Here is a 144,179-nt window from a genome sequence, read left to right as displayed (position 1 = left end):
TGAAAGCGTTCAGCTGTAGGGTCTCACCAAGGCCACACACAACTCATGGAGTACAAGCCAAGTACAAGTACAAGGGATGTATCCCTGATATCCTAAGGTGCTACAGCTAAGGATACCAGAGCTTAAGTTCCTTTCTTCCAATATGAGTATAGACAAATACTCCAGATCTTGTTTCCTCATCTGGAAAATGAAAAGCCATCTTCTGTTCCCTCAGATGGAGTCAGTGTATGAGCCAGAAAGCCTACTCCCAATTTCAGGAATATGAAGCACTAAATAACTACAAACTGTTCTGAAAAAAGATGAGTTTTTCTGTGTCATAAGTAGCCTGCAAGCTATTCAGCTCTACTTCATTAATAAAAATAATGATTTACTCTGTTAGAATCTGAAATGTTTTCAAATCTGCCCTCTGCCCTAAGAAACTTCAAGCTTAGGTTTGGCACAAACAAAAGGCTGTTGCTACAATGTGAGGAGAGGTGCAGGAGCCCCAGCTGGTGAGCATTTCATTTATTAGCATTCACCAGTGAAAGACCCTTTTTGTCTGCAGTACATTAGAGCAAGTAGGAAAAACTAATAGCTTAGACTTGAGGAAGGCAGACAGTCTGTAGAAAAGCACTGTGCAGATCTCCAGACCGCCCCACGAAGGCTCCTCAGATCCTGCCCTCAACACTCCTATTATTCCCTGGCAATTGCTGCCAGTTGGCTTGGTAACCATGGACATATTTGAACAGCTGAATTCTTCCCCCAGTTACACTTGGCACCACCACGGGCTACAGGGGAGCTACAGGGTGTAACTGAGGGCAGAACTTGGCTCCCAGCACCCACTACAAACCAGGTCAAGGCTACCAGTTGCATTTTTTGCCCATAATACTTTAATCCATAGCATTAGTGAAAGGAACCTAAAGCCTACAGTGTATCACCTTGCCTGAAAAGCCCTCGGTGTGGGCATAAGAAAATGTTGTGCACGTAGCTGTGTCCAAGTGCCAGCCCATTCCTGTGACAGGAGCCCATTTCTCATACTCACACTGTGGGCTCGGTGTCACTCACGCTGCAGCGATCACACCGAGCTCAGCCAGCGGCCGGAGCTGCTCTTGAAACACTGCTTTGTTTTAATCACATGTTTTTATTTCGTGAAACAGACCTAAGTATCCTGAAACTAAAGGAGTGTTTTTTCATGCTGCTATAATTTGTGAAATAATGAGACATTTTGGTCTGCTAACTCCTCTTAAGTCTCACCACAATGTTATGCTTTGACTTCATTTGTGGTTGCAAAATATTTACTTTTCTCTTTAGCAGATTATATGAAGCTGTGTATTTTGTCTTGGGAGATATATACATATATTTATATATATTTAATCTCAGTAGAAGCTGTTAGTAAAGCTACTTTTGTGCTCTGATCTGGTTTTGCATCCTCTTTAAAAATATTTACCAGGATAATGTGGATTTATTTGCTGATGAGATCTTTTCTCAAAAAAACCCAAAAGGTTGACATACTAATAATTTGGGTTTTTTTGACCGTGCAGGTCATATGTACACAAAGAATTTCTCACTTGTATGGGGAACAAATTCCCCAAACAAATTTTTAGTAATATTAAACCTTCTCTCATTGGAGATTATAAATGGAAGGTGGTATTTTTAAAATTGCCAGAGGGATTTAGGATCTTAAGCCTTCTGAAAAGTCAGAGTGAGTTTTTACTAGGTCAAACTCCAGAATAAAGGAGCCAGTACTGTCTACTTAGGACTTAAACAGCAGAACACTGGGTTTACTTCCTTTCCTTTTCCATCAACATCCAGTCATCAAAAACCTGATCATCACTCACGTACCAACTGAGCTGCTATCCAAACAGAATTCAGTGAAGATATGATGCAAATCTGAACAGGTACAGCATTCAAGACACTTCTGATTCCTCCTTTGAGCCACCTGTGGTTACACTGCTGCTTATGCAATAAATCTGTGAAGTAATTAACAATTTAATTAAATGTTTGTAAGAGGTTATGATATCCTTTGGGAAAAACAACTGTGCATCTAGTCATAATTCTCAGCCCTGACACCTCCAGTGACAATTCAAATCTGACTTCCCCAAGTGTCTGGGAATGCCCCTTTTACCTGGGTTTTCCATGGTAATTAGAGAGCATCTCAGCCAGTTCCTGTCTCTCTTATTCCTGTTGACTACCAATGGAAAAGTACTTAAAATATTTAATAACTTCAAACAGTTTAATTAGCTGCTCCCAAGTGTGGCAAAGTCCCTAAAAAATCTTTTGGAGATAAACCACCTTTCCTTTTAACTTGTGCAATTTTTCCAATTGTGGAAGCAGAGAAAGGACCCAGAAATAAACATGAATTACACTTGAAAGTCTCTCTGTATTGGAGAAGCAGGATAAATAAGGGGTTTGTTGTATTTTCAGTTCGTAGACCTGTGCTGTCTTTGAACCCAATTCCAGCTATCAACAATCTGGAACTGGGAACTTTAATATTAAATATCTGTATTAAGGGAGAGACTCCTAAAAAACATAATAAATTCAAACTGGGCCTAAACTCCCCTTTTTTTGGTGTTTTGGTTTGGGTTTTTTCCCCCAGAACTTAGAGATAACATAAATGCCTGACCTTTATTTTCATTCCTATGTGGTTTTAAGGCAATTTGGGGAAGGGAGGGAGAGGAGGGAGGAGTGAAAGGGAATTTTTAGTTTTTCCACGAGGCACATCTTGAATAAAGATGAATTAATTTAGGAAACAACAGATGCATATGTCTTCCAAATGTCTCCGAGCTTTTTGAGCTTGTGAGGGAAAATGTGTTTTATTGTTGTCTTTGATACCTACTACTTTCTCCTAGTAGACCCCCAGGATATCTGAGACTTGTTTTACATAGGAGGTACAAAAGCTGGATTCAATGGTACAGTCTGACACTGATCTTGCACCTCCAGATAACAAAAGTCAGTTTTGCTAAGAAACCTCAATCTGGTGATTCTAAAGCAAAAATTAAAATCTACACTAAAGAACTTGAATGCAAGCACTGAGGTGATCCTATAATAATCACATTTTTATCAAAGGCTTTGAGGTATAGCCAGGGATGAAAACCTACATAGTAATACATATCTAGTGAAAACATGCCCAGAAAGTTCTGGGCTGAATGAAGAAAAACACTTCATATTCATTCTGCTTTTCAAAGAGTTTAGCCAAGGCTTCATTTTTTCCAGTGATAATTTTCTTGGATGCAAAGAATTTCAGATACCTCCAAAACTTTTCCTATGCTGTGCTTTGTGTACTCCAGAGGGCAGCATGGTAATACTGCTGAAATTGTCTGTCAAGTCATACAGGATTCCTTTGATTTTTCATATTAAAAATAAACCTTAAATTATTTGCTAAGATTTTTACACAGAGAAGCCATCAAGTATATGAAAGCAACACAACATCAGAAAAAATGCAGTTTTAACTTCTTAGGTAACTATATAAAGGGATTTAAAGGGAGATGAAATTTAAATTTAAAATATTAAAATAATATTAAATAAAAATAGCTTTCATTGTGTTTAAAAAATATTTATTTTTTGATGAGTTTCCTGCTCAGCCTCAATTTTGGATGAGAAAAATGTTGACAAACTGACTACAAATATAATAAATTCTGTATTAAACGCTTTCTTCAAAGTCAAAGATATATATGAAACCTCTGCTTGATATTAAATTCCACAATCTTTAATATCTAAGTGAGGTAATTAAAAGAAAATCAAACTTCTTAAGAAGTTTTACTTCAGAAAATGCTCATGATGCTTTTGGTGCTTCTAGACACAGCAGCCTAAGAAATCAGTTGTTTTGGTGATTTATATTTAAGACAGATCTTAAAGGAAATCACAGTTCTTTACAGGAGGGGGAAAAAAAACCTGCAAAGGGTCAATTGCAATATTTGACAAGGTCATACTATTGGAGTAAAACGTGTATCCCTTATCTTGGTCCTTATCATGGTATGTTAATCAGGCAGGTAATTAAAAGTGTACCAAGAATCCCACAATGTATTACATCTGCTAAAATCTCATCTCTGAAAGGCATAAGTCTGCATGAGAATGTCCAGATTCATTTTAGGAGAAAAAAGAAGAGTATCTGTCATAGCAAAGAAAAAGACTGGAAAACATGACACAAATGTTTCCTTAAGGCTCAGTAAACAGAAAGCAAAGTAAAAAATACCTTTTAAAAAAAGTTATTTCATTTAATAATCATTTTTTCAAAACTTAAGGGCCAGCCTGATGATGTTTTAGTACTTCAGTTTGACAGAATGATCAGTGGAACTATTCACAGAGTATAAAGATAAAAATGTGCGAAAGATCTTTGTCAGAGCTGGGCCTACAGCCAGCCTCTCACTCCCCAGGAGCATGTCATATGGCACTACTTCTAAATTTGGCTCAAATTTGTTTTGGTGAGTGCAAAATTTATCTAGATCCAAAGCTAGTTTTGCATCTACCATTTAAAGCTTTTCCATCACATGTAGAACCTCCAAATAAATAAAATTTACAAAGAAGCTTTTATCTGGATGTAGATGTGTTTATAAGTAAGAGTGAAAGCAAAACAACACTGGGCAGGGATCCAGAGGCTGATACCTGAGCTATAAACTACCACTGATCACAGTATTTAGTAAATTAACTAAAAATACCTACCTCAGTTTCACTGCCTCAAGTCAGATAGCATGCTCCCCTTCTTGACTTCACTACAATTTGTCCCCGTAAAATCCAGGGGAATCAAGATAAATGCAATGGCAGAAATGGAAAGGGATAATTTCCTTCCTTTCCAACATTTTCCATGTAATGTTGGTAGCTCAATCTGCAAAGTAACAGTTAGCAAAAGAAATCTTTGACAATGACTGCATGTCTCACATTGCAGCCCCATCCTCCCCCTTTACAACTGTTTATGCTAAATCACTTTTTATTTGCCTCCTGGAAAAAGCCAGTGCCCAAGAGCTGGATACACTGTACATGCAGTGCCTCCCTTAACCTCTTCCAAACTCTGGAAAACTCAGAAAAAAGGAGGGAGTTTGCTCATCTCTCAATAAAAGCACAAAATGTAAAGACCAGAAGAAAGTAACTGCTAAGCAGAAAAGGATTCTTTCCCTTAACCTGCTAAAACACAGAGTATCACATAAATAATCCCCATCCTCACTCCCTTCCTGAGGGATTCTTCCTTCTGTGAATGCATTTTGCTCTGAACAGAGGGGGAATGTCACCTGAGGGAAAACTATTGTCACCTGAGGGAGAAAAAATGCTGTCACCTGAGGGAAAACTATTGTCACTTGACAATAAACTCCTGTTACTGAGGGAAAACTGCTGTCACTGAGGGAAGATTGCTGTCACACAAGGGAAAACTATTGTCACCTGAGGTATGTGGTGGAGTGCAGGGAGAGAAATGCTTCTGGCAGGCCACATTCCCAGCATCTGAAATATTTGTCTCTAAATGACGAGGTAAAGCAGAGGCAGGAAGGATGTAGAAAGGCGATGTACTGTCAAAAATAAAATGTCATTCTGAAGGTGAGAACGAACACTTAGAAACCAGGGGTGGAGCTGTAAGCCCGTGGAATGCAGCGTGCTCTCCTGGACTTGAGTTAGCAAGGCCTCAGCAGCCTGAGGGATTTGTTTGGGACAGCAGTGAATCTTTTGAGGGGTTAATGGTCATAGAGCCAGATTTCAGACATCTTTCTTCTTTACCACACTCCTTCCCCACAAGTCCAGAGTCCCCAGGGCTGGAGGGCAGCTGTGGGATGGGATCCAGGGCCGGGCAGGGCTTGGGGCCGTGGATGTTGGTGGAAGCTCTGTGGGCTCCTGGGTGAGCTGGGACTGCTGAGGCTGCACAGACACTCATCCAGCCTCCACAAAAATCTCTGCTTAAATTTTAAGATGCAGTTTTGAACTTCAGCCATGTGATGGCCACATTCAAAAATTCCTAATAATGCTAGTTGTGTAGCGGCCGAGATAATGAGACCAAAATGTATGTGGTCAGAAAACCCTCTAGGCAGCCCCACACAGGAGGAGGTTTGTGTATGGAGCTATTTCGATTGTCAAAATATTTATTTCAATACCTCTCCGAAACAACTGCATAATGTAACATAGAGAAGGGGAAAAGGTTTTATAATTGAGCCAACATTTCAAGTTTAATTCTCTAGTCCTGTGGCCTGGGGTGTGGTGGCTCTTTGGCACCCAGAGCCTCAGCTCTCATGGCAGCTGGGCCATGACCACTCAGAGGCTTGGAATAAATGTAGCTTTGACTATATATACTTGTACACAATATAATAATATAAAAATAGAAATATTATAAGAAGAGAAGTATTATTTCACACAGTTTGTGAAAGAACTAGCCATGGTGTGGGACAGTAGTTAACCAATCCACCTCCTAATTTCAATATTGAAAGAAAAAGCCACTAGAATATATTTTTAAATTTGTTAAGTTTTTAGACTTATAAAGAAATGTGGAAGTCTAATGGTAGTTTCAAATAGAAAAAGGCAAGACACTCCATTTGGAAAGTGGGTGGAAAATTGGCGTTCTGAAATTTTTAATATTTAATTTCTTATTAAATAAAGCATTAGATAAATCCAAACTATTTTTTTGGCTCTTGCAAATTTATGTTTTGAGCCTTTGATTGAACCCTAAACCATTCTGACCAAATGGCTCATGGTCTGAGGCTTTTACCTGAGAAACGCAGACCTGCAGTGCTTTTGACCTTTATTTATTTTGAAAGCATTAACCTTCAAATGATTCAAGAATATAATCTTAATGGATGCAATTTCCTCTTGAAATTTTCTTCTGACGTGGCACATTCAAATGTTGGGGGACTGACTGTCATTATTTGTACTAAAGTTCTTTTGCTTTTACCATAACTTCAGGATTACAAGGGCTCATTAGCAGGACAATGGCAGTGTTTCTTCAAACAGCATGGCTCCTTTTAATTGTCTTGAGACAATCTGACCTTTTTTTAAAAGGAAATCAAATACGTTTATTGTTGCCAAAAGATCCTGGGAAATAAAAGGAAAAGAGGCTGCAATAGTACTGAATTGAAAAAGTCAAACCAAAACCAACATATACATTACTGCTAAAATTCGATAAGATCTGGGTAATTAAAATATCATTCCTCTTTGGATTCCTTTAGAATTTCTTGGTGGTATTTTTAGACGTTGGAATATTTCTTTTAAACTTAATACAAAAAGTCTGTTTAATATTTTTTTCAGCAGAAAATTGTTTATCAAAGATTTTGAGACTGTCTCCTGAAAATTCAGAGATATCTAAAAAATTAAAAACTTGAAGGAAAACAACAAGTTAATTTGTAGCACTTCAGAAGTTTGGGCTTGGAATTTGGTTTTATGAAAAGCTAGTTAATTTGCCTGACTTCTGTTCAACTCCATGTATATGTGAAATGATGGGCAAGAAGAGCTATTTATTGTTCATTCCTAAGTTTTAATCTCTCTGAATCTTTGATCAATAAAATCAAAAATTACCTCTCTTCACTTTGGCCACCATGAGTTCTACTAGTTGCTCATACTTAATAATGAAGAAAAAGAAAACATGCTGCAATTATTACTAACCTTTGCTTTCTTCTTTCACTCCTTTTTTCCCTTTCCTCACTCTCCAGTGTGACTGTTGCATTGAATACAGCTGAGACAGAGCTGGTTCCAAACTCTGGTACTTATTTTTGGTTCATTAATTTTTGGCAAAGAATGAACACTTAATAGGTCTGACATTCCCAGCTAGGTGGTGATTGATCAAAAGTCAGCACAGTCAATGTTGTTATTTTTTCCAAATTTGTAAGTATGTTATTCCCTGGGAGCCCACAAAAACAAAGCAATTAGTCTGGCTTGACAGGAATGATGGTGGCTAAACCAGCATCAGAAGAGAAGGCATTCCATGGGATTACCTTTTCCCTTTCTTGAGTCTGCTGCAGCCTAATTTATAAAATGACAAGGTAATGCATGTTGCATTTAAAGTGCATTATCTGCATTATGCCAACTGCACTCTTCAGGAATGTGACATTGTTAAATAAGATTTCCACACACCTACAGAAATGAGCAGACACTATATTTATTAGCCAAGTAAAAATACAACCTTATATCAATAACATCCAGTCTCTCTACCCATTTCTTCCTGTTTGTGTTGTGTGTCTGTTTCAGCCTTGTTCTGAGCCAGTGCTGTCAGGTGTACTCTCCAGTCTGCTCAGTTGGAGCTGGGAATAGCAGCCAGAAACAGCCAGCCCTGCTCAGATGCCCCAGCAGTCAGTAAGTGCCTGCAGAAGGTGCACACAGCTATTGGCTGCTGGGCTTGAGCTTCTCCACTGGAGATGAAGTTGTAACTGGCATGGAGCAGTGGGAGGCTGGCAGCTCTCTGGAGAGGCTGATTAGTGAGCATCTGGGTGGTAAATTCAAATATTCAGGTGCTAATCCAGCCTTAAGCCACTGAGCTACTGAGTACTTTTATGTAGCCAGTACCTTTCCTGTGACTTGATTTCCCCATTCTGAAGTAGAATCATGCTGCTCATGAATTGGAAAGATTAGACATTCTGAACAGAAAACATTATTGCTCTCATTGACAGGGAAAATATCCCAGCTGGATTGATTTGGGATTTCATAATGTTGGTAATAAACTCCTGAAAAAGATGATGCTGCAGGTGTTCAGTGAGTGACATTCACCCACAGCACAAACTAGGTTTATGTGGGACTAGTGAAATTGATATTACAAATTTTCTTCATATACATTTCAGTAATTCCACTTTGATTATCTGGAAGATTCTCTGTGGGTATTGATCAGGTCCAGAATATTGGACACTTAACAAAACTCTGGCAGAATTTATATTCCTTCATTTGGACATGTACAACAACTCAGAAAATTGAGAATGTCCATTTTGGTCTTATCTCAGTAGGTTTAGTGTCTCCCTAATTCTGATAACTGCATTTGGAGAATAAGAGGCTTCGAATGAGCCCTGAGAAACTGTGCCTCCAGGGTTAATGAAAGCAGTAAATGAGACAGGTCTGGTACCCAGCAAAGAGTTCTGGATTGCCTGCTGCAGCTGGTAGACTTCCAGGAGGAGCCAGAAAAGGGAAAACTTAACTTTGTTTAGGAATACAGTTGGATGTCAAAGGCATGGGAGCCTGGAATTTCTGTCTGAGTTTTCCTGCATAGTGACAAGGACATTGCTTTCTTTTTGCCTTTCCCCTGAAACAGACACATCATGTTCCATTGCTTCCTTCAGCTATACATGCTGCATCTCCAGCATGCCAAGATCTGCTCTATTAAGAATTGTAAATAGCTCAACTGTGGGAGGCTTTTCTTTATCTAAGTTGTGAAATGGTTTGTCTTCTTCCATCAGTTCTTTGCATGAAGTGTAAGAAACATGCAAAGCAAATGTTTCTTGATGAAACATTTACAGCAAAATAGGTTCTCTTTGGATTGCACTAGAAGATCTTTCATTCAAACAAGAGATACAATGAATTTTTCACCAGGTTCCTTACTGGTCCCTTCTTCTTTAGCTTGTTACATATCCAGGGGATGAAAACAGCCTCTCACTGGCAAGACTTGTCCATAGAGGGTCACACTTAAACCCTTGTGACCATAATTATTTTGTCTCCTTGCTCTCCAGAACTGCTATGTGAATGAGGTCATGGTATTAAGTGATTCTAGCTGCTTAATATCCTCAAAGGACTTCTGGCACTTGAGCACTGTGTATGGGGACTATTAGATAGGAATATTTTCGTGAGAATTTACTGACATTTTTGAATTTATATCTTTATGCTTTTTCTGTCTTTAAGTTATTATTTCTTCCCAAAATGGTCCAAATGTCAAGATTATGATACTGCATGTTCTACAACAACAGTGGGGGGCAGAAATCCCAGCTCATTGATTTAAATTCAAAAAAGTAATACCCTGTTCTAAAACCTGTGTTATCTCAGTCAGATTCCAATGCAGAAAAATTAATCAGGGCACTTAAATTTTTCTTCTGCCACTGTATTTAACATTTCTTTCTTTTTTCTCTAAAGTGTCAGGAAGTGGTGCTGAGTTTGCAGCAGTATATACCATCCCAGAGGAGGCTGTAAAGTAAGTGTTAGAAATGTTTAGTCCTGTCTATAAAAATGAGTTTTACTGAACTCTAAAAAAGTAGTAACAGAGCTGCCTCTTCTAGCAGTTTTTGTAGTTATTAATAGATGTTAGTGCATTAATTATGTTCCAATGGAGATTTAAATTCTAATCCGAACTCTCCATCCAAATTGAATGCTTTCTTAACCTTAGCACTATCTGATAAAATTTCTGTGAACTCCTGTATGTAGAATGAAATTTACCACTGTATAATAAGTAGGCTTGTGAGAATTATTATTGATTCATATAACTGAATTTTGAGGAGGACACCTCTTTTTGATGGAAAGCTTGCCTTGAAGATTCGTGTTACAATTCATCTGTTCACTTGTTTCACCACAGAAGTTATTGTAATTAAGTTATCTCATAGACTAGAATAAATTTAAGTGAAGTTATTTAGATTTAGAAATAAATTTAAGAGTGTTAAAAAGATGGCACTTCATCAGAATATCAGAATTATTTCTTGTTATTCCTTCAAAACAGAAATTTTATTATTTAAATAGTTACACTGCTTCTAATCCTCATGCAACATAATTGTCAATATGATGGTGCTAAACAGAGTAATTTAATTTATTGAAGGGAACATAGTATCTGTCAGGAGTATTTCAGCCTTTGCTGCTCTCCTGGTAAAGACAAGTAGTGAATTTTTCCTTTTATTAAGACATAATTTATTTTAAAGGAACATCTACTTTTTGAATATCTAGATATTCATGAAAATGATTGCTTTAAAATCCTTTTCCAGCACTGTTATGCCCTCCCAAGCTTATTGTCAGCATTTTAGTTTTTCTGCAGGTTCAAAATGCCACTGGAGGACAGATGACACACTTCAGTGTACCTTTACCATCTAATGTGTTGCTTTCTGGTCTCAGGTTGCTTTTCCTTGAGCAGTTGGACACTATCAGTTGTCGGTTTCCCCTCTATTGTTTCTTTGCTGCAGAAGCTCAGTGAGCAGGAGATGACAGAGTGACCGTGCTGCCTCTGCTCGGGGAGCAGGAGAGCTCTGATAGGGATATAAATTATTGGAAGAGTGCTCATCTCGGGAATTGCACACAGACAGAGCAGCTCTGAGGAAATGCAAACTGTCAAAGATGGTTTGCTTCAGCTGAGGCTTGAATAACAGCAGAAGTGAAAAGGGGCAAAGCACACTGGAGTCACTGTATGTAAGTATTCTCAAATAATTTCTTAGACAGTTCACTTACCCAATGAGCAGATTATTACATGCATTTCTAGACACTACTTTTCATCTTTGAAAAATGAAAATTGCACTTTGTTTAATGTGATGCATGAGCAGATTAATTCTTTGCTGTTCTCTAAATATGTAGAATATTTTATATGAAGAATGGAATTTGAAATATTTGTTGGGGGAAAACACTTTTGTTATGCCTTCCAAGTAAATGCTACTGTTTTAAACTGAGTATATACTGATACTGTGATGTGTGGTCAATACCTTCTAATGGGATGTACTTATAAACAAGTAATCATCATATTTAAGACTGGGTGTCCATAATTTCTATTTATGGAACTGTTTATATTTCTACTGTTTTCTTCAAGAAAAGTTTATGAGAGTGTGTTAATAGAAATAACTTACCTGCATTTACACATGAGTAAACCCAGTACTAAAACCTGGAATGAGTATGCATAGAGTTTATGACAGCACAAGACAAACTGAGCTTTATATTTAAGGAAAAGTTCTTAATTCCTTTCATTCTCTGCAAAATGGTTGGGGAGTGGGTGTGTGATTATATGTGTGTGTGTGTGTGATAACTAAAGAATAAGTAATTTAGGGAGTTATCAAAAACTTTAGGGACCAGTTTTGAATAGAACCAATCAACTCAAAGCAATAGAAGATTAAGGAAGCTAATTAAGATTAGATTGTATTGTACTGCACACTCAGACTGCTATGACACATGGAATAAAAGAGGCACCTTTGGATTTTCTGAAACCTTGTTATTAACCTGCAATTATTTCTCAGTATGTTTTCCAAGTACAGTTTATTAGCAGCAGATTTAAATCTCATGTGCCTTCTATAGCAACAGCTCTTCAGGTTTTTAGAACATTTATGTGGCACTGCAACAGGCTGGATTTTTTTTCACATTTCATAAACTGATGGAGATTCCTTTTGAAAGTGAAAAAGAGGGATATAAGTTTGCATGGGTCTGTCTTCTCTGAAAGAATTTGATTTGACTGTCTCTTGTCAGAGGCTGTAGATAAATAGTGATTCATTAAACTAAATAATCTCGTGGAGACTGCTCCTTCTGATGGAAGAAACTTGGCCTGCACATGCGTGTTGCAGTTTAATCAACTGTCTTGGAAGTACCATGACATTCTTGTCTGTACTCTTCTCACATACTGGATGCAGTTGTACTGGTTTATCTTTTTAAAGACAGTTAGATGATTTCAAACTGATGATAAGGAAAGTTTCCATGGAACTTACCCAGAACTTTGTACAGAGTTCTATATAAGAAATGACAGAAGGGTAGCCAGTAATTCACCAAGGAATTTATATACATTTCCTCTGTTTTCAATATGATGGCATGTCCAATTACACTGAGTCTTCACTACTAATCTCAACAGGCCCTTTCTTGCACTTCTTGCCTTCATTGTTCCTGCAGCTTTCCTAGGTGTAGACTTAGTAGATGATGCTATTAGATGTTGTAAATATAGTTTCTTACAAGTACTTTCTGCATTTATAGAATAATTTGAGGACTCCTTGTTCAGCCAAATTGAATGATGACAGGGAATTTTCCCTATTATGAAGACTGACTAGAAGTCATTTCCCCTAAAATCAAATCAGTTTTTGTATTTTTACTGTGAAAAATCCAAAAACTACACTCTATAGGTTTTAGAAGAAACTTGGTCTCCCCCTAAAATGAGACAGATTTTTCTTTTAGTGTCAACAAATTTCCCCACTGATTTATGACTGAAAATGTTCCTATATGAAATAGTATTAAACTTCACCTGTTAGCTATATTTAGGATATTTTGCTGAGTTTAGTCCATGCAAAATTGATGTTGAACTCTAAACTGTTTTTCTGGTATGCATCTATGAACAAATCAATGTGTTCAGCAAAAGTGTGGAATACATATAAAAAACCTTTTACAGCAACTGTGTTAATTTTGTATTAATCATAAACTTAGTAATACTTGATGTAGAAAATTAATTACTCTCTAAGGTGAAGGAATTGGGAATTGCCAATGTTTTGATTGCAAGTTACACTGTTCATTATCATTGCAATAGTGTTCTTGTGGACTCTGCATTTATCAAAAAAAGAAAAACCAGTAATGACGGTCGGATAAGAGTAAACTCACAACTGAATAGATTAATTAAGCTGTATCCAAAATTTAAACTCATTTCTTCCCTGTCTCTTTGCTCTTTCCAATGTTTGTCAATGCCCTTTCAGTACCTCTGTTAGGGAGGGAAAGTCCTTCTCTAGGTGCCCAGTTTGGGGATGTGTTTACCTTCAATTGCAATGTTCCACGTGCAACTGAATAAACTTCACAGAAACATTTCAGAGACTTAAAAGATTTGTTACAGAATTGAGACTATCAAAACTAGAAGACAATTTTTCATTTTGTTTTCTCTCATAGTTTTGGGTTTTGTTTTTTTTTTTAATGTTTACTGTAATCTGAAGCAATCATATAATGCAGGAAAAAATCCAGATCCTCCATGAATGCAAAGATTAGATTAGATATCTGCACCAAAAAACCTTTGTGGAATATTTTTATTGGGAGATCAGGTATTTGGAAATCACAGAGCTAATTAATTTCTCCTTTTTAATTTTAAAATCTATGCATCTGGGTTATGATGTCTTTTTAAGAAATAGGGGGCTCGGGTTTCAATCTCCTTGAAAAGATCCATTTATTATAAAAAGTATTAAATTTCCCAGGCACTATTTTTGAAAACAGGATTCAGGTCTGTGAGGTCATTCGAATTGCCAGGATAATGATATTTCTAAATGTGTTTGGGTGTGATTCTGGCATAAATGACAGACTTTCACTAAACTCGGAGAAACATTCTTATGCTCCTGACTGTGCTTGTGTGGCTCAGTAGTAGCCATCACTGGTTTGATGAGTGGCTGGAGAAGGGTGAGAAGAGGAAAAGAGCAATCAGAAAAAACTGATTGTAAGTTTATTCTTTTTCAAATAATTAGAGGTACATTTTAGTTTCTTTTATTTTTAGGTGAACAACATTTTATCAACTGGAAGCCATTGGTGAATTAGTGTGATACTTTCTTATAGTTTATCAAAAAAACTAAGCAGAAATGTTCTACTATGTTCCCCACCCACTTATGCAGAATTTCTGCTTTGCAGCCCAAATGCTTAAATGGTCTAGCTGATTTCATGATTTGTTTCAAACACTGTTAGACCTCTTTAAGTGGTATTGAAAAGATGCAGGGAATATTGGAAAAAATACAGGCAAGGTAGCTGGTAGTTGATGTTTAATAGACACAAGAAAGTTTTGTATTCAAACACAGCTTTCAATCTTTTTATGATATTTCTTATAGCCAATCTCCAGCATTTGGATTTATTCATGAGTCCAGTAGTGGGTCCTCTGTTTTCAACTTTGAAAAAACAGAGTGGAAACTCACCAGAAAGTCAGATGAAAACATTTTGCATCCTACAGCACATTCTGAGCTACATGGCCTTTAAGCTGCCTGAAGAACAATTGGAAAGTGTGGGAATTGCTCTAGAGAAGTCATAAATTGTTTTGGGATTTACTCAATATATTCTTATTTTGGATGAAAGATGTGATTATGGAAGCACATAATAAGCATTCTCTCCTACACTCACAAAAAGTTTGTTTTCAATTCATTCTCTGTTATACATGCTCAGATTCTGTGACATTATATCAGCCCATTCATGTGCTTCAGTCAGGTTCCAGAATGGATTCCTAATGAAGCAGTGTTTTTTTCCTTCTAAACAAATAAACAAATGGAATTCCTACCTGTCCTGCAAGTACCACTGTTCTTGTGGTAACTGCTGTGCAATGAAGCTGGATTTGTTTCAGGTGCAATGCCTTCCACCCCTCCTTAGAGCATAGAAAAGGAGTAAAGAGAGCAGTTTATTTATCAGGTGGAACCTGTTTCTCATGTTCTATGGAAGAATGAGCAGAGAAGAAGAGAAGACCTCATGGCAGCAGTAGGTGGGAATGTTTGGCCAACCTCCTACCCAAGCAGAAGAACTGAATTAAGACCTTTGCTGTGCTGAGTCCCCACTCCATAAAAAGGGACTTTGTGGCACAACAGGATGAATCTAAATCAAAACATGGCAAAGATAAGAACATACCCTAAAAATAAAACCCAGAGGCATTTTTTCCTTAGCCTAAGGGAGCAGTTATAAAGTTTATTGCATTTAACAATTTTTTTAAGCACTCTTGCAACCATGAGCAAAACTCTGTATCAGCTGGCATTGCTTCTTGGTGTCCTTCATTAAGGGCAAAGAGATAAAACAAAAGCACAGAATTAAGCACAGTAATTTAGGGCACTGATTCATGTCCTTTATATGTAAAAATTATGTCTTCAAAAGTTCAAATTTATATTTTCTGAAAGCATAAATGACTATTCTGCTACTATCCTTGTATTTTTCAGTGGCTATAAAATGTAGTTATTAAATCCACAGTGTGTCTTCTGCAGTGGTTTCATTGTCCATATATAGATATCAAGACAGCTACAGACTACTTAATGACAGCCTTTTGGTCCAATGAATGTGTCAGTAAAGGAAACCAAACATTTCTCTTAATAAAATGGTTTTCAGCATCCTTGAGGACTCATTAAGTGATCTCTTTAGAAGTCATATTCACTGAGCTAATTAACATGATCAGAATGTGCATTCCTTCCTTATGATTAACTTCATAGCACCAAAAGGAAAACTCTAAATAAAAGTCTTACAGTGACACTAAATACATAGATCCTTATATTCTGTATTGGAATTCATGACACACTGGCTACAGTTGGAATAACTGCTTAAAGTATTTTGAAAGCAGCAAGGACATAATTCAACTTAAGCTCTCACTTTCCCTCAACAGAAATACACAGGGCATTAAACAGCTTGGGCAAACAGTCTGGAAAGCTACATTGCGGTTCATCTTGTTACACTTGGTGCTTTATGTGTAATGGTGGTTTTTACTCTGAGTTCCACTCAGTAAACCTGGGACTTCAGCTTTTTTATGGAGGCATAAAAGTTTGCAATACCTAATCTTCTTTATTGTGATAATCTACTCACCATGAAGCAAAGATAAAACATATGTAAGGGATAAGGATTGCTTTCATCACTTAACAGTTTGGTATCTCAGAGATTAAGAATATGAAAATATTAACCACAGGAAAAAGATTTTACTGATGGCTTTTTAAAATTTTAAAAACTGAAATATGAGTGACATGACTTATTTCTGAGGCATTTGCATTGAATTTTATTGGCACAGTGACGTTTTTATAGCATTCACATGAACACTGCTCTATAGTATCGTCCTGCAGGGTGTAGAACCACTAGTGGCACACAATTATGCTATTTCCTATGAACTAGTCTAATCATGGCTTAGTAGACTGAACTATACTTGAATTATTGGAAGACAATAGCCTTTGGTGATACAATTTGTAATAGGATGGAAAACTAAATGTATTCTCTAGTGTCTGTGACTGGAACAGGTGAATGGGATGGAGTTATTTAATACTGACCACACAATTTAGGCAATGAGTTCTTCAGAGAATTGCTTAAAAACCTTAAATATTCTGTTTTCCTCTGTGTCTGATGTGGTACACTGACTGCCTGCCCTTCTTACTTTGCCTGAGCAGACTTCTTGAGCAGCTATGATGAGATACATCAGTGTAGCTCCCACAAATACTCTCTGATTTCTATTTTATTTATATTTTCTATTTTATTGACAGCTTATGCCAGTCTGTCAATCTGCCTCCATTTGGAGATCTCTCCATGTTTGGAGAATTGGCTGTTGAACCACTTCTAGCTGAAGCCATGCTAATACATTTCTTTAGATTAATTGACACAACTTCACTAATTTTAAACCACCAGGTTCTTAAGAGAATGAATGGGATTTGGTAATTGAAAGAGCTTTAAAGTTATCATCCCTGGGAAACAAGTTTTCAAACAAAAATGTAAAAATTAATGTAATTAATTGTGCATTATATAAAGATTAGCTTTCTAAAACTAGAAGGAGATACAGGTAAAGTAATAGACTAATGATGTTCATTTGCAAATAATAGTAATTATTAACTACATAAAAGGACTAGATTGCATTGTTTTCAGTAACAAATTATTTATATATTTGTCATTATGGGACTGTAATAATGAAAATAAGATTTTAATGAAAATACTGACATCCATTCAGACTCCTGGTTATTGGGCACGTTCTGCCTGTGGTCATGAACGTCTCTTTAAAGGACTAATAAACTTGATTAATGGCCAGCATTTAGGTGTTAAAGCTGACAAATTAAAAAAAAATATGCCCAACCACCAGATCAGTACACCAAGGGTGAGTTTGCTATTAAATTAAATCTGGGATCAGAAGAACTGTCCTGATTGTTTTCAGCACTTCAGTCATTTCATTTCTTATTCAGAATGCTACGCTCTCTGTGAATTTTGTCAGAGAATTCTGCTTTATATGTCACTGTAGTTACAAATTACTGTCTCTAAAGTTGTTCTTACAGAGCAGAGAAGGGGAGAATTCAGCTATATGTTCCATCTTTACTACTGCATTCCTTGCATGTTCCATATGTTTACCTTTATCTGACTTCAGATTTTGTGCCTTTGTGGTTGCTGGCAAGACCAGTTGAATTCTTTCATGCCTGTTGCTTTAATAAGGAATGCGAAGCCACATACACAGTAACACGAGAACACAACAGCATGAAGCAGAAATAATCCCTGATGAGATGCATATCTTGAGTAGGGATTAGGAATGCTTTGCACCCAATTCTTTATTTGGACTGTCACTCTGAAAAATTCCAAAAGGGGGCAATCTTACCCTCTGCCTGGAAGTCTATAAATATAATTCAACTGAGAAAATACAGCACACTATTTTCTAAGTTTTCATTTACCTTAGAGAACTGAAGGTTAGTGCAATGGTAAAAACAACGTTTAAGGGTTTGGTTTTCTTTTTGAAAAGCAGATTTTAAAAGTGACACTGAATTTTCAAATTTTATCAACTGCAACAGTATGCATACATGAGGTCACTTTAAAATTGTGATGGTTAAAATTATCTGATGCTCTTACTTAGAGTGAAAAAATGTGTTGTTGAGAGGGAGATACATTAATAAGTAATATACTTTACCTAAATTCCTTATGGACGTATGTTGTTCATATTTATGCTGGAGATTTAGGGGTAAACAGAATCTCACACTCATCCTCCTTTACCAGATGATTGGCACTTACAAACTTGAGACAAAATCTTTATACTAGCTTGATGGAATGAAAATTTTGTTTTATAATTCCTTATCTTTCTGTAGTGAAGTAGAAGAAATAACTTGTAGCCCTGTGCTTGCCATTAATTTGTAGTAACTTTTATACTACATAAAGTATTTTCTGTAAGAAGAATGCCTATTTTCTTTCTATATGCTTCCTCAGCAATGTGTTCTTGACATTTTGTAATTAGATGGCAAAAAGCATGTAATTCTACAAAAAGAAAATATTTCATGTTATGATATCTATGGATCTACTAGCCCCCCCAAAACAGTTTTAAGAGATATTAGAAAGCCAACACCAAGCCAATATCCTTTGGCTGAACCAAAGTGGCTGCAGGACGCTGGTGAGGAGCATCCTTGCTCGTGGCTGTGTGGCACAGGATGCTGCAGTCCCAGCCCCGCGGGTTTCTCCAGGCAGTGTGAGGATCCTGCCACGCTCTCAGGCTGAATGTCTGCTGCATGCCTGAGCTCTGGGGTCTCTCTGAGAGCTCCTTGCCTCAGGAATCAGCGAGTTGTGTCAAGGCCTGTGCCAAAGAGGCCCAGCGTGCTGCAGGGACAGATCTGGCACTGGAGTGTGTGGTTTGTTACAGGGCAGGTGGGAGCTGTGCTCGGGGAAGGAAATGGACATGTACAGCTGGTGTGTGTCAGAGGTACAGCTGAGCCTGCCTTTATCTTACATTTAGAGAGCACTTCTGATGTTTCAAAGATATTTAACATTTTGAGAGACTTCTGAATGCTGATCTTTATGAAGTGTCCAATAACCTCTCTTTTCACCTGAGGTTCATGCCCATGAACTGGGGCTGGGTATCCACCCATGATACAGCCAAATGCTCTAATGAGTCATTACTATGTGGAGCCTGGCTAAAGCTGATAGATTACCTGCAGTTAAATGAAATTCAGTTGGTGGTGTTTGGGCTCCAGTCCACACAGCATGAATAAAGAGGCACAGACTGTCAACCTGTGTCTGCTGCAGTGGCTCTGACCTCTGATTCGCAGCCAAGAGAGAGCTGGTACAGCCACAGTTCCATAAAGAGCTATGGTTAAATATGTTTTCATAAGATGTATTTGAAGCTAAAATAAATTATAGCACCACTTTATTTTTATTGTGTTAAGCGGTATACATAATACTTTTTTTTTTTTTTTTTTTGCCTTGCTTCACATTCATATGATGTAGATTATTTTAAACCCAGCCACATTTTTCTCCCCCCTAGAGAAGATGACCATACCAATTGCCTCACTATCTGTTTACATTCTGGAAAGAGTCATTTGGGATTTTCTCTTTCTGAAATAAACGTTTGCTTATGGATTTTTTTTTTTTATTGTCACATCCATGGCATTTTTAAAGTAAATATGAGTACAAGGTTTATATTATTTTAAATGTATATTGTATTTGTCTTCCCAACACTGTGGTTTTTAGTACTGTGAATAACGTAGTATGGAGCCAGCCTATTAAACAGCCTGTTTTTGTAAGGAAACTGTTAGTCCACCTACAATATTCTATTGCTTACTGTGTTCTTCCAATATGTTTAGCATTCCACAACCTAAATGATCATTTGTTGAACAAATTCATGCTTTTATTAGTCAAAATACAGAGAAAACAGAGCCCCCCTGTTTCAAGATATTTGCTAATGCACGGTTAATTATCACATATAGCTTACTATAATTCATTTTACAGGGAGACCTCCTGCAGGTAACATACTAGCAGTTTATGAAGCAAAATAACCTCACTATAGATTAGAACTGTTTCACTATTGGTCAGACAGTTGCTGCTTCTAGGCCTTCTCACTTCACATTGCTAATTTGAACAAGGCTTTATTTTTATATTTGTCAGCAGCAAGACTGTAGCATGGTTGTTAAACCTCTCCCAGGCCTAATTAGAGTAGCAATGCTAGCATTCATAATGAATCTCGTGTCCTGGGTTGGAGGAGGTAGCCGTGGTGCTACAGTAGCTTCCTGGCAGACAGTTGCTGGCAGGTTTAAGGTAGCTTGTGGCTTGCAATATTAAGTGACTGTTGAAATTCATTGACTCCACTGCGGCTTATGTGTCTAGATGACAACAAGTTTACACGGTTCTTTTATAGTTACAGCAAATGGGTCCATTTAAATATTTATTAGGTGATTATGGTGATGTGAAATGGAAAAAAATTGCAAAGTACAGTATTGCATGTATAACTGTTTTAACTGTTTGTACAAAATAGGCCTGTGGTATCATTTTAAATTACAGCATCTTTTTTTCCTCATAAATATTTATAGCATATCAGTAGCTAGGAATGCTAATTTATTTGCATTTTGTTTCTTATTTAATTTGACAGCCTTTTGGGTAGCCATTAAAGGCACTCACTCTGATTTGAATGAAGGATATTTCAATCACCAGTTGAGTGGCATTTTGATTGGAGTGGGTGAAGTTCAATTTTAGGAGTTCATTTTGCTTTATGAGACACAGAAAGGATTATTACCTGTGTGTGCTCAATGATGCGAGCACCCTCAGAGGGCCTGCTTCTCTGAAACTCTTACTTCTGAGCAATTTGTCATAGTTGCTGCATTAAATGTAGTCAGTTTGGTTTATTTTGCTCTTTTTTCTGGCTTAATAAAGGTGAAAGTAACACAAGGGCCAGGTATAAATTTCTGAAAAAAATTGGGCAAAAGTTGTTGTAAAATATGAATATGACTTGGATGATAGAACAAGCTATTTCAGTTATGTAGATAAAAGAATTAAAAGCAGACAGAAAAAGAAATCCAATTCTTCGACAGCTTTGTAGCTACTGTTTACTTAGTCACAGCAGCAGAAGAGATGGAAATGAGTCAATCACACTCAAGGGCATGAGAGAACATCATGATGATTTCTAGAGGTGTCAGGGCAAATATATACATTGGAAATGCTTCCAGTGATGGCATAGAAAACAGTCACAATGAAGAGAAATCAAGCATAGTACAGTAAATTTAGTGTGAATATATATGTGTGTCTACCTCTATGTGTAAACTTACACATAGTATGAGAGACTTGCTCTTTGTAAATGGAATAATTATGCTTCAGCAGCTTCACTCACAGTGCTATCACTGAGCTTCGCTCTTGTTTAGAAATTTAAATTTGCTGCAAGTGGGCGGCAGAACTTTCTGAATCTGTATTTTCTAAAGAACCAAAATAAACAGCAGAGATAAATCTGCAGTCAGCTCTTTTCAGGGGAGGTGTAAAATGTGCGTCATTGTCAAGTACAGGCAGTGAACACCGAGTTGTTAGACTGTTTTGAGATATTGACCAACGTGTATCCACAGGTCTGACTCTTGCTTTGCTAATTCTGTGCACATACTTTCTTTGATAGTTTCACATCAATTTCAGCAGGCTTGGAATACTTTCTATTTTCTTCTGCTGAAAAATTAATTCTTTATTTGGGCCAATTTTGTCAATTTCACTTGAGGAAAGTGGTTACACAGCCTGGAAATATTGACAGCATCTTGAAATGGAGATGAGGAATTTTCATACTTTTCAGAATGAGGTGGCTTACTCTTCCAAACAGAATAAGAAATTCTGGGAAGTAAAATGGAGACCTGGAGCTGAATTAACTCTGCCACATGAAGCTGCTGAAATGCCCAGAGGCTCCCTTAAGACATGCTGTACTATGTCTAGGATTGGGATATACTCTACTTACAGAGCTCAAGCTTGGGTGACTCTTTGTTATTGCTTAGTTCATTACCAGTAGGAAAGAGCAAGATGGAAATCCTATAGGCATATGTTAGATGCTGATTTTGGCTCAAATTTGGTGCCCATATTTGAAACTTAGAAAGCTAGTGACCAAAGGATACTATTACAGTAGCAGTATTAACAATTATGTATTAGAACTCAGTTGAGAATTGGCTGTTTGGTGTCTTTTATGCTGTAAGAACTCAAAAGATTAGGGTGTGAATTGTTGCATTAATAAGCTGTCTTTATGATTACAAAGTTATTTATCCTCAGGCTGAAGAATTCTGTGCACTAGTTTTGGGTGAAGTCCGATGATGCCAAGATGGGAAGTTAAACTTGCAGCTCAGAGTGAACATCCATTGATGTGAAAGGAAGACAATGGAAATGTGTCCTTGTGTGTCCACAACAGCCCTGGTCCTTAGGACTGTTGATCCAATTATTTTCACAAGGACTCATTTAAAAGAGGATGAAGTGGTGGGGGGGGAAAGAACATTCCTTAGCTTTTTGAGTCTGGAACTTGTGTCCTATGCTTTGCTCAGATTTTCCAGTGAGATCACTTCCTGAATGGGGTGTAATATGAATAAGTGTTCTGAGAAGCAGGTTCAAAAGCTGAGCACATGGAATTGGCCCAGCTTTGTTGTATCCCATCAGTGACAAAGCTCAATTTGGTTCAAGTTTTCTAAAAGCTCATAATTGTCAGACATGCAGCTTGAATAAGATGAGCTAAATTATATATATTGCATACATGTTTTTGTGCCAAAGAATCTATAAAATCAAATGTTTGATGTAGGCATAGGTGTCCTGTATTTGCATTCAGTATACAGTTGACTGTTCATCCAGTGATGTAGCCTTCTCTGCCTCAGTTTTCTGCCACAGCTTTGTGCCATCTGTACTCAATATACTGTTAAAAATATTACTTCTCTGCAGTTTATATGTGAAGCTACTATATTTTATACATTACTCAGAACTGTTAAAGGTTTATTGTTATAATCCATATTTATGAATTTCAATAACACTTCAAGGTGGGGATGTACTGTTTTTCCTTACTGAACTAATATAGAAAGTAAGACATAAATCTTGTTCAAGAGATAGTTATTTAAATCTATCTCTGAGTACAAAGTGGTGCTCTCACCACTGAGTACCTCTCCTGCCGACAGTCCTTCTTGTGATCCATTTAGATGAAATAAAGAGGGGTGTGGAGATGGCAAAAAATCATGGAGTCTTGAGACAGCAGCACTCACTGCAGATGGCAAAATAAAGCTTCTTTTTACAGTATCAGGAGAAATTATTTTAGACAATCAGTAGTACAGTAAACTACAATCTGTCTCTGTGCATGACACCAGGAAATAAAAATCTATTTTTCAGCTGAATGAAATATACGAGGTCCAAGCATCAAGATCTTAGCACTAGGACAAACTGGAAACTTTCCAGTGGAACATTTTTCTCTCAGCTAATGCCTGTTCACCAAAACCTAACACGTTGCATGAAAATGTCTATTCCAATGAAATTTTTGATGGAAATGTTCTTGGTTTGCTGCCAGCTCACCCGCTTTTCCCAGCTCTCAGCTCCCCAGCATCTCACATGGAACAGTGCCAGAAAGTCAAGTTTCTTCACGTTCCTGGCCTGTTTGGCAGACTGCCACGAGGGATGGGAGTCTGGGCTCTCGAAAGTGGACAAGAAACCTTATACATGCACATACAACTGTACACATACTCTCACAGGTCATTTAAATCCATGTCAGTTCATTCAAAGTAAAGGGGTTTTTTTACATAGAGGGTCTTTTAAATATGACCCTCCTATGGAAAATTTCTCATGTTGGAATTTTAATTCTAACTTGTGACTTAAAAAAAAAAATTGGGGAATATGAAAAATTCTCTTTATAAGGTGAATACTGGTTCCTGTGCAACTGCACTATTGTCACTGAGGCTATCAGCAGCTCCATCTGCCTTCTCTCTTTCACTGCATAACAAGAGCTATATTTGTAACAGGTATGGTGCTTAGACACTTAACCTTAACAAAACAAGATAATATTTTTAGAGCCTTGTAAATATTTGTTTTAAAAATTCCTCCTAAGCCATTTTATATAAGGCAGGCAATCTTTTCTTGCTCACTAAGTGGACTGAGGGAATAGAGTTTCAATGTTTTTGCCTGAATGATAAACAGAATATAGGCACATATACTGAAATTCTGACTGAAAGGGCCCTGAAGCCGGAGCACTGTAATGTATTTTTCCATAGCCTCACTTCATGCACTGAGAGCTGCTCAGTTGCTTATTATATGTAAGTAAATAAATAAGTTTCAATCACACTGTGTGGGTAATTTCTGACTGCAGGGATGTATTCACATTTGGGACAAAAAGCAGCTGATTCAAGTAGCCACTAATGAATTCCTTTCCTGACTATTCTTAATACATTGGATTAGCATAACAAAGTCAGGCTCTTTAGGACATTAGTACTTACTGCAGCTTATTTTTCTATTGAGAAGATGGGATTTATTGCAATGGATACAGTTCAAGATTTCACTGAAGAAAGGTTCCTGAGTAGAGTTTCACTTCTTGTGAATTTACATTGTCATCATCGAATCTGAGCCTCAGTGACAGTCTGAAAAAAATGTATTGCTTTTGTAATAATAGGAAAATAATAAATGTACTCTATAGAATGCTAAAATCTCTACTAAACAGAGAAAATACGTATCTTTGTTAAAATAAGGGGAAAAACATTGGTGTTCTGTTTTATTTTGGTTTTTTGGGGGTAACACTGTGTAATAATGAAAGAGGCTACATTGGTGCTGTCTCTGACTCTTTGACAAAAGTGATCTGAAGTTGCTCCCCATGTCTTTCTTATCATGAGTGACAAAATGGGAATGATGGAAATATCAGCAGAATGCTCTTGTATTATTGATAGCATTATGTACTCAAGCAGCTGTAAAAGGTTTAGATAAACTGCACTGTTAGACTCACCAAGCACTGATCTGTGGCACTGAAGAATTTTATTATGGTGGGGATTAACTCTGAACATTCTAAACGTACATGGGTTTGCCCTCGTCATTGTAGTTACACTGAAAAAGGTTCCATGGGTTGCAAGCAGCAAAAGAAAGTGGGCAAAATATTTATTGGCAGAAAATTTAGTTCAATCATAAAACCCATTTTCTCCCTTGCTGAGGCTGCAGAGAATCCCAAGATCTCTTATTTGCATTTGCCCTGACATCAGTCTATCCATGAGCAAGAGAAAATGGGATGAGTTTGTTTGTGTGTACACATACACAGCAGGATTGAGCAATTCAAATTAATCCTCTGAAAGGAAAATAATGCATACAGATTTTTAAATTGGTTTCCAATCAAATGTTCCTTGATAAAAATGATTCAATGGAAACCTATTAAAAGTTGCTTTATAATGTCCCTAAACTGAAGTCTCAGTTGCACTCTCTAATCTCCTAATCTTTTGAAAAGAAGAGCAGAAAGGCCTCTCTACAAAGCAATCCTGACTGCTTTATTTGACTCATTGGGGCGAGAGGAAGACAGGAGGGGTTTGCAACTCATATGCTGCAAATACAATTCAACACATGCAATGAAGTGACAACGGAATTCTTCATGTCAAAGAGTCAGTGCTGTGCTGTGGTATGTGAGTAAAGACATTTTATTACTCTTATCTGACTAGTGTTCTCTAAGTGCATCTCTGGTGTTCTCTAAGATTATGCTCTAATCTGACTGAGGGGAAAAAAGCTCAGCTCCCTGGAAAACAGAACACTGGCACTGATTTTCCTCAGCAGCTACCTTGCATGAAGTGACGCTCAGCTCTTTACTGTAAGACTAAACTGATCCCCCCTCCACTGCTCCAGGCACTCACAGCTGCTCTCTGGTGGAAAAAGAAAATTCTGCTTTCCACACAGGAGCCCATCATCTAAGATTTTGAACTTTTGTCTATTTATCCAAACATAATGTAACTCATTTCTCTGATTGTCCTCTGGATGTGTTAAGAGCCTTCAATAAGTCTATGCTTGAAAATTTGTATCTGGATGTTGAGACTTTGACCATTTCTACACTATAATATTACAGTATTGAAACAGGTAAATTCACAGAAAAAAATTGCACTGACAATTTTGGGGTGCTGGCTTTGGTAGCAGCTGGGAGAGAGCAGGATAAGATTGTGCTGTGCAATGAGTGTTGTGCTGTATATTGTCAGAAAGCAGCTGATTTTCTTAATGCAAACAAAATATTTGAAGTTAAAATCAGAGGGTTTCTGTTCCCATGTACCAAACTTCCTGACCATTTCTATCAGCTCTTCATGTTTTTGGGCCTCAGACTCACACCTTTATACCAAAGTACACATCCTACTGTATGCCTTAATACCATGGAGGGGAAGATAAGCAGGGGTTCCATGTGCTGAATTGGACTGAGCCCAATGGGCCTATATAAAAGGTAGATTCTCAAATATTTGGGGGTTCAGAAACATGGCTAGTGCTGGGTCTGGGGACAGACAGCCAGCAGGGCAGAGCAGCTACAGAAATCAGAGTTAAGGATTTGGGCTTGGAGTTTGATAGGAGCCCATGTAAGTAAAGACACCTCTCTTCTATAGCCCATCATGAATACCTGTTAAATGCTTATATTTGTTACTACTGATCTCTCTCCATTTGTTGTAGTAAACTGGACCTGCTTTCTTGATCTATCTCTCTGTAATCAGGTATCCCATCCCCAAAAGCTTATTACAATGACTAAATTAAACTGTATGCAGCAGTGTATTGTCCCATCAGATGGCACAGAGGAGTTCTACAGTCTCCTTGGAGTCACCCAAATCAACTATTAATAGAATCTTTTAATGTAAGAATTCCTCGGTGCTTCTGTTTTCCTATGGTTGCAAGACATTCTGGACTTTTTATTTTCTCTCTGAAATTGTTGTGCTGTTTTCAGTACTTAAGAGACAGACTCCAAATGAAGCAGCCATTCCTAACGTATGCAGACAAAGGGAGTGGTTCCCTTAGCAACAGGAACCATGTGGAGGTTCTCAGAGAGCTCTCTTTTCCCCCTACTCGTGTTTTCTTTTAACTCAACATTTTGCACAGCATCTTGCATGGAGACTCTGACAGCTGGGCTGGAGGCAAGCAGCTCTTCCGCCTCTGACTAACCCGTGCTCGAGGGGCAATTGTTCTACACTCAACAGACAGCAAAAATGATAATCATGGGTAAGTGAACTGGCACACAATCAGAGTTCACGCTGAGGAGGGGAAAGTTTACTGGCTGGCAACCAGAAGTGTCCAGCACTTCCCAGTAGGCATGAATGCTGGAAGCAGGGGCACTAGTGTGATGCTTGCTTGGCTTTCTGGTGGGATCGCATGTCTGCATTTAACATTTCAGGGGCTGGAAACATTAGTACAACTGGGTTCTAGTGCTTAGCATGCTACTGACTTCCTTTGCAGCCCTGAACATCTCATCTCACCTCTCTGTTTTCCTTCCTCATCCATTTAAAGAGATTATATGCCATAAGGATCTCAGAAGAAGTGTAAAGTACTGTAGAAATGGATTATATTGCTTGTCAAAATTGTATTTGATTTTGAAGTTGACGATAAGGTGTGCAGAACCTGATATAAAGTATTGATCTGTCATTGTGAATTTAACTGAATTAACTTTCCTGTAGATAGATCTAGCTGCTTTTCTTCCTGGTACAGAAGAGGTGTCCATAGTACCCAGGTATAAGAATTTGTGTATGCTGGAGTATAAGTAACAGAAATAGAGACTTTTATTTCCCTCAAAATAGCCATGGCATGGATAAAGCAGCAGCTCTGATGCAGTGAAGTCCAGCATACTATAAAATAAAGAAATTTAAGCTTTGTATGTATTGAAGTTAACACTTGTTCTGCTGTCCCTAAAGTGTTATGTATTACTAGAGCTCTAGCCAATCTCAGTTGGAAAAGCCTAATGCATAAACTCCCTAAGTTTGTAGTCATTTTACCTAAAAAGAGACATCTGAATTATTCCAATGCTAAGCCAGCTCATTTTGTGGGGGTCTTGCATAAGGGATTAATTTGTCTCTGTTTTTCCTGTTTTGATGTAGAAAGTTCCTCTGGTCACAATTTTTCATCACATTTGAATTCAAATTCAAGCATGCAAGTTCCCATTTTGACAAATCGTGCAGCATGCCGATCATTTGGATGCAGGCTCCCTTTGATTCCATCCTCACAGAGTCTCAGAGTGTCGCAGTGAGTGCATTCACCACTACAGGCAACTTAGTTCTTGTATTTGAGATGTGATTTGATTACTGCAGGCAAAAGCAGTCCCTGTAACTGTATGCGCAGAGCAGCTGCAGAAGTGTCACGCACCAGCTCCCCACAGTCCTGTCAGCAAGGACCTGGCATTGCTCTTCCTATTCCTGGCTCAGCACAAACCCACAGATCCCCTGCTCTGTGCACCTACAGCACCCAGCTCCTCTGTGCTCCTCCTGGGGATCACAGGTGACACAAGTCACAGCACTCCTCTGTGCGTGGGGACTGACAGTTTGTCTCCCAGCTCCAATTTAAATGCAGAAAAATTGCCATGTTTGCACCTTTATGAATAATATTAGGTTTTGTGTGTGAATAAAGAGGAAGGCAATAATGAGTCACTGAAATTAATTGTTTCCTTTTTCTGTCTGGGATTATATTTCCATCCTTTTATACCCTACTTCAAACAATATTACTGCTTGAATCAGTGATACTAGCTAAAGTACAGGATTAAAATATTGTATATTTAGTGTGAAGTGTTTGAGTTCATAATAATAACTTGGCTAGTACATTTTGCAGTATGTGAAGAAACTCCTGGGTTTAGGGTGTGGGGTTTTTTTAGCAAATACTTTAAATAATTTCATATTTATCTCCTTAATTATTTCCCCATTCCCATTTGGTATCTAGTTCTGCCGTTTTTTCCTTGTTCAACATTTTCATGTAGAGTTTATTTTCAATTTTCGTTCAGATGAACAAAAATGTCAGCTCCTTTTGACAGGCCTGTGGTTTGAGATTTCCTATGAATAAGCCACTAAGAGAACTTTTATATATATATATAACTATATATTTACTAAGTTTGTCCTGTTTTTAGCCATATTGTACTGTAGCTTTTATCCCAGCATTTGAAGTGTATTGCACACATAAAGGAAGCCTACCCAGAAATCTGAAGACAAGGAAAAAACACCAGGGGATCACTTTATCCAGAAACTAAGTAAATAACAAGAATTCTAATCATCTACACAAGTGTTATATATCTCAGAAAAAGAAGCAAAGATCTAATGTAAAACAGATTGATAACAACATCTATTTCAGTTTCTTGATGCTTTACATATAGGGCATCAATACTGCCTAAGCTGAAACAGGAGAAAAAGTGGATGTCAGTCTTAAAGATTAAAGATATGTATGATGACTGACCTATAGGAAGAGGTATGAGAAGCTGATTTATGTGGCTGGCAGCCAAGGAGTTGGCCAAGTTTCATGGTTTTAGCAAGAAGAATATTCTCACACAGATCAAATATCTGGATCTCACCATTTTTATATACTCTATGATTTTTCAACACCAAGTTGAAGGCAAGGCTTATAACATAATTCTCTGTTCAATCTGATTTACTCATTAAAATATCAGCAGGTTAACTCCTCTGAGAGGCCTCTGGATACAAAGCAGATCATATTTTAGGTTGTGTATGGTTTATGGCTTTTTATGTTGTAGTCCTGGAAAGAGAAGTGATGTAATGCTCTGGGGTGGTGCTGCCCCTTGCAACCTGTTGCACCTTGCAACTCAGCTGATCCTTTGCTAAAATACATCACTACTGCATCAAGGTGGGCAGGGGGCATCCTCTTCTGTAAAAGCTTTTCAGTATCTTTTGTGAGAAGAGCCATAAAATGTAGGAATTATGCAGGTGTTTCCAGTCCTGGAACTCATCTGGCTTTCTCAGAGAGCCTTAAATGATTTAAGAAACCAGGACCAGTGACCATATCCAGTCTGTGGCTGTAACTACAGCCTGAATACTTGGGTCATGTAAATCCTGATTCTGGGTATTGGCTGATTTGTAGACTTGGTATTGTGGCTAGAGAGATACATGTGGATCAAATGCCAATTAGCCCACAGGACTAATGTCCCAGCTACTTGCTTAAACATATGGAATGTTTGAAAAAGAACAAATCACCCCAAATATTTCATGTATCCTTTCCCACCCCCCCAAATTTAGTCATGTTTTGCTGAGCCGTGCACAGCTTTTGCTGTAGTTTTTGGTAAGAGCTGACAGAAGTAACAGCAGCTGTAAAAACACTGCAGCAATGAGCTTAGCTTGTTCCAGGCTGATGAGAGGGCAAACTCCTCAAAGACCCATGAGAACACTCTGGTTTCTAAGATGTACTAAATTCAGTGTTTTCACATCTTTATTCCTAGTGTTGCCATTGCTAACTCATTTATGACAAAATTTGTTATAATCCCATTATATTAAATTGATGTGAGGCTTATTGGATGTAGTATAAACTGTACTGAATAAACAAGTAGAAAATTTTAGAGCCCAAAGATTTATTTCACTGAAAAATACATATTCCCCAGCAATTAAAATGTAAAACTAACAATGTGATGTGCTGAAAATATAATGGCAATGAGTAGCACATACATTTTCTAAAGTGCAAGAGTAGGCGGGACATATGAAAGTGTTCAGCAAAGAGTTTGGATAAACAAAACTCATATTAAAGTCTTTTCAAATTCATAAACATTATGAATATGAGAAGACTTAGATTAATGTTCAATATCTCCTCATGAATGTTATCAAGAGAGTTTTAATGGACAGCCCTATGGAGAATCAGTATTATTTCCTTATGTCCTGCTTCTATTAATTCTTTAGCCGTGGAATTTGAGGGGCTGTTTTCTTCTCTTCCTATAGCAAGTCAGTTTTCCTTTTTTTTTACCAGAAGAAAGTCCATCACTGATTTTGTAGCCTCCTCTTGTATCATATTCAAGCCTGTGTTAAGGATCATCTCATGTGTGATTCAGATTGGTTTGTTCTGTGCTAATAAACCTTGAGAATTTGGAGTGCATTTTAGAGGAGTTCAAGATAAGCTTGAAGCTGATGTCTAAACTTGCTTTCCCCAGAAGCATGTCAGCAGTACACACAGAACAGCTCCAAGGCCAGTGTTTGTGTCCTGCCTTACAGCAAAGGCTGAGCTAGAATAGATGGAAATCTGCAGAGGGATCCTAAAACACTCCTTTCTAAATCTTTTAAGGCTAATGTCTCCTTTTCCTTTTGTATCCTGACAATATTGAAATTAATGATCTTCTGATTTAAATTTCACATAGAGTCAAGCTGGGAAGACGTACCTGACTCCAAGTTTCTTCTAAATGCAAAGTTGCTGCAGCTTTTGTTGTGAGCTAATCTTTGTGTGACTCATATGGCAACGCTCAGCAGGCCTGGGCTCCTGAAGATGTTCCTTTGAGGTCAACAATTGTCTCAAGCAAATATTTGCCACTTCATAAATCTCTGCTTGTATAGGCTGGATTCTATAGCCTCTCTTTTGGGCAGTACAAGATTATACAACAACCATCATGCATCACCAGGGGAGGAACAAATTCTTTTGGAAAAGGAGAGTAGATATTCAGACTGAAAAAAAATGCTTTTTGTAGCCAAACTAAGTTTTAGATCAGTCAGATTGTCACTTGAAATAGACAGAAATTTCAGGTCCAACATTTTAATGACTAAAGTAACATGCTATGGAAGTTGATGTATGCAACCAGTGTACATTTGAAAAGTGAAGAGGAAGTTTGAAATATTTCACTGGATGTATGATTACAGTGCTTTGGGAAGAATATTTATTTATTTACATTTTTTATGCAAGAATATTTAAAATTATGACCATAGTTCAAAAGTTGTTGTAATGAAGTGTATCAAATTTGTTCAGAAGTCATTGTTGAATTAAAATTCCCATTATCTACTTGTACCTCTTAAATATATACATACATATATATATATCACTAGGCATTTTGTATGTGGAGAACTAGATCTATGATTAATACAAAAGAATATGGAAAAGAACTGGCCATTTTTATTGGATTCTGTCCGGTGTGACAATACTTTTTAGCTCACAAGAGAAAGTAATCATTCAATTTTTATTTAATACATAGCCAGAAAGTTATTTAAAAATAATCAACATAGCACTTTATTTTGAGTTGGAATTTTGAGCAGATTATGATTGTTAGGGGCTTTTGGAAACTGAATGGACTGACATAGTATAAAATATGCCACATCTAGCTAGTTCCTGTTGATTATTTTAGAATTGGACTCCATTGTGTAATGCCTCCTGATTGCTTTTCACTGCTGTGCTGTCTATAAAGAAACCCTGTGGCATCACTGGGCAGCTGAATGTCTCTATGTAGTTTATTTAAAGTGTTCTTCACTTTTCTGGAACAACTTTGTACTGACTTAGACTGATGCTGCCTAAACTTGACCATGGTGGTCAATTTAGGATTGAAAGTGAATGCCATAATAATGGTATGTTCTTATATAAATAACATTTTGTATCATTATCTGTATCTATTTTGAGCATTTAGGACAGCAAGTGGCAATCTGAATGTTCACAGGGGTAAGGATTGAGCCTCAGCTGTAACAAGTTCCAGCACTACCAAATTTAATTGAACTACTTCAGGTCATATTAGCTAAAGAATGGTTTCTCGCAGCAGTACATGAAAAATAACTTGATTTCATTCACATAATTAGAAGCTGAGAATTGCAAGACTTGATGTCTTATAGCAAGGCATGGTTTTTTACATCACGACATGCTACAGGCATTTTTAAATTCCATAAGTTGAGGAGAGGATGAAGCTTCAGAGAGCATACCAGATTCTGAATAATGGAGGTGAAAAACAGGATAAAGGGAAAGAATGGTGCAAGGAGTTGAAATTTCTTTCATTTTGTCACTGCTTGACTGCAGTTTAGGGATAACCATTGCTCTGGACAGCTCCCATCCCATCTCATTATTGTCCCTATCAAACAACACCAACTCCTTGCTATTTTCTGTTTAAGGGAGTGGAACAGAATGGCAAAAGCTTTCCCCAGTTGATATCTGCTGCTGTGTTCACAGGGCATTTTCTTTAAAGCCACAGGAGGCCACAGTTAAGCTGTGAAAGTGGTGCTATTTACACTGAGCATAGTCAGCCCTCACAGCCTGATTATGGTGCCAGCTAGGATCAGATTTAGATTCAGCATTCAAGAGACAAAGAAAGCACTGGGGTAGAGACAGGAGAGATACTATAGGATGATGGTAATGGGAAAAGTAAAATATTTTAGCCTGTTACCCTCAGTCTCCCTGGCTGTCCAGTCACAGTGTGCCCTTCCAGGAGCGGTGGCAAGTGAGAGATAAATGTATGTGGTTTTAAGCAAACTTCATAACTTTCAGCTGAACATTATTTATAGATATTAATTAGTTCTCTTTGTTATATTGTTATGGACCTGTGTCCATGACATGTTTTTCATCAGATTGATTAATAGCAAATTTTAAAATTATTTAAAAACTAACTGCTCTGCAAGAATCTGTAGAGAGCAGAAGGGTGAGAGTAGTGCACTGCTTTTGTGCTAGACAAAAACTGCACATTAAGAATAACTGTGGCCATTTTTCCAGGGGACTTCTTTTCCTTTGAAAAGTTTTGCTGAGCTTAATATTGCTATTGAAAAAGGTGATACTTTAGACTTCGTATTTCAGCTGTTGACATAGTGTGTTTAGCTGTAAACCAAACTGAGCAAACTCTCTGTAAACCCTGTCTCAGACCTTACTCTTGCAAACAGCTCCTCATGGGTCTTACCTCACCAAATTCAGCCCTTTATACATATGTGTGTTGATTTTCTTTCTTGCTTTAAATCAATGGGCCAGAAAGATGACTGCCTTCAGGACACTGATGGGTTTCTGCATGGGAGCAGTAAAACATGTAATGGACCAGCATTCTTTCAAAGTGCCCAACCAGCTGTATTGGGACTTTTATCCTGCTCACAAGGTTTGCCTTACAGGCCCAGGTTTCAACAGTCATAGATTTCCCAAAAAGTAGCTGTATTGTTTATTTCCTCTTAGCTAGACCCTTAAATTTCTTAAAGAGGGTTTTTCGATTTATCTTGGAATTTCAAATTAATGTTATAAAGGGTTTTTGTTGGGACGAAAAGGGAACATAATGCAAAAGCCTCTAACCTTTATGGAAGTCTTTAGCTGGCTTCAATGAGCTTTGAGTTGAACTTTCAAGGGATGTTTTAGACAATTAGCTTACTTAATTACATACCACATTTATAAAACTGATAATAATTTTTTCTGTCACACTAAAAACTCCATGGTCTTTAGCATCGCAATCCTGAATTTTTCGGTACCCAGTAATGGAGCTGAAATAGTTGCCCCATTTCATTTTACCTTTGTTTTTGTTGTTCTTAAAGACCAAAATTGCATATAAAACCCAAGACACCCAAGTGGGGAGACACAGGAGTGGGACTAAGCAGGATCAGCTGCTGATCATGTCTCCACCACCAGTAACTAAACTCACAGATAACTTTCATGTCTTCACCTGGCTGATTCCTCTGTGTCTTATTTATACTGAAAGCTTGAAAGGGAAAATATTCTCTCTTGCTAACTGTTTGTAGAGGATATAGACCCAGTTTCAGTAGGGGCCTCTTGATACTGCAGTAATAAAAATAAACCATTAAAGTCTAGAATAATTGCTTTAATTAGATGGTTTAGAGCTGACCAACTTCCGATTACAGTAGGAATGTGCCATGCTGTACTGGGGACTGGTTTGTGTCCTTAAGCTTGCCAGCAAAATTCTTTTCCACTGGAGTTACCTTTTATTTCCCCCAAACTTAAATGCAATACCAGTATGGTAACAAACCAAAAATGCAAGTCATGTGTCCATGTATTACTAAAATGTTTTACTTTGGAAAAAACTGAAACTGCTCTCTGGTGTATATTCCTTCCCCATCCAAAATCCCTAATTACATTAGGGATCTCCACAGACCATAATTCAATCTTTGCATTCAACACATTCTCTATCATTTCCTTCATATTTCTGTACTGCAAGAATAAGAGCAATTTTGTCCAAGTCCAGAATTTTACTCCTTTCTAGAAATTCTGGTTTCTGTCCATACTTCTTTGTTTTGTAGAGTTGGAAAAAAAAAATAATAAGTTTGTCATTTATAAAGTGCCAATTTGGATTGAGCTCTGAGCAACCAGGCCTAGAAAAACGTGTTCCTACCCATGGCAGGGGGATGGAATGAGAGGAGCTTTAAGGTCCTCCAAACCCAAGTCATTCTATGATCCTTGGACTTCTAGTAAATTTGCATTATCATTTTTTAATAGTTCAATGCCACAACACAGAATGTCCATGATGTTTGGTAAGTGTGGGAAACTAGAATGAGAGACTCCTTGGTTTTGTCCAAAGATTTACCAGAATCTCCTACTGTCCTTGACTGTCTGGGAAGACCAGGGAAATTTCTGTGGGCAATTAAATAAAATAGACTCAGGGTTAGAAGAGTAGAGGAAATCAGATCAATTACTTGCTTCCCCTAATGAAACATGAATAGTCTGTACATGATTCTACAGGTGAAATTCACCATTAACATTTTCCTGTTCTTTGGTTAAATCTTAAACGGGTACAGAGAACTTCCATAAGTTCTCACCCATAGTTCTTACTATGGTCACTGATAATGGCTTCCTCCAAACAAGAGGTAACACTCCCTGCGTGTCAGACAGCTCTGAGTGTTGAGAGATCAATAGGCATTTCATAAAATAAGAGCATTTTCTCCTGTACAGGGAGTATTTTAAAACAGTGGCTTTTAGAAATCTGTTTTTCTTGGGAATCACTTCATTTCTTGATTTAAAGGTTGGACTCAGGGATTTGTACAGGAAGAAGTGTATTATTAACATGCAAAACCAAGCACCAGCAGACACATAATATACCTGTCTGAAGATATTTTTGAAATGTCACCTAAGATAGTTAATAGCTTATAGCTAGTAGAAAAATGCTAAGGTGTCAGATTCTGTGTGCTAGAGAATGCAGCAACCCTGTGTGGTCACTTAGAGCACTCAGTAAGAACCAGGGAGTTTATTCCACTTTCTAAAGATTTGGGGCATGGTGAGCAGATTAACATGGGGAATTTCTGCTAAAGAATTTGTGTGTTGTAAATTTGTTTCCCAGAGTAATTTGCAGTTCATTCCCTGGATAGACAAATGCAACAGAAAATGAAAGGGAAATAAAGGACCAGAGAAAAGCCAAGCAAACCTCAGCTTGCAATCCAGACTGCAAAACTGAAAAAAAAAACCCCAGTTTCCATCTGGCTGAACAGAAAGGAAACACAGTCCATAAAAGTGGATATTGAGATCTACAAGTTCGAACGAGGACAGCTGTGCATCCTTAGAACAGCTATGACAAAACGTACATGGGTAGAAATGTGAAACTAGCCTGTCAGCAGCTTTGTGGGTTTGTTTTCATGTTCTGGAAGACAATCACTGGTGCCAGACAGACCACCCTTCTTTGCACCTGACTAATCTGCACAGGACGTTCAAAAATGAAATACGATTTTTGCCAAGTTTCTCCTAGTGAATGGTTTGTGGGGAGGGTTTATATTTGGTCAGACATGTTAGGAAAAAGTGACAAAAAGAAATTCTTTTCTAACCACTATGAAAATGAAATGCAGCTCCATCTATGAGACAGGAGATTTTTGCATGTAACTCTGTTTTATTTCACTGAAGCTGAAGCACTTGTTCCTCACAAGCTGCTGTTGGTGTATGAGTGGGATCATCTTTTCTACCTCAGTTCAAAAAGATTAGAAATGGCTAAGCCAGGCACCTGAGCACATCTTCACTTTAACTGTTGCAGTCTGATCTTTTCCTAAATTGTTTTCCAAAGGAATTCCATAGAGACATGACTTTAACCAGAGCAGGGGAAGAGTTCACAGGTGGGTTCGCTGTCCCTTCCTCACTACATCTTCCAACAGAGCTATCATCAGCATTTTGATCACAGGATTGATTACATCAGCATTTTGATTACAGGATTGATTACATCAGCATTTTGATTACAGGATTTTCTGCCTCTCAGGTAAGTATTTATTGCACTTTAAACTTCTATGGTATTAACAATACTGCATCTATTTAAAATAAGTGCATAATTTAGTATTTTACTGCTTGGGAGAAAAAAGATTTTTCCATGCTGAGTGGAAGAATTCTAGAAAAGAGACGAATGCAATAAGAGATTCCAGTGTTGTCTTACCTACTGCTCTAGTGATGCTCTACCTACTTGATCCATGAAATCAGGATCTGAGCCAAATTTTTACAATGTTTTACAGTATAGATTTTCACAGTCTGTAAATGGTAGAAATATGTTGCTCCAAAACTACGAACTTGTTTTTAGGCTGTCAAAGATCAGAAAGAAACTAAAAACTAAAAAGCCAAAAAGTAACTGAGAAGCCAAAACCTGAAATTTTCACCAAACTGGAAAATGTGTGGAGGTTCACTTGTCACAGTGTAGAGCACTGAGTCAGATATTTACAACAGAAAATACTCCTTTCCTGGTTAGAATTGTAAAGCTTTTAAAGTAAAGTTCCTCAACATAATTATGGTGACACCTGTGAATGTCTTCCAATTTTTAGCTGCAAAATCATTGGTCTCTGGAAATAAACAGTACAAGCTTCTAAATAAAGCACTTTAGTTTTCAGAAATTACTGCCTTCCCAGTAAAGGATTTTTCAACTGGCAGAATAAATTTCTTTTATACTTAGGCTTTCTCTACACACCAATTTTGTTGACATCAGTGGATTCTGTAACAGGACTTAGGTACAGTGGAGAAATGACCTAAACAGTGATAACAGCTTTTCAGTAATTAAGCTTGCATATAGAGCAGTGAAGAATTTACATGGGTACAGATGTTATAGAAGATTAAATATAAAGTCCCTGTTACCTGCAGGAATGAAATCCATCTTGTCAGCTAGTTTGAAGATTCATGAGAAGGAATTTCCTGTCGTGGCCAATTTCATCCCTCCTTCCTCCACCCCCATTACGTCTTTGCTGTGCCTCCCTCTCCAGCTCTATCTGAATATATTTTCACTACGGCACATTTAGTTATCAATCAACAGGAATCTCAGCTGCTGTTGTGCTTAGGGGACAAACTGTTCTTTCTTCATACTAACAAGGAATACCTGAAATAGCCAGACACACAGCACTGATTGATGCAGCCACAGTTTATACACCTAGATTCAGACAGTCTGAAACTGCCAGAATTAATGGATTATTATTAGAAAAATATTTCTGTTAGACTTATAATTTAAAACCATTTAAATGCCTCAGGCATAATCACTGAAGTTAAAGTTTTAGCTAGTAAAGTGCTTGATGGTGTGAATTAGACGCATCTGTCTGTCTCAGGTGCATTTGCTCTTTGTGGTTTTGCTGTTTAAATTTTTTTTTTTTGTATTTATCTGATGTGATATCTGGGATTATCAAGATTGATGCACATCTTTTTATAGATTAAGATATGTCCCCATATGAACAGTTTAATTTGGGGGAACTTGGAAGAAAGATGATGAGACCTCAAAAGTTTAGGACATTTAATGTTTCTGCATGAACAGAAAACGACCAAACATTTTCATTTGACAGCCTTGAGCTGTGTGGATTTCTCAGCTTGTGGGTGCCACTGCTCAGGGAAAACACCAAGAGGATCCTAAAGGAATCCTACATTTGCTCTAGTGTTGACAAAAGCAACAACTGCTGCTTCTCCTGGATTTGCTCCATGACATATACCAGAATTAAGGGCTCCAAAGAGAACCTGTTGGCAGTGAAGGGAAAGTACCAAGTGAGGTGTGACAGGAGTAAGATACTACACAAACGGGCTCTATTGGGACAAGCAGCTCAGTTTTGCCACACACATGCTGTTTGCCTGGGACTCTTAACCTAATGGTGAGCCTTTCTAGTTTGTACAGGGGAGTTTAGGTTTGTCACTGGCTTTCATCACAAAAATAAAGCATGATTTAAAAGCTACAGCAGCACAAAATGCAGAATATTGAGCTATGGGAAGCCTGCCCAAAGGCTGCATTAGCCTGAAATAGGGCATGGGCTGCCCAGGAGGGGAAATCAGAAAACTTGAGGGACTAAAAGAGGTTTGTGATTCCAACTGAGATTCAAGGCTGTGTGTTGTCAAAGCAACAGCCTGCACTCAGAAAAAGCTGTCAAATGTTCAGAGTACCAGGAGACCTGAGCAAGGACTGTCCCTTCCATTGTGTTGAGCTGTGGATGGCTGCAGCTTTGCCATCTGTGTTAATGCAGTACTCTGAGTTTGTGTTAATGTGCAAAATAGTCAAAGAAAATTATCACTGCACTTAAGGAAGCTTTTAACTGATGGAGTTCTATTAACTAAAAGAACTTTTCTGGGAATACAGAATACTTCAAAATATTTATGAAGGCTGATGGAAATGTTTATTTATCACCTGATGGACATATTATTATCATCCCTATTCTGTTGTAGCCTTGTCAATCAGAACATCTGCATGAATCATGTAAAACTTGGGAACTGATAAACTAAAAAAAGGTGCTTTATGCTGAGCAGCAGATTGGTTTCATAAAAAGTTTATGCTTTAAAACCCCCTGGTTCTGTTACTTTAGCAGTCCTCTTTTAAAAGAGGATGATTTTCATGGTCCATTATGCTATTCTCTCTGTCTTCAGTTAAAAAAAAAGGAAAAAAAGAAAAATAGAAAGGTCTCTGCACTGCTGTATTTTACTTTTGAACTGTGCTACTCACCAGCTTTCAATGAGAGAGAAAGGACTCAGGGTTGATCCAGGAGGGAATCAGAGCCCCCATGCAACCACGAGATCTTGTGGGGCTGCACCCAGGGCTGGCTGTGTGCTGGGGGACACAACGTGAGCCTTCCCAATCAGTGGCAAAACCAGATTATTTTCCTGCTCTGGCAAAGGGCATCTTTTTCTTTCCCTGTTTTTCCTCCTGGTAGCTGAGCTCAGTGTGTTGGTGTGCAGTGCACAACAATCCCCACCCTGGTGGCTGTGCCAGGTCACTGTCCCCTGCTCTGTCAGAGCCCTGAGTCAGCCTGAGACAAACGGGGGTGTTCAGCACATCCCCGCTCTCTTTCTGCAAAAACTGCTTCTGAAAACATCCTTATAAATCCAGCAGTGGTAGGAAAAACACAGTATTGATTTCACAGGTTATCTGAGGCAAAATCTTGTTTTGCATTCTCTTGATAATTTAAGGTATCCTTTATAACAAAGACTTTCAGATACCCCTCAGAAAATAGTTTCAGAACCTTTTATAAAAAGCTAATTCTGATTAAAGTCCTTTATATTTATTGAGTCTTGGTGAATCTCAATACATGTATTTAAATTAAACATAACTTTTTTCTCTATTTATTTACATTTCATTTGTTTTGGAAGTAAATTCCTACTATAGTCAGTGACAATATGCAAGTGTTTGTGCTGTGTTTTTTTTTAAATCTGGCTCTGAATAGTTTATATACTTTTTATATAAATTAGAGCTAAATTAATTGCATGTTTACACTAGGAACACTAGGACTGTTTGCACTCTCAAAGCACTAGGAAGTTCATGCAAGGACATATTTCTTATTTTTATTTAACATCCCAAATTTTGTTGACTCAGAGTCTTAAGGTTAATCGGCATATTTATAAATATAACCACATCAATCTATATTGTGGCTCTCAGTAAGTGCAGGAGAGGAGTTGTTTGCACAGGAAGTTAAGACAAATTAACGAAAGATATGATTTTAAAGTGTATTAGTTAAAGTGCATTAAAGCTTGGTGTGAATGTTCTCATTCAGAAATAAAGTGACTGTAGTTCATTTTACCTTAATGCACTTTAAATTCACACCTTTCAGCTAATTTACCTTAACTTCCTGTGTGGACAAGCCTTAAGATTGTTCCCATTAAATGGCTCTGCTGAGCTTTATTTTCTACTTCTTAAATCCAAACATGTAAAAATAGTCTTACATTTTAAAAGGACTATGTTTTAAAAAGAGAATTTGTTGTGAGTCTTCCAGTCATTAAATTTTCTTGTAAGTGGTAAATGTTAGGATGAACTATATTTTGCAATTTTTATTTTTAACTTCAGGTACTACATTCCTGAGAGATAGGGTGTATTTATCAAGCAAAAACCTCAAGACACTATGGGCAGCACACAAAACTATGACAAATTATACTCAATGAGTCTGGATTATTTTTACTTGGGAACCTATTGGAGCAGAATAAAGAGAGTTTGAACTATTTTTCCCCAGGATTTCTGAACTTCTTGCTCTGGAGACAAGATGCTGCACATGAGCAGATCAAGCCACTTGCACAGAATGACTTTGGTGCTCTGGGGATGTGAAACTTGGAGTGAGATCTGCACACAGAGCTCTGCCCATGACCACTGGTCCCTGACATGGCAGTGCACAGATATTTTCTGTTTAAAAAAGATGCTTCCTTCCTGTGTTCTTTAGCAGTAATTTTGGTAGAGGTATTCCATCTTAAACAGATATTTGATGATTATTTACTGCAGTACCTTTGTGTACTTTAGAGTGCTTAAAGTATAGAAACTACTCATCGTATTACTCAGAATAGATTTTTCATTAGTTTTGGTTTAGGTTTGTATCCTTTTGTTCTCATGTTTTTTATCAGATAACAAACTGCTTCTGCAGTTCCCTGTAAGTTGTTGTCCCAGTCACTGCACAAGGCTGGGTGACTGAAATGGAAGCAAAAACAAGGATGTGAATTAGTGGCTGGATCTACAAGGAGAGTTGGTTCCAATCCAGCTGCATACCTGAGTTTCCAATTCATTTACAAGTATTTAGGTGGTCTCATTTTCAGTGGAATACAGAGACTTTTGAGGTGCTAAAGAAAATCATGTGCTTAATGGTTCCCAGGGTTAGGGCCAGAATGCTGAAGGCATTTTAGGGTTTAACGCATTGCATTTGACTCTGCTGATGACATGAACTGTAACTAGGGAGTTTTGACCAGAGCTGGCATGTGGCTGAAAAGAGACTGTGTGTGGAATAAAAACTGTCATTCTGGTCTTCAGATAATGGTGACAAAGCTCCAGTTTTGCCATTTGTCTTACACAAAGACATTACATTTGTTCACTTTGTTAGGGAGCTGTGATACAATCCTTAGAGCAGTCTTTATTAACTCTGAGCATAACTTCTGTTCCCTCTTTGCATGGTTGATAAAAGTTACAAATGTTTGAGAAAATGAAACTGTCAAGTACCAGCAATTCCTGATGGCCTTTTCCATAAAAATCGACCCCATGTGAAATAGAAGAACAATAGATGAAATTGTGATTTTAAAAAATGGGTAAACAATAGTAGGTAGATATGATAGTGAGATACATTGCCAAAGACCAAATGTTTCACACACTTCAATAAGTAAGATAAAATATATTAACTGGTGCACAAAAATCCATTAGTATCTGATATGTAGTAGATTTACAGACTGTAAAGGAAACAAAGTCTTTAGCATCATTAATGGTTCACATATTTGTAAGACTCTTTTGCCACTGGCAGTTAGAATTATAATTACATTTTCTGTGAGTCTGACAGTAACTGGTTTTTATTTTTTAAAAAGTCTTTGTCTCCTCTTAAGAAAATTAGCTTGCTTTAGAAATTACACTTTCATGCAAATTGTTGTCAGATAATAAACACAGCCTAAGTGTCAGCCAAAATACACCAAGGCTATGGCTCTCATATTTGGACTCTGTATTCCTTCACTGTCCACTAAGGCAAATTAATTACCCTGTGTTTCTTTTGCAAGTCAGCAGGAGGTAAATTGGTATAGTAGAAATGAAAGGGCAGAGTCAGAAAGAAAATTGCCAATCAATTTGTTAAGTTTTAATTTCTCTTTACTGCATTGTTTTGCAACATCAAAGCCTGAAAATTAAATGCCTGTCATTGCTCTGAGCATTGTCCTGGTGTTGTTGGCTCAGAAACTGCTAGCAGTGAGAGAAAATGTCAGATGGCTTCTTGAATGGCATCTAAAGGGCATCAAGAGGACTTAAAAATCTGTTTCTTTTAAGTTCTAAAAAAATATTCATTATATTTAGGGCTATTGAATAATATGATTTTTTTTTTCCTGAAAATTCTTTTATCTTAGTCTTTCCATGGGGGAGGGATTCCATCTCATTTCATGAAGATGATGTTGTGTCTTTTGTCAGTCTAGGTCATATTCCATTACATTCAACGGCCTTTAAGTCAGGTTTCTATACATAAAAAAGTTAAGTGTTTTAGAGAGTGTGCCTTTCTCCTACTCTTTACATCTGGGTTTTCATTAAAAGATGAGGCAGAAGCACAGTGTGTGTATATAAAGCAGAGAGACACTAGGGTTGGAAGAAGCTGAATTAGCAAAGTCTATAATTTTTTAAACTTTATTTTATATTTATATTTAGGGGCAAGTCTGGGGAGATGACAACAGTCAAGTGGGTTGGTTCCCTCACTGAAGGGGTTAAAAATGTGACTGATCTGAACCTTCAACACAAGTGCAAATTGAAAATGTAAATCTGATCTCACAAGTCTGGACATGACTGTCAGCTACTCTTAGCCATTGTTCTGTATTGATTTTTATGTTCTTATTTTTATTTAATGAACAGGTTATTTTTCTCTTCCTCTGTAATTCTGACTTCATTCAATAGAATCTCAATCTGTAACTCCCCTTTAACTTTCAAAAAAATCTCTTTCAAAACAGGTTCAGAAAGCAGTTTCCTGTGAATTTTTATGAGGATGTTATGAAAATTAGGGTTGCATTTTTGACCCCATTTAATCTCCAAGCATCTGGCTTGCACTGTTCTCTTTGGTGATGTTTCTTCCCCCCAATATGACTTTGATAAATACTTTTGGTAGGCTGCTTACCCTTTGCAATTCAAAGCATTAGAGTTATTTACTGCACTCCTGCAAACTTTCCTATTGTTTCCACTGTCCTTTGTATCAAATAAGTTGGAGACCAGCACCAACTTTGCAGGAGATTGATTATGTGGCTGTTGATGGCTGCTTCTTTGGTAGTTTTGAATTTCAGTGGAGAGTAAGAAGAACTGTGCAAGTACTATAAAATTATATCTTTCTTGCTTTTATTTTCCCTTTGCACATGATGCTTTTATTAAGATGATATACTATTTTTATTTGCCATGAAATCTTAGTTCTACAAAACTAATTTAGTTCAGATGGAAATACTTGACATATGAATTTTTAAGAACTTTGATGTCCTACAGGACGAAATTCTTTTCATGCACCTTTAGTCGATGAGCTGTATTTTTACCATCAGTAATATTTTATTTTTTTTTGTAGTGTAGTAGTACCCCACTGTGAGAAGATACCCATTTTAGTAGGCACTAAGCCAGCATTGATTAACAGAATTGTTGTCCAGAAGAATTTGCAGTCTGAAAATGAACACAGAGAGGAGAGGAAAGGAAGGAGTTTTTATCCTCCTGTTACAGAGGAAAAACTTGAATCACATAAAGACTTTCCACTGCTGTTGAAATCAATTGATTCAAAGTCCATAATCACTTTCTGTATAAGTAACAGGAGCTACACCTGAGTTAGATATACATGTCCAAACAAACATACTGGAAAAAAATTAGCATAATATAAACTACCCCCAAATACAAAGGTTTACACAAGGTAGATCAGGATGTGACCATCTGCTGGTGGAACAGGCTCTTCCAGGGGGAGTATTGGAGCAAAAATACAAATTATATTCATGGAAATGTATAGTTCAGTGCCCTGAAGATCAAAGAAAATTAAGAGGCTTCTCAGGTCATTGTGTTCATCCTTAGAAATTGATGGTAGAGCCTTCAATATTTGTGGACCCAGACTCATCATGGTGTGGTGGTTTTGTTTTTTCTGCAGCAGGGTTATAAATACATAGTTTATAATGTTTTGGTTTACTGGGAAATACCCCTTGCAAGCACAGAAAATGTGACATGTGCAGTGTTTGCCTGCAACAAAACCTCTCATTTACCTGGAGGAGATGTTGGCCTTTGGATCTCTCCTCTCTGGATATCCCTCACACCAGGAGATAACCTGATGAAAATAAAATCCTGAAGTTTTTCTAGGTATTTGTATAAAAAGCCATTTGGATTGAATACTCTTAGAAGACAGAGATGAAACTCATTGAAACTAAGCACTCGAAATGAGAGGAATATTTGGGAACCTTGTAATGTATCTGGTTATGTCTGCTAAAAAAACAGTGCTTGAAAACCAAAAATATTTAATCTTTGTTTTTTCTCCACCACTTTTAGCAGCCAAACCAATATAAGCCAACTCATTCTGTGTAAAACAACACAAAATTCCAAATGGCATCATTTCATCAAGCTATCCAAATGAATCCTGTATTTTTGAGAAAATTAACTGTCTCATAATTTTTGTGTTCTCTTGGCACAGATTATGGCATTTGAAGATCTGTGTAAAATCTCTGAAGTTAATTTTCCCTAAAATCACCTCACTTAAGCCATATCTCTGTACTTAAAATACAGATCACTGTCTTTCTAGCTCGGCAGGGAACTGCTTTTACATTATCTCACTGGATAACAGACAATCCCCAGTAATTAATGCCAGATCCTCAACTCTGATACTTTCATGGAAACCATTCGGCCAATGCCAGTTTACATCATTTGAAGATCTGACCCAGCAGGTATAAAAATGAAAATGGCAGGGCAAAAAAATATGAGCAATTTGATATCAATAAAAATGTGCATGAGGTCAGGGAGGACAGACCCTTTTCAAGTTTTCCTTTGACTTTTTATCCTAAAGAAGAACATTGTTTTTTTCCAGTCATTGAGCAAGATAATGCACAACAAATGATAAATTACAAAAAAAAAAATAATCTGTTGCAATAAAAGCTGGGCAGAGCCCCAAGTATTTGTTCCCAAAGTATTTATTTTTCCCCAGCTGTATTTATGTGTGAATTCAATGCTGTTTGTAAAACAAGTATTAAAAATTGTAACATTTTGATTATGTGTGTTTCCAAAAAAAGTTTCTCCTCTTTCAAAATTCAAAGTTTGACCTTTCTGAAATTTCATTATCACAACTGACAAGGTCCAACTGTTTTTTATTTTGTAATATTTTCAGAGAAAGAAATTTCAATTCAGAAGTTGAGATCAAATTTCTAACAAAGAAAGTCACTCAATTGCCCAGAAAAGAAGCTGTGATAGAACAGAGAGTGGAGAACAAGTTATTGTCTCACTTTGAGTAGCAAATATGTTTTGGCTTGTATTGAAATTATTGTTGCTATAAGTTATGCCCAGAAAAGAGATATTAATAATTATTTATAAAGCAAAAATTGAGACAGTGACAAATACAGAACTAACTCAAAGAGGGGATATTTTCTTTTTATTTCACTGTTTATTGAACTCATAGAAAACCTCAAAGAAAAAAACAATTAAAAAGAAAAGAAAAAAGAAAAGAAAATGGAAAGTTACAACAGGGGAGAGCAGCACAAAGGCAGGGGAAGAGGGCAGGCTGAGCTTGGGCTGAGCAGAGAGGAGGACACGGTGAGACCCAGGGTGCTCTGCTAAAACACGGCATGAACCCCAGTGGGGAAACTGAGGCAGGAGTGCTGGGAGCTGGAGCTGTTCCCTGCAGGGCAGTGAAACACTGCCAGCCCTCCTGAGCCTGTGTGTGCCTCCCCCTCCAGCTCTGCTTTATCAGAGCTGTTCCTCAGCCTCTGACCGAGGGGGAACGACCAGGATAACCCTGGCTGGTGGGAGCTGCACAGGGAATCTGGGAACAGAGGCAAAAACTTCTTCTCCTTCACAGTGGATCCTGCAGAGGAGCAGTTCCCTGTCTGGAATGGTTTGGGTGAATGCTGGGGCCTAGCCTCATTATAAGGAATGGAATATATGGAATCAAATGAAATTCTATATGGGACAAGAAATGGGGTGGTCTTTATAGCAGGGTGGTCTTAAACTGAGGTTTAATGTATGTACAATATACAAACATTTTTGACAGACCATTAACACCTATAATCTTGTAAATATTTGCAATTTTCTAGATCATAAATATAGCTGCATAAGCAGTTCTTTCAGGACATCATTTATACTCCATTAAAGGTTAATTTACAAGTTAGTACCTTATAGAAAGAAGATATGTGTACTTTTATGTTAACTTTCTGTAAAGGGAGACTGGTGTCTCCAGCAGCAATTTGTAATTCTCCTGTGACACTCCCAGTGGCACTATTCAAAGCACTATTTGAATTCTTTTCATCAGCTCATGTTCACAGCAAACATAATCTTCTGTTCTGAAGGCGGAGGGAGAAAGAAAAGAGAAAGAAGGAAAAAAAAAAAAAGAAAAGAAAAAAAGCAGCTAGATCTTAGCTCTTCTGTCTGTGTTCCCAAGCATCCAAGTGTTTGTTTGAACAGCCTCCCCTGACACACATTCTCATTTGTCACAGTGCTGATGATACCTGCGATGTCTCTGAAGCCGGCTGCAGCAGCCTGGCTGGGCTGGGGAAGGGGGAGGTAAACAGGCCTAGGACTTTATTCACTGTAATGGCATTTGTGCCTTCTAAAGATCAAAGGCCAGGGGAAAAAAAGGTGGGGGCAGGGGAAGAGAAAGAAAATTGTTCACTGTAGACCTAGTCAGGAGCTTTCAGAAGTGCCTGTGAGAAATTAGGTGCCTCTCTCGCACATTTGATCATCTAACTTTGAAATCCTGGTGAGAGAGCTTAGAGAGGGATCTGAAGAGAAGGGAGAATAACCACTCGTGAGTCAGGACTGCTGAAAAACGAACAAGGAAGGTGCCAAATTTAACTGGATTTGGATTTATTTTCTTTTTCTAAATGCCAACTTTCCTTGTTCAGCCTGGTAGTTAAACAAATGAGAGGCTTTAAAACTGCAGTTAGCTACAGATTAAAAGGAAAAAAAAAGAAATCTGTTGTAAATGCATATATTTTGTTGCCAGCTATTGGGATAAAATAAAGCTTTCTCAATATGGTATGGGTTCCTACAATGGTCTCTGTGGGTTAATTTGCCTTCCACAGGATTTCCCATGAAGAAAGATGAAAGCTTTATGCTCATTACTCACCATGTAGTATATGTTTATGTTCGTTATTCATATCTTAATACTGTAAAGACTTCAGCAGCATTTTTTTCCTGTTTCAAACTATTGTGCACACCGCAGAATGTTCCAAGCTTCTGTGTTTCATATATGGAGTTTCTTTCAGCAGGTTTCATGAAACAGAGGGTGGTCATTATGGTGCATTCACATCACACTAAATAGGAGTTAATGATGTATTCTTATTGTACTGTTTTCACTAAAAGATCTTTATAAAATGTGAGGCTTTTCTCAAAACACAGCGATATCAACACGAGTAATTATCTTTGCCTTAGGGGTGAATTTCTAACTAAGAGATGTGAGAACTGGAAACTTTGACCATTGTACATTGTTTTTGTGATTTTCCAATCCATATTTTGATTTCTTCTCTGAAAAAGGCAGATCAAGGAGTAATCACAGGCTGCAGACTGGTGTGGAGAGGAGGGACTGAGCTTCCCTCTTCCCAGGTCAGTGATCCAACTGCAACACCACAGAGTCAGTCCAGTCTGTCAGAACTACTCCTCTTGCTCCAAACCAATTGTTTGTCAACTCAGAGAAAAACTTTATGAGGTACCACTTGTAACCTCAAACTAGTTTCTCCCAATATTTTTAAAAACACCTCCTTATAAATCAAATAGCATCAGCAGAGTTGAATTAAGTGGCTGACTTCCTCAGGCCTGAAGGAGTGGGGATGTATTTTGGTATGAAATTCAGTGAAAAGACTGCTATTGTGAATGTGGATGGAGTCGTACCAAGCTCCAGGACAGCACTGTGAATCCTGGTGTCACACCTAGGCTTGGAAATCTCAGTATTTTGCATGACCAAGGGGACATCTTTGATTATTTTGACAGGCTTATTGATCCTGATACCAAAGAGCAGCTGTGTGGATGCTCCTGCTGTGCAGCCACGTGCTGTGTGCCTCAAAAATCCCAAAAATAGGTTAAAGAGGCACATATTAAAATGTCTGAACTGCATTTCTCGGTCACCTATCAGTCAGTGCCCTCCTGAGGCACAAAAGTTTTTGCTCTGTTAAGCAGAGCATCAGCTTTGTGTATGTGAATCACAAATGTGGGTTTCATTTACACTGTAGTAATTACCTTAAATAGCCTTATTATAGTTGATGTTGTAAGTGGGTGGGCAAAACAAGAGTAATCATAAAGGAAAGTCCAAAATGATTCATTCACTAGGGAGGTCATCAAACAGCTTCTCCCTGCAGTCATTCCTGAAGGGGCTCTGGGGAAGTAACGTGAGGTTGAATGGCTGCATAGGTGATTTAATATAATTTAGCCTGAGAAATCCGTGAGCCTCAATGTGGTCAAAGCCTCACACAATTTGGTGGCACTGGGCCTGCAGGTTTATTTGTTCTAGGCTGAAGGCAGCAGAAAGAAATATTAAAAATGCAACTTTAATAAAAGCCTGAAAATGTAGATTAAAGCAGAATTTGTTCTATTAATTTTTTTCCTAGAAGTTATTCCAGCAACATTACAAACTTAAAGGGCTGTCTGTTAATTATTAAATTCGCTGTTTAATAATCTAGCAGACTTGCTTGGAATTGCATTAAAAACTGTTTTATATAAATTTGTTCAAAAAATTTGTTCATTTTTGAAGCAGTTTTATGTCACACAGTTAATCAAACTTCACAGAAGGTCACTTGAGGACGCCATTTATGTGGAACATCTTTCTGCTGATAATTTTGTATATTTTATCATGAATGTGTCTCCTACATTTATCAAGCAAATATCTTTCCCCTTTTTATTTACAGAGTAAGGAATGGATGTAAGAGAACAGTTTTTCTTTGCTGCTGTGAGAGAAGGGAAATGTACCAGTGCTTATGAAATTGCTACGTTATGGTTTGTTTAGGACATAATTAAGACATCAATCAGAAAGGGCTGATTCCTTCACTAACAAAGTTAATGAGATATTAACCAGCACTTTGAAGCTTGATTCAAGCTATCCTTCCACTATTTCACAAATCCTCCAAATTCCTACCTTTATGGTCAGTGGTAGTGTGAAAGAAGACTTTTTAATGATTTCCTATAATTTTTAATTTTTTTTTTTAATTCCAAATGCAAGAAAGCAATTTCGATCATTGCAATAAATCTCTGGGTATAAGTTATCACTAAACTGTTTTGCTTTAACCTGCTTGCAAATTGTCAGTGCAGAGTCTCTGGGTGACAGCCAGCTTTGCTGAATAACTTGCAAGTGTTGAAGGCACTGACAAGTCTTGCTGAATGAACCACAATTCTGAACTTTCAATAGAAAGCATAAATTAAAAGAGGAGATCCAGAGCAGTTTATCCCAAATCCCTCCCTGAAGGACTGTATTTCACAGGAATATTGTCATGCAGATGACCATCAAAGAAGGGAGAAAGTCAACATCCTGATTTTCTGAGAGGGTGACACAATTGAACAGTTCTCTAAATATTTGCTTTAGGAAACTTGATGCAACTTTTTAAAAGGAGTCTTCAATGACCTTATAGCCAGACAGCACAGAGGTGATAATTGAAACATCTCCAGACTGTAATGAACAGCTGCTGAATTGCAGCAGAAAACTGCAACTTAAACAGTTGCACAGATTTCTTATTATAAAATACCTCTTTGTTACTTAAAATCTCCTCGACAGCTCTTTATCCATCTCTTCAATAAGTTGGTATCATTCATATTCCCCTATATAATACCTCATCCAAATGACTGAAATTGTGGAGGCTTTCCAGGAAGACAAAAAGCTTGAGATAAATACATGTATACCCATACTCAAATAGAGCTCTTAGATTGTTTGCTTATATTTTCAAGATGTGATAAATTAGAGTGTTGCTTTCATTGTTACAGATAGTCCAGTACTATTTTCAGAACAAGGTAGACAATGCAAATGTCCTTTTTTAACCTTTTTTATCATAACTCGTCAATTGCAAAGAATCACAGTTTGGGTTTTTTATTTCTTTACCCATTTGTTCCTGGATTTTAAAAAAAAAGTGTAAAATCTGATGTTATTTGAAATAGGTGATATTGTGTAACAGTTTTCTGCTTGTCTTATCAGAGACAGAGGTGAAAATGAGTCTATATAGAACTAATATAACATACTCTTCATAGAGAGAATATGGGGGAAAATCCATTGTAATTACTTTCAGATTTCCTTTCCTTTCATAATTCACTCATAAGCTTAATTTTCTCACCTATTGGCGTATGCTAATCAGCTGTATTAATTATTTCATGTTGAAAGAGACTACTTTATAATTAGTTGGTTGTATCATTTGAAGCAAATGCTAAAGTGAATTGTACCTCTTTTTTAATTTGGAAATCATCTGCAAGCAATTTTCTCAAAAGTTTTTTTTATTTTCAGCAAATTATTTACCTAGTAGTTATACTTCAGGAATTGCTCTCTGATAATATCTGGAAACTGATTTTGGGTATTCAATATGAATACCCAAATGAATCCATCTTCATTTTTTAAAGTATTCTAAATATCAGTCACTTTTTTATATAGACATGTATGCATGTATTAATATTCAGTACAGTAATTCCTTAATTTTCTGCATTGCTTTTCAAGGAAAGGAAAACTTTTCTGAGAAGACACCTATTTTTATATAATTGGAAATACAGTTCAGATGCTGCTTTGTGTAGACAGATAGATGAAGGAAATTTGCAGCATGCAGTAGAAAAACCATATCTTGCAGGGAGACAACTTTCACTGCAAATTCAAAGTTTGCCACTGCAATCCTATTGGATTTTCTTGTATAATCATGATCACTCCTTTATTCCCACCCCTTTTATTTCCCACCAGTATTTCTGGTATTCAAGCGACATTGAATTCTTGCACTGTCATCTACTGTGAGCACCACATGCACAGTTGGAAATAGTGTCTGAACACAGAAAGTTTTCCATTTTGACAGCTGATTGATAACACAGAACAGCAATAGCTCAGTGCTGCCAAGGTTTGTTAGGGCTGGTGTTTGTGTTGTGATTTTCTGTTTTGAATAGCTGAATCAAGGGTTGAAGAAGAAGATGAAAATAAGTATTTCTCATTTGCAGTGAGGTTTCCTATCTGTAACTCACTGGGAGGTTTTTCCTATCCAATCCTAAGATCTGTAGGAGATATATAATTTAGAGAGGTTATTATTTGCTAACCAAATAGGAGCCCCCATTATGGAATGAAGATCACATTACATGGAGCTGTGGAATTTCACATAAAATTAGAAAAGATGCATTTACTTTTAAGCCTGAACTCATTTTTCATGAGGTGTCTACGAATAATTCTGGCTGAAAGTGCCCAGTTGTATTCTCCATATTATTATCAAAAGCCTACTGAACAAAATGCTGCATATTAAAATGCCATTCAGTGGTTCATAGATAAGTTTGGGGGAAAACTGACCAAAATTTCTGGTCTCAATGGTGCATAACAATTTCTTTAAACTCATATTAAAATTATTTGGAATTCTATTAATCACATTTTCCTACTATTTATATTTAAAAGCTAAATTCTAGTATAAGTAAAGAGAATTCTGTGCAAGCTTTGTGGTGTTAGACTGGTACTATTAAACTTGAATCTGTGCCTCTTTGAGTGTTAGAAAACACAACTGTTTCACTTGTCTTTTCGTGTCTCTCACAATGTTGTATTCTCCCAGCACAGCTTGTGTGCTGATATATCAAAGCACTCAATTTTTAGATTGCCTATTTTCAGGAGAGGCTGGTGTTTGGGCTTGAATTTCTCACCCTTCTAAAAAAACCATTCTTTAAGGACTGCACCTCTTTGAACAATTTTATTTTTTGAGTGTCTGGGTGTCCTTCAGAAAATCCAAAGAACTATATTATAAGAATATGATATCACAGTCTCACAGTTGTATTTAAACTGTGAGACTGTGATATGATAATGGGCTCAATAATCAAACCTTCCTATGATATCAAAATACTAGCACTACAGCTTTTCCTGAAGTGCAGGTTCATTTCTTAGTGTTGAGCTGCTTTTTAATATAGATTCATTTATAGGAAAATGATGGAATCTCTCATCCACCACCAGCTTTATTTCATTTTAACTTTATGTAATCTAATCTGGGGGCTTTTCAAACACAAGTAGCAATGTAGCATTTCAGTAATTTAAAAACTCAGTTGCATGGTAACTTCTTGAAGGGGGGAGGGTGTAAAATAAAAGTCAGATGAGCCAAAATTGGACAAAATTACAACATTTCTGTTAAGCAATATGATGAAGGATAAACAGGCACTTGAACAATATTAATGTTCAGTTCCAGCTCTCTCACAGGTCCACTGAGTAACCATTAGATAAACTCTTCCTACACTCTCTTTACTTTCATTTTCCTGTTCCATCTATTTCAATCCATGGAATGTTTTTTGTGTTTGTACTTAGAGCAGTAATTCCACTACAAAGCACCCATCTATGTATTGAAGCCAGTATGAAAATGTATCTCAGTCTTCTGGTAGAATAATGTAAAAAGAAATTACTCTGTCATTGAAAGCTTCTTTGTCAAAAATTTTAAATGGGTTTTTAATATTTTTTTCATGGCTCTTCTTTATCTATGATTCAAAGTTAAAGTTGTTCATGCCAGCTTGGCTTTTTTCCCTCCTCTCTAGTTCAATATTTCTGTCAAGAAAAGTCACCTTATTTGTACTGAACATCAAGCAACAGAGCCATCTGCACCAGAAATTCTTAGAACAAATCCAATGATTTATGTTTAACTCTGCTTCTTCCCAAGTGCAGCTGGAATAACCAAATCAACTTTCTGGTTTTCATCCAATTTAGATAAAACATAAAGCCAGACAACAAATTCACCCTGTATACTGATAGTGGCTAATTTTCAAGTTCTTACTAATTATGGCCCCTAATTAAAACCAAACTTCACAGTTTTATTAGAAAGTACACGAAAGAGAACAGATCAGGTGTTTCGAGAGTGCTGGAGCACAAGATTTTCTGTTAGAGGATTGTATATAATAAACTATATTAGAACTGTATTAAACTATAATAAGCCTCATGGCAGATCCATGGCTTTATTTCCAACTGAGTAGCAGCACTGGATATCACATGGAATTTGTTGAAATTCTTCATGTTTGAAAAAGTAGGTAGAGGCCCAGAATGAGTTTTCCCAGAATGGTGTCTGCAAGAATGCAAAATATATTCTCAACTGAAATCATTCAAGAGAACTGCATTGAGTGAAATTCTGCAAAATATGGGCTAAAGAATATTATTTATCAATTTTTAAAAAGTCACAAAACAGATACCAAAATTGGTGTGATGAATGTGCACATTTCTGTGTTTGGGCTTTGTGTGTGTATGTGAGGGGCTGTTTTTGGGAGGATGGTTGATGCTGAAACCAAGAGAAGCATCTGAAGTAAAACCCTGAGCATTTCTTTCCCAAGGCTCAGGTGTCACATTGATCAGAGCTTTTTGAAGGGTAATTTTCTCTTGCCAGCACTGAATATCTGTAAGATTTCACTTGGGCTCAGTGTTGCCTGTAGCAGAGACTGGCTGCATTACGACGTGAGAATTCAGTGCAGGTTTGTGGGGAACTCATTACAAGTTTTCTATGACACACATTCATACAGACCATGCCCCTTAAAAAAATGCAGAGGAAAGTGAGAGGTTTCACATTGTGCGAATTCAGTTAATTTTTCCTTATAGCACCTCATAATTTTCCAGAACAGAGATCATTAATCATCCCAAAGTGTGTAGAAGTATTGGGCAAGAGCTGTAAGACCATCAAATGCTGACCCTGAAGGAAATTAATTACTAAAGGTAAAAAGCAAGTGTTTTCTTAATTAAGCCACCTAAGCTGCCTGGTTTTGCAAATATTTATTAACACAATTCAGATGAAATCAGATCAGCACCTCTGGCTGCAGAGTGTTGTTTCATTGGACCAGGAGTCCTCATTTCCAAATCCATATTCCATCTTTTAACACAGCAGCAAATTATATTCCCCATCTGTCTCCTGTGACAACACTAATGAATGTAATAACTGGATGGTGATGTACAAACACTTTTGAAGTACCTCATTCATAAAATATAGGAAGTATTTATTTATAATAAGCTGTTGGGGAGTTGGGTTTTTATAGTTTTTGAAGTTTAATATTTTCAATTTTCTGCATGTAACTGAAACATAAGTGAACATGTGATAACCAAACATTCTTGATTCAGGAAACTCTTAGGGCAGGTGAGTCTGATATCTTAAAGGTTTTCCCAGCCAATGTCTCTATTCTAGAACTCCAAGTGCTTTACCGTGATGTGAAGAACAAAAGGTCCTGAGACTGAACCAGCTCTGGCCTTGGGTTGTCCCACCCGTGGTGGATCTGGGCACTTGCTGGAGTCCTGTTGTGTGCTCCAAGCACCTCCTGCCCCAGGATTAACCAGCAGTGTTCATTCTGATTTGAGGGGGAGTGAGCAGAGTGAAGCAAGTCCCAGTGTCAATGATGGGACAGGATGGAAGTTCACAGACTTTTGCCAACACGTCAGGATTTGGTCTATACCACAACCCCTCCTGAAGAATTGGCCCGACAGATGTTTTCTAAGCACTTTGCTAAGTCAGGGTTTGAATATGGGGGATAAAGCCCACAATTTCATAGTCTGAATCCGATTCTCTGTGACCTGTTAGAAAACAAAGCAAGTCGTGCTGCAACCAGCCATGAAAAGTAGGAGTTTATTTCAGATTAATTTGTCACCTTTGGAGATGGTTGATGCATTAGTTCAGATGTGATGAAGAGAGAGAAGTGGGAAGAGAGGCTGTGAACTAAATTAATCCAAAAAGTGTTTGCTCATTAGGGAGCAATTATCACTTTGTATTCTGATCTTGTTTGTGTGGGGATGGGACTTGTGGCAACACAGCAAGGCCAAGTACTGATGTTTATTGCTCAGTGAGAGGCTGGCATGACTAATTGAGAGGGAACAGATTCATCAGGTTTAGAGCTTGAGAAAAGTGAGGAGAAGATATTTCATGAACTGCTTTTCTCACTACTACAGTTTTTAAAGGCCTCCACTGCAGTAAAAATAGAATGATTTTTAGTAAAGTATGTTACAGATCTGCCATGTTCTAAACAGAAAAGTTTAGCTTAGTTTGGTTGTACTTCTTACATGTTAATTTCACTTTTATTGAAATGTTGCACTTGAGGAAAGAACAATTCCATATTTTGAATTTTGCCATTGATTTTGCTGTTCCCCACACCTCTTGTAAAGGATAAACAATAATATGTCCTTGTCTATCAAAAGTATAAAAAGGTTTCAACAAAAGCTATTACGTCCATGTGGATTGCCTCTGCAGTAAACCTTGGATCTTCGTGATTTGAAGCAATCAAACTTCTCAGCAAAAAATGGATGTTTAAATGTTCGTTTGAACTCATTGTGAAGAAGAATGGCACTGGCAAATCTAGAATTACTTCACAGCAATCACTTCTATTCTCTTTGGGTTTTTACATTGCTCCTGTGATGCATTGGTTTGGAATTCCTCGGTTATTTTCATTTAAATGCAAAAGTAAATGAACAGCCACATCAGACCAAATGACTGCAGTATGAATTCCAGCTTGAGAATCCTCACACCAGGCAGAGGGATGTTTCCCTATAGCAAAGATAACCTCCAGGGCTATTCACACAAGCTGGTCCAGGGAGACAGATCTCCTTGCTATTCTTCCTCTGATAATGCAGACGAATGGGCCCTTGGTTTGAACTGTTGTTATCTAGAACAATTTGTCTCCATCAGGATCTGGACAAATTATTCTCCCCAGGTAAATGTTACTCTTTGAAAATAGCCCCTCTCTTCCTACTCTTTGCAGCAAAGTTTTCCAGAAATGGTATCTTACTCTGGGTGTTTTCTGTGGTTTGTTTGGTGGGGGATTTGTTGTTGCTGTTGTTTTTGTGTATGTGTTTCTTTTAAATGTCTGATTTTACTATGTTAAAGACTTCTGCTTTCATCAGGGCAAACAAGCTACTCTTTAAGGAATATCTGCTTAGTGAAATAAATGGTGTTTGGGGTTCACAGAACAGCAGGAATTTGTTCTGTTATCAAAGTTCTTTATTCAGTATGAAAATTAATGGCACTGGTGTGGTACTTTTTAATAGATGGTCTTATACAAGTTTTGAAGAAGAGGGAGATCAATCTTCAGAAGCGGGCCTTATATTAATAAGCATATATTAATAAGTATACTGCAATCATATACAAGTTGCAATGATACCTATATATATATTTGTATGTTCTTTTTGGTCTTTTAAAGACAGCGTCACAAGCCTAAAAACATTTTTAGCTTAAAAAAAAAAGGTGTTTCTCTGGGATGCTCTGTGTCTGCCTCTGTTCAGCTTTGTTCCATGCTCAACTTCACTAAATTCTGAATTTAAATTCTGAATCCTAATCTAGAAATTGCTGGCTATGAAAAGCCTGTTAATTTCTGTTTGTAAAATGTTCTGGTGTAACTTGAATTAAATGTAGTGCAGCTGGGAGCAGTCATGGCTAAACAATACATAGCATAAATTATCTCTATCTAGAGTGTCTGACTAGATAACATAATCAACAGGAGGCTGACAAAACATCACAGCCGCCTGTTGTCGCTGACAACTCCATTATTTCCATGATGTTCAGATGGGTAATTTGTTTCTGAGGAACAGCAACACTTCAGACACGTCCAACAGCCTCATTTACTCTTATAGGCTTCCCAAAGCTGGATGTGTTTGTACAGATTTAGGGGTTTTTCCTAATTTGGGGAACAACTTCAAGAACCATCAGCAAAGAGCCTTGCTCTGCCTTGGTTTTGCAATAGAGCAGCATTCCCTTCAATCAGAGCTGGTGCACACCTCTTGATAGGTAACAGCAGCTGCTCTTTGATTCCTTGGTTCAAACAAGAAGGGCTTTGAGGCTCTGATGGACTTCTTATACTATTTTATTTCTATTTACCTTAACTTGCACTCCAAAAGATGCCAAATGACTCTGTAGTTTTGTAGCTCTGACAGCCAAGGCCCGATTCTATTCCATTGAAGACAGGAATTATTATTCTCAGGAATTTTCCAAGTAAAAAGACTAGCAGGGGTAAAAAAGCCACTGTGAAAAACATGCCATCTTTAAAGAATTCTGACTAAACAGTTCTGAGTTCCTGCTAGTTCATTTAAAACCATATTCTGAAATACAAGCAGCAAGTCCACAGCTGCCACAAAGCTGAGAACTCCTCCCCTCTGCATCCTTCCTTTGGGAGTCTGCAAGCCCCAGATGTTGATGCATCTGCCAACTCCAGCCCTGCAGAGAGCCTGGGGGTGCCAGATCCCAGGTTGGGCTGAGGGGACCATGAGCTGTGGCTGCACAGGAAGCCTGGGGGATCCAGTTCCATTTGGTCACTTACATCACATTGCCTCAAATATTTCAGAATACTTGGGAAAATTATTTTCTAAGATTAGCCCAAACACAATTATTTTTTCTTCACTCAGAATTTCAGAATTTTTAAAGTTTAATCATGTCTGTGGCTGATCAGCTGGGAAATATTTGTCCTTTTTATAAGCATACTGAATACTTCTGTGTCTCTGTGGATAATAGGTTATTTGCTATGGATTTGGATCAAGAACACTGGCTAAAGTAACTAGTGAAACAATAATACTCAGTTCCATGTCCTTGAAGAAACCAGGGAATGGGACAGAGAATAAACAAATTGGCAAAGGGGTATGTGTGAAAGATGATAGGTAAACAAGGAGCCAGAGAAGCAGGAATTGCCTAAACCAGAGTTGGAATTTAATACAGTACCTTATATGTATAAAAATATGCAAGAAAGAATGAGCATGGGGACAAAGAAACATACACTTTTATGTGTTTGTTTGGGGGTTTTGCTTGGTTTTTATTTTGTCTTTCATACTGAATAGTTTTGACTGTATGAAAAAAACCCCACCCCATTGTCTTGTTTCAAGGAAAAAAGTCACTTTAACTACCTTTCAAGTAATGGATTTTTAAATGAGAGTGCATACAGCTACCAAAATGTTATCCACGTTACTTTGGGAGGGGGAGACCCTATTCCCAAGTCTCCGATCTTCCTGGCTCCATTTCTGTGACAGTGGATGGAGATCTGATATTTGAGCAATATTTGTTCTTTTAGTGAGATTATGAGCAGTCTAAAATGCAGCTTTGTCCCCTAGGATGGCAACAGCTTTGCCATTGATGTATTTTAAGTAAAGTCAGGCTCAATGTGGGTTTCTTCACTCCAAACTTCCCATCCAGTTTCTAGTGGGAAAAACCCAAATGTTTGTCCCAAAGATGTAAAGAAGCGCTGGGTTCTGGGGATGGAGGACTCGATCCCCGCTGGAAATCCGTCTGCAAGGACATCGCGTCCTGGGGACAAGGCGGTCCCTGCTCGGCGTTTTGGACAGCTGGGGGGACGCTGCCACCTATCGATGGATGGAGAACGAGAAAGCCGAGAGCTTACACCGAGCTCCTCGCCCCAGAAACGTCCCAAAATCTGGGAGGAACAAACACAGTTTTCTAAACGCAGTTAATGGCCAACACAAGGCTAAAAGTTGTGCTGCTGAAAGTGTGTGAAGCTGAGAACAGCGCAGGGTGAAGGTTTGGGGACATGTGGCACTGAATCGGCCAACTTGGGTGGCCTCTTTAAACAAAATGCACCACATTTCACAAAAATGTGCAGCTTTAGCAGCAGAAAGAACAGCAGCAGCTTGTGGGATCAGCTCTCCTCGTGTGCTGCAGGTAGGGAACTTTCAGACTCATCAATCATGGAGGGAAAACCTGTCACAACAGGTTAAGTCAGCAGTGTAAGAACAGGCAGCAAAATGCTCTGTGCAGCTATGGAGAGTGGGATGGAAGTGCAATAGTAACTGAGTGACTTCTCTGTCCTCTAATGGAAGCATCAAAGGCTGAGGATGGGCAGGTTTCTGCAGGAGATCAGACTAAAGGATCTTCTTCCACGTGTTTCATCATAAACCCAGGGTTTGTTTCTTGTAGGTCTTTTAGTCTTAATTTCCAGAACTGGATGTAGGTGCCTCTCACAGTTATTTACAAACATTCAATAATCATTTCCAATAATTTCATTTTTTATCATTTGCTAAATGTATGATTGCTTTTTATACCTTACTGAGCACTGTTTTGTGTCTTCTGGCTTTTGAACAGGTTAATTATGAATTTATATTCATAGGTCAAGAAGATTATAAATATATTTTCTTGATATGACAAAAAAGCTAATTGTATTTCATAAGAACTAGGCTTGGGCAAGGAAACATCTACTATTGTACACTACAACTACAGTTAGTAGTAACTACAGTTACTATTCTACTAAATACTGTTTGGGTAGAAAAAGGACTAAGCATTCAAAAAATTGAAATGGTAATTGTAAAAGGAGTGCTTTCCACCAAGCTGAAGGGAGAAAGCAGAAGATTGTATTGAACCACAATGAGAAAGTGCTAGAAAATGTTTAAGAATAGACTCATTTCTGGAAATTCACTTTATGTTTTTCCCTTGAAAGCAGCTGGAAATTGAGAAGTCCTTTACAAGTGAGTTCCATAGATGAGGTCTATAAAGACCAAAAAAACTTAATTGGGGATTTTGACTCAGAAGAATCATCCCTATTTAGCACAGCACTGAAAATGAAGTTCTTAGGTTTACATTTATTTTTAACTGATTTAGACATTTCAGATTTTCAGCATGCTTTTTCCAGATAGATCTCAGTGTTTGAGGGGTATTTGGTGATTTTCAAAAGATTTCCCATTTCTTCCTGTTGGCAAGGAGCAGTGACCTCAGTCAGCTCTCTGCCTATTGATCCTTGGAAGGAGCAGAACAAAGGAGATTCCCCCTGTACACAGAGGGCCTGTGATTTTCATGGTGCAGGAGAAGGAACATCCTGCATAGAATATTATAATAGCACTTTGCAATTCTCTGCTGCAGTAACTATTTGCATTTGATATTCTCATAATGCCCTGGAAATACGTCTGTGTGCAAGCTTTCACACACATGTACAGGTATGCACATGTGCTGATAGAAAACCTCCCAAAGAATGGTTTGATCCAGATTGGTTTAAAAAATACAGATTAACTTCAACTTCCATGGCATACAAACATTGGGCCCAGAACTACATTTTAGCCTCAGCTACTTGGGCAAAAGGATGCCCTTGGGTATGAGGCACAGCATCCTTAGCTGAGGTTTGAAATGTGGGAGAATCAGGCTGACCAACTGATTCTGGGAGGTCTCCAATATTTTCTAAAAATCAAGCATCCTGTCTGGATAAAACCAGGGGAAAAAATTCAGCACATTGTAAGAATAGCTCTGGTATCTCCTTAAAAACAGTCTAAAATACTTTTTCTGTAGATAAGAGTGGTCACTGGCTATGACCTAGAAATTGGTGTGTTTTGGTTTTTTCATTATCTGATGTTGCGCTAGAGTGTTCTGGATGCATGAATTTAACCTGATGGACTGTCTAGAAGGATAAAAATTTTCTAAGTTGTTGTTTATCTTTGATTGTCACCTTCACTGTTTTTAGAATTCTGTATATGGGTATTTGAAATATTCTACATTTGACTTTGTAACATTTTTGTGGGTTTCTCTGGGTTCCAGCATTTGCATTTTTTTGCCCTATAGTGAAAAACATTAGGATTTTGAAACATCACTGTTCTCTTTTGGAAGCTCTTAATGCAGACACTACACAATCTGCTTTAGCTGAAACATCCACAGAGTGTGCTTCTGTTATCCATTTAATAATCTTTTTGAGGCATAACCTGTTCAGGCTGGGAGCTTCCCAGTGATGTTGCAGATGTCCCACAGCTCTGGCTATGGCTGCTGCTGTTGTTGCTGTGATTGCAGACAGCTGTAGTGGTAGCTTGCTCAGAGAAAGAAGAAACAATACATCACATGCAACAAGCACTACTGCATTGTGATTTTCCCCCCTTCCTCTCACTGTTTTAGCGTAAAACCAACTGCTTGAGGCTGGCTGAATTAATGTCTTTTTGCTCATACTTCATGGCAAATTAATTACAATCACAGTTTTGTTTACTTTGGCAGTAATTATTTTTTCTACTTGCATGCTGTGCTGCTGATCAGTTTGAAAGGCTATAACAAGCTAAAAGCACACAGAAGTCATGGCATCTCTCACATGGAGGCTTCACATATTACTCACTCCTACATCTGCACAGGTAACTGGGACAGAGTTAAGGCACCAAACATTCTACCTGTGCTACAGCACTGCTTGCTTTAAATACTGCTCTGCTCTGAGGTTTTAAGCAGCAATCTTGGACTTCAGTAATTACTAGTAATGGGCTTTTCATATCTGATCATTCATGCAGTGTAAAGAAGAGATTTACTCATTCTGCCCAGAGGCTGAGCCAGAAGAGACAGCAAAGCTAATGTGATTCATTGAAGGAACAGAGTGGACAATTACCAGCAACTTGTTTACGTTTTGCCTTGGATAGCCTAAACTGGTAAGTCAAATTTAACTCTTTAATGCACATATTCCTAATTATTCATTTCAAGTATGATTGATTCATTAACATACAGTGTTGAGTGGTTTCTCAGCTGTTGTGTTTTCCTATAATCTTAAGAGAATGTTTTTACAGCTATGCTGTGCCCTACCAGTGCACCTGTCAATAGACTGTAGCATATATGTGCCACAGACAACAGAGAGGGACATATAATTTAGGTATTTCATTTTCTTTCTCTGCAATATGTTTTTAAGGGACATGAATATTAGGTCAGTATATAACAATTGAAAAGGAAAAAAAAAAACAAAGCTTTTATAAAGGTAACTATTTTATATTCATTTGTATTTGAATTTGGCTTTTAAAGGACCCTGGTAATGGGTAATAAAATGGTTACTTCAGTGCTTAGGTGCAGGTAGAAATCCATCACAAAGATGAAGCTGCAGGATATGCAGCATGAAATGTGTTTTGGGAGACCTTGGTCCCTGGTTTGGTTCATGCATAGCACAGTGACAGTCACACAGACTGGTTTGATGGGTACTTCCAGTGCAGGGCAGTAATTGCTTCCCCAGAGATCTGCTGTGAGACTTTTGTGCTCTTTTATTCTTGGAAATGCAAACTGCTATTAATTATGACTGTTTATAAGGGGAGCTGCTGTTGTTATTTTCTCTAGTCCTGCCTTTCTCAGCAAAACCTGGTGCTGTGCTGCCTGTTGCAGTGCTCACCTTGCTGTAGGGATGCAAGTTGGATCACACAGGGCTACTCCAAACCCTATGGAAGTGTCCTTATTGTCATCCTGACCCATATCAGCTTTGTGCAGAGGCTTCCATAGGTGAAAATCTAAAATGAGGTTGTTCTGCACATCTCCTTTTTCTAAATTATTAGTGTTTCATGTGCTGCAACAACTCTAGTTCTGACAATGACACATCTTCAGGTTAAGAGCATTTCAGCTGGGGGATTTGTTGTTTCAATCAAGACAATGCATATTTCAGGTCTTCACCTGATCGTTGAGGCAAGGATATGGTTGTAAAAGAAATCAAATTAATAACTTTTTAAAGGAGCCTAAAACTGCTGTCATGAAATAGTTTATTTCTGTAAAAAAATCCAGCATCCAAAACCCCTGTGTTTTCTATCACAGGATCATGTGAATGGAGCTCTTTTGTCCTTATTTCTTACTATGCTTTTCACTCATGATTTTGCCCACTTTCATTCCCATTGCTCTACTATAAGTTATTTCTACAGCTTAATAAGGTCCCACTTCCAGAAAGTTTTCCAGAATATGCAACTTGTGTTTTTTCCTTCATTTCATACCTTGTACCTGACTAGGAAGGATGTAAGTATGATAATCTGCAGCAGCATTTTGCACTTCACTGTTTGAGTACACTGGTGAAAAAATGCAGCTCATTTGCATCATGTCATTCCAGCTATTGCTTTATTGTTCCACATTTATTCCCTGCACTTGTTTGGGATGTTGATGGTGAGTATACAGGGAACATATCTATGTTCCAAGTCATTTGTGATTCACCAATTCTGCGTAGATAGCAAAGATGCCATCTGTTTTATTGTTGAATAGCTGCAATTTCAAGAATGTTTACTTAGCTTCTCTATAGATTCACCTGCTCTTGACTTCACAGAAACATTCATGAGATTATAAAAGACTCTGTTCTCTTCCTCCATCAGAGTGAGAACTGGGATCTGCTCTGGCTCTTTACTGACAAAGTTTCCATGAGTGCAATGGCAAGCTGCAGTTACTGCCCTCCAAAGTGGTGGTTTAGCTGGTTACTAACACACTGCTGTTTTCTTCTCAGTGGATAAACCCTGGTTCATTGACCAGATCAAGGTGGGAAGGACTCCAGCAACCCCAAGGAACTGTAATATCTGGAGTCAAATTCTGTTTAATCACAGTCCCTGAGAACAGTAACCCTTGCCATGGGAAACAGATTGGTAGTTAATTGCTCTGAGAGTTTTCTGGGTTGGTGACACAGTTTAGCACCCCAGTGATGCCTAAACTTGCTTTGGTTCAAAGCCTACACCTGCACTCTGGAATGCTGGAACAGAGACTGCAGTGGATGTATTGAAACAGAGAAAACAGCCCTGCCAACTGTCTGAGTTTTGAATGCATATTGGAGAGGTGTCACTAGAACACCTCTCCCAAAGACTCTGATTCCCTGGAAAACTGTCCAAAATCTGACAGGTGCTTCTCCTTTACTTGCTCAGGTTAGTATTTTCTCATAAACAAAAATGCTGCAGTCAAGCTGTTCTCTGTAGAAGTTTGAGATTCTGGAAACAACTTCTCCCTTCTCAAGAAAAGCTTTAACTTGATGACTTTCAAGAGATTCTGTGAAAAACATCTGAGCAGCTGAGTTTAAGGAGATGGAGACAAATACAGTTCCTGCATTAGTGAAGGCTAAAGAAGAAATAGGGCTTTTTTGGAGTAAGGATGGCAAAATTCAATTTTTTGGTAATTATTTAAATCCTTGAGGGTATTAAAGTCAGCAAGGAAGTCGTTTGGTCTGGTGAGACAGAGAGAGAATGTTATCAGCCTAGAGAACATGGATAGAGGCATAAGCCATGTTAGGTTTTATACCAGGCATTCTTGTTTTATTTAAATTATATCACAATAGGTAGGAAAAGTCCTATTAAGTAGACATTCCTAATTTTTTTAATGCATACTTACTAAATACCTACACAGCCCCTCAGTAAATTCCCATATTGGCTTTGTGAGCCCTGTAACCTCTCCTGTGCCACTCAGATGTGCTGAGCCTGTTGCTTTTCAAATAAAACAACACAACCCCAAAGTAGACACAGTGCAGCAGGCTGACCTGCCTTTGAATTAAGAATTGCTTGGGTCTACTCTTCTTTGTCCTCATCTTGAGGGTGGGTAGGTTTGTGTGGCAAATGCAGCTGCTCCTTCTGTCCTGAGTTCACTACAACTGTGTGGTGTTTGGTATTCCAAACTTGTAGTCTCGTAATCAAATTATTTTGGGAAATTGAAACTTCCTTTACAAACATACTTATGGCCCTCCCTGGCCATTCACTCTTTGGGTCTGTGTTTTGACCCATACTTAATTGATGAAAAGAAAGTTCTTGAAAACAGAAGGAAAGGGAGAAATTTATGTGGGACAATCTGTAGCACTATGTACTAACAGAAATTGGTTTCTCTAAATAACTGAGAATTAAATTATTATTAAATTGGGTAACTTGCTGAGTTTCTTTAAAAACTTCTTTTATTAGTTATTTACTAATAACATAGAAAAGTGGGAGGTGGATAATCAGTTTACTCCATAAACTCAGAGAAAAAGAGTCAAAAATCCTTGCAGTATTGCTGCCTCCTGAATCCCAGAGATCTTCTGATCATCTCCACACTTGCACATTTATTTCAATTCCCTTGTGATTGCACACACTGTTGTTCTAACATAACAAAGTCTTTTCATCCCATATGACAATTGTGTTGACTCTTCCTTCAGAGACCTGGTGTCTCTTCAATTCCCCTGGAGCATGGAGAACATGTGAAATTATTTGTAATAAGCTATTTTTGTGCTCAGGGTGTCTGCTCACCACAGTGTACCATGAGAATGGAAGATATAGAAAGCTTAGGAGACCTGGGTGGTATCTTTAATCTTAAGGACAAATACCTGCCAAAAACAGCCTCAACAGCAGGGTGAGTGTTCAGTAAAGAATGCTTTTACTGGAAATAGTCATTAAAGTCTGGTCCTGCCATCCAGTTTGCTCAGAAGAAGGCTGAGACCATGAGAACAACAAAGAATTTCTATCATAGTACCAAAAAAAAAAAAATCATTTCCAGAAAATATAGTCTGAAACGGTACCAGGTTTCCTGTTACAACTGTGAATTCTCCTAGAGAGGCATCCTGCCTTGCAGATGTGTACACACTCTTGTCAGGGGAAAAAGAAAATGGGAAGAAATGATGCATTTTTATCACCTTTTCACTTAGAAATCCATAGGGACAGTTTCCTATGCCTGCAGTTGAGTCAAATCTGGTTCTTAGTTTTCCTTTGGAAAGGCAAAATTATTCCCACATAACATACTTCCAGAATTAAATATTAATTCAATTTTTCTTAATACCAAAAATTACTGTAATGATAGAGCATAGAAAGCATTGTTTAATTATGAGATAATATGGAAATCCAGTTAGGTGGGGCAATCAGAGAGAGGCAGCAGTTCATCTGGGAAGGGTTTGTACTCTAAATGGACAGGACAAACACAGAGCAGGGTAAAGGAACACAACATGTACACACACCCAGTGCCTGCCCACTACATGAGGAAGAAGCCAATTCAGCATGAAACTGTCCACAGCAACATTTACTTTTGGGTGTCATTTTTTCTGACACCTGTACTGCCAGAACTCTGAAAAATACATTGTTTCCCTCATTTATTGAAACCCTTTCTCCTTATACAAATTAGTAAATAATTCTGAGGTGGTCTGCTTTATTTTTACATTTTTAATTCTCTGTCTCCATAGATATCTATGGGTCTAATTCCATAAAGAGCAATTTGCCATTAAGAAAGTCCCAACCATGCCTCTGTGTGTCCAGAAACTGTGTGTGAAAGTGATTTCAGAGACACACTTCTGATCAGTGACGTTGGTGTAGCAAAACCTCACTAAATGGCTGCTGTTTTCCTTCCAGAAAACCCTGGCTGAGAATGACCCAGCAAATGCACAACCTGAGCCTCCTGCAGAGCAAAAAGGCCAGCATGCCATCGTCCCCCAACGCTGCCAAGCGGCTGTACAGGAACCTGTCGGAGAAGCTGAAGGGCAGCCACACGTCCTTCGATGAAGCTTATTTCCGAGCGCGCTCCGACCGCCTCAGCCTCCGCAAGGCCTCCATGGTAAGAGCCTGAGCCCCACCACACTGCCAATTCACCCTCCAATTCACCCTCCTGGTCATCTCCTTCATCAGCTGCCTCTTCATCTGTACAGCACTCATCATCCCGCTTTGTTCCCTGGCAGGTGTGCTCTTCCCAGCCTTAACACTCATGATGCTTTGCCAAAACAGAGTCTGACCTTCCTGAGGGGTAAAGACACCTACTCAAGTGTGAAATGCTTACATTTTACATCTATTATTTTAGGAGTAAATATGCTTATTTTAGGAGTGAGGTTGTTGCTTGGCACTTACGTGACAAAATGTGAATTAAATCTATACATGCGAGTATTTCTCTACAAGAAAAGAATAAAGTATTTTGAGGAAAGTGAGGATGGCTTTAATAGAAGTTCCCATTTTTCCAAATGTCTGAGCAAATGGAACTTTCAGGCATGGCAGATAAATGCAAGGCTGAGGTGATGGTCAGTACATAAGACTGTGGAAGAAAGAGATCACATGTGAAGGAGTCTGGCATGGGTACCCAATCAAATCCCATCCGAGCACTCTGGTACCAGCACAGTAAAATTTAGAAACACCTGCTGGAATTTACCCTCACAAGGGCTCCTGCTGCTGCCAGTGCTGCTGAGGTTACACAACCCCCAGTGCACAGATTTTGGGGAATAGACTTTGTCCCTGAAATAACAGCCCAATGTAAATTCAGCGTACAGCAGAATATTTTCTATTTGCTGGAGGAAGATGAACATGCTTGCTGATATTACCAAAACAAAATAAATTCCACTTTTTCCTAAGCAGGAAGAACATATTCTTCAATGTCTCCTCTCAATTATTGAGTTTGTCTCCACTTTTGCAGAGCAAAGACTAATGATGGAGTCTGTGAATGCACCAGGAGATGCCCCTTGGAAGCAGCACTCTGCTGCACTCAATCAGATATTTAGTGCAATGCAGAACTAAACTCAGAGTCTGACTGTGCCAGACAACAAAAATATTAATTACATTTTGTCAGAAGGGAAAAGGACACTCTAGACTCCTTTAACACTCACACATTATGTAAGAGACATATTATATTAATCAGTGCAAGAATTGGAAATTATTTTTAATTCAATTAGCTGATGCTGTCACCTAGGATCATCCTTTCCTGAAGACAGAGGACCCTTGCATGACCCATGGAGACTGTTGTCTCTCTCCTATGATGAAAGACCATGACCTGAAGGAAGCAGAGGATCATAGCTGTTTTCTCTCACCTCTTCCAGAGCCAGTAGATCCTTGTTTCATAAGAGAAGCCTGAAATTCAAACAAGGCTTGTGAGCTGGAGAACAGCCTTTTCATGTTAGCCAACAGCTCTGCTTTTGAGGGTTTCCAAATGCTTTTCAGTTAGTGGGGATGATTTGAACTGAGGTCTCAAACAGTAGGGAAATGATGAATTTTTAGATTAATTTTTTTAGCCACTATCTTATCTTGTCCTTTTTTTTTTTTTTAACTACAAGCTCATGTGTGACTGACGGAGTGGAGGAAGAGAATAAACCAGCACTGGGAACATGCCAGAGCAGACTGACATGTAGGCTGAATGAATGCCAGTCTGTGAGCATATCTTCTGAGCAGTGTTTATCTAAATACACCCTTCAGATTACACATTTCTTCAAACATGGGCTCTTCTGTCATACTTCACTAATAGGAGAAATTGCCAGTGAGCTGAGCCAAAGGATTGAGGAGCAGGGCACTGCTGCTGGGGGCCGAGTCCTCTGCTAAACCTGAGGCAATAAATTACAAGCTCAGATCTGTCCCTTTTCACTCTGTCAGCAGTGGGAATGCTCATTCCATCAGACATCACCAACAGGAGACTTTGATTTTGTGTGGATGGGGATTAAATGGGACACAGACATACCTGTGCTAACTCTGTCCCCCCAGCCCACTACACTGACATGGGAGTGTCACAGCTTTTGTCACTGAGAACACCGAGCACAGGAACCTGCAGGTGTCACCAGTCTGGGGTCTGAGCTGGTGTCCACAACAGGCACTGAACAGATTCCCACTGAACTCTAGAGGTTTTGGATCCCATTCTATCCATTCTGCTTGTTGTTTTCCCAGTTTTCCCTAGAAGTAAACAGCAAGAAAACCATCAGTGAAGGGGTGGAAACATTCCAGGTCAGGTTGCTAGCTCATGTGTTTTCTAATCATTGAGTTTCTGTGCCACTGAGCTAAGTCAAGGAGTAAAATCATGTCTCCAGACAAGTGAACAACATTTGTTAGAATTTGTTTTCTTTCAGCTTTGGCTAGTGAAGAGTTTTCTTTCCACTCTCTCTTGCTGTGCAACACTTTCCATTCAGTAAATTGTTGTCTTGCTGCAGACATAGCAATGTCCCAAAATAGCTTTATTCTTGAACTCATGTTTATCAAAACAAGTCTTTGCAGAAACTACTTTACCACTTTTTCCAACTCCAGTAGTACATAGTGGACTTTTTCAGTCAAACTTAGAGCAAATAGCTTGAAAGGGGCACTTCATTTTAATTAAGCTACATAAGATTGCATTTCTAAATACTCTGGCACTGAATCACTTACTGGAACATGGTTATTACTTACTGCAAAGCAATACTGTAGTTCTTTTCAGTATATACATTTGTGCATCACAGTAACACCTAAATAAATTAATCACGTAGCACAGCTGTCCAGCTAATGATTAGAGGCTGCAAGACTGAGTCAAGGAAAAGGCAATGCAAAAACTTCTCTTAAATTTCACCCAATCACTTTTAAATGGGATTCAGTTTTTCTTTGGATTTAATTTCTTTTGTCCTTTCAGAGCAGAAGTTATCTAATAAAGGTAAATGATGGCTCATGTTGGTATTTGTGACAATACCAGCTGGACTGAAATAGAGCACTGGGTTCTAAAGATATTACTCTTTATACCTGTTTGGATTTCTGATCCCTGGACTGCAGATGTCTGACAAATGCTGCAATACTTGAGAGTCTTCTACATGGAATGTGATAAGCTTTTATCGGCAAACTGTACAATTTTCAAGTATATTTCTGTTTTCTGTGTGAAAGCAAATAGTTGGGGAAAAGTGTAGAATTTTTTTCTGGACTTGGAGAGCTGGGGTGGATGCAAACTTCCAAATGGGGCAGTTCACCAGCATGGGTGATGACAGACATCAGATAGGTAATAGATACTTTGCTGCCTCTCCAGGATGATTTCTGAGTGCCTAGCACAGTTTGATGTGCTCTGCTGTGGATGAGGGATGCACACATGACCAGCTAGAAAGGCCACATCACAGCTCCCGTGATTTTACACTCTTTGAAGTCACAGGACTTGCTGATGGATTTCAGTCGATTGCTTGTGTCTGAATTGCTCATTTGGAAAACCTGATATTTGCAATTTGATCTTGTAATTGTTTGGATTGGATGAAGTAGCTTATGATATTCACGCTCTGTTTCTCATTTAAATCAGTGCAGCTTTTTCAATCAGGTTTCTAATGAAATGAAGAAATAGAAATTTGCTTTTATTTTTTCCCTTTTCAGTGAAACTTTCTTGCCAACAGATCAGCTGGCAAGAGCATTTATGACAAATTAACTTAAACATGTGCTTAGATTCTGCTCAACAACTTACTTAGGGCCAAAATTTCACAAATACTTCAGGTATTTCATTTGGAAAGCAGAAGTCCAAAGATGCATTTTCAAAGGCACAGTGGCAGGTCTAAATCATGATAACTGAATCAAAAAAACCCAGTTTAAATCACAGTTTTTAAAATAATTCTACAGCAATCTGACAGGTAGGTAAAATCTCTTTTTAGATTTAGGTGTGTCTGTGTGTCTATATATATATTTAAAAAGGACCAAATGCTTTTGTCAACCTTAATTTGGGTTAATTTCAGCTATAATAATGAAGTTAGACATCTCTCTTTTACTATCATGTAACAGTGAAATTTTTGTTTCTATAATGGAAGAAACTTAGGAGATGTAGTCCAAGATTTCCTGAGTTTGTCACAGAATTGGAATTAAAGCTAAATAATGATACTGAGCACTTAGGGTAACACTCTACAAATGCTAACTCATTTAACTTTTGTGCACATATGTAAAGCCAATTAAAAGATAATTACTTATTCTGGTTTTTTAAAAAGGGAAAACCATATGTGTACCCAGTGCCACAGAAGGGAAAATGTGGAGAGAGAAATAACTACCTTCCTGTCCTGAGTGAGCACCACAGCCTTTCACCCAGTGATATCATCAGCTTTACCTTTTTGTCCTGCTCCCAGAAGGTTTCCAAAAATAAACTTAACTAAAAGAAATGCAGACTAATGCAGTCATTCCATTTCCTTCAAACAATTCCCTTTGTAATATGCCCTTGATTAATTCACTGCTAAATAAGTAATTTTCATAGTTGTGATCAGTTACAAGAGTAGTTTGTTTTCTGATTGGATCAAAATGTAGATGATTCTGAAGCATAATTATCCTGTATTCCTATAAAGAACACTGTAGAGAAAGTTCCAATAACAGTAGAAAAAGAACTTGAAATGGATGTTAAGAGTGATGAAATGAATGCTGTTTGGAATGCTGATATAGAAGAATTGGTGAATGTATTTCTAGTGGAAGGTGTCCCTGTGCAGGCTGTTGGCACAAGTTGATCTTTAAGGTCCCTTCCAGCCCAAACCTTCCTGTGCTTTTCTGATTTTACATTTCTAACAATTTCTATGAAAAAGAAACCTATCAGTTCACAATTCTTCATCTTAATAATGAAGTTACATAGATAGATTGAAGAGCACAGCTTTCTTTTTCTTCCGTACTTCAAACATCAGCGTTCTCTGTATGTTAATTTTGAGTTACAATACAGTGACATACAGCTGTTAAATCAATATCATTGTTGAGTGGAGCTGAAGACATACAGAATTATCAGAATCATACCAATAATTCAATTATTTTGTAATTATAATTACTTAAAATGCTTTTAATTTCTAGCAAGAGCACTTCATCCCTTCAGGCAAAACACCAGAATAAGAGTAAGGTCTCTGATATCAAGATTATAAATGTTTTACATAAGCAAGACAGGAGATACGTAGAGCTACTGGAATGATAAGAAATATTCCTGCATTGCAGTAAAATTTTCTGACATTTTTGAAGTTTTATCATATAATAAGGGAAATATATGCTGTCTTCTAAAGTTTTCTGGACATGTGCTCTCACTAATGACAGTGTATGTCCTTACAAACAATTTTTATCTTGAACAGAGGGGTTGATAAATAATGACAAATAGAGCTGCTTGCCATTCAACTATCCTTTTTTCTGAGATTTTTATCTTGTACCAGCCCTGGAGTGTGGTCAAAGTATTTGATTATAAAATTAAACCTGAATCTCACCATCTGGAGAAAAGTCTAAACCCAAGAATGTGACAGAGCCCCATCATTAGCACTGATGATTAACTCATATCTTTTATTCTGCATGGAAACCTACAGAAAAAAATAAACCTACAGAAAAAATATTTCTCTAACATGAACTGTTCTGTACTTCAGTGTCTCCAAGGTCGATTCCCAAGTCAGAACTACTGTCCCTAATTTGCTTTATTGCTGCACAGCTCATCACATCCTTAGATTATTATCTTAACATAAATATCCCATTTCTTTATATTGGCAGTTTGGGGTAAAGGGCATCTTGTGTACATTTGTCTTCCTGTTCTGCTGATCCCCAATATTCAGCACAGATGGGGTCTGTATCATAAGTTTTAGGTAGCATCACCTTTGCAATTTCTTAGTGTGGTACCAATATTTCACGTGCAAGGAGTAGACCAGAAGATCCCTGTCAGGCCTGAAAATTTCTGAAGACACTTTTTAAGTCATGCACATTTAAGAAAAGCCCCTGGAGAACTGATCAGATTCCAAGGTGGAGCTGGGGACTGCAGTTTCCAGGGCTGCTTGGAAACCTGGTCCATGTGTTTTATGAGGAGACAAAAGATGTTCCAGCAGGTCAGTGTTGTTTCACCGAGACCAAACTTGGACACAGATATGCCCAATAAAACTATATCAATTTAAAAAAGAAAATGAAGTTTTAGAGTGGTTGAAGTGACTTCTAATCACAGTGGAAAATGGTTTCAATTCAATATTTATTTCATAGAATAAAGAGTGCATTCTGTGATGAGAATTTTCTCAGTGTTCCCTCCCTGTGGTTTTGGGACACCGGGAGCTGGTTTATACTGCATATCCAAATCTGTGCTCTGAGCCCTCCTTGCCTTGCTGGGCCTCCTGCTCCTGCTAATTCATTCCAAAGAGGGAAAAACCCTATCAGGTAATTATGGCAATGGGACACTGGGAGAGAATTTAAAGAATCTTGGCAAATAACTTGGAGTTACTGCAGGCTCCAGAAGGATGTTCTCATAAAAGAAACCTGCAGGCCCTGCTACTCTCCTGCACCTGCTTCTCCCCAGCTCATTTAAGAAACAACAGGGGCCTTTGTGTTGTGCCATTCTTTTATCTCCTTGACATTGGTAAGGAAAAGGTTCAGTGGTTCTCCCTGCCTCAGACTTGGTGCCATGAAAGTTCCTGGGTTTGATTGCTGCTGCTCAGACATGCACACTGGGCAGACCAATTTTTCAGACACATTTCTACTTCTGTTTTTAAGGACTATAAATTTCAAGGTTATTTCTAGTTACAACTTAAATGCAATAACACAGGCACCTAGAAATAACTGAGGTGGTAGAATGAACATGCTGGCTCACACAGGAACTGGGAGGGGATTTCTGCAAAATTGCTTGTTTGATTTGGATTTTCATCACCTGACTGTAGTTTTCTTGAAAGTTTGAGTTTGAAAAACTCAGAAGTCCAAGGCTATGCCAAAACTGTAGTGTATCATCCAGCTTCACACTGCAAACAAAAAGCTGCTGATACAGTTTGATTACAGGGCAGATGTCTGAAGAAGGATGTGTTTGTTCCATATGGTTTAAATCTCACTTGAATCTTCCCACATACCTGAGGCAATTTCAAGCACTTCAGGGGCAGACCAGGCTCAATTCTGCTGCAAACATTTGCCATGCTTCAAGCTGAGCCTAACTTGGGGCTGAAGGAGCAATATTTTATTTTGAGAAGCGATCTCACAAAACGTAGATTTTCTCTATTTTTAAAGCACTAATATATGAAAAGTTTTACTAAATTTCTGTCCTTATTGACACACAGAATTTTCAGTGCAATGAAGCTATGTTTGAGGCCGTGGAGCAGCAGGACCTGGATGCTGTTCAGATTCTTCTTTATCAATACACCCTGGAGGAACTGGACCTGAACACACCAAACAGCGAGGGACTCACTCCTTTGGATATTGCCATTTTGACAAACAACATCCCCATTGCCAGGACCCTTCTACACGTTGGGGCAAAGGAAAGCCCACACTGTAAGTAAAGAACACAAATTGACTTAGATACTTGCTTGTATGAGATCAATTCTGCTGTTGCTAGGGAAAATCAATTACAGGGCACACAAAAATTGTCTGGTTTTACTGTAAGGATGATTATAACAGGAGTGCTGGAGGATATTTGCAGCAATATCTGCTCATTGGATGTGTGCTCAGTAGATCTTTTTTGTTCTGTGTCTCAGATACACCAACTAATGAATCAGGTTGAGCTTCTAATGTGATTAACACAGGGGCAGCTGGGTTAACAGCAATTTTGAGAAAAAAATCCTTAAAAACATGGCAACAGAACCTCAGGGATTCAAAGATCCTGGTCTGAAATGTAGAGTTTGTCATCAAAAATGAAAGGATGATGGGTTGTCTAGACTTTGCTTTATTTTGATTATCCTTTTGATTTTGGCTATGCTGCCTTCAGGAGGCCAGTTGTGTGGAAATCTATCACTTCCATTCCCCACAGACCCCTTACTACAGATCTTCAAATGGCCTAAAATCCCACTTAAATGAGAATTTCAAAGTTCTACAGAACCAGAGAAAATCTAAACACAAAACAGACCTTCTCACTTTACTGGAATACCAATATTGCTTGTAACTACATATTGTAGTTATAAAACTTCTTTGTATTCCTTCATGGGCCTTTTTATGCCCAGTTTGTGGGTTGGAGAGTGACTTACCAACCCAATTAATCAACCATATACCATGACACAAACTCTGACGCCTTACGTGGGTCTAAAAATACCCCGATGTAAGAGAATTTGTTTTAAGCTGTCAATGCCTATATTTAGGACATTCCCAGCAAGGCTATAATGAGACTGTGTTTGAGGGGTTCAGCCACTGCAGAGTCTGCCATTAATTTGAAGTTAGTTAAATTAACAACATTTAGTGCTGGCGTGTCAATCTCAGTGCTCCAGGAAATTGCACCTTGAGGCTACTAACATTGCCAGTTTTTTCACTGGAGAGTGTGTGTGCATGTGCATGTTGAGTTTTTTTGCCAGACCTTCAGTGTTGGTACACCTTTATTGCTTTTCTATATCCACAGCACTTATATTATCATTTATTCTGGCCTCCTTTAACCTTCCCTGGAGATTTTTGCATAGTGTAGCTGCTCAGTGAAAAGAGTTTTTTAGTTTTATATTTATTTGTTTATTTTTCTGTCATGGTTCATGACTGAGGCTTTAAAAAAAAGTGTGACAGCATTTAGAGTACATGATTGACTGCTGAAGCAACATTCATTAACCATGACAAATCTAGAGGAAAACACAGTCTTGAGTGTTCTAAACAGCAGTAAAAAAGACTAAACTAATTTTTCATTGACCTCATCTGTAAATAAATGCAGTCTGATGGCAAGCAGGGGCAATCATAAATTAGTATTCATTTCCTGTAATTAATGCAAACATGCCTATGAACACAGAGAATATGAATATATAACCACCTCATTTCCATTTCAAAATATACCCACCAAATTTCCACTTCACTTATCTTGATTTTTAGTTTTTCTGATTGAAATAACGGATGAAGCATTCTCAGTGAAACGCAAACGATCTTTTTGTTTGGGCTTCTTACCTGAAGGATTTGCAGGGGCTGAGAGCAAAATGCAAACAGTTATTTTCAACCCTCAAAACAAAAGTTCACAGCATCTTTGTGCGTGGCTTCACCCTTGTGGAACTGAGTCACTTGTGGATGGCAGTCACTTTCTGTTTTCTCCAGACTTTCTGCTCTGCTTTCCATACTCAACTGACCCTGTTCAAGTTAAATCCTCTTTGTGTCATCTCAGGGCTGCAGGAACATGGTCCAGCACCCAGCTGGAGTATTTTCATTTCTCTCTGGTGGATAATTGAGCAACACTTCCACAGGCTGAATGGGAGGGTAAAATCCTGACTCACCTGGTTTTGGGACTGGACGCAGCATCTCTTAATGTGGTTACAAGGGTACAGCACCGAGCTGAGAGAAGGCAAAATAGAGGAATTCTTTATTCCAAGTGCACACAGAAAGCTTCCTTCATGGAAAAACCTTTTCTCTTCCACTGTATATATTAGCTGTAATCATCCAGCTGAAATCTCATTATAGCTTCTAATCTAACTCTGTAGAAAAGAGGATCTGGAGGACAGACAGTATCCTTCCATCTGTATCACCTGGATTTCTGCCTGGAACAGCAGCAGATAAAGCAATAGATAGTAAAACCAGGATCTTCATTTCCACATGGAACTCAGATTTTATAAATCTCAACAGGAACCCAATCTTTTAAAAACAAAATAACTAAGATCGGAGAGTACAGCATTTAAAATACTAATTTAGCTGGGGAAAGACAAAGTTTTGTCTTTTCAGTTACTATTATGAAACTGTATATGGTAAAATATACTCATGGTTTGGTTTGTTTATGTTAACCCAAATAAAAATAAGATTAAAATTTCTACTGGCTGATTGGACACGTTTCCAAGACTCAACAAATGTGGATCTGAACCTTGATTAAACAGATAGACAGATCCTTTGTCAGAACTTGAACCAATGCCAATTCTCAACCACCTGAAGCTCTGGCACATAAAATCTCCTTCCTCAGTCCTGTTGTGCTATCAGATGTGTTGCATGTTTATTGTAGGCATGGATCCAGGAAATCTTATCACCTCTGGCCTCCCAGTAAACAACAGTTCTGAGGATACCAGCAGGTTCCAGGGAGCCTGGCCATATGTCCCTGATGTCCATATGAGGAATGATCAAACTTAAGAAGGATGGCTTCAAGCCAACTTCTGGAAGCAAAATCTTAGAGACAAACATTCTTCAAAAACAACCCTTTGGATGTCAGAGGTGTTGAGTAATTCTTTGCTCTCCTGTGGCTACAAAGATCCCAGGGCACTTTTCACATCAGTAGGGTTATTCTTAGATTCTGCTAAATTCTGGCTGTCATACAGTTACAGGAGACAGAGGCAAAAGTTAAAATGAGAGGCTCAGGCTGGATAAAACAAACACCTTTTTCACTATAGGGACAGTGAAGCAGTGGAACAGTCTCCATCCATCCTGGGAAGTTTTCAAATCAGACTGGATAATGCCTTCAGTAACTCAGTCTGACTTCCTGTCTGAGCCTGTTTTGAAGAGGAGTCATCCAGAAAGGGTCCTTTCCAATCTAATTTGTCCCATATGGTCCCAGTTTGGAAATAGCACATTCATATCCACATATATATTTGCTCCTCTGGTGTTTTGGTGTCAAAAACCTGTCAGGCTTGGTGCTCTATAGTAGTACACACGTGTACTTCTTTGAAAGCAAATCAGTGGGAGATCCCAAGTCAGAATACAATTTAATAGGAAAATTAAAATGAATGCAATCATACAGAAACACTTCCAGAGTCAGAATACAATCTGCCACCCTGTTGGGCAGGGTGTTGGTAGCAGTCCCATTAAATGGTGGCTGCAGTAATCCTGGAGTGACAGATGTGCTTCTGGTGAAGCAATGATCCTGTAGAAGGGTGTAGTTTTCCTCTGAAGATCCAGTGCTGATGCAGATGGGGCCACTCTTCCTCTGGGAATCCAGTGGGGAAAGGCTGACTGTGGTGTTCTGAGTGTCAGATTATATCCAGGTAGGAATGCTTGGCTCCTCCCCCTGGGTGGAGCATCCCACAATGGGATGATGGAATTTTATCAGCCCTGCAGTGAGATTCAATGGCTCATTAGCATAAAATATCCCCCTGGAGGGAGGATGGGTCATGGAAGAGATAAAGAACACTGCCACACCTGGTTTTAGCTGTTTATGAAGATGGTGATAGAATACATACTTTGGGTACAGTTTACATCGTAACCTAAGACAACGTATTTTGAACACCACCAAAATTTTCTGAGCACTTCCTATTTCCCCCTTTTCGTGGAAGTTGAGACCGTGGAGAGCAGGTCTACACACCTGAGCACGCTGGTGCAGGAGGCCCAACAGAGAGTGGCGGAATTGTCTGCGCAAGCAGCGAGTGAAGGGCTGGGCATGGAGAGCACCGAGAGGGAAAAGCAGCTCAAGGGCTGGGAGTGGAGGACCAGGCTCTACCAGCGCATGAAGGCCGGCTACGAGCATGCCCGTGAGTATGTTGCCTTTTTCTCAACCTGGAAATGAAACTCAAGGTAATTTTGGTAAGGAGGTAAAAGAAGAAGATCTTTACTTGAAGGGCTTTGGGGGCAGTTATGGAACAATGTACACAACAGCCCATCCCTACAGGGATTAATGCATTTTTATAGGTTTTAGGAAATTAACATAATGGATAAAAAGCACCAATTAGGAGGACAAGTGATGCAATTCTCCCCCAGGTCAAGCCCCTTCTCTGGAGTTCCCCCATCGGCACTAGCTGTGCTCTGTCCAAGAAAATGTATCTTGGGGTGTTGTTCTCAGCCTTGGTTCTCAGGAAGAAGAAAGATAGTGTTGGGTCTCTGCTCCTCCCAGGGCTTGGAGCTCTGGAATTGGTTTTGTCTCTCTGCTTAAGGAAAGGCTCTGGAAAAGTACTGGGAAAACTAACTACTGACACAATAGGCTACAGAGCTACAGATAGGTGTGTGAAGAATACAGAGAACACATAAAAGGAAAAAAGGCAAAAAAAAAAGGCATCAAGAACAGGGAAACAGCAGAATTCCAGGCAGGAATCTGCAGCTGAGAACCCTCTCCAAAGATGCTGATTCTCACAGCACTGCTGTGGAGCAGGAGCGGGTTGGCATGGGGAAACTGAGGCACAAAGGTGAAATGGCCTTTCCAAGAGGGAGAAGGAAATGGGTTTAGAACAATCTGAGAGCAACAAGGACAGCTCCTTAGACTGCATAACATTAATAAGACATCCAACATCCCAATTCTTTGTTCAGGATGTAATGATTGTGCCCTGCTTATCTCTACTCCTGGATCTCATTTAACATGTTTAGAATTTAAAACAGGATGCTGTAAAACAACATATGAATAGGCAGGAAGAGGGATGGGGACATTGGCCTTTTCTCTGGTGTAATTAGATTATTTTTCAAAAGCACTTACTATTTTGGAATGGGATCATTCTAAATACTTGATCAGGCTGTGAAATTTCATTTTGCACTTAAGTACTGTAAAAATTTAACCTTAATTTTGGTAAGCACTAATCTTAATCTTGGTATTCATTTCATCACCACAGCCACAAACTGAGTCACTTTAAACAGCTGTACAAGGGAATCTGTATCCAAACTAAATGGGAATTTGGGCCCAAATGAAGGACTAAACAGGCCTGAACTTTTTTGTGGATCTTTTAGCTCTAGCCTATGTGATGAAATACAATCATTGCTATTAACATTTTTACAACTATCTTTATATAAATGTACTTACAAATAATTTTCTCAAATTTATTGTATGCTAAGGTTGTTTCTTCAAGACATGTAGTGCTCCTTCTCTTGGATACTAAATACAGGAAATACAAATGTAGTGAAAGTTAATATACTGATTTTTTTAATCAATCCCAGCAGTAAGTCATGACATTTTGTGTTTGATTTCTGAATTGAGTCTGATTGATTATTCTGCAAATTAAGGTTTTTTTTCCTCCTTTTCTTTTTTTAAACAAAAATGTTAGGCCTCAATTGACAGCTGTATTTTGGAACTATTACACCGAAAGAAGTGTGGAAGTTGCAATTTTTGAATACAAATAACATAAAAATGTTTTCTGTTTTCTGATAAATTTGAGTTTGTTAGTGAAGCCATAAAGGTTTCATTAGATCTTTGTGGTTTTTTCCTTTCTCTCTCCTATTCACCCAAAGAGATTCATAGGGTCTTTTCATTGACATAATTAGCATGAATCTGTTTTATTGGGTTACATATATGCAGGAAGATATTTTTAACCAAAAAGGAGCCAAAAACCATGATGGAAACAAATGGTGTCTGCAGGATATTGTTAGCAGGGGCACTAATTAAAATGCTCAAAAGGCAGAAAACACAAACACCTACAACCCAAAGCTCACAATTGCAGGGTGATTTTCAGTGGGTTCTTTGAAGGCACAGGAACATTGTTTGAATAGGATTTGTTGTGCTGAAGAGCTGATGTTTTCTCTTCTCTCCCAGGAGCCCCCGAGGCGCCAACCAATGTCTGCCTCATGGTAACGAGCAGTACATCACTCACTGTCACCTTCCAAGAACCCCTCAGTGTCAACTCAGCTGTGGTGACCAAGTATAAAGGTATTGGATTTAGACATCTTTCAGTCCCCTTAACAAAGTACAACAAATTTGAGAGCTAAGTAGCAAAGGTATTTATCTACAGGAGATTGTATTATGATACAAGTAGTGTTTAAATGTAATTATTTTCCCAGTAAACAGACACAGAAGTGGAATTTTCTTGAAAGATTACCCAAGGACAAAATTTTTATAAAAAAATAATAATAATAAAAAAAAATGAACGAAAAGTTTTCTCCATGAGTGCTTTGAAGAAGTTTGCTTGACTCACTGTGGTTAAGACATCGGCTCAATGACTGGGTTGAGATGAGCAGTTACAAAACACAAACTAACTTTTGGTGCCTGTGGGCTCCTGAAACCATGTGTATCCTTGTAAAAGCCAAACCCACACCACCATTCCTTAAAGGAATGCCTCTGGAAGCTGAAACTTCTGGCAGAGGCATCATACAGCCCAATTAATTAGCTATTCCAGGGTTGCCACATCATTCTTGGAAGAGTGATACATTTGGGGTGGCACCAGTTAGCTGCAAAGTGCAATGAATAAGAAAATGCTTTCATCTGAATAGCCCTGTTGAATAGAGATGGTTTTAAAACAGGATTTCTGTTCCACAGGAAATTCCAACATTAAGAAAAAAAAGCAAGTTTTAGTGAAGATTAGAACAAAAATGAGAATTTTTAAAATTTCCTGTTTAAAGGAACTTTCAGGTTTTCTACAATCTTTGGAACAGTAAGTTCTTCAGTATTAAGCACAGCAATCCACAGCCTCCAGCTTCCAGTGGAAACAAGAATCCTCCCATGGGCCAAGGGATTGGGGATCTGAAGCCTCCTTGGTCCTGCCCAGGGGAGTCAATGAGTGGGGGCCTGAAAATCTTCTGTTATTTCCCCCAGTTTCTCCCTTCATGCTTCCTGCTGTGTTTGTTTCTTTGTATTAATCATTGAGAACTCCTTTCCGAGGTGCCTAAACCTAAAATTTCCACAGTCACATCCAGAACCCTCCAGGCTGTGTGGTGGGGAGTCTGATTTGTGTTTCCATGGGTGTGTGTCCCAGAGATGGTTCCAGCAGGAGAGGTTCAGGAGGACCCTGTCCCTCAAGGGTCCAGCAGCTCCTGGAGCCTTTCCAAAGGTGGGACATGCAGTGCACAGGCTCCACTGGCATCAGCACAAGCTCCCAAAGCACTACAGAAGGTTATTTTGGAAAAGGAACGTTCTTTCTTTCCTCCTCCTGCTTCTGGTCACAGATTCCACTCATCACTGGCTGTGCCCAGCAGAATAGTTTTTTACATTCTATGAAAAAACCCAAGCTCCCAGACACCACTGAGGCCATCAAAGTGATAATGCCCTGATAGCCTCAGTAGAAGGAAAATTACTGTATTACACCAAGTCAGCTGTGCAGTGCTGCAGGAAGTGTGATTTTCAAAAACATCAAAGCCCTTTAGAAGCCTAAATCTAATTTTCAGCAATGGGTTGTGTTGCCAGGAAACTAAATTTCATTTAAGAGCTTCCCACTGCCTGATTTACTTGTGAAAACAATACTTGGGCTCCTAAAACACCAAAGTTCTCTAGCAAATATCAGACAGTTCTTTGTAATAGTTGTATTTTAAATAACTCTGAAACATTGTCCACCCCGTAATTATAATGATTCTTGGTATTTTCACTGGAAGAAAACAACCAAACAGAGCTAATTTTTAAAAATAATTTTCTGAAGGTTGCAGTACTTTTCTCTTGGGTATTCATTTGGGCTGAGCCTGGTTTGTACCATGTCAGTGGTGTCCTGTTTTTGATAAACACAGCATTCAAAGAAATTTAATCCAACCTGACCTAACTTTCTGATCAGACCAGGTAGCACTGCCCTGTATTCTGAACTACCTTCACTTGTGATCACTTTATGTTTTATCAAGTTGACAGTTAGTCTTGCCAGAATATTCTTTTTAAATCCTTTGTCCCAGGAGACTTGCATATTTACGGTTAGATAAAAAGAAAGATCATTAATAGCTCCTTTTGGTGACTTTCAGGAATTAATTAAGCACTGTTTGTAGAATTGTTTATTACATTATGGAGTGAGATTCTTTGTGCTACTTTGAGGGGTCATAAAATGAACCTTTCAAATGATCACTTGCAAGAATGATTAGAACCAGCTAGCAATTACCAGCCCTGAAAGGAGAGCTTGATAACAAAGTGTGAGGATCTTTTTAGTCAGATATATAAACCTCCTGTCCAGAAAATCATCAAAGAATTTTGCTAATTCAGGAACAAAACAAAACAAAACAAAACAAAACAAAAAAAGGCTGTTAAGTTGTTTGGGTTTTTTCCCTCAATACTTTACTATTTCTTTTTCTAAGCAAATTAAAATTCGGGAGCATTTGCAACAGTGTTTAGGGAATACCTACTCATTAACAGAAACTAACAATGTTCTTTTCTCTGGATCTGAACTATAGGGAATAAAAACTGACATCAATTTTGTTCAGTTTAGTTTAGTTCCCTAAAAACAATGAAAAACTTCCAATTCCATTTTTCCCATGTCATCTTTCTTTTTTTTCTTTTTTTTTTTTCCTTTTTTATAATATATTTTTTCCAAAGCTTTATTTGCCCAAATGCCTTTTAGAAACTGAGCTTGGAACATTACCTAACTGTCTGCTGTTTTCCTGTGTGTGATCTTTTCCCTTGTTAGCTGTATAACTTACAAATAATCATACAGGAGAATAATACTTTGCACTCACTCTCTAACCACTAAAACCATCTCACTTCATTAGGAGATTTAATTTTAACCACACACAGTGAATGGGTATTGACTTTGGTGTCCCAGCTGGATGGCAGCTCAGTGACTGCATTCTGTTCAGCCATTGCTTTAAGGAGCCAGAGTATTCTTTACTTCCTTTCCTGGATTGTTGTTTAATGTTGCAGGCACCATCCTAATGGCTCCCTTCAGTTTCCCTCTGGAGAAGGCTGCAGTGTGGTGGTGGCTGACATGAAATGATTCCTAAGTATATTGTAACTTAGTAAAGTGTTTTGAGGCTGGAAGCAGACAGGCATGACATAAATCAATAATAAAAGTAATAATCTGCTCCATGCTAGAGAAAGATTCAAAGCCAGAGACACCTCACCCCAGCCAGTTTTAGGAAGGATGTGAAGCATCACTGTAATATTGAGGAAAAAAAAACCCTGCCCTTGGCTAATTGTGCCCTAGAACCAAACCTCACATCCCACCGTGGAAGTACTTAGGACTTGCTTTAGTTTTACATCTTTGAAAACGCAATCAAAACGTTCCACGTTTACACACAAAACAACTTGCCACAGTTGGAAGCCAGGGAGAGCTTTCTGTTTGTACCAGCACACTGGTACTGCAGGATGTTTTGTTATCCCAGAGCTGCAACCATCTCGATGAACAATTCCCCAGAGCAGCATAACCCAGACAGACAGCACTCAGCTCCCAGGAACATCCCACTGGGGACCAGCAGCAAGTGCTGCAAAGCTTTTTTTCAGAGCTGTTCTTTTTCACTAATCAGCCTTTCTAGGGTTCACATGTTCCCCACAACACATACACATAAAGAGCAGGTTTTTTCAAAGGAAAAAAATAAGAAGTAATGTTAAGTAATTTTGTCTTACTTTTTTTTTTTCTTGGATTTAAAACCTGCTTATTATTTTGCTTTTACAGTGAATAAGTACAGATAAACTTCCTCTTACTGCATGATTTTTTTTTTCATCCATTTCTCATCAGAAGTAGCCATAATAATACTGTGATCCCAAAGTATAGAATAAGGAAGAAAAATTGACATAGTGCTGATCATTACCTACTGGAAAGGATCACCATGCAATGAAAAATCTCTGTTTATATTTTATTTACAATTTTTAAACAAACATCTATATTCCCTTTTGAAGAAAAAAAATGAAACAGCTTGTATAACCCAAGTTGAGCTAATTTATTTTAGAGCCTGGAACTATTTATGTTTGAAGAGAGAAGAAGAAAGACATGTTTGATGTAGCAAACAAAGCTAATCTTCTCTGTTTGGTTGTAGCTGTGGATGCCAAGTTATTTCCCAGATAGTGATGCTGAGCTGTCTAGGCCACTTTAGCCCTTTTTACCTTTTTGTTTAGTTTGATATTTTAGGAGAGTATTTAATGTTTGTCAGAACTTCCCAGCTGCCTTCCAGGATTTCTTTCGGATGGAGAGAAGATTTTTAATTTCAGTCAGCGTAGCTCTTTAAAACACAAAACAAAACAGGTTGGCTTAGATCAGGAAAAAAGGAGTTATGTTTTGCTTAAATTTTGAGAAAAGGTCATTCCCTGACTCCCTTCTTCCAAAACACTTTGTGGTCCATTTCAGAATTTTTTTTGAATGAGAATAATTTTAATTGTCTTTGAGTCACTGTTTCAGTCCTGGCTGGATATGCAGTGGATCCAGGATGTTGCTGTCACACAGCTGCATGAAATGGGTCCCAGTCCAGAACAGCACAGCAGAATTTGCTGTTGTCATTGGGAGTCTCAGCTAAAGGATGGGTGGAGCTGCCTTTGCACCAGGGTCAGCACCTGTGCTCAGGAATCAGGAGCCAGGGGCTGTTTGAGACCTGTTCAAAAGAAACCTGGATCTGGGATTCTCAGCTGACTTCTCTCCAGGTCAATGGAAAATTTATGTTAAAGATTTCAGTGTGAAAAAACTCCAAAACTTCACAGGAGTGATCTGAACATTTTGATTGTGATTCTGCATGTTCTGTTTTTGGAGTATTCCTTTCACAAATAATCTCATAATTTTGTGTGGGCTTCTGCTTGTCCCCATGGGCACATTGAAAATTGGCCTTCTCTATTTGACCAAGTCTGGATTTGTTCCATAGCAGGTTCCCTGCAGTGATCCTCAAAGACCTAAATATTCAGATATATCACTATATTTCTATATAGATACCTATATGTATCTTTCTCCACTTTGGTGGCAACTGTCTGCTCACACAGTGGAAAGCTGCAAGCCTGTGCTTTCTTTGACTTCTAGAAGAACCCTGGTTATGGAGATGAATGCTTGTGCACATGAATCTTATGAAAACAAAGTGCTTTAACAATAATACCTCTGTCTCTCTAAAGCAGATGCTGTGTCACTGCCTGATTCTGAGCCAGTCCATAGTGGAACTGAGCAGCATTCTGCACTTCATCTTGAAACCCTTTCCACTTATTATTCAAAGTTTCTTTGTATGTTTTGAAACTCGTTCTTTCTTTCCTTAAAACAGTTCTTGCTCCATTAAAAGAAAAGAGAATACGTTTCTTTGTAAGACATTTGAATTTATCCTGCTGAATAGGTGTGGTCTGATATTTTTTACAGTAGTTCATTTATGCCATTTTATTAGGTCTCCCGGGCACTTTATTTGCACGTTACATTTTGGTAGCTAACAGGACTGTGCAATTTGACTTCTATTTTTATGCCTAGCCAGTACAGAAATGTATAAAAGTTAAAACAAACCTTTCTATTTCTAGCTCCTGTCAATGTCTGTAGTATGTGCTGGACTTAACATAAAATTTAAGACCTTCTATTATTTAAGTTTGTTATGTATTTAAAATCACCTTTGAACATGAATCACATATTAAGTGATGGTGTAATTAACGAATGTAGCTAATCAAACACCAGTTACTCAGCTGAATCATTCTTTCCTCCTGCTTTGTGTTTTATATGGATTTTGAACAGCAGCTCAGGATGAATAGCTCTGAGAAAACCCAGACATACAGGCTCTACTTTTGTCTGCCTTGGTTTCTAAGGAAAAAGGCTTGTATCATGATGTTGTTGAATTTTTTACACTGCTTTGTCTTTTACATTTGCTTTGACTTAGCAAATTAGTAAGTCATGGGGGATTTTTTTTGTTGTTTGCATGTGGCTGCTACAGTTTCCAGTTCATAGGTATGGCATAGAAGAGGTGAATTCCTTGTAGTCAGTGGCAGGTCTGGGACTCAAGACCTTCAGCTTCTGTCTTGAAGGAGGTCCATGATTTAGCAGGTATTTTGATTAATGGATTTGGGAATGAAGACTCATTGAAGATTTCAAAAAAACCAGAATGTCTTCAAAGGGTTTATGGCAAAATTTCCCTGCTCACAGCTTCATCTTAAGTCTTCTCTGGCCTATCATGGACTTTCCTGGACCATTGAAGAGCATCAAAAGTCTGGGTCTTATTTTCCTCCCCAGTCAAAGCCTGATCCTGTTCCAGTAATCAGATCTGACCCCCAGAGCTGTAAATGTGGAATCAGGTTCTGGGATCTGCTGCAAGCTCCTGATTTGTGTATTGAGCATCAACTGCAGGGTTTGCTGCTTCCATGCATGAGTGCCCAGCTAGTTCAGGCATGAACACCCCAGCAGTTTGTGCATGAGCACCCAGTTCATTTACTGAACACCCAGCTGGCTCAGCCATGTCTGAGCTCAGTCAGATCTCACCTGAGCACCCACCTGGCTCACTCCTGAGCACAGTGATGGGCATGGATGGAAGGTTCCAGTAGCCAGGGAAGGAGTGGGAGGAGGTCAGGAGAGGCTGTGGGCTGCACACAGCTGGCCTGGCCTGGCTCAGTGTGATGGAAAACCCAGCATGGAGTGAGAGCCACAGCAGGGAGAAGGGAGGCTGACAGCAGGAAAGGGGGAGGATAAGTGGATTAAGCTCAGTCTAGTAAGGATGGTGGGAAGGTGTTCACTTAAATGTTGGGGGTTTTTTAATTATATTTACTTTCTTCTCACTTGTAATGAATTATTAGAAATTTGTGTTCATTGGCAATAATTTAAATTAAGTAAAAACTCCTCAAATCAAGGCTGTTTTGCCTGCAACACCTGCCTGCATGGCTAGGGGAGGTGAAAGCTCTTTAAGTTATTGTACAGATTACTTAATAAAGAAATAAAGGCCTTAATACGGTTAATCAACACCTATGCAGAAAAATCCCTCTTTATACCACAGGAGAACTAGAGGACAAGGAATGGAATCCCCTTAAACAGGTAACTTGAATTAGTGTCTGTGTATTTCCTTCCTTTGCTCCCCACACTGTGCAGTGCTCTGCTTTGCCTCCTACATTGAGACAGATTTACTTTTTTGTGTGCATTTTCCCAGCTGCTCATTATAAATTAGATTTTAATATCATGCTTTGGGACGAAGCTGAGCCTGCCCCGTGTGCACTTCACACCAACAATTGGTTCTTGCATGTGGGAGCTTCCCCCAGCTCTGGCTGCACAGATCACAGGAGAACAACATTCCCACTGGGAGGGGAACCTTGCAGAATCCAAGCCAAGCTTTTCTGGGATGTGAAGCCTCTGCATAAGAACCCCATTTATTCCCCAGTCTTGTCTCACGGTTCTAACACATGCTCTGTCCCACTTTTCCTTCCACAGTGGGATATGTTTGTCATTTTAGGGCTGAGAAACAAATCTTGGCTGTTATTACAATCCATTGTAGCTTTCTAACCACTGGCCCACATTGGAAGGCTGAATGTGCACCCACATGGCACATTTTCTTAGTTATTTATAAAATGTTAATAAGAAATGTCATTTTCACTAGGAGAGGAAAAAATTTCCTTCTTGTACTGAAATAGCTGGTCTTATTGCAAACAGATAAAGAATTGCTGGGATTTAGAAAATGCTAATCAAATACTTGAGAAAAAAGATCTTTTTTTTTTTTAATACATATATTCTCTTGGTGAGAATTTTATTAAAATTTCAGTAAAAATTGTGTCTTATAAATCATTTCTACAATTCAGATTTGCTTTAAGATGAACTAGTGAAACCATGATCAAGCAAAGATGTGTCTTTGGCACCTAGCCTGCTGTCATAATGGTTCCCATAAATGTCGAGACATAAAATAGAGTATTCTGGCCTGGGTCAAAGGAACATCCAGAAACAGGGCCACAAGAAAGGTTATTTAAAATCATTGGTTATTATTAGCAGGTGCAAAACGCAAAGGAGCCCAGAGTGGTTGGGAAGAAGATTTACTGCAAATAAAGTATTTGATTATTAAAAAAAAAAAATTCTCTGAAATAAGAATTGTGAAGATTTATAACCATGGAAGTTCCAAATGAAGATGTTCCCTCTAGGAATAGTCTAGAGATGCCTTTCTTGGTATTCTGTCTTGCACTGTTCTGTCCTGTTATGCTGAGAGGCCCTCAAACCCTGCTGCAGCTCTTTCCCACCACACCACAGCAGGGCTTTGTTTGCCTCAGGTGGGAACAGAGCTTGTGTTTTGCATCTTTTTTCATTCCTCTTCAGCTTTACTGATGCTTCTACTAACCCAGTAAAAAGAGCCTTGGATAAGTTTACAGAAATAACTGAAATGATAGATAAGATCCAAAATAATGAACACTAGTATTTAGAACAGTTTGGAGATCAGGTTTAATTTAAGCTGTACCTGGAAATCCAAGTCCCAGGGCATGACTGTGTTTTAACTTCTGTGTTTGCACAAACTGCTCAATGCCAAACATTTGTTTTTTCCTAATGGAAGCATTATGTTGTCAATAGTCCCTACAGCTGGTATGACTTGTCTTTCTCCTATCATTGGAGGATTTCCAAACATGAGAGAGGCATAAACACAGCCTGAACTGAAAATCTGGTTCAAAATTGGGTTCCTTTCTTAAATCAGGCTGGAAAGAATGCTTGAAAACAGCGAGGAGGAGCTGACCAAATACTGCAAACAGTTCTCCATCAGAGCTGGTGATGCTCTACACCAACAGATTCCTGCTTTCCACTAATGTTCAGGTCTCTTCACTTGTTTGATAAGTATTTGTTTATGGTCTTTGATCCTGGTTTTATTCATATGAATGGCAGTGTTTTATGTCCTTGAATCCACTTGCTAAGACTTTATGAGAGCAAATGATTAATTTTTTTTGTCAAGATAAGCAAGCAGAAAAAGTTGGCATGAAGTGGTTTCTGGTGGTGCTCTCTGTCAGTTTTATATTTCAAAGAAAGCTAATAAATAACAAAATTATTTGTTTGGAAACACCAGAAAAGGCAAGGAAAAACAAATGTCAAGACAAGAAACAAATTCTACTGTGGCTCAGGCTATTTGTTCGACTCAGGAGAAGAAGGTGCTTTCCTGAATAAATCTACAATAGGGTCAGGAAATGTTTTGTGTCTTCCCTTTGTCCATCTCTCTGATAAGCTGTTAAAGGCATGCTCAGTGTAAGAGAAAGATTGTGACTGGAAAAGAAACAGGTGAAAATAAACTTCTCCCTTTATTTTAAAGTGCGTGAATTGAGTATTAAAAAAAAAAAAAAAGAAAAAAAAAAACTTGGCCACGAGTAAGTTACATAACTTAAGCCAGTCTAAAATTATGTGCCAGCAATTTACATGAGTTTTATGTAACTGTTTATACTGCTGTTTATTTAAAAATTACTACTTATCTTGGCGACCGCAGCAACACATCGTGCATTTGCTAGCTCTGGAATACAGGGCACCTTCATTAAAACACATAGTCACCAATATATTAAACACACAAAAAAGCCCTGCTCTGACATAACATGAAGTGTCAGATGGAAAGCCGCAACAGCAAAGACATTCAGCGTTCACAACAAAGCAGCCCTTTGGGGTGTTCAGAACAGGACTGGAACATGCTCCATCCTTAATTCACCCAACAGCTTTCAGGTCCTTTACAGTACAGTTGGTGCAGTCTACAAGACCAGCTCCTGTTCCTGGGCTCTCATAAAGGACCCTCTTCATCCTCAGCTTTCTCTGCTTGAGCATGTTTATAATTCAGCATTTACATGCTGAGGTGAGGCAGCCTTTTGTTCTTCCTTAAAGTCCCAAAGACTCCAGCGTGACACAAGTGGTTGGTAATTTCTGTTTGCTCTCTCCCAGCACTCACTCTTCACAAAGGAGGCAAAGATTTAGCTAAATCTTCATGATGGGTTGCTCATGCTCAAATAACATAATTTTTAGGTCCAGATCCACCACCAGGGTGAGACCATGGGTGAGTGGATTTGTACTGGTACCAGGAAGAGCTGCAGATACCCCACAAAACCAGGCAATGGGAACAACACTGGCCTAATACCTGGATTTTGCCCTTGTTTTGGGGCCTGTTGACTGAACCAGGTGCTCTACCCCTCCTTACTTCATTTTGACTTCTGTAAAATAGGAAAACTGGGATCCATGTCTTCCTAGGAGGCTTCTAGGCAAATGAAGCAGTATAGCAGAATATTATATATTATTTTCAGATGACCATTACAGTAGAGAGCTGAAAGCTGGCAATGCAGAGGAGGAGATATAAACTGAAGTGATAAATTATTTCTGTCGATTTGCATTTCTTTAAAGCAGTATCATGTCATCTTCTCACTTGAATCAGTAAAAACATGGGAGGAAAAAAGTTTGTTAAAATTATAAGCAAGCAAGAAAATTCCAAAACTTGTTATGAGTTTCTTTATGACAGATATACTTTGAAATGAGGGGGAAAAGAAGGCACTTTTCCAACACAGCTGTTGAAAAAATATTTATTTTTCAGTTATGGAAATTTTTATTGAAACGGGGAGACGGGTTTTTTCCAAAAGTGAGTTTTTAAATAAATATATTTGATAATTAAGTTTTGAGTAACTTTGGATACACCATCTTGTTAGGTAAATATCCTTTAAAAGGAGGGTTCTGAAGCATGATAACCATAACCTGGTCCACAGGCCAATGTCATACTCCCGTGTTTCAATTCCATGGGGCTCAGCCACCACTGGATATTTATTTATTTTATTTTTGTAAGCTACCCAAATTTAAATATGCCTCTTGAAGTACCAGTTTATATCTGGGCAGCCTCCAGTCCATAGAACAGTTAAAAATTTGGGAAGATCAAAAGCCTCTTAGAGCTACTTCTCTCACCCTTAGCTTCTGCTTTGTGCTGCCTGAAGTGTGACCCACTGCCCCTCTCTTGGAGCAGGACCCTCAGACATGCCTGAGGATTCCAGTGATGGCAGGATTTGCTGCAGAATTCATCCTGAGTGACATGATTCATGCTTGACATGAATCTCTGAAAAGAAAAAATGGTGTCTGAAGTGACTGCAAGACTGTTGACAACACATTCAGCAGTTTGAACAGGGTTTCTCCTTCTGGTTTCTCCTTCTGGGAAACAGAAAACACGTCTTAAGTCTGCAGCATTTGTACAGTGTCTGCAGTGATTGAACACAAGTGGAGTTAGAAACCTTGAAAATCACAGTTTACAATGGAAAGTCTGACAGGCCATCAAGTTCAATGTTACCTTTAAGTACTCTCTATAATTAAACTGTCAACAAAACCCTACAATATGGTACTGCAACAGTCTCTACATTTTCCTACTAATGTGCAGAGATAGCTTCCACTAAAGGTGGCAGTAATTAGGTATTTAAAACCCGTGGAAAACTAGAAAAATACACAGTGAAAGAAATTCAAAGAGAATATAAAAAACTAATCTTTTCATTGCAGCAAACACAAAACTGTTGCAGAGCATGCTGTGCATTCACAAACTGCAATCATAGAAAGGGAGCGATTAGGGGAGAAGGGAAAAATGAGTTGTGCTATTGATACTTGGCTGTTTCAGAAAAATGTGCTGGCAGTTAAATGTTGTATACACTGAACAAGAAATTCTCTGAAGCCATTTTCTTTTAATGTGAAAATACCAGCATGACACTGCCAGAAGATGAAAATTCCACATGTTTAAATTAGAATACCTATATTCTCTGATCTATTCTAAATTATCAACTCCAATATTAATGAATATACAAATAAAGTATCTAAAAATTATTCTGTAAATAGGTTTTAGGAAATAAAGGAAAGCTTCATATTGAATTATTTAGTGTAAAACTAAGAAATTAATGAGATTTCCCAGTTTCTACCATAGAATAATTCAAGAGATTAATTTCACTATGGTTTTGATAGGTTTTCCTGGAAATTTGAATCTGAAGGTACAAGTCATTAAATCCCAGAGCTATGACTCCAGGATTAACCAGGATGGCATCTCTCATTAAAAAGGATTAATTTAAGAAAAAAAGGCTGGTTTCCAGCCTTCAGCCATCTGTTCCTCACTTGCACATATTCTTTTTATAATGATCCAGTAGTATTTCATGGTCTGCTCAATACTATTTTATGTGCACAGTAATTTTTACAAGTAGTGAGGAAGAGTATGGACAGCGGGCACTAACAGGTCCAATTCCTTCATCTTCTCTTTTCCACTACTTCTGTTTTTGAAAGGAAATTGTTCAAATGAGGACAGTGGTGACTCAAAGTAATTTGTATTGCAGTCTATTTTTAAGTATTCTTTCCTGAAAAGCTTTTGAACAATATTTTGGTTTTGTCTCCCATACACAGACATATAATTTAATTACTAGGTATTTGCTATACATTACTGTTAAACATGACTTTTAATATCCACATGGACTGGGAAACTGCCAGGAGAAAAATTAACCTGTGAGTGATTCAAGCCCTTTGACTTCTTTGCTTGGACTGGTACCTGACTTGATTTTCTCCTGCTATTTGTTTCTAGTGGAATGGAGTTCTTCAGAAGACTTTTCTCCTTTGGCTGGTGAAATAATTATGGATAATCTTCACTCTTTGAGGTGCTCCATCACAGGTCTCAGGACGGTGAGTTCCAGAGGACTCATTTAGACCTTCATGGCCCAGTCCCCACAGTGATACAAAGACAGGAGAATTTGCATCACCACTCCTTGGAAATCACTGCAGAGCCTTTCTTGTAGCAACATGTTCCAGTGATTGAGCACAGTATGTCTGGCAGCCATAACCCAAAAGTTGCAAAGGAATAGAATCATTTTTTGAGTTATCATTCTTGGGAGAAATTGGGAAAGCCTGGAGCAAAAGCTGATGTTTTCTGGATCATGGGATAATCAGTGGAAATCAAAGGCTCTTGAGAAATCTAGACCTGACTCTGATGACCCATACCTCAAATAACAACATTTTCTCTTCTCCTTCTTCCAGAAATGCACATGTTGATGGCAGTCATTCTCATTTTTGTTATTTGTCTTTCTCTATCTCATTTACACCAAACAGAACTGGGTCTCAAACCTTATCCTCAAATTTTTGTAGTTTGTTTCAATCTATCATGCTGCATTTAAATTACTAAAGCTATTTTAATTTCTCACTGAACAAAAAATCTTTGTGAGCCACTGCTTTGAGTTGTTACAGCCAAGGTTTTGAATCCAGTGATAGTTTTGACTCCAGTTGTTTCCATTTGCAGGGCCAGAGATATTGTGTCCGTGTCTCAGCATACAACGTGAGAGGATGGGGACCTCCACGCAAATCCACTCCTGAATATGCTTCACCTTCAAGTAGGTTGGGTTTGTCTGCACTCCCATTTTGCTTAGTGATACTGGAGTTCACAGTGTAATTGTCATGTTGTCTACGAGTGAAGTAAATAATGACTCAACTCCTTCCAACCGCCAAAAAATGAGCAAAATAATTTATGTATATTTATATTTATGTCTTAGCTTTTATTCTTCTTCAGTCCTTTGACAGAAAATCGTTTCTAGTCATTAACACTTTTAAAAATTAGAAATATTTTAATCTCATTTCTGTTAGGAGGGTTCTGATATATGGAACTTCATTTATCCGTGCATGAATGGATCAAAACCTGATTCTGAGCTGCTAGAAGCAAAACACTTACATGTATCCCATGTAGTTTTATGTTTTACCTTGCAGCATTACGGATCCCATTCACTGGACCATTCTTACAGCATCCTGTACATAAAATTCTCCAGTGTGGACACACATGGTAGTAGGATGTAGCCTGTAAATGTTCCAGAAATGTCCAAAAGCCTTTCTTCCTTTTCCACTCTTCAACAGGTCTTCTCAGACTCCATTAGGGCTACAATTTGTCATCTGTAATTTTTAATCTATTATAATCACATTGTATTGTTAGTTGCTTTTCCAGACTTAATGTTCCTTGCCAAACTCAGTGTATTACAGCTCCCCTTGTATTGATTAATGCAGTAAAGTGGAACTTTTTTTTTATTGCATTAACACTAGTTTTTGTTAGGCTAATGTAGCAATTTAATAACCTTGGATGCTAATGTGAAAAAATATAACAAGCTGTACCTACTCTCAGTAGTCATAATAGAGAGGGTTGGATAAATAAGGCCTTAGCATTACCATTGTCTCATTTTGCTTCAGTTTTGTTCTTGTGTTTTCTCCAGAACAATACCAGAACTAGGGTAAAGAAATATTCTGCCTGAGAACAAAAATTGGCTACAATCATGGGAGAAAATCTACTGTGGATAACTGAATAACTTGGTGATGTGCAATTACCTTGACTATAGCCAGGTGTAACTACACAGGACTTGGCCCCAGAAACCCAAAATTTACATCAGCTGGGGGACAGATTCTTTCACAGTAGCTGCCAGTAATTCAGCCAAATATCCCCAAAGAAGGAGCACTCCTGGAAACACAGGTGGTGTTTAAAACTGCAACTCTGTATTGTGTGAATGTTGCTTTCAGCATATTGCATTCTCTTCCCTTTTTATAGCCCCCTGCTATTAACCTTCTCAAATCTGACATTATGTGCCAGCTCCAAAGTTTTGGGGTGTGAAGGAAATCTTCCTGCAGATTTCAGTTGATCAGCACAAAAGCTACAGAGAGAATTCTGTTCATTCCCCTTGTACAGCATCTCAGGGTGTAAAGAGTTCTGGAATTGTTGGCTTTAGGGCCACATACTTAAGCTTTACAGCAAGACCAGCAGAGACTAAATGCAAACCTTTTCATTAAGTAATACTCACATTAGAGAGGTAAGATGTTATTTACCACTGCAGTTACTGGGGGCAGAGCTTCCCTCTTCACATGGCTGCCTTCACCACTGGTTTTGAAAAGCAGCAGATTTGTGCTTGGCAAGGAGGCAGCAAACTGACATTACACAAGTGCTGCATAACAAAATATGGCTCTTACCTAAAATTTAAATGGGAATATATTAATGCTCTACAAAGTTGTCTGCAACAGCAGCCACAGGAATATGCAAGGGAGAGGAAAGCTGCAGGGCCTGACACAGATCCAGTCCATCCCCAGAGCATCAAAGGCTGGTGACACTCTTGGAGATGTCTGTGTGTGATGACAGTGAGCACTTCCCCCTGCCCTCCTGTTTCCCCCACACACTGCAGCAGCCTGGAAGGTGGTGACCAATGCTGTGCATCTTCTCTGTGAAATCCCAGCAGACAGAAACATTTCTAGATTTATTCTTTATCAAGTGAGTGATGGACAATGAGGAGAGCTGGTCTGGTTTCTGTGTAATTTTTAAGGTAGTCAGAAATCTAGAGGTTCAAAAAGTTTGGAAACTACTGGGATAGAGAAATCACAAAGTTGTTTGAAACTCTACCAGTCTGATAACACCAAAGCACTTGGAGAGTGGTGAGTTCCAGCTGGTCCCTCCTGGCTGCTCACAGGAGCTCTAGGGGCATTTTCCCCATAGAGAGCAGTAAATGCAGCTTGCCCTGATGTCTGCAGTAGCACAGAGCACACAGGACAGCCCCTCTGCGGCTGTCACACTGCTCACAGGCTATCAGGATACCAAATGTCTTCTCTTTCCAGCCTCTCATGGGGCTTACTCTGGCTGCTACACTAAATGTAAATAAACAGGTATTTATATCCCTGGCATAGTGAGCCCATTGGAAGGAATGCTTGACTCCAAACTTGCACTAGAAACTGGATCTGTATATTTAGTGAGTGAGCAAACTGCTGGTGGCTATGAGTACGTACACAGCCTCTGTGCCAGCAAGATGGGAACATGTCTCCTGTGCAGACAGATCTCTTAATACCTTCATCCACCATTCCTTTGGGCCAGGAGACTGGTGCAATGCAGTTTTCTCATTACAATCTAAGTATGAAAATAGGCAAGTCTGGAATTAAAGAGCTCCTTTCTGATACACACAGTTTCTTCCTATTTGTGATGAGTTTAGTTTTTTTTTTAAATGAAGACTGAAATTCTCATTAGCAGCAAGTGAGTGCCATCCAAGTCTGTTGAAGGCTGAGGGTGTGTGGGACAAGCACAGCAGGATTTTGCCTCAGGAGTGCAGTGCTTGAGCAGCCCATGGGCTCCAGGGCAGGAACTGCCAGCATCTGTCCAGGCCTCTGCTGGGAGCAGATCTCCAGCAGTGATCTTACTCCAAGAATGTTTCTCTGGCTACAGAGCAAGCTCTGGGTGTAGGAAGATGTTCATTCTCTGCTTTGCAGAGCTGTGGGTGAGTTGTGGAGCCTCCTGGTGTTGGAAGCAGTGGCAGAAGGAGCATTGTGTGACCTTGGTGAGCGGCTGTGTCAGCCCTGCCTGCAGCACCAGAGCTCATTCATGGAGAGAAATAGCCACGGCCAAGTCAGACACTACAGGAGCTTCTCAGAGCTCAAGCTGGTTGTGAGCCCTTTGTTAATAATCATTATGATTAATTACCCAGCTGGCACAAGGCAAAGAAAACTCAGTGTACAAGAAACAACTGACTTAAAAACTACTCCTGCCTGCTGAGATGTAAAACTCCTCTAGAGCCGAGAAGTACCAGAGGCAAGAAAATATTTTTAGACCCTCTTCTGCACCTTTGTGTTTCATTTCTGTTTATTTCCTTTGTTCAATAGACTGGAAAGACTGCAGTGGAAGACAGCCTCGGCACAGGGGACACACGGAGGCCCTGGAACGCCTCCTTCAGCAGGTTCGAGCAGCTCATCAGCACTATAATTGCAGAGGTAAGGATAAATATCTATGTGGTAGGGCACCAGCTGAAGCCTCTGTGGCGCCTGTAATTTTAGCAGTTTTCTAACTAGGTCATACCTTCTCATTCATCAGGAAAAGAAAGATATTAATATTGGCCCATCTGGAATCACTTTAGCACACTATCTTGCTCTTAACCCTTGAAATTAGTTGGATGAAAACATCTGAAGGCTGCAATGTGCACAGACACAGGCACAGTCTTTCTCCCTCCGTACCCTACACACCTATTGATTTGTTTTTCCCCCCAAATTAGTTTCACACAGGATTCCACTAAAATGTTTCAAGGACAGCTTTTTTATATTTTCATATAAAGAAATACTTTAGACAGTTAACAACTGGTTTGGATCAAAAGGGAGGAATTGGCTGCCTCCAAATGGAAGACACTGAGAGGATGTCATGCCAATCCATAATGAAAAATACTTGCACAATGCAATGGGAAGATAAGATTGCTACATTTCAAAACAACATGGATCAAAACTAGGAGAGAGTTCATAGCTCAGCCAATCTTCATTCATGAGAAACAGACTGTGCCTTTAATAGCTCAAGAGCCAAGGCAACAGCTTGGCATTCTTTTTAGAGCCTATATAAAAACTCCTGTTCTATATGAGTTGTTGAAAAGTACTATTTATTTTCTTAAAATAAACTTCTAACTGGAATAATGCCTCATTGCAGAGGGACTTACTTTAAACACAAAAGTTAAACTATCATGAAGTTTTAATTTTTCTTCACCTAGTATGACTGCGATGCCAAGTTGCATCAATTGATTTAAAATCATAGAAATACTTCGAGCTAAAATTATCTGGATGAAATGAAAAGATGCAGCCTTTGTTCTTTACATGCAAATTTGTTACCATCACACTGATCCACGGTCTGACACAACCCATTGTAACCATAGCAACTTAAACTATTCATCTATGATGCTTGGAAAGGGAAAGGAGATATTGCAAGAAAATGTTGTTTCTCTAATTAAAATTCATGCAAACATTATCACTTGCAGGTGGTCTTGGTACTGAAAATACAGATGATATATTCTATCTCCTGCACAGCTTTTCATGCTATTAAAGAAGGATTTTTTCATGGTAAAGTTTTTCCTTTCTGGAGTTTGTGCCTATCTCAGCTCTTTCAGGCCACCTTTCCAGTCAACAGGGAGTGATGGAACATCTGAAAATATTCTTAGTATAAATTGTTTTACTGACATAGCAGCCCAGAACAGAAGCAGTTATAAACATCAAGCAGAAAATCCCTCCTTTTGACATACTGACACCAGTGCCTGGTTCTTATAAAATTCCTCTGCTCCTGAAATTAACCCCAGTCTCAAAACTGAGCACAGACAGCTCCTTGTTGATTTCCTAACACCTTTTCCTTGAATAATAAATAACAATACAGAAAGTATGTTTAGCTCAGAACATTTTCTTCTGTGCCTGAAAGGCTGTGGGACCTCACATGGGGCAGTACCACACTGTCGAGTCAGCTTGAGCAACACCCTTGCCTCCAACCAAATAAAAATCTCATAATTGCTTGTAATGCTAGCATTCCACACTAGTATATTTTGGATAAATCACATGGCATCATCATAGGAGAGCCTTTGGAGCTTGCCTTAAATGTATCATGATGTCAATCCCTTTTATTTCACTAATTTGGTAAGGAATCAAAACAAAGTTTGCAGGAAAAGTAAGAACTATGACATCACTTTGACTCAGAAATTTTATTCTGATATTTATCCACCTCAGTGGAATCTGAGGAGTTTGATCAAGGATCTGGGATAAGCTGCTGTATATGAAAACCCCAAATAACAGCTTTCACTTCATGTAATACAGAGGGTTGATCTCTATCCTTAATTAATGCAAATTAGCATGATTGACTGACAGGGTGGAAGTCAGCATGGCCCTGCTGTTTACACACAGGCTGAGGACCTGTCCAAGCATTTTTCTGTTCTTTGCCATGATTCCCTTTCCCACATTCTGGTTGATGCCAATCTCGTCATCTCTGCTTGCCCCGTTTGTTGTAGAGCTGCCAGTAAAGAGCTGAGCCTTGTTTGAGGAAGGTCCCTGGATCTGTCTACAGGCACTGATGAGTTGTGAGAGCAGATCAGGCTCTGCAGGAATTGGAGCTCAGTGGGAACAGAGCTGGGATCAAACCTGGGGTCCAGGTACCTTGGCTGCTCCCACAGTGGTTCCCATGTGGAATGTCCTGCCCGTGCAGCTCAGGCTGGCTCAGAGCGCAGGACAAGTGACAGGAAGGTGGAAAAAACTGAGAGTAATCAATCTCAATGGTCTGAGATTATCTGAACAATGCAGGCAAAAGCCTCAGAAGCCAGAGGAGCTGGAGGACCAGGCCAAGTGCTGCTGCTCCTGCGGGATCTGGGAGGGGACATTGCCCACATTCCAGGCAGATCCTTTGCCCAAGTCTGTTCATTCAGGCTCTGCCTTTTGCCCTGTGCATTGCATTGCAGGGGCTGGAGAAAACAAGCTTACAAAAATACCAGGAAGAATACACTGGAATGTACAGTGAGTTTAAGAGCTTTTGAAATTAGATCAGCTGTTGCTTTTGAACCTGCTCTGCGATATGATGAAATCTCCTAGGGAATTACTTAGGAAGCTTTGCTTTCATATGTTTAATCTTCTGGAAAACCCTGATGATTACAAATAACAGTCATCCATTTGTCTTCATAATACCATGCTACAGACTATGATAACTGAGTTACTACAATTGTATTTCCTGGCAATACTTCAAATATATTTTTTAAGTTTTTTTTTTTTTACTTGTAGATCTTTCTTTCTAAACAATTCAGAGTAGATTAAGTAATTGTGTGACACTTCATTAAGAAAGGAACCCAACTCTTCAGTAGAATTCTTACCAGATATTTTCCTTCTGAAATTCAGTTGAAATGTATTTTACTTGACAAGCCAGAGGTGAAATAAAAATGTTCTAATTTTAATTTGATTCACAAGCAGAGCACATAGTTTTAATTGCATTTAGCAAAGAGGGGGATCTCTGATTCCACAGGGCATTTAAAATGTTTAGATTATAATTCTTTGTGAGAATGTACAAAATGAGACTTGAGAACCAAGCTATAGACAAAGTTCAGGTTGAGAATTTAAGAAGAGAGCCCAGATGCTCACAAACTTGAGGGGGCAACGTGGTTCTTGCTCTTCCAGGAGGTTGCTTTTAAGTGTGGGCTGTATTTACATTAAAAAAAAAAAAAAAAGCAAAGAAATCTTTATACACACTCTACCTTCAAAGAGAAAGGCTGGCAATGCCATAAATACACCTTTTTATTTAATTGCCTATTTCAGTCCAGGCTTGAAAGCTTCTGATCTAAATCTAATCACTGAAAATTCTCCCATCTTCGCTGCTCTGTGCTCACTCCCAGGCTTCTATTAAAAGAGCTCACAGCTCAGATGCTGCATCATTTGTTAATATAAACTTACTGTGTTGCTTACTGGTGCTTTTCCATGAATGTTACTCTATGTTATTTATTACTTAATTAACTAACAGACAAAGTTCCATTTCCTGAAGATCCAAATTATCCTCTAATTTCAGCTCCATGTTTTCTGGCTTCTAGACACACAATATTATAAAACAAAAGCAAATAGCAATATAGGAGAGTTTACAGTCTCCATCTAGTTTTACATTAATTCTTTTGCTGTTGGCTTCTGCAAAGCTGTGGACTAAACCCAAACCACTGAATAGACCAATAACATATATTTCACTTGTAATGTGCCCTCTTACTTTAATGATGCAATCTCTGGGTGTTTTATACAAAATTATGTTGCTTTGCCTTCAGCAATTTCCTCCTCCATTCCCTTTGTATAGATGGAGGGAATACATAAGAAAATAATTAGAATGAAATTTATATTGCTAAATTGATCTTAACCTTGGAAGAAGGAAACAGTAAGACAGGAGTTTTCATGTAGCATTTCATTTACATTACTGCAACACACTGAAAAAGGTTCACAATAAAATAACCATTTTCTGATGAGACACAGATAGAAATACAAATGAATATTTTTAGAAGGAGAAGAAAACAATGGAGTAGTCATGGATTTGGATGAGTCTGTTTAAGCTGAAGGGTGCATTGGAGAATATGCCATGGAGAACAAGTTTGCACTGGAAAGACAATGGATTTGATGATCTAATAAGTCTCATACATCTGAACTGTATGATTTCACCCCCAACAGAACCTTGTTCTCTTTGTGCTCACTGTTCCACAGAACAGTAATTATTGCTAATAACGTGTCTGCTTGCTGGGGCTTTCAATGTGCCAATTGTGGTGCAAATTTATTCAGCATTTAAAATATGCCGAGCACTTCCACAGATGGAGTTTTGAAAACAGCAAATTTAGATGTTCTTCAAATATTCCAAATTAGAACTCAGCAGGGAGACACAGACAGGCACCTCCTATTCTGCACCAGAGGTAAGTGGGAAATACTCTGAGAACACCTAAGCAGGTGATCAGCAGCTTTCAGCAAGTGGCTCTTCATGAGTCATGTCTTTTTCCTACTGGAGAGGGGTGTCCCTCAAAATGTTTCACACTCCAGTCTAGATGGGGATGCATGCTTCATCCAAATAAACAGATCCTGGAAAATGTGCTTTCACAGTTTTTCATTTTGTCTTTCTTTTCATATCACATCAAATATCTGAAGAATTAACTCTATTTTTCAAAGTATTTCTGCAGTTTCTCTTACAACAGCATTAAACAGCACAGACATTGCAAAAAACAAAACCAAACCCAGTGTGGCTTACAAGGCCCTGCATGAGAGAAGGGAAGACATTAAGTCAAATTCATGAAAGTGAAAAAAAAAGGCAATGTATAAAAATTTAACAACATTTTCTTAGATCATTGGGACAATTTTATAAAATTCTTCTGTTGGAGGGCTGGCCTAGAGATGCTGGCAGGCACACAGCAGGTCTCAGCTTTGACATGAAGTGAACAAAAGGGTTTTACACCTCTTCCTTGGACTCCAGATTACTAGGGAGCAAAGGTAATGTGGAAGCTCTGAGGTACTACTTGAGTGGAAGCAGTTGTGATTGAGAAAAAAATTCCAAGCAACATCAGATGCATTTAATGTGATGTACGGAAAGATGAGAGTTAATCTTGTCTCCTTAAAGCTTTTCCTTAGGTTATGTTGGTGATGCTGGGATGTCAGTGTCTGTCAGGACACCAATTATTCACTTTCTAGAAGCTTAAGCTCCATGTGGTAAGAAATTTAGAAATTACAACACCCTAAAATGTTGACTGATGATTGAAATCCCTTCTTGGGTTTTTGAGACCACTTGCAAAATTCCCATCCTTTCTGAGCATTAAGAGTGTGTAGGGCTGGTTGAAGCTTGTCTCAGAGCAAAACAGCTTTATCTTGTCTGAGTTTGCAGCAAGTAAGGAAATTGTCTGCTGCTGTGTATCCCTAAGTTAATGAAAACACCATCTAAGGGTTGCATTTGAGCATCTTCCTGAATGTTGTCTTTTGAAAGGAATGGACACTGACTGAAATTTAGTACTGTGGTTCAAAAAACAAGGGTTTTTATGAGACACTAACTGAAATTTAAGAGCTGGGTTGGGTTTGCTTCTTTTTCCCATTTCAGAAAGTTCTAAATTACAAAATGCTGGTCGCAAGCAATCGGTTTCCAGAAGCCTGAAGCACCTTTTCCATTCATCAAACAAGTTTGTGAAGACTCTGAAACGGTTTGTTATTACTTCTATGTTTGAGACATTCTGAATTTTAGCAGTTATTGTTCTGTATTAGAAAAAAAGCACCTTACAAATGTGTGAATATGCCACTACTGATGAGACAGCAACTGGTCAGAATGAACTGATAAAATCACAGATGTGTAAAACAGGTGCAGCTGACAGGAAAAGAATCCTCCAGCTCCTACTGAAATCAATGTAATTTTTAACTTGTTACTTTTGGAAGTGGATTCAAATTGTTACAGAGTGAAATATTATGTGCAAACCCAAAGTGCAGCTAATTGGAAGCACTGCCTCTGTTGCTGCTCATTAATGAAGCTGTGACATTCATTCATTCATAATATAAAGCACAGAGCTCAGATAACATTGGAATAGTCCACTGGCAACAAGGTACACATGTAAAACTCTGACATCCTCAGCTGGGTTTGCAGCCCACTGTGACCCAACTCAGCCCTGACAGTTTGTTTTAGCAAGTGGGAGTTGCTTATTCTGGATTATTTCTTCTTTCATTGCCAGGAGTGTTCAATTTGCATTTTCTTCTTTGTATTTTGATAAGAGTTTGATTCTTTCAGAAGAGCTCTCCAGAGTCTTTAAGTTCCCTGCAGTAACTACTTAACATATGTAACTAATTGTGAGAGTAAATATTGAAAGGAATGATCTCTATAAACAGGTTTGCAGATATGTTGGCCAAATTATACTCAATTATACCAATGTAAATCCATAATAACCCACCTGATTTCAATTGAGTTACTTCAGATTTACTCTGAAGTAAAGGAGGGCAGAATTTAAGCACATTAATGACCAGTTTTAGTAAATCTCTGATTTTTAAAGGGCATAAGGCCTCCATTGTGTACTGTGCACTCTGGCAAAATTCTCACTGAAATTGATGTCTGTGGCTCACACAGATCCATAATCTCTTAGATTCATGTCTTAGATTCATTCCCATCATCTAAAGTGATAAACTTCACAAATATTTTTCAGAATTCACTGACTGAAGTTGTGTGACTTTATATTACACAGAAGTTTAGACCAGATGATTCACTTTGTCTCCTTAGAACTTAACATCTGTGATTCTTTGACTAAATTTGGCATGGATGTGAATAGACATGAAAGGTGTTTGATAGTGTTTCCTTCTCTCTTTAGGGGACTCTACCTATCTGTTATACTTTTTTACAAAGACAATTTGTTAGTAACCAATGAAGATCAAATCCCAATTGTGGAAATCGATGACTCTCACAGTAGTTCAGTTATGCAGGATTTCCTGTGGTTCACAAAGGTAATGGGAGTCTAATTTCATCTATTGCTTCTGCAAATTTGTTGCTAGCAATGCATAGGCCTTAGCTCATCACTCTGAATGTATGAAATGACATCATTAAATAGCTGAACGATGAAATGCTTTATCACTCATGTTAAAGGCAATTTTCACAAAGCAGTCAAGTGGGTTAAATCCTGACTGGGCCACTGGCAGTGATAGAATTAACTCTTCAGGTATGATCCTAGATGAGTGATTGCCATGTGGGTACATAAAGGTTTTATGGACATTTAGAGCGAGAGCCTAAAGAAATAACCAGGAGTTTTAAGTTTGGTATTGTGGTTGTGCCATCACACAAGTTGCCTCACACTACTTTTTTTATACCACAAAGAAAAGTAAATCAGTTTTGCACAATAGTCCAAAATCAATTGAAACAGGTTCATGATGTTTACAGAACACCTTCTGTGTCTGAGTCAGTATCTGTGTCATGTTTATCCAGTCAGCAGATTGCCTTCTGCAGAAACACAAAATGTGCAATATCTACTGATTTTTCCAAGTCCAAAATGCATTTTAGTATCACTTGTGCAAATGCTGAGAACAAGAACTGGTTGAAGTGGTTGTGTTTTTGCAGCTGTCCTGCATGTGGGATGACATCAGGTGGCTGAGGCAGAACATGGCTGTGTCTGTGTCCTCATCCACAGCCCTCCAGGCCAGGCAGAAGATGCTTTCAGCAGCAGCACAGCTACAGGTGGGTCCCATGGCATATTTCTGTTAGCTCAGTGACTTTCTGATCTCCAAGGGACAGAGCTGCCAGCTGTCCCTGGGGCTGTTCCTTGGAGCAGTCCAGTGAAATGAGGCACTCTCCTGCCAAGAAGGAAGGAATTACATTAAAAGGAAAGAGTAGGAATAACAAAGGAAAGAAACAATAGGAAGAAACAACAAAAGAAACAGGTGAAGAAACAAACAGATATGAACCAGTAAATAATAACCAGGTAGAGAAGCCTGTGAGTTTGCAGACTGGGAGTTAAAAGTTATAATCCTAGTACTTGCTGCCCAAAAGCCTCTTATAGGTCTATTCATTATTAATTATTAATCTATCAATGAAGCATTTAAAGTCTGTTCTAATCCAAGCTCTGCTAAAGATGCAACCTGAGTGGTACTGAACAGGTCACTTAAATCCTTCTGTGTCTCATTTCACTACTTTTTATGCAAAGAGAAATTACATTTTCTCCAGCAGAACATTTCAACCTTTATTATAAAGCTTTGAAGTTGAGTTAAGTTGGGTTTCACAACAACATGAAATCTCTAGATGGCAGACAGATACTTTCATTTAAATAGTTACTTTTTGGAGAAAATACATTTTCAAAAAGCTGTGTGCATGATTGTTACAGAAAAAGCATATCCAGGCCTCACTTTCTTCTACCTTTTGTTGAAGTTAGCAAAGCTGCTCAGAAAATGTGTGGTACCTTCCTGGCATTGGGCAGATCCTCTGGGCACTGTGCTGGCCACAGGTCACCCCACAGGCTGTGGCAGCACAATAACCTGTTTACAGCGGCTGGGAGAGCCACACACTGTGACACATGGTTAAAATAAAAATGTGGGCTTTGTGTTACACCTTTTGGTCAGCATGCTGTGAGGAGAGCAGCCTTCATGGGCAACCACCTGTCTGATTTCCCCAAAGTGCCCCGAAATATATCAATGCCAGCCTGCTGCATTTATTGGAGGACCACCTGTGTTAAGCAGCAGCTGCTTTTCAGTGCTTTGAGCTGTCACCAGAGAAAGTTTTAACTGTATCTGCTGAATATTCCCCCAGTGGGGCTGGTTCAGCTCAGGTAGCACACATTAGGTTAGCTCAGGTCCATCCCCCTGTGCAGATCCCCTTTAACAGAGAAGTGCACTGGGACATGCCCAACATTCCCAGTACATCATGGTTTTATTTGCTACCAGAGATGCAAAGTGCAGAGCTTGAAACACCAAGACACAGCAAATGTGCCCATGTGGTGTATTGCCCTGCTGAGGTTTTGCCAAATTATTGCCCTAAATGTCTGTTCTGTTTGCTTGGTCCCTGAGGAACACAGGGATTGTCACCCAGCTGCCCCCCTTTAACAGCGTGTGGCCCAGTGGGATCCACCAGTGCAAGGATCTCAATAAAGTTTATATGGTTGAATACTTTTTATTGAGGTGGTTAATAGACTGACTCCACAGAATTTAGGACAGAATGAAAAAGATCAGTGATGACACAGCTGCTCAGGGACTAGATCAGTAGATTCAGAGACAACAGGGACTGCAACTTTGTCTGTTGTTACCACCAGACAACTAAAGCAAACAAATCACGAGTGATGGGGCAAAAAGCTAAGCTAAACTTTTTTAGGGTATGAATCAGTCCCATACTGACATCAGTAGGTTCCCCATTCCCTGGGCTGGAATGTCATTCACTACACAGTGACAGTAAAGAACTGCTTGTTTTCACCTGGGCACATTTCACGTGAAATTGCAGTGATTAAGATGATAATTAGATTGCCAAGGACTACTGCCAGGATCTGCCCCAGCTGGAGACACAGGGATCAGCACAAAATGTATGCTCAAGACACCCAGAGTCAGTCAGAGAAGAAGACAAACCCCAAAAGGCAGAACAGTTTAAAAAGGCAGAGGGGAGGGGTGGTATAGACACCAAGAGTCTGCCCTGCAAAGAGATGCACAAAGCTAAAATAGTCAACTGAAATCACCCAAACCCAGCCACTGTGCTGACTATTGAGAGTTTATAGACAATTTAAAAATATTAAAGTTGATAAGTAAATATTGCTAAGTGCAGATAATTAATTTCAGTATAATCTATCAGTTTACAATGTCATTAAGTTAATGTACAGCACCAAAGATACAATGTGCTTCATTGTGAATTCAAGTTTTCATTTCACACTACCCTTCTCCCTATCCAGCTTACTGTAGATCTCTTGAAAAATCACGAAGTAATGAGCATATTTTAAATGTTAGGCATTTTTCTTTAAGACATCTGGGAATCTCTTCAGTGGCTGGTCACTGGATTGAGTGTTTGCACCTATAAGCAGATGCCTTACTGTGTTAGGAAAGGGATTTTAACCAAAATATGTATTTTATGTGGAGCCTTTTAAAATTACTTTTCTTTAATCCTCACATATTTTCCTGGAGAGCTTTGCCTTGGTAGTTTTGTTAGTTTCTGCCTGTTTTGTCTAGCACATTCTTGGTATCTGAAGTAAAAGGGTTTATGTCTCTTCAAATCCTGTGCTTCACAAACACACTCCACAGTTTAGTTCCAGAATTATTTGCACTCAGCACATACATGAGGGTCTCTTGCCTTTGTTGCTGAAAATAATCTGAATAATTTTAGAACAGAGAACAGAGAATGGAGATTATAGTTAATGAACGAAGAAAAAAGGATGTAAAGTGTCTGTTCTGGGGAAAGAGGAAGAATTTTATATGTTCTCTGACATTTACTTCTGGGAAGGTTCAGATAAGCACCCAGCTTGTTCAAATCAAGGGGATCACCAGCAGACCAATGAGTGCTTTCAAAAATTGCTTCCCTCATCTTTACATGACTGGGCAAAACGAGGAAATTTGCCCCAAATAAGTGAATTTCTTTGCAGTAAACAGGTGAATTAATTTGCCTTTTACAAAGGCATTGGGTGCTAATAGTCTTTCTGAGGTTCTCCATGAAACATTGGAGTTAACACAACTGGACCAAATGTATCAGAGGATCCACAACTCAATCCACAAACACAACCTAAGGAAAACCATTTCCTTTTGTCACTAAATGATGTGACTGTAAGGCAAGGGTGTGAGAAACACAGCGTGTCTCATTCTTAGTGAAGTCAATAGGACTGATGTCAATGTGCACAGTGAGCAAAGTTACACTTCAAACAATACTCTCCTGATATGTGATGAATAACTTTCATTTTATATTTGTTTTCTAGAATTTGCTGGGAACTCACAATTTAGGCAGAGTTTTTTACGAGCCAATTAAGGATCGACATGGCAATATGCTGATAGTTACTGTAAGAGAAGTGGAGAGTCTGTACTCATTTTTTAATGGCAAATGGATGCAGGTATCCAAACTACAAAGCCAGAGGAAATCCCTTTCAACTCCAGAGGAGCCAACAGCATTAGACATCTTGCTTATAACAATCCAGGTAGTGCTTTGCTTCTCTTAATGTGTGTTATTTGCTTTTGTAAAGCCTGTGCCAGAGCCCTGATTTTTGGAAGCATCTTATAGAATTTCAGGCCTTAGTCCAGTGCCCAATAAAATTAATGGCAAGGCTCCCATTGAGAGCAAAGGCTTATATTACTTCCAGTGGGTCTGGGATCAGATCTTTAATATGCAAAATATCCATGAGATTCTAAAGAAATTACTTCAAAGTCACAGCAGAGAACAGTAGTTTCTATCGATTTCGGGAAACCAAGCTATGGAATTTTGTAGCAAGGGATATAAAATCCTTTAAAATTCTCTGGGATGTTCTTAAGCACCTATACAGACACTTAGAATTTCTACACTCCATAAGAATTTTCCATCCAACCTTGAAAACTAAATCTAGGTTTTAAACTTTACTGTTCTACTTAATAAACTTGTTCTGTGGGGTTCAGGGTTCCTTGGAGCCTGGTATAGCTGCTAAAGAATCCTTTACTGACCATAACCCTCCTTTCATTTCTGCATCTCATGCTCCTTGCAATTAGAAAATTGCCAAGGTAAGGGCTGATCTCAGAAGGTGTCTGGCACACTCAGCTCAGTTACCATCACTGAGAGCTGTGGGGGTTCAGCCCTTCAAGAATTATCTCTGAACTCACATTAAACAGAAACACTTTGTGTTAAGATTAATACAGGTTTTCTTTAGGTAACAGCAGCCAAACTCCCTAAAACTGTTGCACAGTTACCCAAAATCCAAGACAAATCATTGTCTTAGTCCCTTCTTTAGCACTGTCCATGAGATGATGGCTGCTGTGGTTAATTTTTGAATTAGAGGCACTTTCTTGGGCACAGACTCTGCTTTTCATACCAGGAAGTGACAAGCAATCAAAATATATGTTACCAGGTTTTAGGAACGTTAAAAAATTTCCAAAAGACAATAAAACTTACCTGATCCATGCTAGATTTAATGTATTACAATGTGTTAAAGGTGCAGAAAATTGTCAATCTGGGCAAAAGTTTTATATTAGGAAAAGCAAAATACAGGCCTGATCAGATTTCCACAGAGATCCTAGTGGAAAAAATGTTCCCCTAATGGTTTACACATTCCTATCTAATGCCCACCCTTTCTTCTATTACTTGTTTAATCATTGAGTGGGTATTTTGTTCATGAAGTGCTTGTGAAAATGAGGGTCTAATTGCACTGGTCAGAGCCAAGCATAGCACTGGCAGATAATTTGATGGTTCCAAGAGTCAAGGCACAGGGCCAGGTGTCTTAATCCTCACCCACTGCAGAAGCACACATTTCTCAGGATGGATGGCAGCAGACATCATTTTTCAGGTAGTTTTGGAGAACTGCTATCCATAGCCCTAAAAATGTCTCCTGGCCTCAGCATATTCACCATCAATAGTAATTTCTTCTAAGCTCTATTTGTTGATAAAGATATTTGTTCAGAAAACGCTGCCACTAATTCAGTTTTGCAAACTGCCAACCCCCATGCTGACAGAGATCTTCCTGTTGACAGCAGGTGATACAGAGCAGGATTTGGAGAGATGTGGGCTGGGATCTCCCTGGGGACAGTCCTGGCTGCTGCAGCCCCTCTCTCCCAACTCTTCCCCAGTGCTGCTCTGCTCCCTCTGTGTAGCCAAGAGGGGAAACCAGGGAACTGCTCAGCTGAAAAACAACTGCTCCTTTTCCCAAGTTGTTTTTCAGAGGAATCAGTTCCCTGACCCAGCTCACCACTGAAATGATCAGAAGGGAGGCAGAGGTGGGGGTTATTCAAGCCAGTTTAAACACCACAGTTGCAGAAGATTGAAACCTCAGGTTATCAGAGCCAATTCCTGCATGACATGGAGACCTTAGAGATGCTGTGTATGGCTTTAAGTGAGAGGTTGTCCAAGTGCACCCAAGCTACCAGAGATTATTCATATGCTTACACATGTGCTTAAATACTTCTTGAACTGGGAACAACGGCTGTAAAAACATTTGTTGCTTTTTGCTCCCAAACTCTTCTGCTTATGTGGAAAAAAAGATGAGATTTTTATGTAGGACTGTTTCCCTTAAAACAGGACATACTTTCCTATCACAAACGAAGTCAGCAGCGCCTCCCTCCCGGCTTGTACCTGGGTTACCTGAAACTCTGCAGTTCTGTGGATCAGATCAAAGTGCTTGTGCTGCAGAAACTGCCCAATGTCCTGTGTCACGTCAAAATCCGAGACAACAGCAACGTCTCCAAGTAGGTGAATATACACATATATCTGTACACACACACACAGAACAGTTGTTTTTATAACAATTAATGCCAAAGCACTTCTGCCACTGCAAAATTGTAGGTGGCAGCATGGTTTGGCTCTGGTGTGTGGCAGAAGGGTTTGGCTCCAGTGTGTGCCATCCCAGAGAGCCATCCTGAGCTAAACAGGTGCACCTGAGTTTTCCCAGCAGGCTGAAGAGCTTTCAGAACACACAGAGAGGGGGCCATTGGTTTCTAAGGATGGTATTCCATGGTATTCCAGTTCTGCACGGGGATAATGACCTGTTCAGATCATAGCCAGCAGCCCTGACTCAGCCATCAGTGGATTCAGTGCCATCCTTTCCATGGATTTGCACTGACTATGGGATGGTGGTGTGGGTAATTTTTCTGTTTATTCTCTTGTGTGATACCTGTTTTTATCACCCTAAACTACAGCAAACACATAGCAATTGAAAACCATATTTATAAATGCAACCAGCCAGCAAACTGCCGTGCTCTAGGAAAGCCATTTTCCCCTTGTCCAGTGATTCCCTTATCCATTGGCAAGGGCCCTGCCTGGTCCTTGCCTAGTGGGCAACACATTTTACTGACCTTTTTCTGGAGCTTTTTAATCCCATATCATTTCAGCAACCAGCTGAGAATTTTGCATGAGGAAAAAGGAACAGGGTATTTACATAAACAAGGATATCCAGAATGTAGTAGTGAATACTAACAACAATGTTGGAAGGAATACAAAGGCTAAGGCCTCAGAGTTTATAACAATCCCCAACTCTTGAAGTTTAAGATCAGATCTTTATTTAGGAACAGATTATACCACAACTATTACTTGTCTTGTAGTGGGGTTTCCTGTACATTATTTTTTTTAATGTTTGATGCTGGCTGCTATTCAAGACCAAATACTGGGCAGGGTGACTTAGGGATTGGATCCAGAACTGTAATTCCCATTTATCAGGTTTCAAATAGAGACATGTGGAGGAAAGCAGGAAGTTCTTTGGCTGCAGTAAGAGGATAGTCCTTCACAGAGATCAAACTTCCTGCTAATTGTAGCAATTTCCAATGCATGTTTTTTAAAATATTGTGGTAGATAGGGAATGAAGAATATGAAAGAGAAAGGCTGAAGTGAGAAGCCTTACTGAAATATTTCAAAGGCAGTTGGACTTCCAGAGGAATGTTCAGCTTGATGTACATGTGCTAGAAAAATAAAACTTTTCAAAGGTCAATCAAGATTGCACAAGTTTAGAATGTTTTGGTATATGAGGATTAAATGATCAACAGATCCCAAATGCACATACACCAAATTCCTGCTTGTGCCTTGAACTGTTGTTATATTTCTAATTTTAACTTGACTCAACATACAGAGATGAGTGGGAATGGATCCAAACACTTTCTGGCTCAGAATCCATGGAAAGTATGGATCATACTTCAGACTGCCCTACTCAATTGTTCTTGTATGAGCTCCAGACGGCAGTGAAAGCTCTCCTCAAACAGATCAATCTACCTCTGCATCAGGTATTTGCCTTTGTGGGATTTATCACCTTTTTAAAACCCCATTCTTAAGAATGCAACAAAAAGCTACAAACTGTGTCACTGAAAAGCAGGGATTTAATGTCAGGGCTTCAAGAAAAGCAAAGCAGAGAAGTTTTGTATTCCATTATTCTAAGGGTGAACATCTTCTGTAAAACAGTTCTTGACCTGGACATGTGAACATTCAAGGATTAAGAGGCAAATTTCAACTACCTGCTTTCTTCATCTTTTAGCTTATTTGTGCAACTTCAGGCAGGTGCAAATGAGCAATTTTGCATAAAAGTAATAGTTTTGAGCACCTTTACAAAGCTGACAAAGAAAAAGAGGCATTTTTGCAGGCAAGCACAGCAAGTGACTGTTTTCTGGGAGGCTTTGAGTGGGGTTGTAGGAAAGGCCTGGTTAAGACACAACATTTTGCTGTTCTTTTGCACACAGATGAATGTACCCCTTCTAAAACACAAAGTCCCAGACCTCCAGATTGCTGTGGGTGAGGAGAGGTGTCTGGCTTCTGGCTTTACATTTAGATACAAGAAATACATATGTGAATAAATAAAGTCAGGGAGAATAATCTACGATGTGAAAGATCCATGAAAAAATAAGCTAAGAAGTTTGTTTCTTGTTTACATGAATTCCATTTTATTTTGGTCTGCAGGGGTAAAGAGGTCTTAAAGTAGAAGTAAATCATCTTTATATTCACTTCAAGGTCTGTTTGTGCAGCTAGAAAGATGTGGTCTTAAAATAAATTAATCTGGTTCTACATTTCTTGATTTTGAAAAGTTTAGGCTTTGCTTTTAAAAAGGAATCCATCAGTGCTTCACCTTCTAGCCCGGGAAGAGCCAAGTAAGACTCAAGTAAATCCAAAATTAAGACAGATGGTGTGCTGCCTTGTGGTCAGTCACTAATTCAATAGGGCTCTGTACAGGTCTCTATGTTACTGCATTGCCTTGGAGGTTATATCTTTTGTGCAACTTTTTTTTTTCTTTTAGACTTAGGGACTAAAATATTGAAATCACTGTGCAATGTGTTCCTGAAGCTGCAGCTCAGACAAGCATCTGAGCTCATCTATTGTGCCTGAGAGATAGGCATCAACATGACCTTGCAGTTAAATACAGATGCACCAAACTTTTATGTTAATGAATTGCATTTTTAATTCCACGGATTTATTTATTTATGTATTTTTATTATTTTTGTGGTAACCAGGAGCAGGGACAGTGGCACTGGGGCACAGCCAGGGCAGAAGGCAGTGCTACACACAGCAGCTCTGAGCAGCCTCAGGCCACTTCTGCCTGGGCCATTTTCTCTTGCTGCAGCACTTGTTAAACCTTTTCAGTGCTGTGTTGAGGGAGAGCTGCATATTTCTCTTAACCAACCCTAAATTGAATCTTAAAGGTTTTTAATTGAATCCATTTTCATGTTTTCACATAATTATGCAATCATAATCTTGAAAAGCACATGGCATGTGATCATTTTCTGCCTAATAAGAAACATAAATGTTGTTTTCAGGGGGGCTGTGCCTGTGTGTGTTGTTTTAATGTGGAACATTGCAGCTTTAAATCTTTATTTTATGTAGTGACATGAACCCACATTTAGCCACCACCACCCCCCTGCCCCAAATATTTACGTTTTATAAAAATTCCGAGCTTGATGTTGTGCAAATTTTCTTTAATGTTTTATATCATTTGGGGTGTTGTTTATATAAGTGCCATGTTGTAATTCTCTCCTATTCCTTCCCCCGCGCGTGTCCCTGTACAGGCTAAGCACTTCCGTCTGTACACACAGGAGGTGTTGGAACTGGGTCACAATGTCTCCTTTCTTCTCCTGCTCCCCGCCTCAGACGACGTCTGCACTGCCCCAGGACAGAATAATCCTTACACCCCACTCTCAGGATTTCTTAACCTCCCTCTTCAGATGTTTGAACTCGGTATAGTAGCTTGCTTCACCTAGAAATATTAACCCAGTCTCCTTATAATAAAATCACAAAGTTGTATCTGTTTTCCCCCTTGTCCCAGTGGAGAGTCAATAAATCACATGATGGCTTTGGCAACAACGCTCCCTATAACGGTGTACAAGTTACAGAGGGAGCAGGGTGGTTAAAGCAGTCACTGTAGCCATCGTTATTGAAATGCAGAGCAGAGAGCAAGGCCCACAGTTATCCACTATGTGTCTATAGGCTTCTTTGCAAGATGATGTTCTTTAAAACATAGAATCAAGAGAAATTGCACATGACACAGGAGGACTGGAGTGTGACAGGAAATGCAAAAAAAACATCTCTGAGTTGCCACAAGGATAATCACTGGTTCTGTAATGGGGATTTATGCAGATCCAGATTGCAGATGGTCCTACTCAAGGTCTGACTCCTTCACAGCTTTGTGAAAGGTCTGAATAGACTTTCCCATGTGAGGGGCATCTTTTTCCCTTTGATACCTGAAAAAATGCAGGAGACTGTCCTATTGCTGTAGTGCAGCAAAAGCCTGTTGTGAAAAATGCCAAAGCACTGGAATTGAATCTCTTTCTTTGGAGAGAACATCTTATGCTGTAGGAGATTCAGCTCTCTTCTTCCACTGGATTGCTAACTGGGCAAGAATTCCCCAAAATAGAGTTTTCCAGCTGTTTCACAGAAGGCATAAGATGCTTTAGCTTCAAGGTCCTCTATTTCTCATTTCTTCTTCTTTGGTCCACAGAGAAAAGAAAAGGTTCCACATAAAAGCAGCTCATAAAGACTTAATAGTTCTTTTTAGAAAGAATATTAAAATGTGGGGGCTGCTGAGCCTTACACATCAGTCTGCTCTGTTTCCTTCTGGCCTGTAAAACTGGGGATCTTTCTTTCCTCTGCCTTGGAGGAGAGAGAAGGATATGAGCCAAAACTGATCAAGTCAGTACACCAGGAGCCAGTGCAGGAAAGGCCTTGGTGGCAACTGTGTCCCTAGTGATGTCCCTGTCAGGTGTTTATGTGACACCATTCCCTTCCTATCTCCTGTGTATGAGTGCCAAGTGCTGCTCAGATCACTTATGTAGGAGGTTAGATATCAATGGAGTGTCTTGCCTTGCCTGTGTTTCTGCAGTCACAACTCATCCATGACCTACCATCACCCAGCAACACAAATTTCATTTGGATCAGGCAGGAATACAGCACTGGATTTATGCCACATCAGCCACAGCACTGTGGTGCCTGTGACAGCTCTGGGGGTTTCTGCTGCCTGTGGGAGGACAGATGCCAGCTGAGCTGCCATACAATTATGAGTGGAACAGCCACACATGCATGGTGTTTTCTGCCAAGAAAAAGTTACCCCTTCAGAGGAAAGCCAATGTAACTGAATGAGAAGAGTTAGCCCAGTGCTTTAGGTCACATGGGCGTGGCTGCAGTGCCCTAAAACCAGACTTTTATCTTCTGATGTGCCCCCCATGAAGCCTGTTGGCTTCTGAGTATGGACAAATCATTTCTTCTGGTGAGAGGGGCGTGCTGCCTTGCTATGCAAATTAATGTACAGAGCATATTAATCTCTGATGCAATAATCTCCTCTCCAATAATAGAGGCTGTGCAGACTATTTGATTCTCATTAGGTGGGACACAGGCCAGGGGCAGGCTTGCCTCTCATTTCAGGGACACAGCCTGCATGGGATGCTGTGGCACCAGCAAACATGCAACAGAAACATCTCCCAAAAGGCATTCCTGGGGCAGTCCTCCCTGTCCAGCAATGCTGCTGCAGTGAGAAAACAGTTCATGGTGGAGAAACAGTATGGAAAGCTGAATTTTACTTTTGAGTATTTTTTTTAAGTAAGCAATCCTCTGGCCAAAGGCGAATGACATTTCAATATGACTTATTATATATGTATCCCTGATGTTCTATAAAGTGACTATGATTCACATCTCAAATATTAGAAGCTTCCATTCCCCATTAGCTGGTGGCTACCAACTATATAATTGCATAACCACAAAAGACTACGTTGAAGTAACATTTGTTAAAGTAACATTAAAGGGTCTGACTTAAAACCACAAAGACTCAAAACTTCAGCACTGGAGCTGAAACCGCGGCTGTAATTCACTCAAGAGTCCACCACATATGGCATATGTACTGGAAGACCACACACTATTCACACTGGATCCCTGCAATATCTAGGCTTTGCTGAAACCAGAAGGTAGAATTCATTCTTTTACTCTTTTTTGTGAGATTTCTATGTTCAGATTAGACCTTTATTGTTAATTCTAAAAATGTTTCTGTGATTTCCTTAGTTAACAAATTCTCCTCAATTACTCTAACCATGTTGTTTGTAAGGGATAGGTAGACATGGGACACTGTTTCCATTTATTTTTTTTAATATTTGTGATGAGAAGAATATATGCATTTTTCACCTGGGACACCCTGAAACATGCCCTGCCCCAGTCCAGAAGAGCAGCAGCAGTGAATACAACTGGCACTCGCTGCTTGAACAAGATCATGCTGTTTGTTTGCATTTACTGCAGCACCAATGAATGGAGAAGTATTTCTGAGAACTTGCTCCCCCTCAGCAAGTTTCAGTATGTCTGCACTGCCATTTGGAGAGGTAACAGCTTGGCTTTGCCTGAGCACTGGCAGGTTCTGGAATAGTGTAGCTTTAACACACCAGGTAAATTAACATCTGCAAAGCTCCATGGCACTGGAGCTGTTCTGTCTCCATTACCTCTGGTAAAGCTTGGATAGTTCTGTGCTGCTCCAAAGTCAAATTACACAAAGCAAGAGGTCATGTTTGAACTTTCTGTGTTACCCTTCTGCAGGAGAGTTCAGAGGATAATATGTGGTAACACCTAAAAGAGTTTGAATTGTTTCCCTCAAACTGTGATATCACTGCAATGCTTTTCCTGTTGAGTCAGCTACATTGAAGTTCCTGATTTAAGCCAGCGTAGCCCAAGAGAAAGTTATCAGCCCTCAAAATGATCCTTTCACTCTGAAATACTCAATTAAAAAAAAAAATATGAGTTCCATTTTCCAGCCATGTCACCAGTTTCTTGCTGAAAGAAATGATGAGCTATAAAAGCCTCAGGAATAGCCTTTCTGATTAAAGCTGTCAAGGGCAAGATAGCCTCTGGAGCCGCATACTAAGGACCTGATTATCCCTTCACTTAGATATAATTAGAAATTATTCTCTTGAAATCAGTGAAGTTGCAGAGTAAATCCAGTGTAAATGAGAGGAGAACTGAAGCCTGTACTATTTATTTCTAGCTTAAGGAAACCCATCCAGAGTTAGTTCCTATATTTAATAATATTTGTGTTCTGAAAGCTAAGGATTTCATATTTCATAAACCAGAATGTAACAATTTTCCTTTGCACTTGGTCTTTTCCCAGTTCATTTTTGCTGTTACAAGGAAAAATTTATAAGCCTGTATTGCCGCCTTTCTGCTGTCATAGAGCTGGACTCTCTGAAAACCCAGCAGTCCCTGAGGGAAGCAATTTCAGACAGTGAAGTCGCTGCAGCCAAACAAAGACACCAGCAAGTTATAGACTACATACAGGTAATAGTCTGTTTCTGACTATTCCAAGGAGATTTTAAGGTGGCTTTCTTAAAAATTGCATGGGGCTGTAATTTGAAATCTAAATGGAGAATTATTCACAGACATCATAAAAAGGGCAGTTGTATCAAAAGTGCAATTTTGTTTTTTATGAAATTCAAACCCAGAACATGCTTTCCTTAGTTGTTGCTTTTATAGAAGGATTTTTATGGGTAAAATCAAATGACAGTTATACTAGACTGTTATAAAGAAATGTGTCAGTCTGCTTGTAAAACTCCCTCCCATCTAACGTGAGGTAAGCTAGCACCATGTCTGGCCATTCATTTGTGGGAGAGTTTTTCTTTGTCTCTATGAATTGGGGACATTTTTCAGCACGATAACGTGGCAATTAAAAAAATTAAAATGAAAATTCAGACTAGGTTGAGGAGACAATCTCCACCAACAATATCATGCTCAGGAACACAGCTCTGCATTTCAGATGTCATGTTGGCCCTAAAAGCAGCTGTGAGCCTGGCCAGCACCATGAAGTGGCACTGCTTCAGTCCCCCAGTTATTCTCTGTCCTTCATCCTGATTTTCCTCTGCTGTTACCAAATTAAGACTTTACCTACTCATCTCAGGGCTCTTTGAACTACATTTCATTGTGCAGCTTAGCAAAGCCTGTCCTTTTGCAAACAATTTTGGCAATTATTTATTTACAGATAAAGCTCATGACTTTTGCAGAGTATGTTTATGGTATAGTTGACCTGTCTTTCTACAAGAGAGATGCAAATAATTTTACAGCTCTGTATTCTAAATATTCAAGCTATCTTCTGTTGGAATAGGAGCCAAGACACCATTTTTCCCACTGATAAAATGTTTGGCCCTCCATAGTTATGAACAAAAGGATAATATTTCTATTTCTCTTTGTTCTGCATTCAGACTGCCTTTGCCTTGTCCTCTTGGAGCTTTTGGCAAGCTTCAGCAGGGCAGAGAGGGAAGATCCATTGTACTTGCACTCTCAATCACCTCCCATTCTCACACTCAGAAATCCTAGCTTTCTTGCTGTCTGCAGGAGAATTTGGAAAATTTTTATCCTTCACATCAAACCCAAGAATTTGTATATTAATATGCAGGTATAGACAGTTCTGTGTTCCTCTTCTCCAAAGTGTTTGAGTCACATATCTACACTGGGAAAATATAGAAGAACATTTCAAACTTCAGTGCTTTGTGCTGAATTATTGTGACAGTGTATTAGGCTTGTCAGGTTTCCTCTCAAATGAAAACCAGCTGTATTCCACCTATTGGCAAAAATATCTCTGCCCACCACATACCGCAATCTTCAGTGGTGACCACGAAACCGCAAGAGCATTTGTGTGATCCCAGATCTAAGACAGTGCTGAAGTCACTACACAAACCAAACATTGTAAAGAGCAAGGGAGTCTATATAAATGCAGTTCTGAAAAGAAGTCAGAGGGCAACTGAAAAGTAAAAATTTTTGAAAAAAACCCAACCAGAATATAAGGTACTTGGAGTCTTTACCAGAATGTTAGAGAGAAAGGAATTAAATCTACAGACACTGAAACTAAAACTGAAGTTTTAATGCTTCAAATGTTCCTAAATTGTAAAACAACCACAGTTCATTACAGTGTCCTGCAGAACAGCACCAGGGGAAAAAAACCAACAGGATTTGCATTTTAAAAAACTGCATGCAGGTTGATTCTTGTTTGGGGTTGAGGGAGGATCACAAAAAGGATGTATAAAATCTCTAAAATCAAATAGGTGAGATGTTTGCTAACTGGAATTCTCCTCATGGAGAAACACTGAAGTCTTGAAATTATGCAGGATTATGAATTAATCTCTGAACCATTTGCTATTCTTATTGATGTATATTCTTAGCTCAGATTAACTCAGTGGCAAGGCTTGCACTGACATCATTGGAGTTGGGATTTTACCTTTACATAAAAATGGCCATACTAGGTCAAAACCAAGATCCAGCAGCCCAGCTATCCTGCCTCCAACACGGCTCATCAGGAACTACCCCAGCAAATCTGGCATCTACAGTATCCCCTGGGAGAACATTTCACACTTTGAATATGCATTTTGTGAAATATGTCCAGCTAAGAGAAGTCATCTTCAAATATCAGTCTGCAGCCTTTCTGATCCCTCTGTCACTCCCCAATCAGACAACTGTTACTGCTCAGAGAACCCCTCACTTTTTCCTCTCCATTACTGACCCAGAACTCTCACTGCATTCTTGCAGAATGTAGCTTGTGTAACTGCAAAGCAGCTTCCCTCAAACACTGCAATACTAATAGGAAGGCTCACTTGAAATTCAGAACCTTCTTTAGGAAAAGTGCAAGGGAAGTTCTGGAAAGGACACTGCAGCAGGAGGGTATTTACCCACAGCTACTGTCATTTGGTGGTTGCAATATTTGCTCAGCCATCAAAGATCTTGAATGGCTTGAAGATGTTGAAAGTGTTCCACTGTCAAAACACTCTTCAGACCCACATTAAACAGCATCTTTCCTCTCTGCATATATGTAAACCTACATCCTGCTATTGATTTAGGCACTTGTCTCTTATTGCCATCAACAGGCATGTGTTAGAACTGCTTTTGTGTAGATTTATATTTGTAAAATGTATGCAGACTAAAATGGTAAGGGAGAAACTGCAGTTTGGCTCATAGCTGTGCTTCTGCCCTCCATTTATGTATCCACACATGTGTATGTTCTTTGGTAAAAACTAGGTCTGACCTGAGAAATTGCTTTGACCTGGGTTTGCAAAGATGCTCCAGAAGTCTCACTTTTATTCCAGTTTGATTCTCAAACCAACTTCCAGGTGTGCTTGAAAATCGATTTTTACTCCATCAAAATACAATTTTAATTTTCTTTCCATGTCAGACTTTAAGTCTGGATTCACCCCTCCTAACTACACATTCTTAACTGAGGTCCCTCTTAACCAAAATCAGTTCTGATCACCTCAATCTGAATGTTCTTCTGGGGGATCCTGCTGCTCTCTCTTGGCAGTGACTACAGACTTGGACACTTGAAAAAGTACACACTTAGGTAGAATTAATACTCAGCTGTATTTTGTCACTATTGTTTTCTCCACAGCAAATTGATGAGATATGGAGGGACATGAGATGGATCACAGAAGCACTGCAGTATGCAAGATACAAGCAGCCAGCAGCAGGCCTGCCCATAAAGAAGCTTGTGGATCTTTCAGAAGAACATTCTCAAAAGAAAATGAGCTCCACCTCTTCACATCTAGATTGTCTTCCTTCACCTCCACCTTCCCCTGAGCCTAGAATCCAGAGGAGAAAAGCTGTGAGTGGTAAGAGAACTTTTCTTGTTCACCAAGCACTATTTGAACACACTTTTAATTATAAAAATTCTTGTATGTCTTTTTATAAAAGAAGCAAATTTTTCCCATACCTACCAAGGTATTTTAACATTTTACCAATCATTTGCCACTCAGTATCCTGAGATCCTTCAATATCTTTGCAATAATTTTTACTTTCGGCTACTCAGAATAACTGCTCATCATCAGCCAACGTTTTTACCTCGCTGTTCCAGATCATTTAATGATCACTTGTCATTGGAAGGGACAAGTGCCATCACTGGCTTTTCCATGATGTCCAGAATTCCAGTAAAATCCATCCATGGTGAAAGCTGCCTGCTTCATTTTTTACCTACACCCAGAATCTGCTCTTTTATATGGAGGGAGCTTTCTCTTTGTCCCAATTCCAGCTGCAGAGCCTGTGGTAAAGAACATTATAAAAAGCTCTTATCAAGAACATTATCAAGAGCTCTGACAATGTCTGTGCATTAATTGTGCACACATTCAGAGTTTTATTAGACTGATGAGAAATGAGTTGCTAGCAAAAGCTATTGACCCATTCTCATCACTCATGTATCTATTATTCTTCCCCACAGTTTTCATTAATTTGACAGAATCTAACTCAAATTTTTCCATAGTTTCTATTTGCCACCTTCTGCTTCTCAGTTATTACAGCCATTTCTTTTCCAGGCTTTGAGTGTTCCTCTGCTTTGCAGCAATTATTTCTTATGCCACTCTTGCTTTGTTTTGATAGAGCAAATATTAGTGCTAATAGTCCAGTTCAACAGCTGTTTTCACACACCCCTCAGAGTTCTCAATGTTTTAGAGAAGCATTTTTAATTACACAAACAAGTACCCACCTCACTGGCCATTATTACTTCTCTGCATAGTCAGAAAATTAAACTGATAAAAGAAATGGATCACAGCAAATAAAGATGAAGCAAATGGAACAGCAACACCTATTTTGCTAACAGAATAAGGACTTTGGAGGAAAAAATCCACCATCATTCTGCTGAGCTGTCTTTAAGCAACAAGTAAATGAAACAGTAGAAACAAAAGCAACAGGTGCTGCATTAAACAACTGCCATGACCATTATAGTAATAATAATTTGGGGTTTTTTCAAATTGGCAGTTTTATACAGTTAAGGAAAATGAATAAATCTATTCTGATTAGATTTCATGAGGTCAAAAGAAAATAAACCTGAGGGGGCTGGTGCTCTGCTCCACTAAAAAGTGGTGTTCTTTCTCAGCACCCCTCCCTGAGCTGTTTTTCCCCCTGTATTGCAGATCATGAATGCAGAATAATCCTTAGCTCTGGCACATTGCAAACTACAGCTTTATCTTTTCCTGCACACCCTGGGTTCATTACTGCTGGGCTCTATGGCAATTTTCACTCCCAGTGAACAGTCAGCACTGTATAAAATCGATGTTTAATTCCTGGAATCTAAGATAAAGTATCCAGGGCGATGGAGCATCAATCTATTCTATCACACATGCCACTATTTATTATTTTATTGATCCTTCTGAAGCCAAAAGACAGCAGCAATTTCAGTGCCAGTGTGAGATTTGGTCCACAAATTCACATTTGAATTACGTCTGTTTTGGATTTGAACACACAATGCACCTGATGGCCAAAAGGGCAGTTTTTATTTATCAACCTCTATGTTGGGCCTTGAGCCTCTTACCACACATATAGTTGTGCCCTGCTCACCATTACAGAGTTATAAATCTAGAGTAATTTAACTGACATCTTTAATAAAAACAGAACCTGGATTAGAGATTTTCTCTCTCACAAATATCCATGTCTATCAAATTCAGTGAAAGCAAAATAAAACAGATCCTCTCAGAACTTAATCCCAATTCAAATTCAATATTTTTCCTGTCTTTAACATATTCCATTAATTCTTTTTGGTTTTCCTAATTCTGCCACTACCTGTCTAACACATCTGTAACCCTGATAAATCCTCCCTGACTGTCTTTGCTGTCACCTTGGCCTGTGGCAATTCCACAGAGGAAATACACATACATTTCCAGCACTGGAGATTTAAAATTAAGACAAAAACCACATAAATGACAGTCATTTCTCTGCAGAGCTTGTCTTGTGAGTGTTAACCAGCTGTCCTTGCAGACTCCCAGCCCTGCTCAGATGAGGAAGGCTGCTCCGAGGTGTTCCTCCCAACCGACAGTGACTACGACTCCAGCGATGCGCTGAGCCCGAGGGAATCTGAGCTGATTTACTCCTCGTCCCAGGACATCTCCCAGCAGGCTGGCAGTGGCCTGGGGGGCAGCGCACCCAACGTGCTCCAAGCCCACGACGTGAAGCCCTGCCTGGCACTGAGGGAAGTGACAGAGTGTGGTGCCTTGGACACCAGTGCTGAATGTTGCACAGAGCAGATGAGCAGCCTGACAATGTCAGGGCTTACACCGAAAAGCACGGACAAGTCCTCCAGCTCCAAGCAGCCACTGGGCTTTTTAGGGAAAAAAAAGTTGGGGAAGCACCAACATTACAACTACTTCAGCCGGCAGCACCGCTGGCTGCGCGTGCACAGCGAGTCTCAGGGGGGCTCCCTGTCTGAAGGTGTGTACACACAGCATCCTATCAGATCTCCAGATTTTTTTCAAGAACCTACCTCCAGTGAGCAGGTGAAGATTCCCACCGATGGGTCTCAGAGCACTTTCGTACCTCATGCATCCAGCCTTCCAGAGGATGGGAAAGGCAAGGATGAGGAAGCAAGGCAGGATGTCCATAGGACACATGTGGAGCCTTATGAAACAACATTTCTGGACGAAGAGGTAAAGCCCTGGGTGATGAGCATGGAGTCTGTGGAACACACGGATGTGCACAGTGCTATGCAACAGATCACAGGTCCAGAGGAGCAGTCGGGTTCTGCTGTCCCAGAAGTTTTCAGCAGCACCCTTTAACCCCAGAATCCTGCACAGCTTCCCATCACTCCACATGAGATATGAAAGTTGTGATCATAAAGGCCATACTTTCAAAATCACTGGTAAAAATCCAGTTCCTAAAATGGCAACTTGTGCCTCTCTAAAGAATCTGAATGTTTTGACTTCATCACCAGATTTCTGGTCTCACAGAGGTATCACCTGCCATGAGGTGAGCATTATTATTACTGACATCTGCAGCTTTGCAGGTAGAGTCATAACAGTCACTACATAACAATGTGCAATTGAGTAATCAGGTTTTGCAGATCTCTTCATTCCCATGTTTCTCTGAGCATGCAAAATTTTAAGCATGAGTAGTTCTGCCTGCAAGTAAGCAGAAGCTATAACAGCCTTGGTGTCCTTATGTTAGGACTGTGTCCTAAAAGTCTATTTACTATTTCCCACCATCTCCTGCAATTTTTTCTACTTTTCACCTTTTCTTGAATGGATTTAGGTTGGATATAGTTGAAATGCTCACTGGTCTAGTAACACTGATAACCCAGAGTTTCTGGCCCCTTAAAGAAATGGAAATTCTTTCAATATCTAGAAAATGTAATCAACACCATCTCTGAATCCTGTTGAAGTCTGGCATAATTATCACAATTGTGTTTTCAGGAGCTTAGATTCCAAATTATTTAAGTAGCAAGCAATTTTAAAAGCTCAGGAGATGAATCTTTGAGGTCAGGAGCAGACAGAACGAGGCCAGGTTCTAGACAAATAATATGCAGGGTCTATGTGAGATTGACTTTCCTTCTCCCCACCACACAAGAGCACATTTTGTTGTGTTGGCATCACTTTCACACACCCATTGGAAAGAAACACCCCTATTTTTATTCCTGAATATTCACCATAAACTCCAGGAGTATTTGATCACCATGACTGAAGCTGGAATATCCTGGCAATTCTAATTAGGGAAGTTTGGGGTGAGGTTTGAATCTAAGATTTTTTTCTTTGGGCCCCAAATAAATATTATTATGATAAGGAGGTTGGGATGTTGCTCTATTGTGTAAAAGCAAATTACACTGAGTCAGGATTTTGTCCTTTGCAACCACAATAAACCTTGAAGCATGACAGAAGATAATCTCAAAAAAGAAATCTATATTAATAAGAACCATAACACTGGAGTCACCAAGAAATGAACTAATGTGTAGAGAAACCCCAGCTGTTGCACAAGCTTTAATTTTCTTAAACAGTTCTTGAAGTTTAATTTTATAGGCCACATTCCTGCTGGTTAAATTCCCTCACTCCGTGTTTGTGCAGCCTTCTACCTTTCAGTTTTCCAGCCTCCAGGTGGATACATTCTAAGGCCCCCAATAAAGAGATTTGAGTTAAATAGTTGAGTTTACAAGTCCTTGAGGTAAAGGTAAGGATTCGGGCCCATGATCTGTGGTCCTTATTAAAATAGCACTTCCATAACCCCAGTGCTATTAAAATCCCTGTGAACTCAATCCATAAATTCAAAAAATAAATGTTATTCACTATTTTATGTTTGGTCAGTATGTGGAAGCCAAGAAGAGTCTTTGCAGTGATAGAAGGGCAAAAAATTTCTATAAGGGATTTACATTTGTAACTTCTCATTTTGGGAGCAGGAAGTTAACTTTTTGCACCAAAAATACTCATTACCTGATCCAAAGTGAGGATGGAAAGACTTCCATTCACTCCCACAGGGTCTGGATGTGACCCACACCGAAAATTCCTGTGGGTGAGAAGATGCAGGGGGAGCAGCAGTGTCAGTGCCCATTTGCAGCTAGAAGGGCACACATTGTATGGAACTGGGGATGAGGAAAGCCTGACTCAGCCACAGAGCCCAGCAGAGATGTCTGACTGTCACTGAGGGCACTCACAGCTGGTTACTTGATATTCTGTTCATTAGCAGAAGGCTTTTCACCAGGGAGGGACAAACAATGAATGTAATGCTCCTGTGCAGCATCAAAATAATTGACACAGTTTTCCAGTGTCCAGCACCTTGCCTGGGCTCCCCTAATCTGTTTTGCCTCTAAAAAAAATGCCATAAAACTATTAAAGAATAAAATAACCATACACTGAGGCCATATGTTTTTTCAGGAAATGATGAGACAAAACAAGATGTTCCTAAATGAAATCCACCTCACTTTGTTTTGGCTCATCAGGAACAATGAGGGCAAGAAGTAGCAAAATCTCCAGCGGAGAAGCACACACTGCTGGTGAGATAAGGATATTAAAATCTCTTACCTGCTCCTGCTGCTGGACCTTTCCAAAGCAGCCATATAGCAAATAAAGGACTGGGTTCTTTACTTGTAGGAAGGCCTTGACTTCATCGTAGTCTTCTCTGCTGAAATGAAATTTGACTCTGGGGATGCAAATACCAGCCAAAATCTATCCTGTCTTGATTTAAACCTTGCTATGGAAGGAGTGTTTAGGTGATGGCCAATGGGATGTGCATCCTTGATCTATTGCCTCCAGACTGAGGTTCTTCCACAAACTTTAATAGTCAAAGTACTAATTGATAGTTTTGGGTTTAAATACTTCTGCCTATAAAGCACTGACTCATCTTCAGGTAAAAATTTAGTTACTGGTTTAAAACCACGACAATGTTCTTTGTTCAAAATTGCTACCCCTACCTATTTTGGGTCTCCTTAAAAGAATAGTAGTGAACACCCAGAGATAAATAAACAGTAGAATGCAGTGCCTTTCAAGTACTGCCATAATACAAATCACAGTTCTTGTGCAGTTCTCTTAGGAACATCACATACATATTTCAAAAGCAACTTCAGCAACTGAAAAGAATCCTGGAAAATGCACAGCACAACACTGTTAGCCCCACTCCATAGTGACTCTTCTGAGCAGAGCTGAGTAAAGGCTCACAGTCCAGAATCAAATTAAAATTAGGAATTCAGATCTTTAATTACTGGGAACCCTTTCTCCAGGCTGAGCTCGAGAGCCCCTCCAAGGGCTCATGCACAGAGCTGGGCAATGCCACAGCTCAGAGCCTGCACCAGTTTCAGTGGCCAGCAGACAGTTCATTCAAAGGAGCCTGTGCCCACTTTGCACCAGTTGAAACTCTCCTCTCTAAAGGCACTTGTGCTTTGCAACTTCTGAGTCTCTCTTACTCTTCCATCTTGCACCAGAACTTTTGTCCTGCATTTTTCAGGGAGCATATTTTCTCCTGGGCTGAACCCAGTCCCTCCTCTTTCTAGCCATGATTTGGGCTGGCTAAAAAAGAATGTAGTGCTTTAACATTATGACTTCACAGAAAGAAAGAAAGGAAAAAAAAAATCTCCCTGTGTAGTGGTCTCAAACTTTCCTATTTCTGCTGCTAGGAAGTGAGATATAGGTAAACTGCAAGGTCTACACTCAAAATTCCTTGCATCCATGTGCAGGAAGGCAGTCTGCACATGGACAGTTTGTCTCAAGACATTGAGACAATAAACATTTATTTCCCATGCTTGTATTTTTTACTTTGTTTTAGAGACTAATTAACAATTGGATTTTTTACATAGACAAATAAATCTATAAAATAATGCTTTTAAATACAGATATTAATGGGGGAGAGTGGACATGGAATATTTTATCCTGAATATTCATATGCCTTGGAAAGAGATGGCACATCTTTAAATTCTCCATGGTATAAAGAAATGCATTAAGTTGCTGGTCAACTCTTTGAAGGTGTTTCAATGCACGGCTCGTGACTGTTATGTAAAATTTCAATACAGCCTTACAAACAACAAGGGTATAGTGTATTTGAAAATAGAGTACACAGTTTGGAAACCTACTCTGAATTTCTCTAAGGTGTTGAACTTTGCCATCAGCAAAAAGTATTTTTAGTAAACAGGCCCTGAATTTTCAGACAATGGAGATTTCATCAGGTTCCGTCTGATTTTTCCACTACAGAAAAACATAAAGTAACTAGAATGCTTTATTTGTAAGTATAATTTATCTTTTGATTGCATGAAGGGGAATTCATAAGGCTGAACCATGCCCAGAAGTGAGGAGGGGAGCTGTTGGCACCATATATTCTTTGCAGAAAGGCAGGGGAGCATTCCCTGTGGAGGACCCTGGCACACTGGAGCTGGCAGCAGCAGTGGCACCCACCCTCCCTGGAGCATCCCCCAGGGCCCTCCCTTGGCTCAGACACTTCTGCACATCCAGGAGTCATCACCTTGATCTGATCAGGCTCTGGAGCAGCCCATCCATCACTGCTGGATGCTGGAGAGATCCCACCAGCTCAGAGATCACCTCTCCTCAGTGCCAGTGTCTGTGAGCTCTGACCCAGCAGCTGGTTCTCAGCCGGGGTTTTGGGGTGAATAAGAACCAGCCTGGATTGCTTTCCTCAAGTCTTTTCACACCACAGCATCCTGGGCAAGGTCCAGCCTTTCCACCAGGCAGCCCATAACAGGGGAATGTAGTACTAAGCTTGGCTATCACTAGGCTACAGAAAACCACCTATGTAGCTTTTCAAAAAACTAGGAACAAACTTTTTATGTTTATTGTTATTTAATTTTCTTTCTTGGAAAAGCTATGTGAAAATGATCTGGCACTGGAGAAGTTGGTGTGGCGCTAATCTACCTTATTACTGTGAATTGTAGTAATTTATTAAGCAGATTTGAAGCTGAATGCACAGACTTTTTGTGGTTTACTTTATGTAAAAGTCCATTTGGGCACAGTCCTGTTGTCCTTGGGCCTCACTCCAGGTTCTTTTGCACAGTGTAAATCAGGAGTAGTTCCACTGAAGCTGGGTCAGGTACAGCCCAGCACAGCCTGATGCACAGCTCCGTGTCACCTGAGACCTGGACCATCATGAAAACAACAGATTTATGCTGGTGTAAAAAATGATGTTTATAAGGAAGACAAAAGGAGTTTGATCTCAGAATACTCTCCTGGTCGTCCCAGGTTTCACTGGAGCCGGGCTCAGAGAGTGAACCCACCACTCTGTGTGACACCAGTTATACTGGGGGAAACCCTCACTGCATCATTCACTATTGCTCCATATAACAGGGAACAAACTTCTCTCCCATGTTATGCAAGTGAATCTCCTTCTGAATGCAATGGGAGTTCCAGTCATTTAAAAACAAAGACTTAATGGGGTTATTGGGGACTTGGGGGAAGGGAAGAGGGGTTGTTTGTTATTTCCCCTCCGAGAAAAAGTAGTTTAAGTGAAGTGTTCGAGGCAGTGTTTAATTGCTTCCTGCCTTGTTTGTACATAGCAATTTGGCTGTTTATTGGTTGTCTTTGTTCAGATTTTTATTGTAACTTGTTTCTATATATGCAATCAAGCGTATGTTAAAGTTTAAATTTTGGTACAAAATAATGCACAATTTTATGTGCTCTAAAACTTTGTAAATATCTTGATGAACAATGTATGCTGTGCTAACTGTGAGCTTGGGACTGACACAACAATATTTTCATGCATATGTACCTGTGAATGGCTTGAAAAAATCAAAATATATATTGAGGATGGCCACGAGCCAAGAGTAAATGAGTGCCGTATGACTCATGCTTCTTTAATAATTCCTGAAAGAGGCATGAATAGTACATAAAATAGACAATAAAAATAATTTTCAGGACTACAAATATTTTTTATAACTTCAGATATTAAATACTATTTTAGAAAAAAAAAAAAGATTGGTTGGTAAAAGAAATCTTACGTTTATTTGAGTGAATCATTGTCATAAAAATGTTCTTAACATAGATTTTTTTGTTTGATCTAATATCATAGAAACTCAGCTCTTTCAAGATTTAGAAGACTTGAATTGCTCTTGCATTCTTACCACTCCTGTGATCTTCTAAAATTATGCACTTCAAGTCTTCTCCCTCATTAATAAAGAAATGCTGGTGTGTACACTCACATGATCCTAAATACCACATGCACTTGTGCACAATGTTTAAACAGTATTTCTTGAAAAATATTCTGTTTGACCATCATCAAGTACCCCCATATGTGAACTTTACAATCCCTGGAAATCTGAACGTAGTTTGTGTTTCTCCCTGAATTCCTTTATTTTTATTGGAAAATTACTTTTTCTAAGGCAAAGCTTTCAAATCTGCTCTCCAAATCCTTATTTTAATTCAGAAACCTGAATGAAATAGGCATGGCTCTAAGGGTTGTGGGTGAAAATACCCTCCCATCAACAGAAATGGATTTTTTTTCACATATTCTTGTACATAAAAAAGCAAAGCAAGACACTTCTAATGCAGTGTGGAACTGTGTTACTGTAAGTAAGCAAGGGAAACAAGAACAACTCTGTTTTGAAAGCTGCAGTCAAACTGGAAGAGTTCTGCTCTGGGTCAGTTTACCTGATTTCACAGGTGAACAGGTTACTAAATGTGTTTTACCAGTCAGATGATGCCACAACCAGAGTGAGTGACATGGCCAAGGTCACACAGACAGCTTGTGGCAGAGCAGGGACACAATTTCCTGGTTAGCATCCTCCCAACACTATCATCCATAGCCTGTGCAGGGGTACATGTGGCAATGTCCACAGTGACCATGCTCTGTATTTCAGCTGTGACATCCCAACTCAATGCAAGCTTCAAAAATAACAGCATGACACTAGACTAATATTGGATATTTTCACCCATGGAAAATATTTTAACCAAAACAGAGCCAAAGTGGAGTTAAGCAGCAGAGCAAAATAAGTCTCAAGATAAAAGATAAAACATGTCTGTCATTTCCACTACCTTGATTTTTAATTCCCAAACATTAAGATTGGTACCATGTTTACTAGGTTAGTAAAAGAAAAAAAAAAAAAAAAAAACAAATGCAAGTAATTAGTCATGTTCAGTGACCTAAGGAATTGACTGGGAAAAACACTGCAGGACAAAGCAGGATTTTTGTGTGCATGTGCTTCAGTTCCTCTGGTGCATTTTGCATGTACCATGCATTTTTGGAGCCTGGTTGTTTTTATATTTTGCTTGCCCTGAGCTGAGATTTCTCCTTTCTCTCAGAAGATCAGTGAGTGAGCAGCGCAGTTCTCCCAGGCATTTCCAACACGTCTGCCATGAAGGACAGTGCTGTTCTGTACCTGCCTCTGTGTTCTCTGCTGTTTTACTGAAAAGCTTCTAAACCAACTGGAAAGAAGTTACAAACTTTTCTGGGCATGTTTCTGACTTGCTCTTCTGGCAGCAAAAGATACCCACTTCACTGTTCCACTCCAGTGTATTGACCTATATAAACTCTTATCTTTCTGAGCAAACTATTAACTTATTTTTTCATTCTGTCTTTAAATAAAAGCTCTGGGTTTTATTTGGGGGTTTTGTTTGTTTTGAAAACACAGGGGAAAAAAAATCTTCATTTATAAGCTTCATTGTTCTCTTCCCCAGGCTGCTCTCCTCCCCAGACTGCTTTTTCCAATCTCTCTCTTCAAACAAATGTATCTTTTAGCAGAAAGATAGAAAAATGTTTCTATTTTCTTAAAGTTTATAATTAATAAATATTAATTAATCGGTCCTAATTAATCAGTAGGACTTCTTTTTCTTACCTGTGAGAGTAACATCTTTGTATTCTTACTGTCCAGTTCATCTTCATTATGCCAAAAACAATCAGGCAGAATGATCCACTCTGCTCACACACATTCAATTACAGAAATAATAAATGGAGGAGCAACAGCTAAGCCTTATAAGCTAATATTAAAGAAATTTAAAGACAATCAGCCTTTAATACCAGTAAATATACATTCTTTTTCCTGAAATATCAAAATCACTGTATTTGGCAATGTCAGCATTTTTTTTACTGAATCAATGTGATATTTTGGAAATAGATTCTTTCAAAACTTCAACCAAATTTTATTTCTCAGGGGAGGAAAAAGGCAATGCCAAAATGTTTTTTCTTGCACTCTTCGTTATCACTTTCCTAAAATCCTGAAGTAAAATATTTCAAGTATGGATGCCTTAAGTGGTGATAAATAATTCTGTAAGAGTTGAAACACCCTCCATAAGAAACACCAACATCTGCCACTGCTACTGACTTTAGTGGTACTGAGGAGTGCCCCTCACTTCTGAAAATTGGGTGTTTTGTTAAAGCTCTTCATCACAGGGCTCCTGCTCCCCGCAGCCGTGATCATTTCTGGACCACAGATTTTCCACCTGTGGGGGGGAGAGGTTCTTCACAAGAACCTGCATGGCATTTGTCTTTTCATATTGCTTTTGCAAATATTTGAGAACGGAAAGTGTTGTTTTATTTTTTTTCACTTATCTTCGCTTTTCCTGAAAGAAGCGAAATCAGAATTCAGGCTCAAATAGTGGAACACATGGCTACACGTGCTTTGAACCCAGCCACAGCAGAAGAAGGATTTTTATTTTTTTTTCAGGCTTTCTCCTGGGGCACACTTGCTTCTTTCCCCCTTCTGTGCCGTGTAGTTCGGCCCTGATCCCCTGCTCTCTCGTGGCTCCATCCTGATCCCTCTCTTCCTCAAGTCTGAGTCACAAGAGCAACAACCCTGCCTGCTCCGAGCTTCTCAGTGCCTCAGCTGTTGAGGTAAAGCCCACGCTCCCAAGGGGCTCACGTTTGAGTACAACCCCAGGATTGTCAGGGCTCTGGCTGGCAGTGCTGCCGAGGGGACAGTCTAAGGCTCTATTTTAATCTTCTGGAGCCCAGCCAAACACTGGAACGGAGCTGCCAGCACGAGGGGGGCCCTCCTGCTCACTGTGCCTGACCTCCCATCAGGAGAGGTGCTGGTGTGTTCCTTCTCAAACTACTAGGGCTCTTTCATTGCGCCTGACCTCCCATCACGAGTGCTACCAGGGATCCAGCTCCGACTACTGGGGCTTAACCCTGGCCCGGCTCCAGCACACGAGCTGCACGCTGCTTGTCTCCAGATGTAAGATGCACTGAGCGTAAATCCACACTCAGCTGCAAGCGCTGTTTCAGGTACCTTATAAAGCAGCCACGGAGAGACGCCGACTGCTCGTCCTGCCTTAGAGAGCTGGATGCATCCCCGCACGCTTTTTCAGTTAGTTTGGGAGGATGCGAACCAGCATTTCACGTGTGTTTGTGGTCCCAGCCTGAGTCTGTGCCCTGCAGCTGATTCTGCAGTTTGGCTTGAGATCCACAGTCCTGTCCTGAGTCATTGGCTCCACAGCCCATCCCCACAGGCAGTGACGAGAGACCTGGCTCTGCCATGGGCCAAATCCCGTACGCAACTGCAAAGCCGAGCATGTCTTACACTCCTCTGGATGCCCAGAGAAGGGAATTTTACAAAAACCCTGGCGGGTGATGCCCAGTTTCGATGCTCAGCACTGCAGACCTCTCCTGTCCGCCTGACTTACCCCCGGTTTGCCCGGAGTGCAGGACACCAGTCCGTCCCGGCTTATCATAAATCACCACATCACCTTCTGTCCCAACTTGACACCCCTTGCAACACTTACTTTTCACTGAATGAAAAATGTATTTTTACCAGCCTATCCCAGTGTGTCCGAATTAATTTCAGTGACGCCCTCCGGGTCAGCTCTAGAGCTGCACAGCTTTACACCAGATTTACACCTCGGCAGCCCGGAGCCTCTGATGCCGCTGCGGTGACCGAGCCTGCGGCATGGGGACAAAACTTTGTCCTGAGGTTCGGGTGGGGCTCGGTACCGGCCAGGGGCTGAGCCCGCCCTTCGCTGCCCCCGTGTCCCGCCTGCGTCCGGTGTGGCACAGCCTGGGGTGTGCTCCGTGGGTCACTGCCTGTGCCGTGCCCGGTGTGGGGACAGCTCGAGGGTCACTGCCTGTGGCATGCCCGGTGCGGGGATAACTCGAGGGTCTCTGCCCGAACGTCCCCGCTGCCGCCGGCCCGTTCCCCGATGTCCCCGGCCCGTTCCCCGATGTCCCCTCACGCCCGCCCAACATGGCGTCCCGCGGGCGCCGCCGCGCCCCCTCCTGGGCAGCGCTGGGCAGTGGCGGTCTCGCGGCAGAAGTGCCGCCCTCAGGGGAGCGCCCGAAGCGGGAGTCCCCCAAAAACCCCACACGCGAGCGGGATCCAAACCTCTGCCGGTGCATTCCGCAGCCCTGCCCGAGGCCCGGCCGGTCCCTGCCCCAGCCATGCTGGGGCTCATCCCGCGTGGATCGCGGCCTCTCTTTCCCCATCGGCGGCCGCCACGTCGCAGGTGTTGGCGCTCGGGACCCTGAGGTGAGCGGTGGCCGTGGCACCCCTGGGGCGGGACAGCGGCCTTGGGCTGCACACACAGCGTCAAACACAGCCCTGAACCCCCCAGAACCTGCAGCCATCACCACCAGCCCTCAACTCACTGTGCAGGACTCTGTGCACTGCCCTGGGCTGAAAAAGGTTTTCCGATAAAAAGCGGTCAGAAAGCGCCACATTAAATCACTGGGAAACAACTGATGTGCTAAAGGTTGCAGGCGTTGTTCTTGGTGGATGTGTTTGGCAGCTGTGTGTCACCGGGGCTCAAGGAAGATGGTTACACAGGGATTCTTGGCAAAGCTAAACTCGTAAAGATGGCTCTGTTTGAGTGATTGCATCACTGCAGGTTCCTGAGCACTCAAACTCAAGATGCCTATTTTAAATCTCCCCTGCTGTTGCTGATAATTTGTTCCATATTTACCATATTACTTAGGACTTGCAAATGGGGCAGGTTTTTTTAGAACGTAAATGTTAATTGAATTAGATGGCATAGCCACAGCAGGCTGAGCTCATCCCTGGTCCCTAATGCAATCCCTGGTCCTATGGCAACCCATGGGTTTTAACTTGCAGGGTGAATTTAGTAGTGTTGACTTTACCCCAACATTAATCCATGGTACTTGAAAAGAGATGGAGCTGCATAAACTCAGATGGTAACAATTTCTGATTGAGGTTTGTGCTGGCTTTGGGTCCCAAGGTTTTCAAGGGATGCTGAAACTGTATTGTTCAAATTTATACTGACATCCATACATACAGTTCTGGACTTACCCGAAGACCACAGTTCTTGTATCTACTTCTGTCAAGGTAGGACTTGGGTAACAATGTCGGTAAAATAAAAGGCTTAGCACAACAAGCTTTCAAAAGCACATTTCCTCAGCTGGTAATGTTCTTCTTTAAAATCAATCTGCAAACTCCCATAACATTAGAAAAAGAGGCAGCTCAAAAGGAAATTATCTCATGCACTGGTGTCCTACATCCTGCTGAGACTGCATTCAGTGTCCAGTACTGCATTGTTAAAATCATTTCACAAAATGGCATTTAAGGTACCGTAGTTACCATTTATGGATAGAATATCCTTTACCATGTGATGATAGCTTTCACTTTGGAGCAAGTATGGAGTAAATAAGATCTGCATTGCTGGGATGTGCAAGCTGATGGGAGAGCCATTGTTTCTGGGACAGCTTTTAATTTCACTTTCAACCTTCTCTACATTATTTGCTAAATCAATTTACAGAAAAAAATCAGTTCAATAAAAGTTGGAGAAAAGATATTTTAGTTTTGGCAATTAATTTTAAAAACAAACAAGATTCGTTTCAGTGAGAGTACAGCTGCCATGAGCCTCATCTACCTGATTATAGTCTGAGTAGACAATAACTTAGATTTTACCTTTCATGTTAAAAAATCTCATTTGAAGTGTGAAATTAATGTCTTTTCCTGGTATTTTTCTTGCTAGATGTCTCCTCCGTTTGTGGTTTAACCAATTATTTTAACTTTAATTCTTTGCCAAATGACCAGATTTACTGCATACAGATCCCTATTAATGCTTATTAATGCAGGTAGTAAAGTATTTCATCCTGTTCTAGAAGTTAAGACTTCAGAAAGGTTCAAAAGGATCAGTAAGGATTCATAAGAATGACTCAGGGGTTGGAAACCATACCTTAGAGCAAGACACTTAGGCAACTCTTTCTAGTTTACTTAACCAAAAGGTGACTAAGAGCTATTAATTCACATCGTGTTCCGTTCATGAGGAGGGTTTGGATCATAGAGGTATCCTAACATGGACAAGAAATTCCCTTCTGAACCCCAGTGTCAGGGTACTGGAGCACTTTGGAGTGAAACAGGGAGTACAGTTAACTTTTGGAGGAGCTTGCTGAATAGTGATTTGCCTTTTGCACTCTTCAGTGTGAAATTTGTGTGGAAGAACCAAGTGTCCCCATCCTGCTGTACGTTGTTGGTCGTGTTTTCAGCACAATTTAGCCAGTGCTGCTGGTGTGACAGATAGAATCTCTTTTAGTGCTTTAATCCATACAGGAATTATTTCAGTCTACATTGTTAACCAGTGTGAATATCCAGCATGTTAGCAACCACCAAAGTGAGGCATAGTTTTAGAGTCCATGTGATGCTTTGCAATTTATTATTAGCTTCATATTCTGTGGCCTTTCATAACACACAGTCTCTGCCCTTTTGTAATAAAAATTGACAGCTGTGGAAAAAATGGTTTAGTCAGGCTGCAGCTCTTCCTCTGTGGTCTTTGTGTCCCTGTCCTGATGACCAGAGGGCTCCAGAGGGTGCAGAGGCCCGGAGCTGTAGTGCACCAATACCTTTCTGCTGCTGCCCCTGTTTGGGGCATGAGGGGGTTCTCTGTTCAGTCAGGTTGTCATCACTCAGCAGGAACAATTGCCCAGATGGTGACCTTGCTGTCTGTGCAGTGCCCACCCAGGTGTGGGAGCATCTCCTCCACCTCTCCATGCTAACTTTTCCCCAATTTTTGATTTGTCAATCCACTGAGATCTCTGGAAAGGACATTGGAAAACTATTGGAAATGTGATACTGACTTAAATCTTGCAGCCTGACAAATACATAGGTCTGGTTCAACTCTGTGCCCTCGAGGGTGGCAAGAAAGCACAGATTGAAAGTGCAATTTAACATACTGTGAATGTTGTTTTGGTGTGAATTGATGGGGGCAGGCAAAAACACATGTAGAAACACCAAGCCTACAAAATAAATAAATGGGGACTTTTTGCATCCAGTTCTATTGAACACTGGGACAGAACTTCACTATTTGGAAGAAGTGACAGACACTGCAAGTCGAGTGGCTGCAGTAGGAGCGTAGGTGTTGGGAGATGAGCAAAGGTAAGATCTGCCTTTTTGGATGCAGCTTGGCAGGAGTGAAAGCTGGCAGAGCTGAGCCAACAGTGAGCTCTTTAAAAATCCCATCCTTGCCCTTTGAGTTTTCTGGGTACTGTGTTCCCTTGGGCTGTGTGACTTTACACAGCAACACACCTTTAAGTACTTCCATGCTGTGTTTGAGTATTGACTCATGCTCTTCTTCAGTTGCCTGTGAGCAGGTTTATAAATTATGTGCTGAGGCTTATTTAGTTTATTTGATTTCTTGAATTATGCTTAAACTTAGGAGATATTTAGTCAGTATATTTTTCTCTTTAAAAACATTATGCTATAATGTTACTCATATATTAGTTTTTGGGTTTTACAGAACCTCTTAAAAACCTCTTGACCAGCAGATCGGCAGTAAGGTCTGCTGGCCACAAAGCCCACCGTCCTGCTGCCACCATGTGCTGCTTGTCAAGGTGCCATTTCTTCCCTGGTTCATCAACTGAATATTGTTGGCAACAGTGAGCAGTTAAGTAGCTGAATGTCTATTCAAAGAGGGCCTACCAAGTTATCAGTACAGGCATATTATTGTAAAGATATATGCAGCTCAACTTGTGGTGGCAATTGAAAAGCTGAGCTGCAAAAACATCAACACTACAAGGACATAATAATTTTCTCCTGATTACAACACACTCATTTATTTTGGAATTCTTGTGCCAGCTGAGGACTCCAGGGAAGTGACACTAGAAGAGTTGTCCAGATGCCATGGAAAAGAGAAAACTGTATATGTGCTCCTGTCCTGAAATGGTAGAGGGCAGGGAGAAAGGCTGAGTAATGATTTGAAAGAATACATTCCCATAAACTTTCCAAGGGAATCCACAGATTGCTCCCACAACAGATACCTGCAATACTTTGAGAATATGTACAAAATCCAGATGACTATAAAATTCCCTGGTCTTCCTGTACCTTTTGCAGAAATCTGCAGATTCAGGACAACCTTTCCATTAAGATTAAAATAAATTATTGCCTTTCAAATTAGCTGGGAAAGCCATCCCATAATAAATTGATTGTGATGGGAGCAATCCCTGTGCCTAGGGCCAGAGAGATAGTGGGCTCTGACATCTGACCAGGGTGGCCAAGCAGCAGACAAAGAGTAAACAAATAACTAGAATAGAGACTTTGTTTGGAGTTATGTGGAAAACTCAAATCACCATGTCTTTCTATAGTATGTGTAGACAGGGTTTTTTACCTATTACTATGGTATCATTTCTCTGTGGAGACAGCCCCTCCAGCTCTCAGCATTATTTAAAACTTCTAAATTCTCTAGCAGTTCACAGCACTTTTTGAAAGAGACTGTTCATCAACATGTAGGGAGCACAGTGTGTGCAGAGGCTGTGCAGAAGTTTCTCCTGTGTTATTTCACAGAATCTGTTTTTAAGCCTTCTTTTAAAAGGCTTTTTTTTCTGTTTTATCTGGAAAAAAAAATTGAGCATAGGTTCTGAGGTACAGGTGTGATGAGGCCAATGAGAAGATGGTTCTGTTTCATTCTCTACCTTCTGTCCCTACCATCTGTTACCTCAAAGGTTTAGCTTATGCTCTAAATGTTTGAGATAGCAAGGATGTCTTTTTCTTACATATTTGCACAACACCGAACATGGATGGTCCATGCCCAAGCTTTTAGGTATTACAATAAAATAAATAATAAGTCTTTCAAAGGATATCTTCTTTTTATACTCCCTTGACCACCATGGGTGTGATATTGTTTTATGGCTGGAGAACCAAGACATAGATGGTCTCCAGTCAAAGTTATCAAGTATCCCCTAATTGTGGCTGTGCTTATTCAAACCACCTAAGAGCTGCTATTTCATACCAGGACTTCATGTGTTCAAAGCCCAGTTCCAGTTGGTTTGCACTGCAGCTGTTGTGAATGCACGCCCTGCTATGAATGGAGCCCAAGTGAGGCTGCATAGCTTCAGTGTTGTTGAAAATGAGACATAAAGTGGCCAACTGTGGAAAGCTTTCATGCTACTGCACTGAGATTCATGGCAGAACCCAGGGTGAGAATTCATTTTTCTGTGATGATTTTCGCTTCCTACAAGCGCTGCTTTTATCTTCCTGCAATCTTCTGCTTGGGTCAGATCATCTAAATTGTGTAACAAATCAGGGAGTCCTGTTTCTGCAACAGTTTCCTTTCACTGTATATCCATTGTCAGGTGCACCTGCACCAGCACAGAGGTCAAAAATGTCCACACATTGACTGTAGAAAGAAGTGAGGGAACAAATGACACTTGCATAAATAAGGAAAAGCTGTAGCATGAAGTGTGAGAACAATTCAGGGCTGCTTCTCAAACAATAATGACACATGACAGAACACGGTCCAGTATCAAAAATGTGCTTCGACCACACCAAGACAATTCAACTTCATTCCTTTGTATATCACACTTTTGACTAAATCAAGAGGCTCGATTGCTTTTTGTTGCTGTGTTTTGGAAGGCTCTGTTGCCCATTAAAATGCATGAGAAGTTTTTCTGCCACTTCACAGGCTTCTTGAATTAAACCCCTTCCAATGTCAGGATCTAAGCTGCAGGTTCAGACTGTTACCTTTAAAATTTGTGCATTAAGCGGCTTGTCTCTTACCTGGTATGGCTGTTGAACTAATCAATGAACTTTCTATTTACATTTATCCTTCCAAGCTGAGAGATCATGCACCACTGGCATTGAAAAGGCTGAATGATTTGCCCCAGTTCATGCTTCTTAATAAAATTGACAGTTATGAGATGGAAATGTTCAGATCATGTTTTAATTTGCTGCAGGAAAGATTTATCAGACAGATGTGAAGTCCTTGACCCAATTTTGTCCTACTGGGGTCTCTCTGTACAAGCTACAGATGAAAAGGAGGGGTCCCAAGCACTGATATTTTTTGGGTGTCTCTTGCTCTCCCAGTTACAGCCAGTGGGATTTTAGGATAACTGAGCAGCAGTGTTGCAGGGCTGGTCAGGGATTCCTGCAGAGCAGGGCTCGGGGCAAGGGGCGGCCGGGCACCACGAGGTACCACATCCACTCTCAAGGAGTGGTCAGGGAGCCTTAAATCCCCCAGGATGCTGTCGGCTGGAACCCGAGTGGTTCCACCGGCTCCAGGAGCTGCTCAGAGAGACCGCGGCCAGAAGAAGCGCAGGGCGGGCCGGGGGCTGGCAGAGCCGGGACCGGGGGCTGGCAGAGCCGGGACCGGGGGCTGGCAGAGCCGGGGGCTGGCAGAGCCGGGACCGGGGGCTGGCAGAGCCGGGGGCTGGCAGAGCCGGGGGCTGGCAGAGCCGGGGGCTGGCAGAGCCGGGGGCTGGCAGAGCCGGGGGCTGGCAGAGCCGGGACCGGGGGCTGGCACAGCCGGGGGCTGGCACAGCCGGGACCGGGGGCTGGCACAGCCGGGACCGGGGGCTGGCAGAGCCGGGGCTGGGGCTCGCAGAGCCGGGACCGGGGACTCGCAGAGCCGGGACTGGGGGCTGGCACAGCCGGGGCCGGCCCAGGGCTGGGCTCCACGCAGGGAGCCGGCGGTCCGCGGGCCTGGGGGCAGGGCGGCTGTCTATTTTTAGTGAGGGTTTTATAGAGTGGATCCCTGCGGTCTGGCTCCACACTGAAATATTGTCCTAGTCTCAATGACATAAACACAGGGCCAGCCTGTGATCCTGGCGCCAGCTTCAGCTTAGGGAATGTGAATGAAAGTACCAGTGGGGTCCAAGCAAGAAGAAGAAAAAAATCCCGACTGTAATTACAAATAAATCCCAAACCCTTTCGCTCTCATGGCTCACTTAGTGCTGCAAATAGCCTGATTCTCTACAAATAAGTCCCAGCTTAGTTACTGACAGATCTACCAAGAGGCAGTTAATGGAATAATGACTAAGGGAAGCTTAGGGTAATTTACAAACAGTTCCCAGTGTTGGAGGGTGATTGCCCCCACCTCGCCCCCCTCCCTGCTCCCTTCAGGTCCTGCAGCGGTAAGCACCAGGCAGGACCTAAGCCTAGATACACCAGGAACCTCTTTGGCTCGTCAGGGAAGGCTGCTATTTATTTATTTGTTAGTTTGTTTCAATTTTATTTATTTAAGAGATCTCACACAAGAATGATGACAGGCAAACGCTAATATCCGTCCCCCTAGGGAGAGCAGTTTAGGTTACGGTCTGCTGGGCAAGGTTATTCCTACCTTCTTTTTTGATGAGAAAAGTGGGGAGATCTTAAGTGAAAGTGGCATAAAAAGCCATCCCTGCCATGAGATGCTTCAAATGCAGCATTCTTTTGCTTCTTTTTCTGTTACAAAGGCATCTCTCTTCTTTTGGCTCTCTTCTCTGAGCCTTTTTCAATACCTCACATTTTAGTTGAAATTCTCATTTTGCTGACCAAAGTTAACCTTCATGTTCACTTCTGGCACTTCCAGAGTGGTCCGTGCTATGACCCTTTTTGTTTGATTTTGATCTTTTTGTAAATCAGAACAGGATCATGCATCTTTGGAACACTACTCTGTCAAGAATGGGAGAAATAGGAAAGCTGTTCTGCGTGGGAACAATTGCACATGCATAGACACATAAAGAGAACAAATAATAGTCAAAATATATGCCAGTGTGTCTGGCATGCTACTGAACTGCTGATGTGTTTATTATGAGAACGAGTATCTCAAAAGGTGATGTGGCTTCAAGACACATGCTAGGCAGCAAAGATACTCAGTTGAAGTGTTATTACTTCAGTGATGCTTGAAAGAAATCAGCCTGACCCATGTCTACATGGGAAAGCCTAGCTATTTGTTAGTCCTGTGATGGGTTGTTTTTTCTTCCTGTGCCATCCTAGTCCTTCCAAGTATCTGTATTCAAAGGAGGAGGATAACAGTCACTTGTTAATATTTTCTGTTTGAAAGAAAAGCACAAAGTCCTTATTCAGGCTTATCAGAGGAACTTCACTGTATGTAAGCAAAGCTGTGCTGTGAGCAAAGCAGTAATTTGTGACTTCTCTGTGTGCTGTAGGGCTTTTTGTCTCATATTCCTGCTGTACCCTCCTATACCCCCTGTCAATTCTCTTTTAGAGACTGTGCCATTGCGGGATGTTGCTCAATACCCAAAAGCTTTTAACTCTATCCTGTAATTGATGTTTTGTGTAAACTGCAGTAAAGGAAGGATATTAAAAAAAAAGCGGGGCCGTGGGGGGGACAACATATTTAATGAGGATGAGTAAACACACCCAAGATGTAACTGTAGATATAAGAAAAATAAAAGCAGCTGGGGGCTTCTGAGACACTGTTTGTCTTGAAAGTGATGAGAAGAGGCACCATCAAAAGACTTGTTTTACTACAGTCATGCTTCATTATGGGCAAGGAGATTGTGGGGAAGGGGAGGGGTGGGGGTTCCCTACGTGACCAGGTTGCCAGAAGAGAGAACCTAACTTGTTTGCATGGCCTAATTAATCCCTGAACCCAGTCAAAGCCTAAATCAGAGGGAGAGAGCAAATGTCAGATCTCTGTCTGGGAAGCCTAGATTCATCATTTTACTCGCCTGGGTCCCTTTGCCTTCAGATGCAAAGACTTGAAACTCCCAAGCCAAAGAAACACATCCTAGAGATTCCTACTGAACATTAGCAGGTTTGGAATCAGTCTCAGACACAAATGTCTGTTTCTGTATCTGAATTAATCCCATACCCCCACAAGTGTGCCTATTTCATCACTTGTGAGAGAAAAGGGAAATCATTCCATGAGCCACTAAAGGTACAAGTTTCCTTGAGAAGTCTCCTATTGAGCATAGAGCCATTCACAGCCAGCCCAGCCACTGTGGGTTTGTACCTTGGGACATTTTGTAGTGGCTGCAGAGATAATGCTACGCACACAACTCTGGCTGATCATTGTGATCTACTTCTTTTGGAAGAGATTGGATTCCCTGAAGGAATAAAGCATAAGAAGCTGGAAAGGAGTGATAATACAAAATGCTGGGGATTGACATGCAGTTTAATAATTTCCTAGTTATTAAAGCTCCTTCATCCTTGCACATTTTCTAGCTGGAGCAAATTTAAAGAATTTCTAATAAAGCAGCAGTTCTGAGTGTGTGGGACCTTCTGCTGCTGCACTAATTATTGAGGCAAAACCCTAGTCAGGAGTTGCTTTATACACAGGCTTAATTCTGTTTTTTATTACACTGTAGCCAGGATACTTCTTGTGAGCATAATGTGCAGCCATTCTATATTTAGTCCAGGATTTCTGAGTCAGATATATTTGGGATCCTGTTCCCTCTGGCTCTCTGATCAGGATTAGACCCTGCCTCTTGGACTTTGTACTTCCACAAAACCCGTGAGTCTCTTAGAACATTTTACACCAGAATCTGAGGCAACAGTTACTGAGTGCAGGGGACCTGGGGGCTCAGGACTGAGTTGATAGAAGTACTTTTAAAAGAAGTTTCAGTTTTCCTTCATTCATAACCAGTGGGCTAAGTATGATGTAATTGGATTTATTTTTTCCTCTTCACCCCCACTGGAGCCAGGAAAATGAAGTAGTTGAGAGAAAAGGGGTTGTCATTTTCAATCAAGCAGTCATTCATCACGTAGCATTAGACAATTAGCAATAAAACATTTGAAGGGCTCCATTGGTGCTAAAAGGGCGAGGGGGTCTTTTTAAATATCAGAGGTGAGAAATGTTATGTATCAGGGTTATTCAGTAGCTGGCACCAATGAATCACTCCCATGCACGCAGGGCTTGATTGGGGGGGTTGCTGTATTTTTCGCTTCGTTGAATCTTTGTCCCTCAGTTGTCTTTAGTGTTCTATAAAAAAAGAATAGTAAAAATTTGGTTTATCTCAATAGATGTTTATCTTAATGACCAGGCTGGCTAAAATGAATACACATTCCTACTTGCCATGTGTGTATATGTAATATATGCTGCCACAGGGAGTTTGTTTGGATAAACAATGTTGCCTGTGTGGAAATTCGGATCCCCTTCAGGAGCCATTGCTTGTAAATATAAGTATCATTTTTTTAACATAAAAAATGCCTTGGTTTTTATTTCACCTTTTCCAATTCTCCCACTGGCCTCCCTGTCCATAATGAATTGGTCTGCACACTGTGAGATGCTG

General features: G+C 39.4%; 1 protein-coding gene across 1 annotated transcript; it reads left to right on the top strand.

The window, feature by feature from the left end:
• The first annotated feature begins 62,417 nt into the window (after positions 1-62,417).
• ANKFN1 (ankyrin repeat and fibronectin type III domain containing 1) lies at positions 62,418-131,384 on the top strand. The gene is made up of 18 exons (XM_033518648.1): positions 62,418-62,561; positions 67,206-67,407; positions 74,549-74,759; positions 78,632-78,826; positions 80,806-80,919; positions 93,342-93,439; positions 94,050-94,140; positions 97,418-97,525; positions 103,134-103,233; positions 104,380-104,512; positions 105,120-105,236; positions 108,436-108,651; positions 110,712-110,878; positions 112,252-112,402; positions 114,170-114,338; positions 117,739-117,905; positions 120,997-121,216; positions 123,351-131,384. Exons 2-18 carry the CDS (start codon positions 67,222-67,224, stop codon positions 124,142-124,144), a joined length of 3,237 nt encoding a protein of 1,078 aa, XP_033374539.1. The 5' UTR covers positions 62,418-62,561; positions 67,206-67,221; the 3' UTR covers positions 124,145-131,384.
• The last annotated feature ends 12,795 nt before the right edge of the window (positions 131,385-144,179 follow it).

This window comes from Parus major, chromosome 18 (assembly GCF_001522545.3).
Source record: "Parus major isolate Abel chromosome 18, Parus_major1.1, whole genome shotgun sequence".
Classification (NCBI taxonomy): Eukaryota; Metazoa; Chordata; class Aves; order Passeriformes; family Paridae; genus Parus; species Parus major.
The sequence above is the reverse complement of the archived record's forward strand: the minus strand, read 5'-3'. Positions and strand labels throughout refer to the sequence as shown.

Bases quoted from the DNA above. Each gene is read 5' to 3' on its own strand.
- ANKFN1 (XM_033518648.1), top strand. From the start codon at position 67,222: ATGACCCAGCAAATGCACAACCTGAGCCTCCTGCAGAGCAAAAAGGCC. The intron at 78,827-80,805 runs GTGAGTATGTTG...CTTCTCTCCCAG, and splicing joins GGCCGGCTACGAGCATGCCC to GAGCCCCCGAGGCGCCAACC. The intron at 108,652-110,711 runs GTAGTGCTTTGC...CCCTTAAAACAG, and splicing joins TCTTGCTTATAACAATCCAG to GACATACTTTCCTATCACAA.